Source organism: Cygnus atratus, chromosome 1 (assembly GCF_013377495.2).
Source record: "Cygnus atratus isolate AKBS03 ecotype Queensland, Australia chromosome 1, CAtr_DNAZoo_HiC_assembly, whole genome shotgun sequence".
Lineage (NCBI taxonomy): Eukaryota > Metazoa > Chordata > Aves > Anseriformes > Anatidae > Cygnus > Cygnus atratus.
In genome coordinates this window covers 44,711,338-44,847,452 of record NC_066362.1, presented here as the reverse complement: position 1 = coordinate 44,847,452, position 136,115 = coordinate 44,711,338, and the positions used below count along the sequence as shown (strand labels likewise).

At 46.2% G+C, this 136,115-nt stretch overlaps 22 protein-coding genes across 23 annotated transcripts in view; 14 read left to right on the top strand and 8 right to left on the bottom strand.

Annotated features, from left to right (window-relative positions):
• The window catches only part of ARHGDIB (Rho GDP dissociation inhibitor beta), an 8,718-nt gene extending 680 nt beyond the window's left edge, over positions 1-8,038 (top strand). The window contains exons 2-6 of the mRNA XM_035551811.1: positions 2,976-3,164; positions 3,723-3,806; positions 4,665-4,741; positions 6,236-6,299; positions 7,214-8,038. Of these exons, the coding sequence (XP_035407704.1) occupies positions 2,987-3,164; positions 3,723-3,806; positions 4,665-4,741; positions 6,236-6,299; positions 7,214-7,413 (603 nt within the window). The 5' untranslated portion in view covers positions 2,976-2,986 and the 3' untranslated portion in view covers positions 7,414-8,038. The remainder of the gene's footprint in view (positions 1-2,975; positions 3,165-3,722; positions 3,807-4,664; positions 4,742-6,235; positions 6,300-7,213) is intronic.
• A 759-nt stretch (positions 8,039-8,797) lies between these two features.
• ERP27 (endoplasmic reticulum protein 27) lies at positions 8,798-26,584 on the top strand. The gene is made up of 7 exons (XM_035551911.2): positions 8,798-8,918; positions 9,115-9,215; positions 11,758-11,895; positions 15,378-15,491; positions 18,400-18,525; positions 25,320-25,517; positions 26,226-26,584. The coding sequence occupies exons 1-7, from the start codon at positions 8,798-8,800 to the stop codon at positions 26,268-26,270; spliced, it is 843 nt and encodes a 280-aa protein (XP_035407804.2). The 3' UTR covers positions 26,271-26,584.
• Positions 26,585-41,923: 15,339 nt separating this feature from the next.
• MGP (matrix Gla protein) lies at positions 41,924-48,005 on the top strand. The gene is made up of 5 exons (XM_035551733.1): positions 41,924-42,033; positions 44,408-44,558; positions 45,500-45,535; positions 46,672-46,747; positions 47,628-48,005. The coding sequence occupies exons 2-5, from the start codon at positions 44,498-44,500 to the stop codon at positions 47,764-47,766; spliced, it is 312 nt and encodes a 103-aa protein (XP_035407626.1). The 5' UTR covers positions 41,924-42,033; positions 44,408-44,497; the 3' UTR covers positions 47,767-48,005.
• A 4,105-nt stretch (positions 48,006-52,110) lies between these two features.
• Positions 52,111-58,549, top strand: LOC118250541 (osteocalcin-2-like). The gene is made up of 4 exons (XM_035551773.2): positions 52,111-52,223; positions 54,100-54,135; positions 56,153-56,222; positions 57,580-58,549. Exons 1-4 carry the CDS (start codon positions 52,157-52,159, stop codon positions 57,707-57,709), a joined length of 303 nt encoding a protein of 100 aa, XP_035407666.1. The 5' UTR covers positions 52,111-52,156; the 3' UTR covers positions 57,710-58,549.
• A 2,612-nt stretch (positions 58,550-61,161) lies between these two features.
• Positions 61,162-64,054, top strand: ART4 (ADP-ribosyltransferase 4 (inactive) (Dombrock blood group)). The gene is made up of 3 exons (XM_035551820.1): positions 61,162-61,215; positions 62,392-63,118; positions 63,963-64,054. The coding sequence occupies exons 1-3, from the start codon at positions 61,162-61,164 to the stop codon at positions 64,052-64,054; spliced, it is 873 nt and encodes a 290-aa protein (XP_035407713.1).
• A 5,010-nt stretch (positions 64,055-69,064) lies between these two features.
• On the top strand, positions 69,065-72,739 carry SMCO3 (single-pass membrane protein with coiled-coil domains 3). 2 transcript variants are annotated; one of them, XM_035551735.2, is made up of 3 exons: positions 69,065-69,120; positions 69,623-69,671; positions 71,083-72,739. In XM_035551735.2, exon 3 carries the CDS (start codon positions 71,100-71,102, stop codon positions 71,775-71,777), a length of 678 nt encoding a protein of 225 aa, XP_035407628.1. In that variant the 5' UTR covers positions 69,065-69,120; positions 69,623-69,671; positions 71,083-71,099; the 3' UTR covers positions 71,778-72,739. The 2 variants fall into 2 exon arrangements, with proteins under 2 accessions (XP_035407628.1, XP_035407629.1); XM_035551736.2 differs by lacking the exon at positions 69,623-69,671 and having other exon boundaries at positions 69,099-69,120; positions 71,086-72,739.
• A 2,626-nt stretch (positions 72,740-75,365) lies between these two features.
• On the top strand, positions 75,366-86,612 carry WBP11 (WW domain binding protein 11). The gene is made up of 12 exons (XM_035551825.2): positions 75,366-75,514; positions 77,091-77,192; positions 78,072-78,103; positions 78,675-78,768; positions 79,145-79,341; positions 80,173-80,306; positions 80,964-81,163; positions 81,893-82,087; positions 82,717-82,818; positions 83,704-84,012; positions 84,618-84,800; positions 85,512-86,612. The coding sequence occupies exons 2-12, from the start codon at positions 77,129-77,131 to the stop codon at positions 85,943-85,945; spliced, it is 1,944 nt and encodes a 647-aa protein (XP_035407718.1). The 5' UTR covers positions 75,366-75,514; positions 77,091-77,128; the 3' UTR covers positions 85,946-86,612.
• A 4,098-nt stretch (positions 86,613-90,710) lies between these two features.
• On the top strand, positions 90,711-91,834 carry LOC118250608 (histone H2A). Its single transcript, XM_035551867.1, has one exon. It carries the CDS (start codon positions 90,754-90,756, stop codon positions 91,141-91,143), a length of 390 nt encoding a protein of 129 aa, XP_035407760.1. The 5' UTR covers positions 90,711-90,753; the 3' UTR covers positions 91,144-91,834.
• Positions 91,835-92,951: 1,117 nt separating this feature from the next.
• Positions 92,952-93,869, top strand: LOC118250595 (histone H1). Its single transcript, XM_035551852.2, has one exon. The coding sequence runs from the start codon at positions 93,211-93,213 to the stop codon at positions 93,865-93,867; it is 657 nt and encodes a 218-aa protein (XP_035407745.1). The 5' UTR covers positions 92,952-93,210; the 3' UTR covers positions 93,868-93,869.
• A 744-nt stretch (positions 93,870-94,613) lies between these two features.
• Positions 94,614-95,578, bottom strand: LOC118250615 (histone H2B 7-like). Its single transcript, XM_035551874.2, has one exon. It carries the CDS (start codon positions 95,520-95,522, stop codon positions 95,142-95,144), a length of 381 nt encoding a protein of 126 aa, XP_035407767.1. The 5' UTR covers positions 95,523-95,578; the 3' UTR covers positions 94,614-95,141.
• A 3,067-nt stretch (positions 95,579-98,645) lies between these two features.
• On the top strand, positions 98,646-99,056 carry LOC126913139 (histone H4). Its single transcript, XM_050708164.1, has one exon. The coding sequence runs from the start codon at positions 98,646-98,648 to the stop codon at positions 98,955-98,957; it is 312 nt and encodes a 103-aa protein (XP_050564121.1). The 3' UTR covers positions 98,958-99,056.
• Positions 99,057-99,193: 137 nt separating this feature from the next.
• LOC118250599 (histone H3) lies at positions 99,194-100,359 on the bottom strand. Its single transcript, XM_050708159.1, has one exon. It carries the CDS (start codon positions 100,357-100,359, stop codon positions 99,949-99,951), a length of 411 nt encoding a protein of 136 aa, XP_050564116.1. The 3' UTR covers positions 99,194-99,948.
• Positions 100,360-101,195: 836 nt separating this feature from the next.
• On the top strand, positions 101,196-114,139 carry LOC118250597 (uncharacterized). The gene is given in 5 exon segments (XM_050708310.1): positions 101,196-101,730; positions 102,880-103,102; positions 112,136-112,476; positions 113,617-113,659; positions 113,662-114,139. Coding segments are annotated over 5 exon segments (1,401 nt in total). The 5' UTR covers positions 101,196-101,325; the 3' UTR covers positions 114,051-114,139.
• Positions 102,621-103,032, bottom strand: LOC118250620 (histone H4). Its single transcript, XM_035551879.1, is given in 2 exon segments — positions 102,621-102,992; positions 102,994-103,032. Coding segments are annotated over 2 exon segments (312 nt in total). The 3' UTR covers positions 102,621-102,719.
• Positions 110,335-111,875, bottom strand: LOC118250606 (histone H2A-IV). Its single transcript, XM_035551864.2, has one exon. The coding sequence runs from the start codon at positions 111,765-111,767 to the stop codon at positions 111,378-111,380; it is 390 nt and encodes a 129-aa protein (XP_035407757.1). The 5' UTR covers positions 111,768-111,875; the 3' UTR covers positions 110,335-111,377.
• LOC118250609 (histone H2B 8) lies at positions 112,086-112,582 on the top strand. Its single transcript, XM_035551868.2, has one exon. The coding sequence runs from the start codon at positions 112,123-112,125 to the stop codon at positions 112,501-112,503; it is 381 nt and encodes a 126-aa protein (XP_035407761.1). The 5' UTR covers positions 112,086-112,122; the 3' UTR covers positions 112,504-112,582.
• Positions 114,140-123,126: 8,987 nt separating the features above from the next.
• LOC126913140 (histone H4) lies at positions 123,127-123,698 on the top strand. Its single transcript, XM_050708165.1, has one exon. The coding sequence runs from the start codon at positions 123,266-123,268 to the stop codon at positions 123,575-123,577; it is 312 nt and encodes a 103-aa protein (XP_050564122.1). The 5' UTR covers positions 123,127-123,265; the 3' UTR covers positions 123,578-123,698.
• Positions 123,699-123,825: 127 nt separating this feature from the next.
• LOC118250616 (histone H2B 7) lies at positions 123,826-124,357 on the bottom strand. The gene has a single exon (XM_035551875.2). It carries the CDS (start codon positions 124,290-124,292, stop codon positions 123,912-123,914), a length of 381 nt encoding a protein of 126 aa, XP_035407768.1. The 5' UTR covers positions 124,293-124,357; the 3' UTR covers positions 123,826-123,911.
• A 169-nt stretch (positions 124,358-124,526) lies between these two features.
• Positions 124,527-125,249, bottom strand: LOC118250618 (histone H4). Its single transcript, XM_035551877.2, has one exon. The coding sequence runs from the start codon at positions 125,115-125,117 to the stop codon at positions 124,806-124,808; it is 312 nt and encodes a 103-aa protein (XP_035407770.1). The 5' UTR covers positions 125,118-125,249; the 3' UTR covers positions 124,527-124,805.
• A 3,682-nt stretch (positions 125,250-128,931) lies between these two features.
• Positions 128,932-129,886, bottom strand: LOC118250605 (histone H2A.J). Its single transcript, XM_035551862.2, has one exon. It carries the CDS (start codon positions 129,788-129,790, stop codon positions 129,401-129,403), a length of 390 nt encoding a protein of 129 aa, XP_035407755.2. The 5' UTR covers positions 129,791-129,886; the 3' UTR covers positions 128,932-129,400.
• Positions 129,887-130,085: 199 nt separating this feature from the next.
• LOC118250610 (histone H2B 7-like) lies at positions 130,086-130,787 on the top strand. Its single transcript, XM_035551869.2, has one exon. It carries the CDS (start codon positions 130,122-130,124, stop codon positions 130,500-130,502), a length of 381 nt encoding a protein of 126 aa, XP_035407762.1. The 5' UTR covers positions 130,086-130,121; the 3' UTR covers positions 130,503-130,787.
• Positions 130,788-131,608: 821 nt separating this feature from the next.
• On the bottom strand, positions 131,609-132,527 carry LOC118250593 (histone H1.10). The gene has a single exon (XM_035551849.2). The coding sequence runs from the start codon at positions 132,491-132,493 to the stop codon at positions 131,834-131,836; it is 660 nt and encodes a 219-aa protein (XP_035407742.1). The 5' UTR covers positions 132,494-132,527; the 3' UTR covers positions 131,609-131,833.
• Between the last annotated feature and the right edge of the window lie 3,588 nt (positions 132,528-136,115).

Genomic DNA, 136,115 nt, shown 5'->3' with positions numbered 1-136,115 from the left:
GAGATAAGCCCTGGCTCGGGTGGAGATTTGGGGAGGTTAATTAGGTGCGCAGAGGGAGCGTGGATAAAATGTTGCCCCTCTGATGCCCCTCCTCGTGCCCTGTGACAGCGGGGCGGGGGGGCTGAGGAGGTGCCCACCACCCACCTTGTCTGCAGCCCCCTGTCCCCAAAGGCTGCGGGAGCGAGGGCAGCCCCCACCCCGGCACGGGCAGTGGTGCTGTGAGAGCGTGATCCCTCCGTGTCCTCCTGCAGCCATGTCTGAGGGGGGGTCCCTAACGCAGCCCTGCTGCTGCCTGGGAGCTCCTGGGCCTCGGAAGCACAGGCAATGCACAGCTGTGGGTCGGGGCTGTGGGGAAGCAAGAAAAATAGGGCAGAGTGGGGCACAAATCAGCCAGATCTCTCCTTGCGTAAAGCATTTATGGGGTTAATGTTTTTTGCTTTTAATATATCTCATGGCCTGAGGCCCAGCGGTCTCTGTGCCAGCAGAGCCCATGGCCTGGGCAGTGGCACGGGAGCCCCGGCATGCTGACAGGTGGGTGCTGACGCGCTTACCCATGGAGACTCAACGTACCTGAGCCCTGTAGCATCTCTCTGCTTGCGGAGTCCCCAGAGCTGGGGCGAGCAGCTTCAGTGCCCAGCCCCAGCTCTCCCCGCTACCTGGGGCTCTCCCCAGCCTCGGGGAGCTGCTGCCTGTGAGACAAGGGCAGGGGCAGCGGGGATGTGAGCTTTCCTCATGGTCACCTCCCTGCCTGGGAACGTCGTAGGAAGGGGAGAAGCGCCAGAGTGGGGTCTGATCGGTGCCATCTTGCAGAGACGCGCTTGAGCTGGGGGTTGTTCCTGCCAGGCAGCATGGCTGGTGCCGTTCTGCATGGGCTCTTGCCATTGGCACAGCAGGCTGCCTGTGTACCCCTCTGGGAGGTTTTCAGAACCTAAAAGCACCCCCGCTTCAAGTGAGCTGCCCCCTGGGCTGGGAGGGAAGGTCCGCGGCATGCGTGATGCAAAGGGAAGGTCTGAGAGATGGGCAGCAGCCAGCTGGTCCGGCCCTGACTCTGCCTCCTCTGTGCATGTGGCCAGCGGGATCTCTCTCTCCTTCTGGGTCTCTCCCCCTCCTGTGATTAAACCACAGCCGTGACATGTGGAGGACAGGGGCAGGCAGGCAGCTCTGTTCTGTGCTTCTGGTGGGGAGCTGCTGGTTTCCTTCCTCATTAGGACAAGCTCAGGTGCCTTTCCCATGGTATGCAGATCCTTCGCACTCCCAGAGCCAGGAACGGGCATGAACTCAGCCCAGGGCATTTGGCTGGTGGGACACGCTTTTCTTCCTGTCCAGTTGAGCTAGGATTTCCTTTTATTTCCCAGCTGCCCCCCTGCACTAGTTCCTGACTCACGGCAACATGCTGTTGCAAAGCCGTCTTGCATCAGAACCGTTATCCATTGCCATGCCTGGCTGAGTACGCTCCTTGTGCTGCTCCGTCCTTCTCTGTCCCTCTGTAACGTGCCTTTGCCGATATATGCCTCCTTGAATGTTTTCCTCTGATCTCACCTGTGCTGGGATTGCACTGGGAGGTCTGCGTATTACTCATTGCTGCCTGATTCCACTTGCTGATTCACTGTGAACTGTTGCATATTTATTTATTTATTTCCGTTCTGTTTCAATGAATGAGAAAACTGTCGTGGTAGCTCCCTTCTGGGAAATTCTGGGAGCATTATGGCCACAGCTGTAGAGAGGAATAAAGGGCTTGATGGGGGAACTGCAAGGAACCAGGCAAAAAGTGAATTTCTGGCAGAGACAGCCTCAGAGAAGGAGTTAATGTGAGGATAAGCTGAAGTGAACTGAATGGCCTGTGTAGCTCAACCAAATCACCTCGCTGTCAAACAGCAAGGAGTGGCTTGGCCATCTGCAACACCCACCAGCGCCGGAGGGCACGGCTCTGTCTTTCTGCCTTTCTCTGGAGAACGGGAAGGAGGTTAGGACCATGCGGCTGGCTCTGCCAGGCAGGCAGCTGACAGAGGGGACCTGGCGCAGTGCTGCTCACCTCTCCCTCCTTTTTGCCTGCCTTTGTCTCCTCTTTCCCCATCTTGTGCTCTCTGCCAGGCTGCCCGTCAGCCTTTCTCTCCCTGCTCTGGCTCCCATTTGGGATGCTACCCAAGCTGTTTCAGTCTGCCAGCGCTCAGCGTCACGCATCCTGGCCGTGCTGAGTGCGTGGCTGCGAGCCCCAGCCTTCCTGCCTCTCTTTTCCCAGAAGCCCTGCAGATGAAGCGCAGGTATGCAGGGCAGCTCTGCAGCCGGGCTCGATGCAGTCACCCTCGTGCTTCCTTCCTTAGCAGGAAGGAGACCTGAGGGGTGTGAGGTGAGCTGTTCCTAGGAGCAAACACTAGGGATGCCAGCAGATAGACCAAAGTGTGTGCGTTTCCTCGAGGGCTTTAGCTAACTTGCTAATGTAAGGGAGCAGCTGTCAGGTACTTGATCTTTTCATGAAACGCTGTCTGACTGCTGGCTTAAAACAAGAGGGCAAAAGAAACACCCGTCCTTGGTTACATTCATGTCTCTGTGCCCTGTTGCGTGGCTGTGGCTCTTTGTGTGAGATCTCTGGCAGGCGCTGAAGCCTTGTACGGTGGCTTGTAATTGCAGGATTGCCGGCCAGCGATCGTGCTGCAGAGCAGCTGTAAATCACACCGGTTTCAGCCTCCGCTCCCGCGCCTCCTCCCCGTGAGGGAAGGCTGGTGTAGGTCTGCGTGTGCGCGGTGCCTGCAGGGAGAGGAGTGGGGGCAGGAGGGGGTTGTGTTCGAGCCTCAATATCGGCACAGCAGTGTCGGGATTGCAGCCGATCGCTGTCGCCATTTGCCTTTGACGATCCCGCTGAGTTCAGCGCTGGGCAGGTGCCTGCCTGACTGCCTGGGGACTGACCCACAACGTGCCCCCAGGGACGCTGTTCCCCCACAGAGTGATCCCATTGACTGCTCCTCTTTGCTACCCAGACCAAGTGATCATGACTGAGAAGACACAGGAACCTCATGTGGAGGAAGACGATGATGAGCTGGATGGGAAACTGAACTACAAACCTCCTCCCCAGAAAACACTGCAGGAGCTGCAAGAGTTGGACAAAGACGATGAGAGCCTTGCTAAATACAAGAAGTCCCTGCTGGGAGATGGACCTGTGGTGGCAGGTAGGCTGAGCATCCTGTAGGAAAGGGGCTAGGGAGATGCACAGCAACAGTGTGCCTAGGGGATGGGGCAAGGTGGCCTCAAAGAAGAGGGAGCTTGTCTGACCAGACACTGCTTCTGCTGGAGGACTGGCTATGGGAAGGTGGGGAGGTGCATAAAAAGGAGGCAGAGAAGATGCTCTGAGCATTACGTGTAAGGTAGCAGTGAGTGATAGCATCAGGAAGGGGCTTGTGGTGAGGGTATGTGGACCTTGGAGGACTCCTGAAGGGTTTGAAACGTGAGGGGGACAGCCTGTGACCTTGCTACTCAAAATGATCTTAAGAGGGGAGTCACCTGTAGGGGAAAGACCTCCTGTGTATTGGGATGGTGGCTGGAGGGATCTGTGTTGAGCATCTGGGGTAGATGCATGGTCCTGTTGTGCTAAGAGAAGCCTGGTGTTGCTGGGTGCTTTGTGAGGTGTAGTCTCTGGGTGGGAAGTCAGTGGCATTTCTTCTTCACTTTTCCCCCCAAACACTTAATTTTGCAACCTGAGAGCCTCCCCCTGCCTTTCCTACCCGCAGACCCAACAGCTCCCAACGTGGTGGTCACCCGGCTCACCCTGGTGTGTGACTCTGCTCCAGGACCGATCACCATGGACCTTACAGGTAGGCACGGGCTCTCACTGGGCACACAGGGTAGCAAGCAAAGGCCCCAGCATGCTTCAAGTTGAAAGCGAATTTGTCCTTGGAATACTACAGATGGGTTTTAGAGGAATCCTGAGGGTATCGTAGCCTCGCTTTTTATTTTAAGGTACATTTGTATGAAAAAAGGAGACGTAACAGGAAAGTGTTGAGGGTCTTTCTCTTCGTTTGGATTGCCCTATTTGCTCCTGGGTTTCTGCTGCCTTCTCTTACTTCCTGTCAGCTAAGCTCCTGAGCACCAGGGACGCGCGTGCATTTGGGCAGCGGGCTGTTGTGAAACTTCAGAACCAAGCAATGCTGCAGTTCCGGCCCCGGGGCACGTGGGGAGAGGACCAGGCTTCACCTTATATGGGCTTTTCTGCGCGGAGGGGAAGCTGGGCCCGCAGGAGCCAAGAGGCTTCCTGTTCAACCGAAACCGCGCAGCGCCCGGCTGGCCTCGCAGGCCGGGCAGGGGCTGTGAAACACGCTCAGCTCGCCCAAAACTGGGGCTGGGCATGGCTGGAGCGTGATGCCCTCCTGCAGATAGCTAACAACAGGTCTGCATGTAAATACATTTGCGTGTGTATGCCCAGACCCATGTTTGTTAGGGCGTTTTCAGTGCAGATGTGGACACCGACACATACATGCACTCAGGTGCAGGCATTTTTGCATGTGTGCGCTCACCGTGCAGTTGCTTGTACCCACCTCTGTGCACTTGTTTTGCAGGTTTGCAGTCTTTTGAAATGATCCTCACCTCCGACACCAGTCCCAGCCCCATCCCCCTGCAGGTGGTCTCTTCTCCCTGTCACACCTCTGGCTAATGGCTTGATCCTCTCCTTGCAGGTGACCTTGAAGCACTCAAGAAAGAGACCTTTGTATTAAAGGAAGGAGTTGAATACAGAGTTAAGATCCACTTCAAAGTGAGTTGTTTTCCTTCTGGTTGCTTCTCCTCAGTTGCTGAAGCCAGTCACCAGCAGTCTATCAGATATCTAGAGCTGGACAAGCTGGGCCTTGGTAAAGCTCCCCTAGCTTTAGGTGTCATGCTACCCAACGAGGAACTGGGCCTTTCCAGAGCATTATGTCTGCTTGCCCACCCCTTGGAAGAAGTTGCCTTCTGTCCACCCACGATGGTGAACAACAGGTTTTTGGAAAGTGAAAAAGGTAGTTTTTGGCTGAGTTTGGCTTGATTTTTAGTCACCAGAAAGTCTTCAATTCACACAGAGTGGGAATGGAAAGGAAGAAGAAGAGACAGTGGCCTTCCATAATGTACTGGTTCAGCGTTCAGTCTGTATTGCTGAAATTGATGAATGCATGGAAAAGATTTAATACTGTAGCATTTGGCTGAAGATATCTGAATTTTTCTGTGTCGCAATATGCCCAAATGGGCTAATTTCTCCCCCCCTCCCATTAACCACTGTGTCAGCCATTTCTTCTGTTCCCAGCTGAAAATGAAACTTGGTCACGTTGCAGCATGGCATCTGTCACTGAAATGATCACCTCCACAGATGTTCGCTGCAGGCAAAGCTGGGTTTGGCAGAGTGCAAAAGGAAGGAGGATAGCTCCCCTGAACCAGAGCAGGGGAAGTGTTAATGTATGGGTTCTGCAGGAAAGATCTCCCTCCCTCTCTGAGGCTTACTTGCTGTCGCAGAGATGGCTTTGTCCCCAGAGACACCTCCAGCTCTCTTTTGTGCTGTGAAATATTTCCGTCTGTATCTGAGCCCTGTTGATAGGAGATGCTTGGAGACAGACGAGTTACTCTAACCCTCGCCCTCAGTCCCAATGCTTGTAAGAACTGGCACCATGTGGATTCTCCCCAGGATGTAAAAAGATCTGCCCATCTTGTTACCAGATTGAACAGTGCTGCAGGAAGGCGGTGATGCTGGATAGGGACAGCAAAGGGATACATGCAAGCTGTCCCTGGGAGATTTGAAGGAAGATAATGAACAAAATGGTGCTCTCCATCTCTTTAGGAGTAACTCACCAGCTCCCCATTGAGTTTAGAGGGCATCTGGGAGAGCTCAGTGAATCTTGCCCACCTGTTTGTGCTGAAGGGATGACTCCAGTCACCCACCTCTGGTTTTCCATATGGAAGCTATTAACTGGGAATTCTCTGCTTCACTTTGCTTTTTCCTCATCAGCCTGTTCTGAGAATCTGCCTTATGTGCCCCTGTCAGCTTCAAAGTTAGGGGAAGGATGGGGAAGGGCAAAAGATGCCCTCAAACACACCAAGGATCTGTAGGTCTCTGGGTGCCTGTGGAGAAGTGATGTTAGGGCTTCCCACAGTGTGTCCTGTGCTGAGCCCTTGACAGCATCGGTATAGAGATCCAAGATGGACATCTTTATAAGGTGGGAAAAACAGCAGACAGAGGACCAAAACCCTCTTGGTGACTCTTACCTCTGGTCACTTTTTGCAGGTAAACAGGGACATTGTGTCGGGACTGAAATACGTGCAGCACACCTACCGGACAGGAGTGAAGGGTGAGTAAGAGACTGTTATGCCCTGCACACCCATGCTCCTACCCTTGCTCAAAGAAGTGTCCCTGCAGATTTGGGACAGGACAGAGCCTCTCTTGCCACGCAGGAGATGAGACTTCTTGGCAGAGTGCATTAGCCTGCACTTTGTGTCACCAGGCCAACTGTTTCCTGTGCCTGTGTGAACTCACTGCAAGCCAGCTCTAGTGTCTGTTCGCTGCACCACCGTCTGCAGCAGAAATGTCCCCAGAGACACTGCTTAGACGGTGTTTGCCACAGATTTCCTCTGTATAGAGCTTTTCACCTCCCCCACCTGCATTTGAAGAGTGGCTCAGCACCTTGTGGAGTTTGTCAGCCATGAAAATCCTTCCAGATGTACTTGGTAAAATTTAGAGCTGCTCTGCAAACTTTCCCACTGTCCATGGAGACCTGTGCTTGCCCATGACCTCTTGTGCTCTTACAGTGGTGCCGTATCTGGGCTTGGCAGAGGAAAGCCACATTTTGCACACACGTCCCACATTTGCATTTTCTGCAAGCAACCACCACTAAGGCTGAAGCCCGTTAAGCATGCAAGTAGCGTCTTCTCACCAGAAAAGAGAAGTAGCAGGGGATGAAGAAAGACTTCTAGCTGTATGTTCTGGGTGCCCACTCCCCTCCAGCAGTGTGCACATTTGAGAGGGTGCAGGCTGAAGTGCCTGCCTATCTGCCCATCCATCCATTCATGCTTCCAGCAGTCCTTGTGTTTTGCTTGCCTGCTTTCTAACTGCCTCCACTGAGTGTTCCCCTTGTTGACTACCATCCCTTTCTCTCCACACTACTTCCTTTCTGTCTTATGCTCTTGGCTTATGCTCTTGGCTTCTTCTCTGCTTTATTGTTTCCCCACCTGAGGAGCTCATCCCTTGTGGATTGTTTTCTCCTAGTGGACAAAGCCACGTTCATGGTTGGCAGCTATGGGCCACGGCCAGAGGAATATGAGTTCTTGACGCCTATTGAAGAGGCTCCTAAGGGAATGCTGGCTCGAGGTACCTATCACAACAAGTCATTCTTCACGGATGATGACAAGCATGACCATCTCACCTGGGAGTGGAACCTGTCCATCAAGAAGGAATGGACAGAATGAGTTCACCGGGTTTGCCTTCCCCCTTCCCGTCCCCTTGCCTCCTGCACCAGTCTCCAGGTGGGCCATGCCCACCACGCTGCTCCCTCCTGCCACTGTGGCTGGCCACAGCCCTTGCAGCTCTTCCCGTGGGTGCCAGGGCTCTGTGCCAGCCTTGGTCAATGCACAGGCCAGCAGATGGCCTTTGCTGCTTCTTCTGATACACTGAAAATAACCCACCCGTTCTCACCACTGCCCCATCATGACACATAATGGTTTAAATTGGGAAGCATTTCCCTCCCTTTCTCCCAGTACTTCTTCCTGCTGCCTCCATTTCTCCTTCTATACCAACTCCGGTCCCGGAAAGTGCCTTTTCTAGGAAGCAAGATCACCTCGCCAGCTCCTTGAGTCTCCTGGCAGGGCGGACTGGTCCCTGGAAAATCCCTCTCTGAGTTACACGTGCCATGTGCTCTGACTCATTGTAAATGGCTACTTACCTCCCGTGGTGGTCTCCTGGTTTGTATCTGGTGCCCTACCCTGTTGAAATCCATACTCGTGCAGGCAAAATCAGTCAGGGGGATGCAGCTAGATGCTGTAACAAGACTTCAGTGTCTCAAGAATAAAAATGGTTTCTTTCTTCTTCTCTGCATGAGTGTCTCATTCTTTTCTGGAGTGTGGGTACTGTTGCATCAGTTTTGCAGTGAGCTATGTGTGGAGACTGTTATAGGAAGGCTTAAGAGTGTGTTTCAGAAGGGAAAAAGCCCTCCTGCTTCAAAACGTCAACCCAACTCTAATGAATAGGAAGCCAGGAGATAATTTTTCCCCATAAAGGCAAACTATTTCAGAGTGGCTTCCTTTGGGGGGTTCATGAATGCTGTTTTGAAGCCCAAACTCTTGCTCACGATCAGGGTGGGCTTCAGGGCTAAACAGCCTCCACCTGTCATCCAGAGTGGCAACTGAATGAGCCCAGGAAGGTAGACCATGGCCTTCTCATGTTTAACATTTACCTGGCAGCTGTTCCCCACCAGACAGAGGAAGTGCAGGAGCTGTGTCTTACTGGCTAGCTGAGCAAAAGAGGGCATCAGCCTCTCTGGGACCCAGCACCTGAGGAGGTGCAGTGGCTCCCTCTATGCAGAGGGGTGTTCTCACAGCCTGGGGTGCCTGGTTGTGTGGGTGCAAGAGCTGAGATGTCCACCGCTGTGGGTGAGGGCACACTGGCATGGTGAGCTTCTTTGAGGCTGATGCCCACACAGCTGGGAGGCCCTGGGCTCTCTCCCAGCCAACACATAATCTCAGGAGCTGAAGGCTTTGCCCCTGGCCAGCTGCTCCTTTCCCACTTCCCTGGGCGGGACTGCGAGCCCCAGAAGCAGCTGACGTGTCACTTGCCAAGGAGAGGAGCAGAGGTGGCATGGTGAGGAGAGGGCAAGCTGGCACCATGGGCACCTCCGTCTTCCTGTGTCTCTTTGTCATCCTCCTTGCCGGGGGCTCCCCGGCAGGCTGTGCTGAAGACAGCGGCTCTGCATCCCACAGTAAGTCTGCTCTCCTGGGCCTGGCGTGGGGACCCCACCTCACTGAGGGTGTGCTGTGCAAGCTTTGTACCCTGTATCCTGGTGGGAGAGCTGTGGGGGCAGCACACGCGGGGTGGGATGTCTGCGTGTGTGTGGGGGGAAGCTTCTGAGCTGCTCTTCGTGTGCCCTCTGCCCCACCCTGACCTGTCCTCTCCAGGCGCAGAGGGAGATGCAGAGAAACTCGTCCTGTTGAACAACATCACGGATGTGGAGGCCTTCATCAGCGGGGCGGAGGTGGCGGTCGTTGGGTTCTTCCAGGTGTGTTGGCAGCAGCTCCCCTCTGCCAGGTGGGAGCCGGATCCTGCCCTGGTGGGAGAGTGGGGATAGATGTGGTGTAAACACCTTCAGACGGCAGCCCCTTCCACAGAAAGGTGCTGGGGCTGTGACAGATGTGTGGGGGGATTAGGGGAGGGGTGCGTGGAAAGGGAGTAGGAGCAAAGGATGACTGTGAAGCTGTTGGTGGGAGCCCTGGAGCGGCAGAAAGGGAAATGCTGCAGGGGAAGGAAGAGGGGAACGTGGGTGGCAGAGAAAGTGAGTGCACTGGCACGGGGTGAGTGGGAACATCAGCTGTTGGCTTTAGTCACTGAGGGCAGCGCAAGGCACTGCCTGCGTGATGGGGCCGAGGAAGCTGGGTCTCAGGGAGCAGTGCTGGTACGGGTCCTCTGACTTCTAAGAGGGTTTGGGCCCAAGCTCAGCTCCCTCTTGGGGGATTATTGGCACAGTCTGTCTGTCTGGCTGCTTCGTTCCCAAAATTGATACCCGTGGGGTCTCTGTCACTCAGTGACTAAACTCAACTGAAATCAGCCAAAGGTGTTAGAGTGACTAGTAGATGTGTGTGTGCCTCTTGCTCTCGAAAGGGCAGGAATACATTTCCTCAGAAAACAACACAAAAACCTTATTGAGTTAAAGCAACACAAAGCAGAGGTCAATAGGATCCTTTTCATTTTTAAGGTCCCCAAGTTGCACCTTTTTTTCTCTCCTTGAGCTCTGCGCTGGGCTACTTCTGCCCATACACTGCCTCATGCCTTTTGGCAGAGAGGACTTCATCCTTTCAAAAATAACTCCTTTCTGGAAGCCCCTTCCTCCTCCTGCCCTGGTCCTGCGGCTGGAGGGCTGCCCAGGGAGGTGATCGTGAGGTTGGTGTATGGCAACAGCATCTTGCAGCACACTGCAGAGCAAGGACCGATGCTTCTGCTGCAACAAGTGTGTGAGTGCTGGAGGCTTACGCCCCAGGGGCCTTGCTAAACACTGATCACAGAGCACCACCTGCCTCGGGTTGGGTGCCTGCAGGCATTCAGAGCTCCTCAGAGCTCCTGCAAGCCAGCGAGGCAATCTGCACAGGCAGAAGGAAAGTTGCTCAGATGTCTCCTTGCCCCTGGGTAGCTGGTTGGGGTTGCGGCAGGGCTGTGCACTGGGACCTCCTGCAGGCAAAGCCTCGTGCCACCAATGTCCTGTGCCACTGCCTCCCTCCTGCTGCACGATTTCATTCACTGATGTTAACAGGACGCTGGTCCCAGGCAGCAGAGGGGGTGCCAGGGCAGGGAGGGATGACTGTGCTGTCCTGCAGTGTGGGGACAGCCCCGGCTGCCAGCAGCCAGCAGCTTGGCGTGTGCTCAATATGTGGAGCACAACAGGGCTGCCTTTTAACAGCAGATAAGGATGTATGAGTGCCATGAGGGCTTGTCTTGGCCCTCCGCCCAAGAGTATATTCATCCAAATAATGCCCATGTTCTCTCTTCACCATAAATCACTTCCCCGCTGCAGCCTTTCATTTCACTGCAGCACGCGGCTCAGCAAGCTCCGCATATAATGAGCATGGTCTCCCTGACTGGGAGCTGCATGCCATGATGGAAAAACAGCACGCTGCTCCAGCAACCCTGTGTGCCTGTGCGAGAAAGGGGCCTGCTTGGCCGGATTAAACCCCATTTTTCACAGGAATGATCGAAAACAAAGTGAGGTTATTCCCACACCATGCTTTAGTGCTCTCACCGCAGCCATGTCGATGAGCTCGCATTTCCAAAACAGGTCACAAGAGCTGTTTTTCTTCGAACGAAGAAAGAATTTTGTTTTCCATTCTCTCTGGGCTCGCAAACAGCTGAGCTGATGGTTCAAATCGAAAAGAAAAACAGAACAATTTCCAAGCACAGACTGTGTCTTGAGGATTTAAATCCAGTAAGTAGGAGTACCAAAAATGCATCCCTCACAAGAAAAGCCAGGAATGGAAATAGTAAGGGATGCTTTAACATGGTCTAAGGCTGCAGTGAATGCTCTCACTTGAAGGGAGCGGACCCCAGCTTACTGAGGAATTGCACAGCTCTATGCTTTGATGCAGCTGTATTTGCTACGTTTAAAGGGTAGGTTTAAGATAGGTTCCTTTTCAAAGGAACTAGGATACCGTTAACCCAGGGTGTTTAAAAAGTGTAACCCACTGACTCCAGAATCAAGAGGTTATCTTAATGATGTATTTTTACCGTGTGTATAGTACACATACGCGCACAAGTGTGCTACCTCTGGGCTCTGTGAGCACACCATCCCACATCACCCCTCCAAGACCTCCAGGGCTCCCCACCACCGCAGCAGGGGGGCGAGAAAGGCGGTGAAGACCAGGCGGGGACAGGCGGGCATCGCAGCGTGTGGCGGGGGGAGGGGGGAAGGCACGGGCCCGGCCGCGAAATGGCGGAGCGAGGGGGCCCCGCGGGCGGCCGGTAGGTGTCGGCCTTGCGCCGGCGTGCGGCGGGGCCGGGCCGGGCCGGGCCGCTCTGCTCTGCTCTCACCGCCCTCCTCTCTCTGTGCCCCGCAGGAGCCGCAGGGGGCCGCGGCGGCCCAGTTGCGACTGGCGGCCGGCCGCATCCCCGAGGTGCCCGTCGGCATCAGCAGCAGCCCCGCCGTCCTGGAGCACTTCGGCGTCTCGGCGAGCACCCTCATGCTCTTCCGCAGGGTGCCGCAGCCCATCTCCTCCACACTACTTTTATTTTATTTTATTTTATTTTATTTATTTATTTTATTATTTATTTTAATCTTATTTTTATTTTATTTTATTTTATTTTATTTTATTTTATTTTATTTTATTTTATTTTCCTTATTCTACTTTATTTTACCTTATTCTGTTCTATTTTATTTTTGAAATTACCCTGCTGACTAATTTTAGTGAGCGAGGTTTTACAACAAGCACTTAAAAACTGCCCCCAACCGTGTTACAGAGGAAATGTAATTGCTGGTTGGTAGTGATAAAGAAAGGGATTAAAGCTGCTCAGCTCTGCCTAGAGCTGGGAAGCCAGAAAGGGCTTATCGTTGATAGTCAGCCTGCACGAGCACACAAAAGCTTACCTGTAGAGCTTGCTGCTCTGAAGAGGTCTTTTACTTTTCGCATCCCTGACACAAGCAGTGTTCTTAACCTGATGAGATGCTCCGTTTTAAGTGCGTGCTCAGTGCTTTGCAAAGAATGATGGCTGTGTTTCTGAGCAGCTAGTCTGGAGCATGGTGTTACTTGGATGGGGTTTCTGTGGTTTTGGGAAGCCTCCTGAGACACATGAAAAGCCTCTACGGGCCATGTTACGGTGGATCAACACAGCAGGCTTGAAAACAAATCTTGCCAAGTGTCGCTTCAGGCAGGCAGAGCTGTCTGTCTCCCTGGGTGCACCACTTTTCCATCATGACTGAAACCAGATCCAGGCTGTGGATCTGCAGCTATAGATGCTCTGCCACCAAAAGAAGTTCCTAACACCCTGATCTGTCTTGGGTCTTACACTATGTTTAGAAGATTTAATTGCCTAAATATGCTTTGGGCATGGACCCATTAATACTGTTACTTTGCAGTTTCTGAGGGATGGGTGCTGTGCAAATTCAATTTATTTATTTATGTATTTATTTATTGACTCCAGCTGTAGCTGCTGGTGCTTCACTCTGAATTTGAAGGTATTCTTGCTGAAATGTAAGGAGACAATGTTTGGAAGGGCCATGTCCTTACTTAAGCAATCCAAACAAAAGCTAAAAGCAGGCATATCAGCTACCTCCTGTTGCCCCATGTGGCACTTGAAAACTGGGTAGAGAGGTATGTCAGAGGGGGAGAGGGACACTAGGTGGTACAAGATGTCCTAAAAGGCTGTGAAGTGCTGTGTCACAAGAACTCTAAGCTGACAGAGTGGCTCAGTGTAATAGAGGAGCTGGATGTGGTAGCTTGGCCAAGTTCTAGATGCAGGTTGTACAACATCACAAAAGCCAGTTTGTTCCCCTTTCTTTCTCATCATTTCCTGCCTCGTGTTTACCACTGGTATTATCCAAACAGTGCAAGGAGAATGATCTAAGAGTGACCAACAGGAAGGCAGGTCCTTTTGTTTAACTTTTTGCTTGCCATGTGCAGATGTTGCAATTTGAAGTAACACCCATCTCAATTTTGGTTCTTAGGCATGGTGATTTTCTTCCAAAAACTTTGAAAAGATCCTTTGTTTATGCACTGTGGCAGATAGTAGGATGACTGCATTGGGAGGGTATTTGATATCTGAAGTGTATTTGAAATGTTTGGATTGTGGGAATTTGTATTATATTGAAACTTCATTGTTCACAGTCCAGTTTTTGCAGCTGAACTCTTGTTTAATAGGAAAAAAAAAGCAAGAAACAAACACACTAGTGAGATTCAAATGGGGTTGACAATTCTCTTACCTAATTTTCATTTTTCCCTAAAATTAAGTTATTCAGACGTTATTTTTTCTTTTATTCTGTGCTGGAGACTGTGTAGGAGTAAGGGGTCAGAGCTAAAAAAGAAAAGAAAAAAGAACTGAGACAGGAACTTGGAATGAAATACTCATTTGAAGAGTACAAAGATGGGTGACAAGGATAGCAGTGAATCAGAGGCATAAACTCATTCTTTCCTTTTGCATAGTATGAAGCACATATAAGGCTGAGAAGTTTATAATTACAGTAGCAGGAAGGGCTGCTGAGACTTCTTTGCATATAGTGGAGCAAAACTGATTTATTCTGTTGAAGGATCTGGCCTGATAGACCTAAAAAGGACCTAATTAACAGATGCTACTAAGCTAATTATATAGAGTGATAAAGACATTTTGGCCAGAGTTTCAACTATTAGAGGCAGGATATTTTTCACCCTTTTTTTTTTTTTTTTTTTTTTTTTCATGGAATCCTAAATGTTGAGAGCAGATGAAGGATATTATTATCCCAACATGAAAACCATGAGTTTACAGAAGCCCACAAAAGTCAAGAGAAAGTTTTCTGTGGAGTCCAGGGTGCTTTCGGTTGGTTCCCAAGGCTCCTCTGATCTCGCCCGCCCAGGTGTTGCACTGGCCTGATCCCATTTACTCAGTACAGCTGCCCTTTCATTTTATGCTGGAGCAAATCTGTGAGAGGAATCAGACAGCACAGTCTGAAAAGCACCAGCTTGGTTTTCCAGAAAAGGCGCAGTGGTCCCCTAACAGATCAAAGACCTTGCGAATGACCACAGAACAGCAAAAAGGGCTTCAGATGTCTGCACACCACTGGAAAAACTAACACAAGTGCTTTCAGAGGTTGTACACATGCAGAGAATAAAATCCAGGGTGTGCATGTGGACATTTTCTCAGCCCCAAGAACCTCGTTCAACACGTGTGTGAAAAATCTTAAAATCTCAAACTTTGATCCCATTGCTTGTCACAGCTTACCACCCCCATGACCCAACTCAATCACCTCCTGCAGTGGTAGTGTACAGCAACTGTGCCCCATTTGGTGGTTTAACCATTATTTGATGTTTGCCTGCTTTTTCTGTTTACCAAGTCAAGCAAACCTCAATAAAATTATATCTTGGGGGTTGGAGGCTGTGAGTGTGGGGAGATGTGTGGCAGGATGGATAGTCCTTTAAAGCTAAAATGTGCTGTGCTTGATTTTTTTTTTCTTCTGCTGTACTGGAAAAAAATCCTCTTTTTATTGGAGAGATTTCCTGCTTGCACAATGTTTCCAGGAAATCCATATAGTCCCGTGCCAATGTTTATTACTTGTAGAAGAAATAGAATAAGCAGATGAAGATTTTAAAGAGGGATGTAAAGCCAAAATCTACGTAAGGAGTTAGGCTATATTAATGATCTCTCCCCACAACTCCTAGAAGAGTTTATCAGCTAATCCTCCCTGTCTCCAGTGCAGTAGGAGCAGATAATGGTAGGGATGTCTGGTCCTCAGGGATTTCTGTTATGCCATGAGTTTGCCTTGTCCTTGGGAGACTGAGGGAGGGTGGAAGATCCTTATCTCAAAGTGGTGGCAGACCTCTGTAGGTCTAATAGTTCTGGACCTCAAGAAATGGGGATTATGTCCTGGAAAGAAGGGGAGGGTGTTGTCCCAGGGGTGGGTGTCTCTGTGGTTGAGAGCCATCAGCAGCTCTGGAGGAGGTACTGAGAGGAGAGGACAGCTGTGACTGGAGGTGTCTTTGCATATCTTCAGGCAGACAATGACCGGAGAGATTTGGATGTGGACAGTGAAGACATCAATGCTGAGAAGATGAGTCGTTTCATTCGGATGAACGAGCTCCGCCTGGTGACGGAGTACAACCCTGTGGTAATTACCAGCTCCTCACAGCCTTCACCCCAGCACTCAGCCTCCTCCTCATGGGCCTCCTCTGGCCCAAGTGTTCATGCATGTGGATGGATGCAAGGGTTGCCACAGTGGGGCTGGGGAAGACACACAACTCTTTGCTGCTACTGCATAGAGTGAGTGGGAGCAGGTGCAGCACTGGGGCATTCAGGTGGGGTGGGGAGGGGAAAGCAGGCAGTTCCTCTGGCCTTCCAATAAATCTGGGGCATTGGTGGGCAAAGAGCTGCATTTCTTACTGCTCCTGCTGCTTCCACCCTTGGGCATTTACCATGTCGTACCACGCCTGCAGGCCCTGCCCATCTCTGTGGCTGGGAAGCCTCAAGAAACATGGGAACCCAAATGACCTGCTTCTAGGAGGCAGGCTTTCCTTCATCACCCAACAAAAAGGGCTCTACATAAACCTGGCTATTTGAAAGCATATTCAAAAGCTGGTTGGAAACTTCCCAAGCAAAATTTTTTCCCATCCCCACCATCCCTCACCCCATAATTTGTCAGTTCAACCAAAAAAAAAAAAATCAGACATGGGATGCTTCCATGCTGGCCATCTTCATTAACTCACCCACCTGACTGACAATCAGAAGGTCCCAGTGCTCCTTCCCTGTAGAGAGGGTGACTGAGGAGTTTGGCTCCTCTGAAGCGCTAGCAGTTCACTGGGCTGGTTGCTGTGAAGCCCAGCTGGCTGCAAGGCTGAGACTGTCATTGCTGACAGGGTCTTTTGCAGACTTGTGAGTGGCTACAGCAATGCTGACCATGCTCAATTTAATCAAAGGAGAATGGCCTGACCTGTTTCAAAGCTGTACCTTTTCAAATGGATGCCAAACATCAGCTAAGAGGGCTGGCACATTTCCCGGTTCAGGTTCAGCCTGCCAGGAGAGAGAGCATTCTGTTTTGGAAATGCAACATTTTCTTTCCAGAGTGAAATACTGCAGAAGTTCTGTTCTTCTTTCTTTGAAAGAAAAAAAAAAAAAGCAGATTTTTTTTTTGTTTACTTCATCTACATAAGGGATATGAAAAACATTTCAAAATGATGGAACATTTCCTAGGACAAAAAAGCTGTACTCTGCCCCGCTGTCCTTACAGCTCTTCGAGATCACCCAAGTAACGACAGTGGGGATGTTCCTGTTATCCTCATAAATGGCCAGGCTTGTAGCCTCCACTGTGGTCTTTTTGCAATTCATCAGATCTTGGCTCTTTCTTCATGCGTTTCTGATGATACTTGGGGCTCTTGCTCCATGGCGTCCCATTTAGCGCCCAGACTGTTTCTTTGACCCAGAGCCCCTGAGCTGTTCAGCCGGTCCCTTCAGACTGGCTTGCAACGCACGTCCCGTTTCATTTTTTCCCGACACTGTGGATCCCTAGCAAGGTGCTGCAATTAACAGTGCCTCCTGCCGTCCAAGGCTTGAAGCCCTTCCAGGTCAGCTAGCATAGCTTGTTTTTTCATAAATATTTATTCCCAGTGCATATGCTGTTTACATCCAAGTATGCTGCAGGTCAGCATGGGCTTGGATCACAGGGATCAAACTGAGTGCTGCCAAGAGTTTCTCTCCCTGTCCTGGGGCCCTTACTGTTTCGCCCACGTACTTCAGTCATTTTTAGGCAGTGCTTACCCTGTGTACCTCCCAGGAGAGTGCAATGTGATCCAGCCATGATGATGAGCTATGCAAATCGCTTGCAAAAGGTTGTGTGGACAGATGCACCTTTGTGAGGAGCTGCCAGAGGAGCTGCTGCTCCAGCCATGCCCCCGTTGTCCTTGTGGCTCTTGGTGCTGCCTGGTTTCACCCTCACCTTCAGCCCTGTCCTCTTCCATGAGGTCTTCTAACGCTCTTTAACCCTGGTTTGCTTCCCCTCTACTCTCCCCTGCCCCATCTGCACAGCACAGAGAAATGAAGTGATACAAAATGTACAATCAACATCAGGCTAAGGGAAAGTCCTGGTCACCAGAAATTGGATGCTTTGTGGTGCACAGCCCTTGCAGACATGCACTCCCTGACCCCGTCCCCGTTACTCCTGGAGCGTGTGGAAACTTTCTGCTCCTCCAGGGAAGTCCTGGCGGGGATCTCTACTGCCTGCACCAGCATGGTTTCGGTGACATGGGTGAGGCAGCAGGCCAGCAGCAGCCTGGCCCTGTTCTGTTTGGTTTGAGGGAGAGGCTGCAGGGGAAGGGGGATGAGGAGCGACTGAGTGCCTGGAGATGGTGCAAAGGCTTCCTGGGCAGTGCCAGCCCTGCCTCCTCACAGAGGGCCATTGTGCGCTGTCCCTGCCCAGGGCACTGCCAGATGCAGGTCCTTCCCCCGGCAGGGCTGCAGAGGCAATTCTAGCCCAAAGCACTCCGTGCTGCCCAGCCCCTGGGGTTGCTGAAATGAGGCTTTGGACTCATCCTTGTTTAACGCACAGCACATGTTGCACAAAGGGATCAAGGGGACACACCAACCCTAGCACCCCAAATCATTCCAGCCTGCTTGTTCCCATTTCAGTCAGGTGCTGGGCCCCAGTGATTCAGGGCACTGTGTTTGGTGGCCTTACCTTTCCAATTCCTTCTTGTCCCTCTAGATGACAGCTTGCTGTATCCAGGCAGTCCCCCTGCCTAGTCACTGACTGGCCTGAGGCCAGTGAGGAATACTCGTAGTTTTCAGACTCTTGGCTCAGGAATAAGCAAAACCAAGAGGTTAAGTGCTTCCACAAAAACCCAGACTGGATCCCTCCTGCTGTAAAGGAGGTTGTCCTGCTTGTTGGGCTGATTTGCAAAGAGACTTCAACTGAGGCGTGAGGATTGATGTCCCTCTGGCAGTGCATCCAATGCGCACTGAATGTTCTCAATCTCCTTGTCTGTGTGTTTTTCTCTCTCTGTCTGTGGTGGCCATGTTTTTGGCAGACAGCCGTAGGTGTGCTGCACAGTTCTCTCGAGATTCATCTCCTCCTGATCACAGACAAAAAGTCCCCAGAGCACCCTGAGCGAATGCACAGATATCGTGTGGCAGCAGAGCTCTTTGAGAAGAAGGTAAGTCCAAACAGAGAGGAAGGGGAGCCATGACAGAGAAAAATAGGAGGACAGTGGTTTCTTCCGCATTGTCTCCTGTTCTGTGCATTAGGGGAGCAATGGCCAAGTGGGATGAACAGACAATTAGCTGGATCATTAAGTGGGGAGGTTGGATCTGTTCATCTTTTGTCAGTTTTGCCTCCATGTGGGAAAAATATCCTTTGTATTCTGCTCCCCCACTCTCTCAGTGGGACAGTGCGTGCTTCCTTGCTTCTGGTCCAGTTTTGTTCCCTTGCCCTGGGAGATGACGAACAGCTGCTGCACTTCAGCCCGGCAGTGGTCACATTCCACTGGTGTGAGAGGTGATCTTGCATATACAGCCTGAGAGATGCCAAGGAGCATTATATAAGTGACCAGACAGCAGTTAATGTCGCAGAACTTCTTAACCCTTAGCCCTCTGGTTGGAATCGTGGGTGGGTTTTGTTGGATTTACCACAGCAAGGTCGTGGGATTGATGGGGTCTTTCAGAGAAATTTCCCCTGGTTCCCACCTCTGTGTGGGCAGAGTTCCCCAGGCAGTTCATCATTCCATGGCTGATTCCTTGCCAGCATCTGATTTACAGGGGAATTTGGGTCAGGGGACAGAGAAAGGAAGATTGGGAACAACAGGCAGGCATTTAACTTGGGGGAGAATAGCAAATGGGAAGAGGTAGAGGATCACAGCAGTGGGGAGGGCTGAACTGAGTGGCAGTGAAAGTGACCGTCCTGGGAGAAATGTGGAGCTGAAGAGTTTGGGTTTGAGAACAAGAATATCTGCATGCATCTGTTTGCAGTACTGAAGGAGCAGATTAAAAATCAAGTATATCTTCATCTCCAAATTGGGGGGGGGAGGGGGGAGGGCACCTCAGAACCATGCACTCTCAGAAGACTTCAGATTTTTTTTATGGCAAGACTTCTTTTGACCTTGCCATCTCTACCACCCATTGTCAAGAGAGCAGGCAGAAACCGTTCATGAAAGTCAAAAGGTCTTTTGAAAAGTGTTTTGCTTTAACAAATACATGCTGATAAAAAAAAGACTCGTTTATCTGAAAAATTCCAGCTGTCACATGTGAGATAAGTGTTACAATGACACCATTATCCTTGCCCATAAGCAGCACAGCCAGATCCAGGTCTCCCCCAAACAGCTAACTTTTCTAAGACAATATTCTTGAGCATCACCGTCCCTTGCTGATGCAGCTGCAGCCAGTTTTCCCCTAATATGATGCCTAGATCTGAGTGAGTGGGAATAATTTTCCTAGAAATCTCTCATGAAGCATTGGATGAAAAGTTGTACTGAAGTCCAAATAATTTATGAATTACCAACAATCCAAATCTTAACATTTTTTTTTTTTTTTACATTTGTGCAGGCAGGTTTCCCACTGAATCAGTCCAGAGGAAGTTTCCCAGAATAAAATATAGGGATTAAAGATGTGGGCATTTGACTAATTATCTGAACATTACTGCAAGGGTACTGCAAGACACCTAGATGAAGGGACTGGGAATCTAGTATGTTCTTTTTTCCCAAAGGAGGGTCATTCTGCAAAATAATTTGTGATTTGGACTGCCTTCTTACAAAGCAGTAAGAAAGAGTAAGGTTACCTCTGTTCAGGTCACCTGGGTCTTAGATCTGGATCCTAAGGAGTAAGCGGAGCAATATGCCCACTTAGGGTTGTCTCCATTTGCTTTTTTTGTGGCTTGCAAATTGTCCTGTTAATAAATGTAAGATTCTTGAATTGAAATTTATTCAGAATTACAAGTGAAAAATTCACAGCCTGTAGGCTGGTGCTGAAAGGCTTGTTTGTGCTGCGGAGTTAGCTCTGTCAGTGGTTTCAGCAAGCATTGCTGTGCAGTGGAGAGGTGTTCAGGCCCACTCTAAGGGTGTACCACTGCATCCAGCAGTGTTTCACAGTGCGTGCAGAGTGCCAGAAGAGAGAGGGGAGACTGGATTTGTGTTACGCCTTCTCCTCAGTGACAGTGCAGAACACTGACACAGGCTTCAGAGGGTTCTCAGGAAGGATTGGGGGTACCCATCCTTGCACACATCTCTGCCGGGGTCTAAGGGAAGAGAAGTCCTTGTTGTTGTCATCACCAGATGTAGGAAGAGGAGAACCTGTTGCTTGAACTCACAGGGAGATGAAGAGAAAGTGCTGGTAAGTGGCTGACCCGAGAGAATGAAAAAAAAGATCATAAAGAGGTGATTTGCCTACCAGTTCCTGGGCTATGGTCCCTTCATCTTTGGTTTGTGATCTTTTCATTTTTGCCTGGGACAAATCTCAAGTTTTCATCTGGAGGACTCTTCTAGATTTGATAGTGGAGCCTGAGGGCTGTAAAATGCTGGAGAGGAAAATGCAAATGTTAGATGATGCTAAGTTACCAAGAGCTGACAAGAATCACAATAAACATGGTGCTTCTCTAGCAGATCTTGAGAAACAATTGTGGGTGGGTAACAGTGAACAGACAGAACTCAGCACTGCAGCTGCAAGAGTGAACCCACCAGTGTCCTTGGAAGGATCCCACAGCGATCAAATATGTGGTCATTTGCAAAAATACTGCCAAGAATCCAAGCTTTCTACTGGAAAGGAAATGTCAGGGTTAGCTAGTGAGCCAAACTAACATGAGCATCTTCAGTTTTCTTTCCACAACATTAGAGTATAACATGATAATTACAGATGGTGTACCTCACAGGTGTTTGCAGAAGTTTTTCAGTAAGATGATGCTGGGAATAACAAAAGCAGCTTCTGCTGCAACTGATATAACATGGCTTATAATGTCAGAAAGATGTGGGTAGTCATGTTCTCAAAGTCCCTTTTAACTTATATGTAGACCCATTTAGAAATGAGTTCTGAGAAACTGCTGAGAATCCTTCAGGAGGTCTTTTATGAGAAGGAAAGGATGGTGTCCTTTCTCTTGGACACTGTCATTCACACACTTCTTATTTTTCTTGCCAGACTTTGATTGCTCCAGAACTGAGACAGATTATCTTTAGAGATGCCTCCTTTTAGCCATAAACAGGGAAACTCATAAATATGGAATGTCTGTCACTTGGCAGATATTTGAAGTAAAGCTGTTTTAATAGCTTTTTTGTTTAATTCATGACTGATGTTTTCTTTTTGTTTTGGTGTTCTATGTAAGCTACTCAAGAAATTACTCAAGTTTCAGAATTTTTTTTTGGCTTATACAGTCTCCTAAAAATGAAGGTCACAGCTCCATAAAGCTCAATATCAAACACTGTATATGAAGCTTGACCATCCTTCCTTTTGGTCTTCTGTAGAGAGAAAACTAAGAAACATGAAATTGGTTTCTACCATTGAAGTACTATTTTCAATTACATTGAGTTCCTTGGAAAATAACATCATTCCATATCTTAGTATTTACCAGGAACTTCATGTTCTAAAAGCACTGGGCTAGGAAGCAAGTTGTCAAGACACCAAGACAGCACCAGTGTAAAAAAATCTTTGAAAGAGTGTACTGCAGATGACAGTGCACAGATAATACTGCATTGTGTTCTGTGTTCTTAGAATATCATGTCTGGAGGGAAGAATTTGTTTTGAGAGTTCCTCATACGTACACTAGAACCTTCACTGTCTCTAGTAGCAGGTCTCTGAACACAGGCAAGAAGATTGGTACAAGATAAAACAATTTCATAGAAAATTGCTTCAGGAGTAAAAAAAATAACTATTGTAGAGGATAGTTTGAAATAGAAAACAAGTTTTCTATTTTGGATGAAACTACATAATTTCTAGCAGTGATATGAGAGTTGGCATCATAAGGGGAATTTGTTTTGGTGAGCTATAGTTTTGGTAAAGAGTTTGAGCAAAGACTTTAGACTGTATTCAGCACTGGTGGAGGAGGATAAGCATCCTTTCTTCCCTTCTAAAATATGTGAAATAAATTGCCTGTCACCATTTATTGTAGAGGTTGCCCTAGATCACTGCCTGAGACCAGACCAAGATTTGGCTATCAGGACTTAGGCAAAGTGAATTTTGTCTGAGGGTCAATACAATTTTCCATGGTTACTGCATTTATTCTTTATGATTAGAGTTAGCTGGGAATCATAAAACAAAATAAATTTTGTATGAGAAAATGCCAGTTCCACCAGGTGGAATCTATCATGGACATGTCCCCATTCAGAAATCTGCTTGGTTTCTTGCTGCTGAGGTGACTGTCTTCCAGTGCTTGTGGCCTCAGTGCAAGGGCACCCTACAGGCTGCCTCACAGTTGTGACTTCAAGGCAGCACCAGCCTTGGCAGGAAGCCTGGAGTGCATCCAGTGCAGGATGCACAGATTCATGAATCCTGAAGGAGGAGTCATGCCACGTAATTGCACTTAGAAGAATATATCATTCTTAAACACATGTGATTGGCATTAAGGTGTCTTCTTTCGACTGACAGTGGGCAGATAAAACTGTTGGCTCTCCCTTATTTCTGGAATATCATTCACAAAAGGGGAAGGAACTTTTGCTGTACTTTGTCATTCTGCAAATGTGTGAGCCAAATGTGAGTCATTAGAGGGATCCAAGTCAAGAACTGTGAATGATGTTATCTGTCCTAGCTGAGGGGCCTACTGTTCATGTGTTTTAATTGTTTTCTTCTGCAAGGAAGGAAAAAAAAGTTTGGGGTTCTAATGCTCAAACTTTTTATCCTTTTATTCTTACTCTGTTCTTTGTGTTCATAGATAGCTTCTTAGTTTGGGTATTTTTAACAAAGGCTGGAAACTTGATAAAGGGAAGAATGTTGACTAACGTTTATATTACCATTTTAAAATGCTACTCATCTGTTTTAAAGCTGGAGGAACTTTTGCATAGAAAAAAATAGCATTTAACAAACTAGGTATTCTAAAAGCTTTTTTTGATTAAATTTGTGTTTAACATTTGATTAACAAAATGTTGTTGTCTAGTGAATCTTTCATAGAGAAAACCAAAAGTTGGTGATTGAAATGATGAAAAATATGATACCATCCCCTGTACCATCCCTCTGAAAGTGCTTCCCTCCAACAGTAACCTCTGTTTCCAGTTATGCATGTTGGAAAGAGAGCCCTACAGCAGAAGGCTTGTTCAAATTCTTTCTGCCCCAGCTGAAAGCTTGGAATTCAATTCTTAGATTGGATACTAAGATCTGTGACCCTTGGATTTGTGATGCTTCTCTAGCCTGGTGTTTTATCCTACAAAAGGATGAATTTAGCACTCTGGGAGAAGTTCCCCACAACCTGTCAGCTCATTAGCTTGTTGCCCTTAGGGCACGGTTGACTTTTGGCAGAGAAATTGCAAGTGGTAGATGTCTGTCATATCCAGTGAAACTATTGTTCTCGTTTCTTTATCACACTGATTAACTGCAGTTAAACCTTATACCAGCCTAAATATCCCCTCTTCCTATTGGCTGTTGCCTAGGAAAGTTTCCAGATATATCTGGTTGTTTTCTTTGCTGTTTTGCTTTTGTTTTTGCAGAACACATTTAATAAAGGATTGTAGATTTACCAAATTTATTTTTAGAGAAGAAAAAGTTTTGAACTAATTTGAGTGTTTTTGATTGAAAAGAAAGGAAAACATGAGTCACAGCCTGGGAACTGGGCATATCATATTCACATTGCATTAATGTTCTTTCTTAAACTCCTCTTTTTTCTTGTATAAATTAGTCATACCCATGTCCATAGGCACGTTGTATATGCTAGGTCCAGTAGACTGCAAGGTTTAAAGGGAAGATCAAGTGATGCATATTAGCTGGATGTTTGTTTCTTTGGCTTGGATGTCACCTGCCGAAGGATTCTATTTAATCAGATCATTGATTAAATTGTTTAATTGCTGTATTTATTTTATGAAATTTATACATAATGTTTGTATTTACTATTAAGAGATGATTTAACAAACATTTTTGAGGTAGCTGAACATTTTACAGAAAAATCTTTAAGATTCCAAAATTTTAAATTTTTACAAATTCCTAGTGTACCCTTTAAGACTTCAGTTGAAATTTACTCTTAAATAAATCATGGGGTAGGTCAACAATTCTGATAAATCATTACTATTGAATTGGCCTGGCAGTATCCTAATCGTTGTCTTGGTCTTGCTCTCCAAGAGTATTCAGGAGCCCAGAAAAATACAGGCTGTTCTCACCCTGGCTTACTCATTGAGGGGCTTCTCTCCCCAGGTCTGACAAGTCTCCACTGAGATTGGCTCTACGTACAGTGGTGTCATGCCAACAATTCCTGTTTCCCAAATGATTGCACCTTCATTTCTAGTCACTGCAGCTGACATAAATACACCCTTTGTGTTTGGTACTCTCATATTCTTATCCTTGCTGGCTTATGCTGCCCTGTACTTCACTCCCACATTCCTGCAATTGAGTTTGATTTTCCACACACCAAAATACCTTTTTAACATGCCACTCTGGGTCTTACATGGATGTGAGCATATTATCCTGAAAACATGCAAAAAGAGGCATCAGCTTCTTCTACATGTGCCTTTGAGATGAAAGACATTTTTTTTCTTCATCTATTAAGAGAACAGGAGACTGCCTTCCTGCCATACTATGAATATATTTTTAAAGAAGAGAAAACAAGACTTTTTGTTTGGTAGTGTACATATGGACTAGATAAAATACAGAAAAATTCACTGCAAGGAGCAGTTACTGGCAGAAGAAATTGTTATTCCAACAGAGTATGGTAGGTTTTCACTAACTCATTTCAGAAATATCACTATTAATCTTTGAATGATTGTTGTTTGGGGATCTCTTTTCTCTCTCAGTCTCTGTTTAGCTCACATTTTATCTCTTATTTACATCACAGATTCTCTTTATCCTGGTAGACATTAATCTGAAAAGCAATGAACAAGTGATGGCATACTTCAAACTGAAGAAGTCCCAGCTTCCAGCTCTGGCTATATTCTACACACCAGATGAGGAGCACGATGTGTTGCCCCTGGATGAATTCTCTGTTGAGCGTGTGCAGGACTTCTGTAATACTTTCTTACAAAGAATACAAAAGGTAAGGGAGCACTCCTGTACAGTCTACAGGAAGCTGGGATCTCGTACGAAGATGGTGTTGCTCACAAGGCTCTTCAGGAGATGACTTCAGTTCCTTGACTTTGTCCCCAACCCTGCCACCTCCTCATTTTCATTTTTACTTGCATTAGATCTAGAGCAGAGCAGATATGGATGTGTTTGCAGAGCCTCTTTATTCATTGACATCTGCCTTCTTAGTCTACAGCAAAAAGACTTCTCTGACCTCTGCAACTGTATGGAGGTCTCAGTGGAAGCATCTGTTTTCTGGGAGCAGCAGCTGGGGAGGTAGGGTGAAGGGTGCATTAGGACAATGAGAATGGTCATGGTGGCTGTCAGCAGTTAGGAGGGGATCAGGGAGACAGTGGCAGGGATAGGAAGGAAATTTATCAAGAAGGCCACAGAGCAGAGTATACAGATGTGCTCAGGACTCTACTGGAGGTCAGGGCTGGGAGAGGAACAATTAAATCTCCGTGAACACTCAGTGTTAGCGTTCTCTCTTTGTCAAATGTCACCTTTATGTAACACATAGGCTTTGTGCATCAGGACCCTCTGTTATGCAATTGAAATGGGATAGGCAGGGCAAAGGCATGGAGAACAGAGGGAAGCACTTACGTTGGCTTGTTTCCTTTTATCACTATGCTGAGAAACTGAACCATGTCAAAACTGATTTCATGCCTTTGATATGTTTTAGAAAGAAGAGGAACAAGAGAAGAAGGCCGTCAATGAGGAACTCTGATTCTTTCTAAGCCAACAGGATGACTGTGCCTAGAGCCATCTGTTCTTGGTGTATGAAGAGTTCACTGAGCCTCACTGATCAGGAATTCCTGGGATAATAGGATTAAGGGGCCAAGTCAGCCATGGATTCCCATCTCCATGCTATGTACATATATGCCGTCTGTCCTCTCTCCACATCTCTCTTCCCTTCTGATTTGCTCTTTTCTCATTTCTTAGATTTGCTCTGCTATTGCAATACCCGGTGTCTTTCCATACCACCTCTGATGGAGCAAAGGGCAATACAGCAAAATGGCAATATCACAGATATAGCTTGTAGTTCCCAGAGAGACTGACAGATCTGTTTCTCTCATGGTGCCTGACTTCTTCTCTTTGCTTTTGGTGCTATGCTGGGATCCACTGTCAGCCTCTCCTGACACTAGAAACAGATTGGTTCCTTGATGTCACATGAACTTTTCCATTTATTTTTCTAAATAAAGCAGAAAGTCAGTAACCTGATTTGTATGCAAATACGTGATTTCCCACTACCCATTTCTGCCTCTTAAGGACAAAGCCTATGTATTTTTGAATGAGTAAGCTCAAAAATCTCTCTCTGAATATAGCCAGGCTTGCAATGTCTGAGCAGATGGATTAGTTGCTAAGAGTCATTCCCCATGGAATTGGACCTCTGACCAACAGATCCATGAGGACAAGAGATTTCTGTGAGGTTCTGAGATAAGAAGAGCACTGTGTACAGCAGATCTGAGCTGCTGCAGGAAAAATTAGTGAGATGCAGGCTGAGGAATGGAAGCTGTTGTAGAATGGCAGTAGAAAGTTGCATTGCAAGATAGGAACTACCTTCACACTGCATTAGAGGGAAAGGCTGTTGTCTGTAGGGATCGCAGGTGTCTGGGGTCTCAGTTCTGGTACAGAGGGGGTGAGGTATATGAGCTATGTCTCTTCTGCTGTATGAAATGCATGCAATAGCCTTGCCTCATACTTGGCCCAGCATCCTTTGGCATAGAGCATGAACGCTCCTGTCAAACAGTGACTGCTTTGTGTCTCAGGGCTTGAGAGACTTGGCTTGGGACAGGGAGTCGAAGAGGCGTAGAGCTGAGAAACCTCAGTCCTTTCTCAGCCATCAGGCAAAGAACTGGGAATAGAAAAGAGTTGCAGATGAGGCAAACACAGCTCCCCACCACAGAGGGAGAGGTCAGGAGCTGGAGGGGATGCAAAATAATGGACAGCCACCATAGTGAAGGCCACAACTGGATGTAACTGCTTTAGTACTCTACCCTTCCTTCTCCTCCACTTACCTAAAGCAAGCCCAACGCTCTAACAGTCATTTGGGGAACCAGCATTGCTGCCCATTTCCAAGGGAGAATAGATGATCAAAGCAATATTCAAGGTTGTTCCTTGCGTTGGCAAAGCTGAGGAACAGCGTGTTATTTGTGCACAGTGAGCTCTTCCTTAAGGGATAAGGAGGTGGGCAACATGGGATCTCAGAAGCTCTGTGGTCAACGCAATAGCCAAAAACTGTTTCCTAAATGAGGCAGTTTAGATGAGAGCAGGGAAAGAGAGAGGGGAGGAGAGAGCGGCAAACCACCTCTGTCTGTTCAGTTTTTCCCTTGTCACAACTGAGTGCTCCCCGACTTCTGGTTTGCATGTGGCCTGGGAGAACCTTTGGCATCACAGCTAGATAATAAAACTGAGGCTGTCATGGGAGAGGTGAGTTTGGGGCATTACGTGTTGCATATTTATTTCTTTAGGCTGGTGGAAGTGGAGGCACCTGCCCTCAGCCCTTAAACTGTTTTAAACTCAGGTGCCCTCTGAGGTGCGCTGGAGTTTCCCGCGCTATGTATGAGGCTTGCCAGGCCCACGCATGGCCTGTGTGGTGCCAGGCAGGAAGAGTTGAGTGCAGTTGTCTTTGATTCAAAGGCTAAGTGAGGCTGTTACCGCAGGGCCCGGCCCCTCCAAAGCACTGGGGAGATGCAGGGTCTCATCCCAGGCCCCATCTGATGTTACAGGTTTGGGGATTAGAGATGGGTCACCTCACAGTGGCCCAGAGTCCAGGCAGAGCAAACTCCTGCCTGCCTTCCTACATCCCTGTGCCAGTGATGCGAGACATTTCTGAGCTCCTGCTTTTGAACCAGGCCTAGTCACAGAACGTGCAGGTCTGTGTCTTCTAGCAAGAACTCCGCTTTCTCTCTTTCAAAGGTAAAATTGCTCCTTTTTATGGCTATAGTTTGTTCCTCCCTAGGAAGGGGTTTTACTGCTTTCTCTGCAGCCAGGTACAGTGGGAAGGCCTTCTGCAGAGACATCTGTGAGGAGCCTTGGCGTTGTAGATGTTTCTAGTGTCACGCACCTCTGTGGTCCAAACCAAACAGTGTGTGGGTGCTGGCCTGCTGCATGGGTGTCTGAGGTTCCTCTCTTGGCCCTGTATAGACACGACAACTGCAGGACTTGGGCACAGCAACGTGATTCTTCCTCACTGTAAGAGGGAAACAAAACAGGACGTGAAAGAAGCCCTGGTTCTGCAAACAAACCTGGGAGCAAAAGCAATGTCCCCGGTGGCTCTGTTCACTGTGTACACAGATAAATATAGGGACAGCTTTTTGGGATCTTCACTGAGGGGTGGTGTAGGGGGGTGTTAATTCCCTCTGCAACATAACCAACAACCTTGGGAGCCACAAGGCAACCACAGGAAAAGCCACCTCCTCCTCTAGCTGCCCCAGGACTTGTACAGTGGTGGCAATGGAGCCAAGGGGTCTGCTTTAATCCCTGTGCTCTAAGGCTTCTGCAATGCAGCCTTAGCACTGGTTTTAATCACTGTGACGGTAAGTCCAAGGCAGAAAACAGAGGCTGAATCTTGTGGAGGGACAATCTCTGTTGTTTCTTTTTGGGTTTTGTCACCAGCTGTGTTATCTCTGACCTGAGTCTGGACCAGATGTTTTGAGCTGGCTGGGGAGGCTGGGCTGGTTTTCAAGGGATGGAAGAGCTTAATGCAAACTGACAGCAGGACACTGTGGTGTGAGAGCCCCTGCTCTGTAGCAGCATCTGAACCCAAAGGACTTGTAAAATAGCTAAGCTGGCAGCTAAGCCTGCCCAACAGCAAAGCTAGGCTGAGGCAGCATGTGAGAGCTGCTGTCTTTACAGCAGGGAACAGGGAATTGGGTTGTACTGTGGAAGATGCAATTCACATTCATCATTGGTGAGAAAGGATTCGAACACCTCCAGAAGCAGAATATTACAAAGGCCTGGAGGTTCAGCAAGAGGACTAACTTTTTTTTTTTTTTTTCCCTGAACTATTTTGTGTGACATAAAATAAGTGAATGCTCCTTCGAAGTGAGGGCAGGGTCCCATGAGTGCTCCCCACATACCCTCCCCTGGAGAAGCAAGCTGCCAGATCCTTGTAGCACTGTTCAGCTGTCTCGGGCGCTTTTCTTTCGTGCTTGCAAGTGCCCTGAGGATGCAGATGTTTGTGTTACAGCCCTCTGTAGTGTCCCCTGTCTGCTACAGGGTGAACCTAGAATTTCAGTCCAAACACCTCTGCACCTAAACTGTGGAAGTTGGACCAATAAAGCCAGGCAGTGATATTAGAAGCAAACCCTGTCTTACAGGTGGACAAACCGCAGGGCTTAGTCACTCTGCACCTCTGCACAAGACGGCTTCCCCTCAGCACCACTAACTGCAGCCCATGGGCTGGCAAAGAGGTGAGGGCAGTTGACACAGGAGGGAAAAATATCATCTGAAGGATGCAGCTGAGGAAGTGGTTTGCAGAAGCGTGAAAGAGCAGGGCAGAGAAGAGCCAGAGACTGGTTTTGGAGGAGGAGAGGACTTGTCCAGAGGGTGATGCCATCGGGGGCAGGCAAGGGTCAGTGAGGGAAGGTGCTGGGTGGGTACCTCAGGGAGCTGATAATGATGGGGAGGAGAATATAGCAGTATTTTTTCTGGGACTGTGAATCAAGTTATTCTTTGACCCACTTTGGCTTAGTCACTAAGAAAACTTCAGAGGAATATTCTCAGTGGAAAAACCTGCAAAGCCTCAGATGCATATTGAAGAAGAAAGTGCTTGTTCTCCCCTTTGAATTTCTCCCTTCACTGCTAATGTACCTAAAAATCCAGGCAGGTAGGTTATTCACCTGAGCTGCAAAGCAGCACATTTCTCCAGGTAAGAGGAAAGACCCATAAATAACTGCCTCCCTTTTTACACCAAGCCTCTGGGTATGGCGGCTGTGCACTTGCCTTTTCTATCATGGCTGTAACCAGTGCTGTGTCCTCCTCCCCACACGCTCACCCAGGTTTCTCCCTGTCCCTCTGTTACGAGTACTGTGTGCCTTCACTTCTCCCACCTCCCACTCCTCCCTCTCCAGAGTCCACATTTTGTCATCTTGTTAGGGGCTTTGTGCAATTCAGTGCCCTCCGTGTCATGTGGTTTGTATAACGTCTGCACCACCAGCATTAATTCTTGCCGTTTATCTAGCAGCTGAGTCATTGGTTGTATTGCTCTTTGTACATTCTTGAGGTACAGGATACAGACAGCATGTCACTACTTCCACAGGTACCAGAAGACATAGTCAGCATTGGTACAGTTCACTTCTGGTTCCTTGGTCTGTGGGGAGAAATATGTCCCTCGGTTTGCTTATAAGAATTTAGGGGAGTAGGATGGGGTCTTGCAATTTTCCTTTTATTTATCTGTCTATTTATTTTTGTATTTATATTAATGACTGTTATCAACAGAATAAACACCCCAAGAAGAACTCTTCATCTGTTTTCTTATCAATGAGTAATACAGAACTGTATGCCCAAAAGATTACTTTTAAAAATAATAGACACAATATTCTCAGTATCTTAAAGCACTGTTGTGCTTTAAGGATTCCTGGGCATTTCGGAATTCAGTGTGGGTGTTGATCCTAGGCTATTTCATGACTTCCCATTGTAATCAAGATTTTATTTTCCTTGGCCAATTATTTTTGTTATTTGGCTAAGAAACAGAAGAGACAGTAATTTACCCCAGATTGTAGAGGAAACCTGTGGGCAGGGCTGGAGAGAGAACCCAGATCTCCTGGATCCAGAATCTTCTTTTATTAAGAATATTTTATTGAAGATATTAACGTATGTCTTATTTAAGACATCCTGATATCAATATATTCAGATATTTCTAAAAATATCTTCACATATTAAGAAGATTTAAAAAGATCTATGGCAGGTCAGAGGAACACGTGAATGAGGCACTGCTTGGTATGTTTTAGTTTTGGCAAGACCTTCAACAAGACAGCAGCACTGCAGAAATGAAGGGACTGTTGCAGTGAGAGGTAAATAGATTCAGGGTATTTCTGGTGCTGTACCTGAGATAGTGATGCTTGTATCAAAGGATCAGCCATCTTTAGTTGCCTTACCATTTCTGCTTCATCTGTGAATCCTGGGACTGGTATTTCAGCGGTCCCTCTTGGCAGAACTGGTTCTGTGATCTAGGACAAAAACACCTTCCTTCTTTTAATAGTAAAGACAACAGTACTCAGGATGTTTGTAACTTGAAAAGCTCCTTTATCAGCATTTAACATGATAGGGAGGGATTATTTCTGTGGTTGTTTGTATAGAAATGAGATGGTTTATGTGTCTACTTGTCCTGTCCCCCTTCCAAATGACCAGCTGCCCCTGACAGCATGACAGTGGTCTCTAAAGTATTACTGGTACTACGGGTTTTGTGGCACAAAGTATTAAGCAGCGAAGGAAAGTCCAAAAAGTTGTATCATCAGCTTTGTTATGCCAGGGGTGTGGTGGTTCTGACCATTACATGCCTTCACATCCTTGCTGGGGCACTCAAGACAGCCCCTGCCTTAGATGAACTGCTCTGGAGCTGCTTCCTGCTTCTTGCCCAGTGCGTTGTGAGGTACTGAAGTTCTCCAACCCACCTCTGTACCCCATTCTTGAAAATCCAGGCAGGAATGTTTACTTTCATTTGGGCTGGGGCTAGCCTGAATGTCTGTCCTTGTGCTGGGAACCCATCACGCACACAAACCCAAAGCCCCTGAAGTGGCTAGCTTCTATTTCTAGCCGTGATGATCTGCCAAAGGCTTGGCGCTGGTTTGTTTATGTTTAATGTATTAAATCTGTCTCTGTGAATTTCTCTGTGACAGGCAGGCATGTCATGTTTGGGTGGTGTGTGTTTGAGCGGGCTCTGTTTCCAGACGAGCATTCCCCGCCTCCAGTTCCACCCCCCAGTCCCACCACCCACTTTGCACATTTCCTTGTGGTTGGGAAAAGCAGCAAACTTCCACCAACAGCAAAGAGGACGGGGCTGGGAGGAACAGCAACGTCATCTGCCCCAAATGCTCATAAGAGCAGAGCGGAGATGACAGAGTCCTGAGATGGGCCCCAGGGAACCTGGACTTCAGTTTGCTGCCTCATTCCTTATTTATGCAGCTGCTGTTGGCCTGGGGAAGGGGCTGGGGCTGCTGCCTTGGTGTGTCCCACCTCTAGGTGGTGTGCAACCTCTAGGACTGATATATGCTACAAGTCGTGTGTGTGGTTCTACGTGATTTTTGTGCCTGTATCAAATCTTAAAATGCAATCCTTTATCATGTATGATGAGAAAAATGGGTGAATACTGTCCCACACTCCAAGACACAGCCCTGTCTCCTTCCCCAGGCTGTCTGACCCTTCCACCATAGACACGGCACTGCCACCTCCCACCTGCTCCAGGCCCTTTTGGGCCTCAGGGAAAAGCTTTGTTGGTCCTTCCCAACAAAATCAAAGCCTGCTGATACCTAATGGAATTCACACTCATACATATAAGCTGCCTTAGTCTGGTCATCCCAACCTGGTGGCCTCTCCCGAGCCATTTCTCTCCTCTGTGACTGCTGGGCACTGGTCTTGGTGGTGGGGCTTCACATTGCTGCAGGAGCAGCTGGAGGACACTGCTGCAGAAAAAAATGCTGCCTGGAGCCTGGAGGCCTTTCAGGGAGCTCAGGACTCTGCATGCTCCAGGGAGAAAGAACAGCACCCACCAAGGATGGCAAGATGGGCACGAAAGGTTCAGCAGCAAGCCAGCAGGAGCCTTTTTCTCAGGAGCAGCTTAAGGTCAGCTTTGTGTCTCAGTGCTGAATGTTGCACAGAGGACACAGGAACATGACCAAAGCAATCCTGGGAGCTTGTTTTCAGGTAGGAGAGAAGGAGCTAAAGCCAGGCTCTCAGCTCTTACTCCAACCTTGCAGGTCTCGCTCTTCATTGGCTCCTTGTAACACTCCCGTTGATGTTCTGTGCTTCCTTTCTGGAAGCACAAACCCACTGTGGTAAATTATTTTCTCATGGTCTTACTATCTGATAATCTCCCCAGCTAGGAACAGGGCTGAGGTATAATAACAGCAGGCTTTTGTGCAGCAGCCCAGTGTCTGCAATAGTTGCTGGAGGACAGCAAAAGATTGTCATTGATAGTGCAGAGAAGGGCAGAGAGATCAGATAAGAGAGAAGAGCTTCAAGGGCTGAAGAAGATTGTGAACTTGATGTCTGAGCCTTTGGGATGCCTGTGTATCATCTGTTATCACCAAGCCCAGGCTCGGGGAGGCCAGGCAATGATAAGGGGTTCCTTGGCTGAGGAAGGTGCTCCTGACAGACAGGCATTTTCTCCTGTGGAGGAGCAAGGACAGGCACGTAACCACATGTCTCTCCCTTCTGGGGCTTGTACAGGACCTGGCACAAACAGGCCCTTAGTGCTAATAAGGTACTTGGGGGATTTTCTGGAAGAGACTGTTCTGACTGCAGTCCTTACTGCAGTTAGCTGTTCATCTCAGATGAATGCTCAGGTCTCGAAACAGACAAGGGTATTTCTAGTGAGTATTTTTTATTTATTAGGTGATCCAGCAGGTTTACTAGTGAATTGACCATTGAGCAAGACAGGTGCCTATCTCAAAGAACTGAAGTGACAGGCAAACATTTAGCCAAGTAATATGGAAGAAAGTTCATTCTACAAGTGTGTGCAGATGTTTGGTAAATAACATCTGCAGAGCAAAGACTCTCAGGCAATGTCTGCTTTAGGAAAATGTATGGTATTAGATAATGTCCTCATTAATCTTAGGCTTAGCCAGCCAGCAGGGTTGTCAATGCTTATGTACTGAAGAGGTTACTCATGCAGTGTATCTTGCTGATGAACATACAGCACCATTTTCCAGTGCAGGTGTGGCTGTATGTAGAAAACCGTATAAATAGAAATCCCGATTAATGCAACTCATTGGGAGCCAGGAAGTATTGCCTATAGATCCCACTAGTAGAACAAAGGGGGGAAAAAAAAACTTAGTTACAAGACCAGGAAGGACAAAAGTGTTTTTGCTGGTAGAAGTCTTTAATGAAAAGTCCTGCTATGGAAAAACTTCTATGCAACCTCTGGGACTGATATATGATAGAAATCATTTGTGTGATTTTATGTAATTTTCGAGCATGTACTGAGTCTTAAAAGGCCATCCTTTATCATGTACAGAGAGAAAAATGGGTGAACAGTGTCAGCACATCAGACCCCAACCAACGTTGACCAAGCCAAACGAGGAAGGAGGTTGAATCCAAGAATGTCACCTCAGGCCTCATGCCTGCAGCACTGGTGCTCTTCTTGTGTATCTGACCTGAATTTTCTCTTGGTATCTGTCTAAGAGGACCACAAGCCAAAGTGGGAAGAGCTCCGAGGGAAGCTTCTTACCACACAGAGCACTGCTAAAGCTGCAGAATGATGTGAGATGGTTTTGGATGAAGACTTTTATCTACTGAAGATATAAAAAAGTCAGCATGGTACCTTTTAATACCTCATTTTGCATTAAATAAAAGTCAGCTTTTAACACCTCATTTTGTATTAAATAAAGTTGCAGTAGTGGAGTAGCAGAAATCAATGTGAGACACTATAGAGAGGAAATGTTGTTTTATTTTAAGCCACACTGATTTCACTTACCCAGACTAGCGCTCTCATAACTACATATTCACAAACACCAAGATGCATTTATTCATACAATTTGGTTTATTTGCAATGACACAGAAGATGCAGGACAAGGGCTTTGGAGTCTTCATTATGTCTCCCACATTTGTCTTAGTTTGGCCACCATATGCTCATTTTAGATGCATCTCCTGCATCCTTGAAGAGCTGGCTGTAGTTGTCATCTTTTGTCTCTTTATCTTTTCCCACCTCTGAGTACCATAAGGTCTCACTGGTTTTTGCCTCCTTATCTAGGTATCTTATGGCTCTGTCATGTCCTTTTTCTTAACACCATCTCTCCCTTGTTTTAGTACATATCTTGTTTTAGACTTTTTTTTTTTTTTTTTTTTTTTTTTTCCCAATCTTGGTATCTAGAGGTTCTGTATGTCAAATGCTGGGAACTTCATGATCTGATATTCTAGGTGCCATCAATATGTGCTGTTCTTGTAGACCTTCTGCCTTTCTTCCTAGCACTTCCACACCCAGAGCTTTCCTTCCATTTATGCCAATCTTATTGTTTTTATTACAATTTAAAGGAAATTATGATCACTAGTGATAAAGACATTATCCCTGGTAAAGTAGTGAATTCTGGATCCAGTGCCATTGGAGGAAAAAGAAAAAAGATACTGAAAAGCAATAAAAATTGATCTGTCATTCCTTCTTTTAAAATTCTTTCCTACTTTATGAGAAGATGTTTCTTGGTCACTTGGCCTGTTCAGCCTGGAGAAGAGGAGGCTGAGGGGGGACCTCATCGCAGTCTACAACTTCCTTGCGAGGGGGAGTGGAGAGGCAGGTGACCTATTCTCCATTATCACCAGTGATAGGACCTGCAGGAAAGGTGTTAAGCTGAGGCAGGGGAAGTTTAGGCTGGACATCAGGAAGAGGTTCTTCACCGAGAGGGTGGTCGCACACTGGAACAGGCTCCCCAGGGAAGTAGTCACTGCCCCAAGCCTGTCTGAATTTAAGAAGCGATTGAACTGTGCACTTAGTCACATGGTCTAAACTTTTGGGCAGACCTGTGCGGTGCCAGGAGTTGGACTTGATGAATGATCCTTATGGGTCCCTTCCAACTCGGGATATTCTATGATTCTATGATTCTGTGATTACTGATAAAAATAAACAGTTGTCAAATTGCATACAAATCATAAACATGTCCCCAAAACAGTGTGTGAAATTCATTACTATGGAAGGTCATCAAGTCAAATGACTTGGCTACCGTGTGATGTTAGGAACATTAATATCATTTGTAGTTATGCACTGGAAGATAAGAATAACTGGATTTAATGCTTCAAGGAATAAGGAAGCCTTTCTTTTCACCACAAACAGTATTTCACAATTAGCTGGGTATCATGCATTTCCCCCCATTCTTCTCATCTTCCTTTGAAGCCTATCAGATATTGACAACAAACAGAGGTGAAGATCAGGGCTTGGTGTGCTACAGAAAATGTTATTTGCTTACTAAAGACAAAATCTATGGTACTATAGATATTGAACCTGAGACAGAACAAAGAAACATATGTAGCATGACAATGGTGCTTATAAATATTTTAGTGGCTTCCTGTGTTCAAGAGAGCACAGAAATGTTTCAGTTTCATCTTGGTCTCACAAGGACTTGCAGATTTTGGATCTAAGATGCTGTCTAAGTTCAATGATTTAAAAAGAGACAATATTGTTCTTTATTATTTACCAGATGGATGAGCAGGGTGAAACCACAGCTGCTTTCTTATCGCACTGCATGTCTGGGCAGGAAATAAGGCTGCTAAATCTCCTATGATCCCCAGGAATGAATCATGTCAGGGCATTTTTGTGCTCATTTGGTGAAGCAAAAGGGTTGGAGGTGGAAAAGGAGGAGAGATTGCTGCAACCCAGAAGCACGCTCTGTTTTTACAGTCAGAGTTCAAACTTTTTGTTTGCTCAGTTTTTCACAGGATACTGGAAGTACAAGCAATTTTACTTACTTGTATGGATTATTTAATCCCTGCACAGGATCCTCTGCCAAATTTCTCAACATCCAAATAATATTAACAATATCCTTCCTTCCCAGGCAGTAAAAGAAATAGGCTGATTAGTGCATGTGGACATGTGTGGGTGGGTAGGTGGGTGGGGGTAGTGTGGGGTGAAGCCAAAGGAAGCAACAGAATTATATCTTAGTCCTGAATGCTTTATGCTTTGGTTGCTTTATCCAGTGAATTAAATAACCTTGGTCTGGCTTCTGTGAGATTCTGGTCTTCTCTGCTCATGAACTTCCTGTTACCAGAAATCTTTTCTCATTGTTTCAGAACACAGCTGTTCTGGGAAGCCCTGGCCAAACACAGAGAGTCAGTCTTAGAGGTAACTAAATGATATCCCATGGAGAGTGCTGAGTATTGGAGTCAAAGGCTTGAGCCAGGCTCAGTTTTTGCAGCAAGCAGAAATGGAGAGTAATGACTTGAGCTGTGCTGCTGACCCCAAATGCTCCTGTATTTATACTGGGCTTCGTTTTGAAGTCTGATGGATTACAAGGAGTAACTTCGAGGATCACAACTCCATAGACCATGGCTATGAAGTTGTATCTGGACACTATTCTTTGAATTACAATAGAGTAAAGATTTTCCACCAACAAGAGAATACAGCAGCTAGAAAAACAAGCAAACAAACAAACAAAGAAACCTATCTACCAACCAACCAACTAGCCAAACAAACCCCACAGCTCACAAATTGGAAACCTCTCTTTACGGTAGTGGCTGATGTGGATACAGGCACAAATTCTGTAGGACACTGCAGGTGAAAGAATATCATCTCACCCTCTGGATTTGCTCAGAGGGGAAGGAACTGGGCCTTTTCATGGTACTTAATTTCAGTCCTGCTCCTTTGGCACTGGAATACTGAGCAACCAGTCATCCCAGACTTAAGTGACATCCATCAGGTTGAATGTGCAGGTGTGCTCCATGTATGTGGGCAGGAGAAGGTCACTGAAAGGCATTATGTATGATTTAAAGGAGAGTTTCTAAAATGCACCCTGGCCCAAAACTTTGGAGGAAGCATCAAAGAAAATAGCTATGAGCTGTCATGGGAACTTTCCTCTTCCATAGGAGACAGACGCTACCTGTAAGCTTCAAATGGTAGTCTCTAAAGTGGTCCTAAGACTATATATGACATATATTTGCTTCATTAGAAGAAATTTTAATCAGAACTAATAGGTTTTTTCCCACTAGAAACTTTTCTTTTTGCACAAAGCTGTAATGCTGATGACAAGATTCTTCACAAGGGAAAGGTAGAAACAGATTTCAAATATATGTGCTTAAATATTTTTGGAAAAAAAAAACTAAAACACACTTCTTATGAAATTACTCCTTTCTCCCCACCCCTCCGCTGAAATGGAAATAAATCACTTCAGTTACTTCGAAAAAAAAATGTTTGATTGCTGTGAAACTAGGTTTCTCTTGCTTATGTGTATCCTATTTCTTTTAATCTTTGGTGCTTTTTAAATCTAGTTTTGAAATGTTTAAATGTATGTTTTTCCCAGGTTGAAAAAATGACTTTTGAACTAGTTTTAGGGTTAATATCGGGTAGCTGAGTGAGTTTGCTGCCAGAGCTAGCACACGTCCAGATATGTATATCAAGTTCTCTAAATGTCTGAAATGTGTTCCGTTTATTTTTATTTCATAGTCTTTTGACTAGCTCCTGTGTTTAAAAAACATCTCCCTTTCTAAAGCTTAGTGTCAGTATGCTAGTTTTCAGCACGATTTATTTTGTGAGGTTGTTGACTTTAATTATATCGTGAATACTCGGACACTGTTACTTAGTGGCTCATTTATACTCGCTTCTTGGATCTGTTCCTAGGTATTACTTAGGACTAAATGAAAAAGTAAAAATAAAGTCTTGTTTTCTCATGTGCTGTAGAACTAGCTGTTCCAAAAAGCACTTGTTTATCATGTTGAGAAATCGCTAAGCCATAGCCCATATGGTGGTTGACTAACTTAAATCCTGAAACATCAGAGCAAGCTTGGGAAGGGCTCTCCAGGTCAGTGAGTTCAGTCACTTGATACTCTGGGCAACCTGGATTTAGAAATCTCTGCCATGGAGCTGATGGGGTTTATTCCCTTGCTGTGGTCGGTGCTCAGTGAGTGATTCTGCCAAAGCCATCCTAGAGGTATAAAAGCTGGACACGCAGTGTGCTGGGCACTTGTGGAGGGTGATTCGCAGTCATCCCCAAAACGACAGATCTTTTTGCCATCACCTGCGGGAGTCACTGAGCCTCTCCTTGTTGACCACAAGGCTTTTATAGCTTTTATATAGGAAAATAGACTGGCAATTAGGTTTTATTTCCAGTACACCCCTAGGGGTTGTTTCAGAACTCACAGCTATCATGGTTAGGAAACGTCCCATTTCAAGCCTCTGTGTCTTCAGGGACATAAACAATACCCATGTGTTTTTGTTCAAGTACTGTCCCTTGGCTTTAATAATTCTACCTCCCTAGTGCTTATCACAACACATTCATAGAGAGCAAATTATATCCCTTCATTAAGCTCAATGAGCAGTTTTTGTTTGTTTGTTTGTTTTTCGCTTAACAGCCTCATTTACACCATTCTCATTTATTTCCACGGGAGTTCTTCCCTGAACACAAGTGACCTGGGCCATACAGAGGACTCCTGCTGAGGTCTCATTGGTATCCTAATCAAGTGGCACTAACAGTTGCCCATCTCTGCTGGTAGATTCTCAGTAGACATTTCAGAATCACCATTCTGTAATCACCTTCTGACTGTTGGTTCATAGTTTTTTTTTTCCTGATTTTTTTCCAGTTTATGAGCTCTTAGTTAGCAGCAGGATTTTCTTTCTGCTAATCCCCTTGGAAGATCTTGCATTTGCACTATTGCATGTTACCCTGTTTCTGTTACTCCAGCTTTCAAGGCCATCTTTTTCCTCCTATAGGACCTCTCAGGAATCCCTTCCACTGATGTTGCTTTATTGCTTTGTGTTATCAAAAATCTTCCTTGAGGAAGTATTCCTTTTCTGAGCCAATCATTAACGGAAGTATTCAATTAAGCTAATCCCAAGAAGAATTCAAATGGTAATTTCTCAACATTTCTCTTTTCCACTGCTCAAACTTCTGTCTCATTTGTCTGCTTCCTTGCCATCTCTCACTTTTGACTTCAGCATTCATTTCCTCCAACTTAACTAAAAATTTGCCAGATGGCACTTTGGCCAAAGCCTTCCTGATACCAAGATAGATGGAACAAACAGATCTTCTGTGTCCTGATTTCTCTCAGGGTTCTGCACAACACGGGGCCAAATATTCAGCTGTCCCTGGAAGGTGGTGGAAGAGGGGGCAAGAAATGTTCTGCTCTTTACACTACTTTTCAAAGGTGGCTCATGACAATGCCCCTACACCCTGAAGACTTCTGGGGAACATTTTACTCCCGCTCCCCTGTTCTCGGAGGAATGAAATAAGTAAACAGATCGCTGCCATGTCAGAGATCAGGGCAGAGCTTTCGTCCCTGGAAGTGCATGTGCACTGAACTCAATATGTAATAACCAGACCCAACACGGGTTACAAGGACTACGTATTGACCATCCCTAAAACTCTGCAAACTGTCTCTGGAAATAATGGTGTGACTCCAATCCAGACATTTCCATGTCAGGTTGTTTTTCTCAGGCTCTGAGAGCCAAGAGCTGCTTGTGCAAGGACACGTGATGTGGTACCTTCGAGCCACCGGTAGGTCTGGACTTTCCCCAGTTGAAATCATCAAGTGCTGTAGGAGCTAAAGATCCCATCCTTGGACAAGAGCCTTTGGGAACCAGGCAAAAGTACATAGATCAAGGATGCATGTGCTAACTGTGAGGTGACAAAGTGTCCTACAAAAGTGCAGCAAACCCACCTCTGTCCCAGACAGTCGGTGGTAACTCCACAGTTATGCTGCCATTTTCATTTTGCAACCAAGGCGCTAAGTCAGGTCACACTTGATCTTTTCCTGAGCCAAACCAGCCACAGCCACCAGCTGTTTGGTTAGTGAATAGATGCGATGGGTTTTCTTTCTGAACCTCATGATTGCTGATTCTGCAGCTGCTCATCTCCTCCATCTCAGGTCTCCTGAGCTTAGTCCCTCAGGTTGTGCCTACCCTTACTTTGGGACCAGACCTGCCAGCACCCCCACTCGGCATACCAGGGGTTGATCTTGGCTGAGCAAGGGACCAGTGCCCCGGTGAGATGTGTGTGTGCGTGCTCCTGGCCTGGGTACCTCCGGCACAGTCAGAGCCAGAAGCCCAGGAACCCAACAGCCCACCGAGCTGGGCATGTCCCGGGTTGTCCAGCGGGCTGTCCAGCACTGCTGTGGGTCTGGAGGAGGGGGCATCAGGCAGCTGCAAAAGGAACATGAAAGGAGACAGGCGAGGGCCTCCTGGGCTTGTGCTTCCCACGGAAGAGCCAATAGCCTGGCCATCAGCGTGGCTGTGAACAGAGCGTGGATGGGGAAAGAGGGGGCCGAAGATGGGGGGCATCAGGCTGCAAAGGACCGAGCTTGTCCTTGGACCTCTGCCCACTCACTGCTCCCAGGCACAGAAAAGCAGCCTGGTTGTGGCTGTGCCCCACTAGCCCTTGGTGCCTGTTCTGGCTCTCTCCTCTCCCCCCTTGGCTCAGTTCCTTGAGGTTTTTGTTTCCTGGCTGTGGGCAGAAGGTGTTTTTGACTGAGAAGGTGGAAGCCTGGGGGTGGATCGGGAGTGGGAGACAGAAGAGGGGAGGAGTCATTCATCAATGCTAATAAATAAAAGGTCCCTCTCCTTCAGCACAGGGTCCAGGACGCTGGGAGAGCTGCCCCCTCAGACGAGCTGCAGGCTGGCCAGGAAGGACGGCTTAGTGAGTATGCAGGGACCGCCTTACTTTTCCTGGATGGCTGCTCATTATTAATGCCTTGCTGGTGCTTCACAGCTGCAAAATGTTAGGAGTGATTGCTATGGCGTGTGTAACATCGTGGTTCTCCGCTCCAGCAGGAGACAGGCCAGAGGGCTGCTTTTCTGATCTCCCCTTTTTGGGGGGACTGCGGAAATCTCCCTGGCATTTGCAGGCAGTTTATCTTACCTCCTCTTTCTGTATTTCCAACCAGTGGATGCTTCTAGAAAGCAGGAGGATTTAGCTCCCTGTACTTTATGGTGTGTTACCTCTGGGGCAGCATGCTGATGCTGGGGAGGAGGGATGTGTGCTGAAGAATCCAGAGTGCAGGGGGAGTCAAGAGGCAATGTATCTTTGCAAGGGAATGTGTTTCCTGAAGTCAGTTGTTGGTATAGAGCTGTGTAGTCAGCAAGTTCTCTCATCTCTTGGAAAATGCATTGCTTCTGTGGCAAAAAGTGAAATGTTTGAGTTAAAGTGGTGCTTGTGGTGTTTCTGCTGTGGTGATGGCAAGGGATGCTCCAGGCGTACTGGGATCAGTGAGTTTCTGAAATGGGACCGGTCTTCCAGTGAGAAGGCTCTGCCCTGATAGGTAAATAAAGAGGGTTTGGCTGGAAAGTCTGCCGGAGTTTCCCACTGTGCAGCCTCACCTTCATTCCACAGCATTCCCAGCGTCTTCCTCCCTGTGCCTCACTGCTTTCCCGCTGGGCTCTCTCCCTCAAACCTCCCTTCCTTGGCAGTTCTGATGAGCTGCCAGAGTGTACAAAACATTCAGGAAACCTATAAAATCCACATTCAACACCAACTCCAAAACCCTGGACTCCAAGGAATGACAACAATCCCGGAGCAGAGAATTAACTTAAAGAGACCAGAGTAGGGCAGAGCACAGAGGAACAGTAGAAAAGTCTTAGTTCTGTGACCCTGTGACTAGAGCAGACTTTTTTCTGTCACCGCACAACCTAGTTTTCCTCCTCATCTTAGGCAAAGCACTGAACAGGCAGGATGTGGATAGTATGCGGGATATTAATGGTGAAGGACTGAGCTGCTCTCTGTGGGAGATAATAGGGAAGGAAAGCAATTCTTTCTGTTTGGCCTGAAGCTGAAGGCCCTGCTCAGTTCATCTCCCAGAGACCACAGGCTTCAGGCAGAGAGCATGAGTTTGGCATTGAAAAGGCAAAGGTAATCTTGTTCCACTGAAGTTTCACTCCCTACTGGGGAAGTGTTAGGCTCTGGCTGATTGTCCCTGTAGTTTTTGACTGTGCCACCTGCAGCGTGGCTCCCCAGACTGGCCTCTGCAGGTGACAGCAGTGACGCCACCCCACTGGCTTGGTAGGAATAGCCTGCTGGAGTCTGCACCCAGTCAGAGAGAAACCCTGATGTCTGCATGTGGGTAGGGACCCACAGGCTGGTGAGTGCATGTTCTGTGTACACCTGGGCAAAACAGGTGGTCACTGCAGTGCGTGGCTCACACATAGCAATGGTTACTGTGCCCTGGGCTCATCTGCAGGCAGTGTGCATGGTCCCAGCCCCACTGCTGCCATGGGGAGGGATGGCAGGCACTGGTTATCCCCCTCCCCTCCCTGCCTCGCCTCTGGCAAACTGCTCCCCTTTGCTTTTCAGCTTTTCACCTGGTCTCCCCTGCTTTCAGGAAGATGTCCCTTGGCAGAGGAGCAGTGTAGGGGCAGGAGCACAGTGAGGACCTGCAGAGATAGAGTTATGGGTGCTGCTGCTGTGGTCTCAATGCAAAGCTCATGATCCCTCCAGCAGAAGGGATCCTTCTGTGTTGCTGCTTGTCACTCCTGGAGCAGGAAAGCAGGAGGTGGGAAGGGGCTTGGATTCCTGCTCTGGCAGCTGGCAGGCTGGGAGGGCAGTGGGGCCAGCTGGAGGAAGGGGGGCTGAGTGGGGAGGAAGCGTCTGAAGCCCTACTCTCCGTGTCTCCACCAGCAGAGCTGACGGAACAGTCTGGGCTGTGTTTCCAGACAGAGCATGGCGAGGGCAAAGAGAGCAGATCAGAGGAAAAATTAGAAAGGCAAACATGTACATCTGGGATCAGCAGACGCCTCTCCCTGCAGGCCCCCGTCAGCCCCTGGAACCACTTCCACGGGCCAGGTTTCTGAGTGCAAGGGACATGCTTGCCTGTGAACTCTGCCCCCCACCCTGAACTGAGAGAGGAAGGGGGCATGCCCCCTCCTTCCCAAAACCTGACTCAGTCTGCTAATAGAGGATGTTTTGTAATAGCTCCATAAAGAGTGTGTACCAGCCAGCCATTGCCTTCCCCAGGTTCTTTCATGGGCCCCCTCCTGTCTCTGTTTTCATAATAAACATTCCACTGCTAATTTTGCAGGCAGCCCAGGATCTCTGGCTGCCCTCTGTGGGAAGAGAGCGAGACACAGCAAGGAAGACGGAGTGAGGGAGCCCTCCCTGCACTTGCACAATGCGCACTCTCATCATCCTTACACTCCTGGCTACCTTGGTCATGGCCGCTACTTGCTATGGTAGGTGATCATTTTTACTGGGTAGAGCGACAGCTCCAAAGTTGCAGACATCTTTGGATCTGTTCAGATTTTTTTATTCACCTTTGTTTTTTCTTTCCCTTTAACCCTGCTTTCCTGTCCTTGTGTCAACCCTGCTCCAGAGCAGCCAGCTCCAGTCATTGTGGTTTGCAGTCCAGGGTGCTTCAGCCCCTTCCTCTCTGCTCCAGCTCACACTGCAGACTGCTCCTCTTCCTGCTCCTCTGTTGTCTGGATCACAATAACAGGACTTGGAAGAGACTACATCATTTTTGATATGGTCATTCCAACTTATAGTTACCTTGCAGGATGGCTGGGGGACACAGCTGATCACCAGAACAACTTAAAAGGCTGAGCCATACAGAGGTGCATGGAAGGTGCTCGGGCTGTGACTCTCCCACAGGCTATTTTGCAAGGCACAATTGCTAGACTATTGCACACCAAGTCAAGGCTTCTTCCTTGTTAATGGGGAGATCTCCCTTTCCCCTTTTGTAATATCAGCACCTTCCTCCTGTCAGGCATACAGATGGAGTTAAGATGCTATTTTATGCAAGAGTCAAGCACACTTCCCTGTGCTAATCCATTCCCTAAGCACACACGCAGGCTTTGAGGTTAAGCAAAAATTGTAGTGTCAAAAACATGAAGGAAAGAAATATGCTTGAGAATCACATACTGGAAAACCAAGTGGGACCCTTGAAGTCCTGCCTAGGACACCAGATAGCTCCATCCTAAACACATGAACATTGTAAACTCCTCATATAAATACTACATGACACTACTGAACCCTTTCTTTTCCTCTTAAACAGGTGCCTTAAAATCTGGTTTCTCTGATTTGTTTGTGCATGTTCTACTGATCTGTGGTGTGTGAGACACTGCAAATCCTATGAATACAGTGTCTTACTCCTTATTCCTCTTTCTTTCCCCAGAGTCCCACGAGAGCATGGAATCCCATGAGTATCTCAGTAAGAGACTGCTTTACTATTTTTTTTAATTCAAAGTGTGCTGCAGACATCTCCAAGACCATTTCCTTGTGCTTTACTATGGGGATTAAATAGGCAGAACCACTCAGCTCAGGGAAATTGAATTTATTGGATGTCAGAGTTTCAGGATGAATAGGAAGAGAGTTAAAAAAGAATTCACGTGTTTGGGCACAAGTACATACCACTGTGCTTTGCAAAGAATGTAATAAGAATTGGAAAACAAAGAGCAATGAACTTAGATCCCTGCTGCATGCACCTAAAACAGGTTAAATGGTATTAGAAAAGGGCATTGCTCAAAGAGCTCTGGGAGGAGCGTGGAAAGAGCCAGTGACACTGGCTGTCCTTACCCAAAGACAGGGAAAACCGAACTCTCAGCACCTTGGAAGAAGCAGGTGGGGTTTGTGGGCAGGAGGCATCCTTGTTCTGGATGAGAGTTAGTGTCACAGAAGCAGTGGGAGATGGTGGAGAGCGTCACTTAGGAACGAGCAGTAACCTGGAGAGGTTAGAGAACAGATGGATCAAAGCTAAAAAGAAATTAGACCATCTGGGAGAAGGACTTCACAGAGCAGCGAGTCAGAAGCACAAAGGCACAAGTGGGAGCCAATTACAAGGACATCCCCAGACTCCTCAGTTCTGCAGTTGGACTGTGTTGCTTCTCAAAAAGGACAGAAGGGACCTTCAGACACTTCAGTTCAAAATTTCAGCACAGACCTTTTCTACTGCCTAACTGTGGAGGCAGATAAACTTGTTCAGGCCCTTCCTGTTCCCACTTGTAGCTTCACAATCCTGCTGATTTTACTGAGTGCGCCCAGGCCTCCTGGAGTCTGCGCAGCTTGGCACCCACCTCTTGGCCAAGCTCCAGTCAGGGAGGCTGCAGCACCAGGCTCACAGTAGCTTTCCCTTGGGCCCCCTGAGCTTCCATACAGGTTGCACAAACCATAGGGAGAGCCAGCAGGGTGGATGGTGGGGAGTATTAAAGGGTCCTGGGTTTCACTGTGAGGGGAGGGCAGAGAGGGAGGCTGTCACCAGTGTGGGAGATGGGCTTTGTGGAAATCAAGTCTCGTGAAAAGTGTTTATATACTCTGGAAACAAAACAAAACAAAACCTTGTCTTCTCAGATCCCTTCATCAACAGGCGAAGGGCCAATGGCTTCATGCAAACTGACATGAGACTAGAAGCTATTGCTCAGGAGAGGTATGTTGTGGCCTCAGGGCACTGAGGGTGGGAGTGGGGAGAGGTTTCTCCTTGCCAAGCACAGGCTGGTAGCAGGGGAAGAAGCCATGGTGACTTCCGAGAAGCCTCAGCCCCTCTCAGCTTGAGGTGCCAGTCAAGTCCCCAGCCTTGGGAGAAGCCAGAGCTCAGGCAGCAGAGAGTGGATCCTTGTGTTTGAGGACATGTCCTGCACTGGGAGGGCTCTGCTTAATTTGTCTGAAGGAAGCAGCAACAAAAGGAGAGGGAATCAGTGTGGGATACCCAGGAAGTTCAATGTGAGATCTTGTTCCAGTCTTCAGGTCTCATGCAGGATTTGCATGACCTTTTCTAAATCACAAGGCCTTCTGTGGACCTCCTTTCCTCATCTATATAAGGCAGATAGAGGCAGTTTTATGTCTCATGCAGGGCTTGTGAAAATAAAGGCCAAGGCACAGAAATCCTCTCCTAGAGAGGCACTGAGGCAAACCCTCTCAGCAGCACCAGGTTGTCCCCTTCGCAAGGTGTTTCAGCTCTTTGCTCCATGCGTGGGTTTAGGGAATAGCGAAATAGCTGGAGGGAGAAGGCTGGAAGTCTCTTCCTTCAGCACCGGGCTGAGGCAGGAGCCAAACCCCTCTCCCCACCACCCTGCTCAGCCCTGAAGTAAAATGTTACCCAGGGAGGCAAAACACTCCTTCTGTACTCACATCGGTCCCCTGGGTGTGGTGAATACACACCCATGCCATGGTCTTGGTAGCTTGATGATGGGGGCTGGGGCTGGGCCCTTAATCCTGGTGGGGTGTTGGGGGGGGGGGGGAGGGGGAAAGGGCTGTAGACAGATATTTAAGATGACAGCACTTACCCCTCATCTATCCTACTTCTGCAGGATCAGGGAACGTAATAAGGCACCCCAGGAGCATCAGAGGGAGATCTGCGAAGACTACTACCCCTGCGAACTGTACGCTTCTCGCCATGGCTATGCTGCTGCTTACAGGCATTATTACGGGAGGAGGAGGACTAAGTAAAGGGTGATGTGTCCCCACCCTGGGGCCTGGAGCCCAGGGTATCCTCCCAGAAAAAAAGATATAGCTCTGAAACATATTCAGTTGCTTGTGTCCCTGTATGTTATCCTGCCTGCTGCTTCTCTCCCGTATAGCCATGGATTCCTACACAGTGTCGATTAGAGCTGAGCTGACATAGCAGAGATCAGAGAGAGTTCAGGATGTGGGTGGTTACTGCACAATAAATTGCTCCTTTGATACTATCTTCTCATGAGTCACAGTATTTTGGGGGGTAATTTTTCATGAAGAAGCTGAGTTTCTTTATCACAGAATCTGGTGCAGATTGTGGAAACAAGTCACCACCACATGATCACGTGAGGTTTGAAATGATCTACCGTGGTTTTGCTCCAGGGTCTAAAATCGAGATGCACTTTTTGAAAACGAAATCTACACCATCTTTTCTCAGTTGGGTAAACAAAATTCAGAAGGCATCTGTTTAATCTTAAAGGCAAAGTTCAGGTGAGAGTTAGTGACAGAAAAAGCCTGTAAATGGCATCTTATCTTTCCAACTATACTTTGGCCCTGGTGTTTGGTGCTCCCGTAGTGTGGTCTAGACTTAATTCATGTTTCTGTTAGGAGTGCTGTTTTATCCCCTTTCTTCCACTTAGAATCATTCCCAACAACTTTAGCATTAACCCTTCACTTTGAAATATTATATGAATATTTTTTTTTATTATTTCTTCAGCTAAAACCAAGATTGCAGGCATATATTCCCCTTGGTCAGCACCTTGTTCTTGTTGAGTTGGAAAGTCAGCTTGAGGCAAACATATCCCCTTGTATACTCTTTCTGTCCCCTCTTGTGTCATTCTGAACCCAGGAGGCAGAGGAGATCTGAGAGCCAAAGCATCAGCAAGTGACAAAAGAGGGACTCATATCTGAGGAGAGATGGGGCAAGTACTCTACCACAGGGCTAGGAGACCGTGTGATGGCTGCAACCCCCCAGGAGGAAGGGCTGGTGGTGGTGGTGAGGGGCTGAAGGGAGGTAGTAGGGCTCCTCCCCGTAGCGCTGGGTCTTGCCACCCTGTCTGTCACCCGACTGGCACTAGGGATGACAGCCTGACCCCATGGCTCTCACTCTTCTGCTCTGCTCCCTTTGCCTCTGAGGCAGAAGGATGCAGCCACAGCTCTTTGAACACCCATCGGTGTGGGTAGTTTAGGAGACATAAATCTTCTATCAGCTTGGCACAGCTTGTTCCAGTATGCACATCTCTAGCTTTCCTCTGGGACCTGCAAATTAGACAAGTGGGAAAGATTCATGGCATACTATCAAAGGCGATGAGATATAAAGTATCAAACTGTTGACTATTCTATGAAATTAAGTCTAGAGCCAAATCTACCTTCCACATTAGAAACATGCATCTTTTCAGAAATATACTTCAAGGCTTTGCCAGCTTAGCAGATGAACTTTTGGAAAGCAAACAGATTTATTTATTGAAAACACTTCTGATAGGAAACTCCACCCTTACAGTTGCTTAAGTTTTGTCCAAAGGAAAAAGTGAGAGAGAAATGAGCACAGAGGAAAAAAAAAAGGCTGTACAGATTAGGTATGTTTGCACCCTCACTTGTTCTGCGTGTTCCCAATTAGGTGAATCTTATGATCACAAACCAAAGCAAAGCTTTCATACCCTAAAAGTCAACAAGTCTGCAGTGTCTGGGTTTGACTTTACACCGTGACACCACCAAAACAGAAGGAACAGCACTAGTGCTGTCTGGGTCTGTGTCCAGAAATATCTGGCAATTTCAACCTCTGGTTTACCAGGATAAATAATGAATAATAGCAGAGGTTTCAGAGGGATTTCATTAATGTAAGCAATAACCAAACATGTCTAAGAGACTACATGATGATCAAAAAGCTTGGGAAAAGCTGGGAAGAGAAATGAGGCTGTTTGGATTATTAGAATTCTGTATTTATATTCTTTCATGCTCTCTTTTGGAAGCATGGCTTTCTTAGAATACCCGTTACATTAAGATATTTATTTATTTTTAGAATGTTTCTTTTTAAGACACTCATGCTGGATGTTGCTAGTATATATGTTCAATCTCTCCTGCACTGTAGAAAAGCTAAACATTTGTTTTTTAAACTTGAAATTTCTCTAATTTCTATGTAAGCTAAAAGACAGTGTTTCTAAGGATTGGCCAAATCCCCAGTGGCTGTGACTGCCCTTGGGAGCCTTTTAATTCTGTAACCCTTGGATGTCTCCCCTGTGTGGGGGGGCTGAGGAGGACTGGATGTGAGGTGGAGGAAGATGTTATCCATGTGCTGTGTGCGGGACATAGTTTGGGGAACTTGGCTGCTGGCTTTGGGGAATATGGGGTTACTGGTAGACAGGCTGTAGAAGAGGGTCACATGGTGAGGAGCAAGAGGAGGTTGAGTTATATTGTGTGTGAACAAAAGCACTGCCCATCATCTGACTCAATAAATGTCATAAAACAGTACATTTGGCGATGAAGCTGAAATGGCTGTCACCATATCTGAGAACATACCCAAAGACTTAATTTAAAATTTAAGGCAGAGCTACAATACTCACTGAAATGAATAGATTCTGTATAATTCTTTTAAACTGGGAAAAAAAAAAGCAAAAAAAAAAAAGCCCCACAACTTGAGCTTATTTCAATTACATGTTTGGGGTTGGTTGGTTGGTTTGTTACCGGTGCTAGGAGCAGTGTGGGCTCTGGGTGCTCCTCACTGATGCTTCCACGGACAGGGACAGCAGTGATGCTTCCATGCATGTGGGGCTTTGCAGACACCATCACTGCTAAGGGAGCATGTTGAGATGAGCTGTCAGGGGCACAGTCCTTCCTTTGGGCCTTAATGTACCAAGTACATCAGGTTTCTTGATATACCAAGTAACCACAGCCACCAAGTCCTGAAAAATAAAACACCCCTGGAATCTCAAGACTTATTTGATCTTGAGACAAGAGAGGCCAGACTCATAGCCTCCAAACTGGGAAGATTTTCAGGGAGAAAAAAAGAAAGACACCCCCCTTCTTCCCCAAACTAGCTTCCAAAGATCCCAATAATGTAGACAGCTCTCTGGAGTGGTTTCTTGAAACTGTCTGAAGTGAAAACCTACTGTATGTTTGCCCTATGCAAACCATTTTATGGATGTCTTTTCCTTTAGGAAAATGTGTCGGGGTGGGATGAGGGAAAAAAGTCACCATCAGGTTTTATTTTCCACATGAGAAAGTCCCGTGCACCACACGAAAGCAACTGCTCCACTTCAGGCTGTTCTGGTCTGTCCCCTTGCTTTCCTGTGAGAAGCTGAATGACTTCCATGTTTCTAATAAAACCGATTTTTTTATCCAGTTGTTTTTCTTCAACAGACCCATTCAAAACCTCAGACAAAATCTTCTGGAAATGCCATGAGTCCTGAGATGGATGTCAAATGGCTGTGTGGAGAACAGTCAGACTTGTTAGTGTCATGATAAGCACCACCCTTGGCCAAGGGGGAGTTGAGCAGCTTGCTGCTGTTTATCTCTTAAACAAACTTTGTGGATGGAGGTCCTCAAGCTCAGTATGAGAGGCTGCTGAAGGAGGTAGTCTTGTGGTGGCAGGACAGCCCTGTTTTGGTGGCAGAACAAAATCTTGAAGGCTGCCGTGCCTGGAGTAAAACTTTTTTGCTTGATTATTTGTAAAATTAATATTAAAGTTAACACCTCTGAACATGATAATGAGCTCAATGAAGTACATGCTAAACATATATATGACTATAGCACTAGACCCAAATCATGATAAATGTCACTCCAGGGAGAAAACCAGTTAAGGTTAGGATATTAAATGGGAGGTAGTGTTAGGAAAAAGTGTTAGAGTTAGGAAAAAAGAAGAGTGGGTGGGCTGGGGTGGGAGAGAAGAAACTGTAGACCTGGAAGAGGCAGTTGACGGGCCATGCTCCTTTCTCCTCCACCAAGACAGGAACACCTTCTTGGTAAGCTCTGCACCTTTTGGTGAGAAGTACTCAGGACAGCCTTTTGCTAGCACTGTTATCATATATTAGCACTATTGCACTTAGTGTGTTTATCAACAGCAATGCCAAATCTGTTACATCTGTCACCTTATTAAATATGTTCAACTTTGTGAAACTGTCTCAGTGAAAGTCCTCAACGAGGCTCTGGAACAGGCAAACATTTGACTCTGATAAGTCCCCTTTAACGTGACAGGCTGCCAGGACCTGATGTCTCCTGGCCCAAAGGACGGGCTTTGTTTTGGAGCTCAGACACAGGAATGCAAGCCAGAGCCCTGATCTCTCCAGGCAATCACAGGATATAAAGTGCTGCCTGAAAGCAAGCTCCAGAAAGCCACGGTAACCTCCAGGAACGCTCTGAGTGTAGGAAGAGTAGCGCAGCCAAAGACGACATGAGGAGCCTGCTGGCACTGCTCGTCTTGACTCTGGCCCTGGCAGCACTGTGCTGCTGTGAGAAAGGTAAGGGGACATCTTCCCTAGGAAAGCTGCTGGAGCTGCAGCCCCCAGGGAGCCTCCCTACACCCTGGGAGAGATGCAAGGTTTTGGGGGGAGGCAGCGCCGCAGGTCATTGCACAACATCAGGTCTCTGAGGGGCTGCACCGCAGCTGTAAATTAAAAACAGGGCTTGGGGGTAGGCAGTCTTATCTCCTACTGGGCGCTTTCTTCCACTGGTCAAAAAAATAGGATTGCACCATTGCATTGCAGCAGGGAATTCCAACTATTTTAACATGTTGAAGCTTTTAGGTGATCTGGCAAAGGTAGGCTGGATGCTCAGGTTTGAGTCACTGGGTAACCCAGCCCTGGGGTGAGCTGCAGGCAAGAGTTGTGTCAACCACAGTGAGGGGGATTTTATACCTGCCAGCACTGGGGTGCTGTAGGATCACGGAGATAGGCATCGAGTCAAGTCTTCACCTGCAGAAAAATGTGGCATGTGGAGAACTCTGGAGAGGAAAAACCTCGTATTGATGGTTAGAAAAACTGGGAGTTGTCTCATTGAATAAAAGCACATCACATTTTAAGGTGATTTAGCCATGGTGACTTTATGATCGAGAGAGTAATGCAGGGACAACTCTCTAGTTGAAGAGAGAGGGAAAGGACAAAAGATCAGAAACAGCAAGTGTTTTCTCCCTACAGCAGGAAAAGAGAAGCCAAGTAAGAAGGGGCCCTGTTTTTGCCTGTATTATCTCATTCAAAGTTAATTTTCATTAAGTCCCTGGCATCAGATACAACATGATTCAATACTGGCAAATATATTTAGTGAATTTTGTTTGATCTGTGTTTTCCCTCTGTCGGTCTCTTGTTCACTTTCTCACTCTTGAGTGTATCTCTACTTTGTTGTTGTTTGTTTTTTTTTTTTTTTTTCCCAGTCATTGTTATGTTCCAGATTGCTTAATAGCCTTGGAGGAACTTCTAATTTTTATTTTTATTTTTGAAATCCAAGGAATGTATACATTGCTTAAAAATAGAACTACACACACCCCTTCTCACAAAGTCTTTGTTTAAGCACAGTTGTTATTTTTTGGTCTCCACAGTCCTCTTTCTGCCCATAAGTATGCTTATGCCAAGGACCTGGTGACTTGGGTGGAACTAACACTGTTGAAGAAAAATGTGGTTAAAGAGAGGAAGAAAAATAATAATTGTGAAACAGTCCAGTGTGGGAAAGCCAAGATGAAGAGGAGACCTAACATTTCTCTTAGAGGACGTATTGCTTGGGTGTTTGCAGAAGGCATTAAGAATTAAGTTTAGAAATGAAAACAGAAATACGTTGTGTAAATTTATTGTTGTTTAGGGGGGAGAGAAGGAGGGCGTTGGTGAACCAGATACTCCAACCCTAGGCTGCAAAGCTGTGAGGGTAGAGTTTTTCTTAATTTTCAACCCTATTTCTCTTCCCTATTAACAGCTTGTGATTTCTCCCTAGAGTCAGGGAAACCTCTTTCAAAAGAAAGAGGAGATGCTCAGCTATCTTCTGATTCTGTCCAAATCTGGGATTTTGCTCAAATGGTCCCTTAGCTCCATCTGTCCCTGCTCTTAGCAAGGGTGGGGAGGAAGAAAAAGGAAGGTCTTCCTCCAGCTTCCACAGTAGTTGTATGGTTATTGTGTCATTTGACCTTGTTTAGAGAAGTTGAATTTAAATGAATCCAGGCATAATGAGTGAATTTTGTGGTGGAGAAATCTATCCCTACATTCTGGATGTTAATAAAATTCTTTCTGGGAAGGACAGACCTTCTGGAAAAGGGGGGAGCTGGATCCATTCAACAGAAAGAGGGATTCAGGTAGAGAGTGGACCAGAAGAGCAGACATCACATGCAAACTCTTCTGTCTGTCTGTCTCACAGATCCCGAAGACCCTTCAGGACCTCCCAGCGCTGCCAGTGAGTATGTTGTTGTAATGACTCTTAGCTCCATTCCCCTGCATCCGCCTCCCTTCTTCCCTTTGACGGGTTGAAGGGATGAACAAGAACCATGTTGACTCCCTCTAGCTGCTCCCCTTTTTTCTCCCTCAGTGCCACCACCCCTGAGGTGCAGGAGCATGTGCAGCAAATGGAGGGGCTGCCTTTCAGAGCCACGGGGTGGGAGGCACAAGGGGGGTCAGCCTCCCTGTACTGGCAAGGGAGCATCGCTCTGGCTGTGCTAGAACCATAGGCTGCATCTCCACAACCCTTGAGGCAAGACATGAGCCCTGCAGGTTATTAGTGGCTGGCTGCATCTCCCCTCCATGAAACAGGGTGATGTGGGTGGAGTAACATGACTGGTCTCCCTGCTTCTCTGATCTGGCCTCAGAGACCCCTCCAAAGGGACTGCTGTGTCCCCAGCCTCTCAAGAGATCAGAACCTGTCCAAGGGTTTCCAAGTACTGTTTCTTTGGATCTGCTGCTCAGCCAGTCTAGTGCGTAGGATCACAGAGAAGGAAGGTTTGATACCTGAAAGCAAGTCCCTTACTTGGCTGCTGCTGAGGGTTGCAGTCCCTCCTCTGTCAGGTTGCCCAGTACATGGAGATTTGCACATCTTGGGATGTCCACAGGTTTCACAGCAAGCTGATCCTGACAGAAATTTGCATGGGAAATGCCCCTTGATCTTCTCTGTCCCTCCTTTTTCACACCTTGAAGGATAACATTGCTGCTGGTGAGCATGAAAGCTGGTATTTCTCCAGTGAGCCAATAAAAACATCGATTGGGAAAGAGAGAAAAATTAAAAAGCATGCACAAGAAGAGTGTTCAGGGAAAGGTGGTGATTTCTGACAAGTCATTAATTGGCAGTTTTTGTGCAGTCAATATTTGGATCCTGACTAAACCCAGCTTGCTGGTGAGGGGACACGTCTCACCAGCTAAGCAGAAACAAACATCCTGCAACGATGATGGAAGGGCACAAAAACCAGTCTCTCCACTGACAGTATTAGAAATTGCATTCCCCCGGTGACATTGATAGTTTCCCAGTTTCTCTGCTGAAATGTGCTGGTGTGCAGCTGCTGGAGTTACCAGTGTGCCAGCATCCACACACACCTCTGCTGGTGTGAGCCCATCTCACAGAGAGAGGCTGTGCTGTGCTGAGTCCTGGCTGGGGACAGTGAGGTGGCTCTAGCTCCTGCTTGTGGGGTGCTCCACAACCCTCCTTTGTTTGCACACCCACAAATTCAAGGGAGCAAATAAGAAATTTGTGCTGACAAGGTGTGTTAGTAGAGACCAGGGGTGAATGCTGACATGGCAAAAAGACCTCTCATGTCCTCCAGATGCCTGAACACCGGGATGTGCATGTCCTGGGTGTATTTCTCCCTGTGTAACATTTACTTTTGTTATTTCATACCTTTCACTTTCCATGGAACCGTGCACATGTGAGCATCAGCAGTTCCATGTGCTGTTTGTAGCTTATGGCTAATTAGAGGTATTTCAAGGCCTGGTGCCTCCTGTCCCACATCACTCAGTCTGAGGCAGGTTATAGAAAGCAAGCCAAGACTGAAGTTAGCTGGACTAGGGAGTCAGGGTGCCATTCCCTTCATTTTCTCCTTATATGTATCTTATTCAGTCATGACTTTGCCTTCTGTGCATTTGCTGTGGACTCATATAAAGGTTGGACCAGATGATCTTAGAGATCTTTTCCAACCTAAATAATTGTACGATTCTATGATATCATACTACATGATAAGGGAATGAAGTTTAAGACAGAAGAGCCCTTGTTCCATGTAGACAGGCAGGCTGGGGTGAGGAGTGAGCCCACTTGTCAGTCTTAAGAGTAGACAGTGGGGTGGGGAGTGATGAATGGGCTGGTAGGATTGGCTGCAGAAGTTATCTCCTTACGAAGAAACAAAACAGTCCATTTTCAGAGTGTAGACTGATCTCTGATTTCTGTAGTCAATGGTCCTGCATCTCTAACCTGCTGTGTTCTCTCTTGGTAGGTATCAAGATTAAAAAGGAAGTTGCCAATGCCTTTGTGAAGAGGCAGAAGAGATCTGACTTTTACGAACGGTAACAATGCATGAGTCAGGCTGAGAGCTGGACTCTGGACCTGTTCTGAGGAGGGGGTGGGAAGCTGGGGGGGTCATGGCAAAGCATTCATCATTTGCCGCACATCTACACGTCGTGTAGAAACAAAAAGGTATTAAGAGACCGACACTGATAGATAAATGGTTCTTTTTTTTTTTTTTCATAAATATCCTTTTGGGAGCTCATAGCTGGACTTTGTTATTCCTTCCCATGGAGGACACTACTAGCTTTCTGGGCTAGCCATGGGAACAACAGGGTACAAGTCAGAAGCTGCTTAAACCTTCAGGGACATTAGATCCAAATTCCAGGATAATGAGCATCACAGAGTCCTGGTCACTGCCTCTACCTCCATACAAAGGAAGCACAGCTCTGTTGTAGTGATGAAGCTAAATCTGAAGCTGTAGGTCCTATATCCATTTGTGCAGAAATTCTAGGCACAAAGATTTGGAGAAATCCTGGATATAAACATTTGGAGAAATTTGAGCTCATGCAAGAATATTCTTCACATATTTCCTAGAAGAAGTTGTTAAGCCACTGCCTCATGTAGGCCTGTGTCAAAAAGAATTATTATTTGATGTGTCTTGGACTGGAAGGATAATGTAGTTTTTAGATAATAGAAAACTGGGAGGTCCCAGTAGAGACCAGTAGAGAAGAGGATCAGTGTATGGTAGCAGGGGAACTGACTGATGTTGGAACCTGGAGTGATTAAAAACAAGATGAAATTCAGAAGTAGCAACTCTACTGACTACACTGACTGCCCCCTTACAGGCGGGTCATCATAAAAGTAGCTTCTGCTACAAGAAACTACTGTGTAGCTGAGACTAAAAGATTTGGGCTTGCTCAGCATGGCAGAACAAAAATTGTGAGGGGAAAGGGTTGCTGTCTACAATAGAAGTGAGGATGATGAGGGAAAACTGCTTAATTTAAGGGAAGAGAGTATCTAGTGGGAAAATGAGCAGAAACTGGGCACAAATAACGGTAAAAAAGAAATAATAAAATAAATGAATTATAAAATAAATAATAAAGTTAAAAAAAAAGATTGCAAAATATCTGGGGAATGAGGTTGGGGCCAAAAAACAAACAAACAAACAAAAAAACTAACTGCTTCTATGGTCTACTTTCCTGATAAAACTTCAAGAGCAATTGCTTCAAGATGTGTTCAATTCCAACTTTCCTCAGCATTTGTCAAGGAGGTCTATCCCCATGTAAGGAGGTATCTAACTCACCATGAGAAGTACCCTGGGGAACCACTCTTCTCATGCTAATATTGGGCTATGAAACCTCTCCAGCTCCATTGACTGAATCTGCAGAACAGCATCTTTCTCTTTGTCCACTCCAGGTACTTTATGCATTACAAAACCCCAATGGAGCAGATGCATGAGCGTTGTGAAAGCTACCCTCCTTGTGATTATCTGTCTGACCAAATAGGATTTTTCATGGCCTACAACCGTTTCTTTGGGAGATACTAAGGATGGGATGATCACTTTGTTCATCTGGCTTAGGACCACCCTGAACCTCTCAGCAGGAAGAAGGTTGTGGGTGGGAAGGAGGGAAGATAGACTGGGACATTCTTCAATTGTCTCCCTAGCCAGCTGAAAAAACAAGGCAATAGTTATCCCACTTCTCTAGGTTGCATTAGCTTTCTTGCTTTCATCAAAAAATATTTCTATTCAGTTGTCTTTCATGGTATTTTCACTGTTACCAGAAATGGTTGAGAAGACTGTCTTACCTGTTTCCATTGTAAATGCTATTACATAGCCAGAAATCGTGTCTCAGTACACTCTTCTGTTTGTTCTGTCACAAAATCTGCCTGTATAGCATCAATGTTTAAATCTGAAAAAGTGTGTCTGAGGAGTCCTTTTAGATGAGCCCTTCCATTTGTATGCTACAATCAATGACTGTGAAAAGTGAATTGGAAATCTCTTCTTGTTTTTGCTACAATTGATTTCTGGTGAGACTGAATATACCCAAGCAGAAACAAAAAAATCTGTTTCTCTGATGCTTTAGCATTGATGCTTGAATCTAAATGTGTTCAAATAGCTCCCAAAAGAAACAAATAAACAACAACAAAAAAATAAACTTTATGAAATAAAAATAAAGCATTTCAATAGTGGATTGAAGTTGGGCCAACATTTTGTTTATTCAAGGCAGCTTGGCTCTCTCTCTGATGTACATACATATATAACATATACATGTGCATATATATATACTGTCTTCCCTCTGCACTACTTCGTTCTGTCTCCCTGTATGAATATTACATGTTAGCAACTTTCTGCACAGCCTCTCTTGACATGGTCTGTCATCTTGCATTCCCTGAGAGGTAGATGGCAGATCCCATCTCCAACAACAGGGACTGCTGAGCCACAAGAGACTGAGGAAGACCAAATCTCTCTGTTTCCATGTAAGCTGGTGCAGCCGTTCCCAGCTACCTATTGCAATAAATACTGCTTACATAAAGTGGGTTGGTGTGCTGCTTCTCTCTGTTCCTCTGTACAACCTATACGTGCAATTAAAGAGATGTCCAGAAGATAAAGCCTCCTCTTGTTAACCCTGAAGAGCAGGATCCAGATGCACGAGGCTTCCTTCTCCCCTCCTGTGCTCCAAAGTGAATCAGAAGTGACTACAATGCAGTTCAGATCATGATTCCGGTACACTGTGACAGTAAGGGAGAGGAGAACCAAGCGTTTCCTAATTCATCATCTACTGTGTTCAGCATTTCTCTAAATGATCCTGCCCCAGTGCTGATGTGTGTGTGACAGCCTTCATTTGGCAAGCCGTTATGACTTGCATTGGCTATACTGACCTTGGCCAAGGAGAAAACATTAATAATTACCTCTGCTTGTCTCGGTCAAGTACCTGAGGCTGATTCCTCTTTTAGCATAAACTGGTGGAGCTTCACTGCTCACAACAAGACTCACCTCTGAATGCCATCTATTAAAAATGAACAAAGTGCTCATTGAAAGCAGCAAAATTTCCATCAGGAAAAATGCTAGAGATTAGTGAGTGCTTAATATCTGCTGTACTAATGTTAGGGCTCGCTGTTGTTGTATAGTTTTGTTTGTTAAAAGTATCCTGTGTGTATTTGCATCTTTCTGTTAGTTTTATATTTATAACTTCCTTTATAGATAGATAGATAGATAGATAGATTTTTTTTTTCTGGGAAGGTGAACATTAGGGCCTTGATCATGTAATCTGTTCTATGTCACCAGATCTTTATATGGGCTGAAGTCAATATGGCCTTTGGAGAGCTGAGTGCACAATTCAGATTACAAATATAATGCTGGATTGAAGGAGCTCGATTTTCACCTGCTCAGGGTACATTTAAATACCATTACACAGCCTCTGCTGCCATCTTATGGCCATTGTATTTATGGTCATGAGACAGTACCCTACGTTACTTTTGAAGGATTTCAAAATGCAAAGCCAGTGAGTGGGTTTCCTTCCTCATTCACTTCATAATGCATCATACGCTAAAAGGCCAGAAAAAAAAAAAGGCAAGAGACATGATCTGCAACTGAATTATATCCATTTGGATTGATAGCGACTCTCACATTCTAGAGTGGCTGTTTTTCCTGACTGTGAATTTCCCACTGGAGCCTTTCACAGTTGTTAGCTATTTTTTATCTCTACATAAACAAGACAGGAGGTGCCTCTGAATAAATTCACAACCCTTTCTCTGCACTCACTTCGCCAGTTGAATAACTGCTTTCTGAAGTACAGCCCAAAGTGATGGGGCAATTGCAAGGAGAAGTGGATAGGCTGCATTTATCACTTTGCATCATCCTTCATGTCTTCAACTTTTGCATCATCTTTCACGTCATCATCTTATACCACCAGTGGCTGCAGATATTGTCACTCACTCAGAATCAGAATCAGTTAGTGCGGTGTTATAGATCATGTTGAGGCAACCCAGTACGAGACCTTTTTGTCATCCCTCGTGCTATTTCAGCAAATGCTCTCTGTCCACAGAAAACAAGCAGCTGCACAGATGCTGTCTTTCCCATGGAATCACACTATGACTGCAGGTGCCCCTCTTCAAAATCTGTTTGACCAACCTATCACTAGCAGGCAATGAAAAGCAAGCTTCAATTCTCTGTGTCACAGAGTGAGGCCCTGACAACTACTTTTTGCTGTTTTTCTGTGCAGAATATTGTCAGAGGCCATGGGTCATTGCATTTGAGTAGCTCATTGCCCTTTGATTGGAAGAGTAACTGGAAAGCGGCCAGTAGAGAGGGATTAGTCTTGGTGTAGAATATGGATTTATACCCTCATTCTGAGTGTACCCATTTAAATAGTTCAACAAGGTGCCACTCTGTAGTGGTATAAGTGGAGGATTGGTAGCACACTATTAGGAACTGGGAGGAACTAAGGAGGAGTGGGGCAGTTATGTTATCTCTGCTTCCAGATGGGATCCCAACCTACCATGCATTCCTGTGTTGGCTTTATCAGAGCTCAGCACTTCATTAAGGGGACTTGTTAAGCTCTTAGGTAGGGAGTACTCTCCACCTCATCTTCACATATAGTCCTCAGGAGAGAACTCCCTTAGACTTATCCAAGTCAGAGTTTTCTTCCTCTTTGCAAGAACAAGAGTGCAAAATACCTTAGAATAAAGAGCAATATCAAGGTGATGGACATCTACACCAGCTAAAGTTGGAGTGAAGAAACAACTCATCAGGTCTCAGTGATTCTAGACGCTTCCCTATGGATTATGGCCCCACTTCTACCAGTAAACTGTCTGGCTTGATTAATGACATCTGAATTGCTTTAAGAATCTACTGAACAATCTTTGGTTGAAGAATTGTCACAAAGACGTGAGTGCAAATTAAAAACTTCAGAATTCAAGAAAAAAGGAAAAGAAACAGATGCAAGTGTTCTCTACTTCAGCTCAACGTTCTTATTAGTGTCTTGGGTGGACTCTAGGATGTCAGTACATCTGCTGGCCAGCCTTCTGTTGCTGATCTCCTTGCGAAGACTGGTAAGAGGGGTAAACATTGTACTTTGTTTGAAATGGTGAAATCACTTATCCCACTGAAATAAAACCTTTTTTTTTTTTTTTAAATAAATGTTAAGTATGATTTTTTTTAAGGAACGTTGGATTGGGTCTCATAGAACTGTTCCTCTCCTTTTCCAGCCTGTTTCATCTGAGACTCTGACAACAGCAATGTGTTGTTGGATGGGCAGTGACCATATTGCTCTGTTCCTTGAAACTGTCTTTTAGCTCCCCCTCAAAGAAATTACAGTACCATGAAGAAATAAACTGAATCCCGCTATAGTTTATGGGCCATTCTAACTTCAGAGAAAGCTATCAATTTAGTTATGTGTCTAGGATGAATGTTTGAGATGAAGTGAATATCTACTTGCAGAGTTCAACTATCAACTGGCTACAATACTTGACTAGTCCACTAAGAGATCAAAAAGGGAAAAGAGCTGTCGTCAAACACACCATTTCTTAGATGTTATCGCACAGGGTTTTTATTAATTAGAAATACTAGAAACAGATAATTAGTGTCATTTCACAGACAGAATATATTATAAATTATTTTCCTGTTATAGCATCCTGTTATTTAAATACTTACTTGTGTTTTTAATGTTTATTTACATAACAAGTCCAGCTGGCCTTAGTGAAAGAAACTGGATAAGTAAAAGTTTTGGCACAGTACTACTATATTGTCTTTGTTGAACATCACGCTCTGGAGCCAGAACATGTCCGAGAGGTATTATAGGACAGAAAGAAGAAATTCACTCCTGAGATGTGTGCAGGTTTCACTGCCCCAGAATATTGTTTTGTTCATTCTTTCTCTCTTCAAAACCACTTACTAATCATGAACAGAATGTTGAAATAGATGGATTATGGGTCTGTCTTATTGGCCCTATCCCCTTGCCCTCTGAAGAGAAAACTCTTCTGAAGTTTTTGATGTCACTGACTGCCATAAAATAAGAACTCTAGCATTCTGGTTGGTATTTGCCTGAGGTGGGGCTTTGGCGTGATGTTGCTCAGCAAGGGCTTGTTGAAGATGCCTGCCTGCTGTGCTTTTTCTGCCAATATTGAAAAAAATTAAAAGAGACGGTAGGAAAAAACCTGGTTTGCATCCACAGATATACATAAAAAACTCATTCTGATGCTAACCTGCATTTGTTTTTTGATTTGCAGTCTGTGTCACACCTTATGATGGATATGGCTTTACATTCCTTTGATGACCAGTACCTGGGGTGCAGAGAGCAGGTGATGGAAGAACTGGAGAGAGGAGACTATTTCCATAAGGAAATAGCTGCTAATAAAAACTATTTGAGTCTTTGGAAGAAGGCTCAGGAGGCTTTGTTGAAGAGCCCTGTAGGTCTCTTAAGGGAAATGCATGAGAGTCACGCCATAGTTCTCATGGCTTACACCATGAATTCTTCCCTGCACTCTGAGCTGAACTGGGCCACATCCACAGCAGGAAGCTCTCCAGAGCAGTACAGACACAACTTCAGTTTCAAATATTTTCACTTTTACCTAACGACTGCTATCCAGATAATGAAGCAATGGCAGAGCAGCAAGGAGAACATGGGGAAACATAAGTGCTATCGAGTGCATAGGGGTGTAAAAGACTTACATATTGAAGCCACGGTAGGCAGAAGAGTGCGATTTGGCCGTTTCACTTCTACATCGCGCCTCTGGAATGAAGCCCAGAAGTTTGGAAATGAAACTTTGTTCACAGTGACAACTTGCCTGGGAGCAGCTCTGCAAGGCTTTTCTTACTACACATCTGAGAAGGAAGTCCTCATTCCCCCTTATGAGGTGTTCGTTGTCAAAAACTTCTTGCGGACAGAGTATGGCAACCGGCTGCACCTGCATTCTGTGGGGAATTACAGCAAGTACCACTGCCAACTCTTGGAAGGTACTGCATATAGTCCCTTTGGGCAGGTGGGATGCAGGACAGTCTGTTCTCAAGAACCCCAATCAGCCCTCATCAGCTGTACCTATACAGGGCCACACACAAGGTCCAATCTGTAGCCTTCCTCCTGTGTTTGCCTGTGAGAGCCACATGACCCAGTTTTCACCCATTTGTCACGAAACCTGTGAGACCCTACAGCTCACTGATGAATAATCCACCCGCTACACAACAGATCTCAGGGTTCTTTTCGGCGTCCACTTATCCCATCTGCCATCGCAAGGATGTTGCAGGATACATGCGCTGGGGCCCCAGCATCCCTATTGCAATGGCAGATGAGATTTTCAGGCAGACTGAATTCAGATATTATCCTGGTGGCTTGCAAGGCAGCTACACTTCAGGCCTCAGGATTACACTGGACTTTGATCCACCACTACTCTGGCAAGCTCAGGTAAATATAAACAAAACTACTGTTGCTTTAGTCCTGTTCTCTCTCCTGTGGCAGAAGAGAGGAGAGGTGCTGATTGGCAAAGCACATTCTGTCAGTTTCTTGGCTACAGAGATAACTGTTCTGTGCTGGAAGACCACATGGGGTCTGTTCCACAGCCCTGTCCTAAGAGTCCTCCACCAATATGGGACTCTTGCTTTTGTCTCTTTGGAAAACGGTGTGTCAGTGCAACCTCTGGGCACAAAACAATCATTCAGGAATGAGAATTTTTGCCCAGCCCTAAGCCAGAATAGTAGGTAGACTGGAGAAAGTGTCTCTTTGGGGCAAATGCTGTTAGCAAGGGCAGGAAGCTCTAATCAGATAAAGGAGGTCTAAATGACTGCTCTCTTCACTTTTTTTCAGCTTCAAGAATTGAGAACAGTGGTTCTACTGCCTCTGCCTCTGCTGTTCTTCCTGGTGTAGTTGGAGTTTTCTTGTGCTTGGCTAAGCAATGACCGATTCTCTGGCTACATCCAGATGTATACATTTGATTATCAAGACAGAAAAATAGACAGGAAATCAGTCACTGGAGTTACTGTTGTTACAGGCGGTTCATCACTTCCTTCGCTTTCAGCCTCAGCTCTCCAGATGAAACTGAGTCATTCAGCCTAGCTCATCAAAACAGACACTCCCTGGACTCATTCAGACAGAAGGGCATTTATCTATGGCCTTACTGAAGAGCAGGGCAGTGACACCATTCACTGTAGGTAGTTTGTCCCTTAGGCATTCAGGAAAGACACACATGGACTTTAACAACATCTTTACAGATCTCTTAGTAACTTTATTTTTAGTGAGAGTGCTTCTGGCTGTGTGATGGAGAAAGCACCATGGTGGTAGACTGTAGTGGGTAAGTGTGCAGCCTTACATATCTCCTATAAGTGCTGTGTCCCAGGAGACAGCCAAGGCTGTGGCTGCAGCACATCTGCCTTTCCCCAATACATGATCCCATACACCAAAGCCATCTGATAGCTCTCATCTCAAACTGACCGTCTGCATCTCACACGCAGAGGACAGAAGCATAAAGCTTCCTTGAGATGTGAACTTAGCAGCAGAGGGGCACAAGATGTGTCAGGCCTGTCTTCAGGTGCCTTTAGCATTTCTTTTGAAAAAGTCAGGCAGGTGATGTGTTCATAACAGTCCTCTAGTGGCTGATGAATATCTGTTGGTTATTTTACATTGAAATGAAGGAGAGCCTGTGGAACCCACTGCTCTCTTCATGGGTGTTGGATGTAACTGAAATTTATTTACCTGTCTTTTTGCTTCAATGCTCTGCAATGACTAATGTTGGGGGTTGAACTTCTGCATATTCAGTTACCAGTTCTGGGGCCTTAGATGCCCAAGCTAGAACAGCTATGAAGTTCTTCCATCTCCAAAACATAACAATGTGGAAAAGATAAAGAACATTTTCTGCCTGCAAAATCCCCCTTCCAGTATGCCTACCCTAATTCTTCACCCCTGGTTCCTCACCCCTTGGGCCTGGGCTGAGGCTATGGTCAAGAGACCAGTCGTGATGATTTAACTTTGCAGTGGAGTCACCAAATAATTGAACTGAAACTCACTGATATGTTTCATAAATGACCCCTGAGTGGTAACACCTCTCAGTCACCAGTGAACTTGGCAGGAAGCTGTATTCACCATCACCTCTCCAAAGTGGTAAGCAACAAGTTAGCTATCCAAATGAGATCTGAATATAAGAGGACTGCACAAGTTGCTGACCAGCTAATTAGTTAAAAGTAAGGGTATTCAAAAGCACCTGGGTGAACTGCTTTACTCTCTGAGCAGCTCCATGAAAGCTTGGTGGTGCCATTCCCTTGGAAATCCTGTGGCAAGGAGTGCAGAACTTCAGGCACCTGAGCATTAGAAATGTAGACACCTAAGGAATGTGGGGGTCTTTGGTTTTTTTTGGGGGGTAGACTAAAAGGAGCAGCTTGAGGCTCAGCATTGCAGGTGCCAGATTTAGGCGTATGCAATGCCAGACGCCATCATCTAATCATGTAATATGTAGTAGCATGTTCTGTCAAACTGAACTACTGCTCCTGAAATCCTGAGACATATTTGTCCGCACAGTTAGAACAGATTTAATACAGAACTATTTTACTATTAGCTTATTTTGTGTCTATATTTCACACCACATTTTTATTGCTTTTGCTTTACCAGTGATTTCAAATAATTTATCAACGAAACTTTATTTTGACGCCTAAATGCTCAGAGATACTAAGTATAGATTTCAAAAAGAACTACGGAGAGAATCAGAAGCAGCTGCTGCAGATATGTCGTGTACGGGCATGTTCAAGCCTGCTCAAACTTTCCATCGAGGGTTAAAGGAATCAAGATGAACTTCTAACACATCAGTACATTTATGGAGCTTCCAACTTTTCTGCTATTGCTGGGATGCAGGATTCCAGCATTTTAACAAAGAGTTGGAATGCTTCACAAGGTGGCCTCAGCACTCTGAAAGCCTCCTCTAAGTAGTCAGCTGCTGTTTTCAGGCTTTTCTTTATGGTTCTGTGTCCTTGAAGGAGGGTCCGTATGAAAAGAAAAGAGGAGGAGGGTAGAGAACGAAGTCTGAGCTGTTGTGATGTTTCACCTGAGGAGGAGCTGCTTGCTGCGGTGCTTGGTGGCTCATTTTGTTGCAGCATCTTAGCGATATCAGCATAGTCCAAGAGAAGTTCTGATACATGGAGGGACAAAGCAGGTGAACTCAGTAACTGATGAACAGCAGCCTCTACTGTGTCGGGGAAATTATCTTTTTTTAACATCACTCCAACAAGTGCACCCACGATGCTTCCTACAACCCCCTTATAATTCTCATAAAGACCTTTTACTGTAGCCACGTTGTCCTGCAAAGTGTTGATGGGACCAGCAATTCTAGCATAAAAACTTCGGCTTATGCTTCCCTCTTCATCTGTGTCATATCCCATGGTGGCTTGCATCTCTTTCAAAGCACTGATCAGGAGTTGCAGATTCTCTTTAATGCTAAAGTTTTCTTTTACTGCCAAGATGGGGAATTCAGTGCCAAGATAATGATTGAGGATTTTGAATATTGCATTGGTTGAAGAGACATAGATGTATACTAAGTCATACAGATTCTCGCAGGCCTTAATGATCCTTTCTTTATCACTCTTAAAACCGAGGCGGGCTAACATTTCCGGAGTGAGGGTTTGGCTCTGAAAAGTAAACAGAAGAAATCCAGGAGACAGGGAAGGGTGGATGGGTGGGGGAGTGAAAATATTTTCATCTAGAATGTTACATTTCTGAAACTAGTATTACAAATTATCAAACTACCTGACCCTCCCCCCAGGCCTTCAGAGTTAGATAAAACCCTGTTAGCCTCTGAAGGGGTCTTACCAAGCAGGCCAGCAAAATATGGTGTAAACAGCTGCAAGTGTGGTTATTCTTGTAGATGCAGGAATTACAGATCTGACCTTCGGCATGTCATCTGAAAAGCAACAGAAGTAGTGTTTTTTAGAATTATTCTCTCCTTTTTGATGTTTATTGGTAAATTTATGGAAGTCCTATCAAACAATCTACTTTACATCATCCTTAGAAATGTAACCCTTTGGTTTGTATGTACTGGTGGGTCTGCACAGAATTAAACGTATTCTGGGGAGGGGGAATTGACACAGCAGAGTCAAATGCATCAGTCATCTACATGCAACAGGCAAAGCAATTGAAGGCTGAGCAATGCAATGTTTTTTCTCAGGCTAGTGCTTCCTGTGAAGTAACCCACGTCTGTCAGTTCATACAGTGGCTAGACATTGCAAGCGTTCCTTGAGAGGTGGAAGCAAAAAACATTCTCCTTGCCTTGGCTCCTCTCTTGCTACCGTTCTGACTACCAAGCAAGTTCTGCCCTTCTGCTTACACCAAAGAGGTCTCCCAAGGCCAACTGCCAGCACAGTCCTGGGACAACACGCTGCTGAGGGACTGCTTCTGATATGGTCTTTGTCTCTGCTAGAGCCCTGGGAAGACAGACTGGTTGCATCAGACAAATTTTATCAGCTCCATCCCACTCCATACTCTTTAAGGCTTTTCTCTCAGTATGCAGCTCAACTCTTTGCCTCTTCCTTCTTTCCCTTCCCATGGCTCAAGTGGCATGAAATTATATGAAACAGCAAAGTGTTTTTCAGTATCCACTGTTCACCCAGAGCTGTCTCTGGGACTCCACATCTTCTTCCACTCTCAGAGCACCGGAGGAAAGAACCTGGGAAATTGCAGCAAAGAAGGGTGAGAGACACTTCAGATTAAGTCCTTTCCCCAGACTTCATATAGATCTGAAACAACAGCTATTTATCTTCCTTGAAGAGTTGGAGTAAAGCAGGAAAAAAACTGCTTGTCTATTGTTTAAAAGATTTTCAGTCATGTTCCAAAGATAGATAGAGACTCAAAAGAGAATTTGCACTCACTGCTAACCCTGAGAATCTAAAAATGGCTTCCAAACTACAGAATGTGTCATTGGCAGTCGCCAGCCTGATGAATTCACTTCAGTCCTATATTTGAAGAAGTATTTCAGGACTACATGACATTCTCAGTCAGTAACAGATGTAACAAGTCACAGATGGGAAAAAGCTGTGAGCAACTAACTGACCATTGCAGACATGTAATAGTTGTAGTTAAATGATTACTGTTCTCTCATAGCTCATCTTCACACGTCTACAGCTCTGAAAACAAGTGGGGTTTGGTACTCTGTCTCTGCGTTGAATACAATAGCTCATTTTTCATGGGAAAATAAGCCGGCAGTTGCAGATTACTTGTTTTATGCTTGATCTTGCACTTTCATCTGAGAACCACTCTCTCCTGAGGAGACAACACTGGCAACCAGATGCTAGTGGGCAGTAGGTCCATCTCTTGAAGGATCAGAGCTTGGAAGATGTCTAGCCTGGATGAATGTAGAAGCACAAGCGTTTTTTTTGCTGGGACGCACAAAGCCTGTACCGATTTCACTGTCAGTGCTATTTTTCTATTTACATGGGACTGTTCAACTTTTCTTCCATAATTCACAGGTGTACAAAACCAGTCATGGCAACAATTCATTATTTCAAAAACAGAAATAAAGATTTATAGATCCCTATATGAAACCAAATCTTGTACCTATATGAATGAAAAGTGCTTCCCAACATGTTTTATATCCTGAGAACAGCAAGTAATACCTTCCCCTTTCAGCCCTGGCTGTAGGTACTTGTGATGGTACCTCTGTCATAGGCAGACACATTCATGCTATACCTGTTCTCTTCAGGAACAGACAGCCTTAGGAGGAAATAACAATTTTGAACTAGCATCAAATAAACTGTGTTAAAATTGGAAGAAAGGGGAAACGAGGAAGAAAATGAGAAAAATCAGGGTAAACATCACATAATAAAATTAATGACAAGCAGGCAGGCAACAGGACCCAGCTGAAGCCCAGCTCTGGATTCCTAACTCATCAGATGCTGCTGGAAACCACCAGAGGAACACAGGGGAAAGAGGATGAGATCACTGTCCTGTACACATTCATCTGATTGCAGGAGCGCTCAGGCAAAAACAGGTAGGCAGTCTAAATGTTTAACTAGAAAATCCTCTGGGAAAAATCTCTGGGGAGCTCGAGAAATAGGCAGAAATACAGAAATATATGTGGCCTGCCTAACTCTAGAAAACAAATGTAAAAATTGGCAAAAGTGTTAATGTGAAGAGTAAGAGGCAGTTTTAGGTTTAAAGGACATGAAATCAACAGCAGTCATAGGAAGCTGAAAGAATGATTCATACAGAATAGATACATGCTCTAAGTCTCCTCCACAGCTTTCTAGTATGTAAAATGTTCATTGATGTGCTGTTCCTTTTGGAACATTTTTTTCTTCTCAATTTCTGCAAATGAGCATAAACAAATGGCCTTTCAACAAAACATCACTGGAGTGGAAAGGATTAACACTGAGTCAGAGAGCAAGCCACCAACATCCCAGAGGCGGAGCTGATATGAAACCATACTGTCAGGGTTTTATGTTTCCTGAAAACCACAAACTTTTACTGTATATGAACTTTGCTTCCCCCAGCTTGAAGAAAGATGCGTTAAAGAGTTTATTCTCTTAACAGAGATACAAGGTAAGCGGCTGAGAGAAATGTACACTGCTGTGCAAAAGAATGTGGAAAAAAATATCCCTTCAGACTGGTTTGTATTTCAAAGCTGAGACTAAAAGCTGTCTAGAGGACTGCTGAAATCATTCTGTGTTTCTACAGTGATCTTGTTGGGGAGGGTGTGTTTAGTGAAATACAGCTGGGTCAGTGCCAGTTGATTTACGGTTAGCAGATAATGCAAGAACTCCAGAGGACCAAAATGACACAAATGTATCTTTTAAGAAGAAAAATCTAGCTAGTCTCCTACACACAACTACCTATAGCTGTGTGTACCTATAGCTGTGGTGTGTAGGCACCAAGAGCAAGAAAGGACTTATCTTGGAAAAATGAAAAGTAATGCATGAAGGTGGCCCAGATTTGCAATAAAAGGGTTGAGAAAATGAAAGTACCAAGAAACCAGTCATCCTACTCCTTCATAGTCTGCCCCTGTTGCAACGTAAGATGCATGCATCTAAGTCAAAATCATGCTAAAGAATTTTTACTTTGCAGCTGGTGATGGGTTAAGAGAAGGTGGCACAGAGTTGATTATAGAAGCTTAGAGATGAGAAGTAACTCCACAATCACTGGTAACTCAGTCACTTTGGACTCTGTATATTGTCAGGCAGGTAATGCTTGACATTCACCAGTGAAAAAACGATGGGGATTCAATGACAGCATTAGAAAGGGACATGATTAGGAATATTGAAGAAATAATCAATGAGGGGAAAGGGACTAAATATCAGGGAAGAAAACACAGTTGGAACTGTGTGTAAGGTGAAATAGGTTAGGATGTGTTTGGGATAGATAATTTTGCTGTTCTCTTTGAATTCCCAAATGTGAGTTGATTAGTATGCACACAAAGTTCTTATATGGTAACATTTCCTCTTAAATGCAAGAAGTGGCTTTAAACACCCTTACGCTGATACAGACTGTGCCCACTCTACCAATCATCATAGTCATTTAAAAATTAGATGCCACTGACTGAAAAAAATAGGCTGATACAAAAGTGTCTCTGTAACAGGCCTTTCATTTCCACAGCTTATTTTAGACTTTGCTGACTAGATGAGCTTGTTCTGTTTTTTAGTGAACTAGTTCTGCTTCTACCATCTGCAGTTTCCTAGCTGAAGAAAGACCCATGCTCATTTTAACAATATGCTAATTACATATTTGTTAGCTGTTTTTGTTGCTCTCATGTCTCATAAGGTCCTTTTGCAATCATTTGGCTAATGATATGAATCGACGTTTAAGATTTCTAGATTTACGAGCTATGTTTCGGGATTTGATTTGCTGAGTATAAAAAGAATCAGTGAGGCAGGGACAAAGCAGCTTACATTTCACTGCTTTTTAAGGGCTGGGATTATGGGTGTAAACAGTGAGAACTTTCTTTGATCTCTTGAAGTAGTTTATTTCTGAAGAATGGCGCTGAGTGACCTCCTTTATCCAGATAACCCGAAGAGACGACAAGAATTGATCCATCTGCACCAGGAATTGCTCGACTGCATGTCCATGAATTTCCACGCAACAAATGAGCTGGCTGGAGTTCTGAACGCACACCTGGGATGTACTATTAGCCACATCAAGATGAGAGAGAGCAGCACTGTCAAGGAAAACTGTGACATTATCATTCAAGCGATGAGTGAGATTCAGCGTCAGGTACAGAAGATTGATAGTGACATGAAGGAGAAGCTAGAGCCTGTGCTATACCAGAAGCTGTATGACATCAAAGAACCTGAGCTGGAGAAAATTGCAATAGCCCATAGAGTTTTTTCCATCATTCTTGGAGAAGCAACTTCAACAGCTGGGATGGTAGCTATCAAACTAATTGGCTCCAACCTTATAACTCTCACTGTTAGCAAACTCGTCAGCCTCCTTGCACAGATCGGGGCATCCGTTCTTGGGGGAATCAGCATCACCATTCTTGGGCTCGGCATTGAAATGATCCTCCATGCCATTCTGGGAGCTGTGGAGAGGAATCAGCTTCTGGCTGCTGTGAGAAGCTATGAGGAGCACCTGGCTGAGTTTAAAGAAGCCTCAGAAAAATACCAGCGTGCCATACATGAAGTGACTTCTTCGGTCAGACACCAGGTTCAGTGAATGAAGTCGATGTTCTTTTTCCTGCTGTGACAACAACTGCAACAGCTACTTCTGCAGATTTTTTTTTTTGTTTCATTATGGTAGATGAAATTTGGATTTTATTTTTTTTTCTTATTAGTGGCAGCAGAGCAAAAGACGTGTCAGATCAGAGAACTGGCACAGAAATATGTTAATAGTGAACTGGCTTAAAGGTGCTTCTGGGAAGCAACAGTTTAAATACTTGGCACCTTTTCAGCTGTTTTCCAGAATGCCTTGTAGATAACCTTGAAATGTTATTAGTAGTGGTGACAATAATATTCACTGCTGGAACAGTAGTGGAGAGAAGGTGTGATTTTTCTCTTACTGAGTTTCTTTGTCAAAATGACATCATGATGGGAGAAAATTATTTCAACAAAGCATTCCATATCATCATCTAGCTGGTTCATCAGAACAGGTGTAGTTGCTAAACTCTCTTAGTGTGGATTTGTTCTAAATCTGATAGGCTCAATTCCCTGTTCATAGAAGCGATTACAAGGACTAGCTGAAGCACTTTTATCTGCTATTTCCTGTCCCATTCCTGCCTGAGGAGCCAGCCAGAGATCTGTAAATAAAATCTAATGCCAGCAGATTAACAGATAAGAAAATCATGGGCCTACAGCCAAACACACACAACCTTGCCCCACAGTTGAGGGAAACCAGCTGTAGAGCAGCAGGCATGTCTGACTGTGAGTGACCACTCATGCTCAGTATTGCCCTGCTCCTGCTCATCCACGGGTGAACATTTCTGTGCACAGCTGCTGCTCTGTTTCTTGACATGACACTATGCACTTAAACAAGGGTTTGTAGCATTACAGCCCTATTAATGTGCTGAATTTATTTTCAAGTTCTTTACAAGCCACCAATACGGGACTGCCAAGAACATGCACAGATTCTTCATTTCACAATGTGCTACCAAATGTCCTTATTTTGCAGATTTTAAAAACAAAGCTAGAAGAACATCATTTGCTGCCAAGCTCTGATTTGCTGTGGTTTGCCTTTTTTTTGCTTTGATCTTTGAAGAAAAAAAAGAATTAATAAAAATATATCTATTTTAAGAGCTCTCTTTCCTATACTTATTTTTTGTTGTCACAAAGATCAATCTCAAACCAAATTGTGAAAAAGATTAAAATCTTTATTATACATGCAGTTTATCAATTCTTGTTTATCTCCATGATAGATTAATCTCGTAAAATTATAGTCAGTAGAATGTATAGATCCATTTAGTACCAGCTCCCCCCATATTAGAAGCATATTCAAATTCATACATACTTGTTAATATTCAATATTATATGTTTATTTTAATAGCTAGACCGTGCCTGTGAAAATAGAGACGTGTGAGATTACATCAAAGAAGTTCTCCATTCCATTGTCTTCTTAACTATCCCCCCCACCCCCCGCCAGCCTCCTACTATCCCCATTTTAAATCATTATCTTCCGACTCCTTTTTCTTTTGTGTTCATCTGCATGGAAGCCACTAGATGGCAATGGGAATGCAGCTCTGACAGCCACCAGGGACAAAGCCCAGGGCTCGGGAGCTTAGGTGGCTGAGAGGCCACGGCTGGGATGAAAAACAAGGACCAGCACAAGCCGCAGACTGGGCGATGTGGGTCAGGAGAGGGAATTCGGAGGAGCCAAAAAGCATTTCCTTACCTAGACACAAGGTTTGTGGTGACATGGTGACCTGAAACAGCTAGTTTCTATAAGATGTGACTTCTCCTTGCTCCTGACCCACATAGCACTGAGTTTAGAGGTATTTGTTTAAAGGCAAGAGATCAGCAGAAGCAGCAATACTTTGAGTGTTGGAGAGGCAGGAGTTCCTGGCTCCCACTCACTTTCTATGTGCAAATGTACATTCTAATTTAGGAAGAAAAAGCACGGGCTGGGTACCTCTGTGAGGTTGCTAATCACTGCTGTAGGAGAATATTGGAGTCAAATAGAAACCAATCTATTGTACTCTTCAGGCATTTTGAAAGCAAATTCTAAGCAGTATTGGGGAAGAAGGACATGGAATGAAGATCATAAATCCACACAATTTGTATTTACCTTCTGATAGATCTTTGTTCCTGGTGGTCTTAAAAGAAAGACATCTTCCCTGCAAAAGCAGGTGTGTAAGGTGTTATGTCCATGAGATATTGGAAGATGTTGGAGGTGCTGGAGGCTGATGGTCTGCAGCCTTTTCTGCTTATGAGGTAGAAGGCCGGAATCCTGAGTGAGGTGGGGCAGCCACCCATGACCTCACAGAAGGGTGTGTATGGCACCTTCCAGCTCCACGAGGCAGTTTTGAGGTGAAAAAAAAACAACACTGATCTCCTTAAGACCTTCCCAAACTCTTTCCCCCAACTCCAGCATTAAGAAAATCATGGGATTTGCTTGTGTTGCTGACAGTTGTGTTTTTCTTTTTACTAGTTGTTCTTGAACTCGGTGCAGCATGCATTCAACTGGCTAAATGAGAGAGACCAGCAAGACAGAAAGAGTTTACCTCTTTGCTTCTGCTAGGTAACTGAAATACTGTCCCTCCAAATAGGATATACTTGCCTGCTTTTCCTAGCCCTCTGATCAGTCTTACACTTGATCTTCCAAGGGTATCATTACCAGTCCGAGGCCAGGCTGCTGGCTCTTCTCTAGACTCCTGGTGCTACCCTCTTGGAGTGATAGAAGTATATGGCAAGTGAGAAGCATGAGGGGACTATCATACTCCGCGTCAGCTCCGAGTCAGCAGTCACTCCTGGGAGTGAGCAGCTCCAGCTGCTGCAGTAACACGTTGCCCACTGAGCCCAGTATGGTGATGAGAAACCCAGCGCCCGTGAGGAGCGGGCAGCCTGCAAAGCCTGAGCAATTTCCCCCTCCAGTGATACAGTGATACAGTACAGTCCCATCACGCGTCCTTACGCATTTCCCCTCTGCTCTGTCTGTTGTTTTGAACAAAGATTAAGAATTGGAACTGTATTAACGTGTGTGTTTTAGATAAGAACAACTCCAACAAAGAAACTGTAGAACAGGCAAAATGGGTCTAAGTTGGTCCCAAAGCTGTGTAGAAACACTGGATTGTTGCAACCAAAATCTGTTCTGCAACAAATTCCTCTCAGTAGCAAGACCAAAATAAAAGAGCAGGCCGAAGAGGCACAAGGTACCCCGCTGCCTGCACGCGCGGTGAGCAAGAAGTCTGAGGTGCTGAGAGCTCTTAAAACCCTGGCTCTGAAAATGCTCCTGGCCTGACCGTCTGTCACCTTGGACGTTGCGTAGCTTGTGGCTGATGTTGGTGTTAACGTGTTGCAGTTCATAGCCTCGCTTTCATCCGCCTGCAACGATTCGTGATAAAGTTCCAAGTTTGCCCCCTCCCTATCCGGCACAGCACAAGGGGATCCTCCGCGCATCTTTATTGTGCTTGTTGGTGTGGGCTCTGACAGGGCAGCTCTGCTGAGGCACGGGTCCCCAGGGGGAGCAGGGGACCCGCCCCTAACGGCCGCCCCTAACGGCCGCCAGCCCCGCCCCTGCTCCTCCCGGCCCGACCATAGAGGAGCGGGACCATAGAGTCGCGGCGGGCGCCCCGCCGTCCCCATTTGCGGAGCGCGGCGCGTTGCGACAGCCGTGCTTTACGGCGGCGCCCCACTCCGTCCCGGTGCAAGATGGCGGCGGGGCCGTGGCGGCGGCGGGGAGCGCTGCGGGTGTAGGGGCCGCTGCGGCGGGGGGAGCCCGGCTCGGCCCGGCCCGGCCCGGGGGTGAGAGGAGCGGGACGGGACCGGGCTGGGAGCGGAGGGGAGAGGGCTTTTTGCGCTGCTTTCTGTCGGGGGATGAGGGGAGGCCTTCGTGTGCCTCATGGGAGGCTTTCTGCCTCGCTCCCCAGCGGCCATAAAATCATAAATGGGGTTTTCTGTTGGTTTTTTTTTTTCGTTTCTTTTTTTTTTTTCCTTCCCATCCTTTTGTGTTGAAGCTTTGTGCCCTAAAAAGGTTTGGGATGGAGATTTGAGGAGCTTTCTCTTTACCCTTGAAATGTTAGGTGTCTGGGGGTGTGGGGTATAAATGTAAATCCTAGCTCTGGTTCCCATCTAAAGAAATAATAGCATCTATAAAATTATAAAGTTACTATAAAATCAGTGTAGTCTGATAAGGAGGAAGTACGTTATTGCTGTTCCCAAGCCATGGGGTGCTTTAGTTACCAGCAGGCCAGCTATGAGAATAATTTGGTGATGCGAGGCATGAGCAGATCTCCGTAGTTCTGTACTGGTCAAACATTGAATGTGGTCAGTTCCTGGAGCTCGCTAGGAAGCCTCTCCATGAGGCATTAATGCACTAAATGACACTTGGGCTTAAATTTATTTTTAAGAGGGGAGGTACTTCAGCAATTTGTAAGTGACATCTTCTGCATTCCGGGAAGAAGGATGTGTTTGGTGACTTCGGTGAGGCTGTAGGGAACTTTAGATTGCACTTACAACGTCTTTGTTTAGATGCTGCTGGTTTGCATGCAGGATGGCGCCAAAAGCTGCATCCCGTCAGCTCCTGAATTTTAGAGGTTGCTTCAGATTTCAGCGTGGAATCTGTGTGTGTTTGTTTGCTTTTTCCTTAAAGTGGTGAGTTGCAAGAGGTACAAAAGAGGGGGACAAATTAAAGTTGTGAGAAAGGCAACGTCCCTGACTGTAGTTTAACCGTTACTGAAATTGTCTGTAAGTTAAAGAACTTCTAAATGTCTCATAAAGACAGGAAATAACTCTTCTCAGAATAAATTTCTTTCTTTGGTCATTGTAATGCAGCTTGAAACAGTACTGATGGAGGTAGCATAAGGGCAGGGGCATGGCACCGGTCTGTGAGGAGCAGAAAAAGGCAGGAATGTGTGCAGAGCACTTTCTGGTGGATATGGTGGTTGCTGGGGAGAGATCAAGGGCAGCTTAGAAGTCTGAGGGAAGAAGGGAATTTGTGGGAAACATTTGAAATGGAGAGCTCTTAATGGGAGTAAAAGAAAAGCCAGAACAGCTCTGATATGCAGAATGTGTTTGTTTGAACTTCCCCTGCCCCCTTCCGTACCGTAAGCAAGAAGGTTCTAGGTTTAAGTCTGGAGTGAATACCAAACTAACTGGTTTAAAGTAGGTACTTGGTTAAGTAAGTACATAGCTGAGTAGTGGCACTTAGTTAAAATAGGATGGTTTTGATGTGAATGTCTGAACTTACGTAGGATTTGAAGATCTCACAATACTCGAGGGTTTGTTTTTTTTTTGTATCAGCCTACTGATACAGGGAGGAGGAGTAAGTGTACTCATACCGCTTATGTGCGGGACCTGAAACTGAGGTTATCTTTTCCAGATCTTTTTAATTTTTGAGACAGAAGAAAAACAGGCAAAATGGGGCGGAGATCCACGTCATCCACCAAGAGTGGGAAATTCATGAATCCCACGGATCAGGCCCGTAAGTATGCATAAAAGCTGAGCAGAGGAGAATGGGGGTGATGGGGAGTGAATCTGTGTCTCGGGAAACAGATAAAAAGCTTTCTCTGAGGATAAGATTGTCACTTGGCAATGAGAACTGAGTTTCCTGAGCTTGAAAAATATTATCTCAGTTTTGTCTGGTGTAAGGACTTCCTGAGAAGGCTGCTTGCTTGCGTACTGTGGCTGCTCTGCAGTATTTATTTTAGTTTTTACTGTAGTTATCAGTGCTATGGGGTCTCTGTACTTAATTGTTGGCTAAGCTGCTTCTTGGGGTGCAGTTTGTCTGAGGCTAGAATTTGAGGAACGTGTCAAATTTAGCAAATGCTGGAGTTACGTGAGAGAGTTGTCCAACCCTGTCTTACCTTTTTGTGACATCCCAGGTGGTATCAGTGCTAAACAGATACAGAAAACCCAGACTTCCACTGTGAATATGCTTTATTTCAGATGGGTATTCCAAACCTACATATTTTTAAAGTGCATTGTTGCGCATTGGCGCTTCATTTCAGTGGCAATCCTTTCACGATTGCATGCATTGCTATGATTTCTGTTGTCTTTTATTCCTTTCTGTATAAAACTCCCCAGCTTCTGGAGGGGTGGAGAAATGCTGTAGTTCCTTTTCCTTCTGTATAACACACATAACATAGACATCTATTTCTAGATTTGAAATCCATTTTGTATATGAAATAGAAACGTATTTCACACCGTGTTTTTCTATCAATGGGAAGATGACCTTGAAAGTTGCATTTTTTGTAAAATGAATGAACTGTTGAGAAAAATCACTACTCCTGATGAAGGAGAGGTTGTTCATGGATTCGATCCTCTCGAGTTATTTTCTCCTCCTTTTTTTCACCCTCTCTAGGGAAGGAAGCCCGGAAGAGAGAACTAAAGAAGGTAAAGAGACCAGAAACATTCACTTGTCATTCCCTGTGCTGTGCGTTGTGTTTGTGATTGTAATGAGCCGTGGCAGATGAATGGACTACTGATGTTTCAATTGATTTTGTAAGATTTAGTTTGGAAAATACAGTCCAAGTCAGTGGTTTAAGAAAATACAGATGTCTGGGTTTGAGCAGCCATATCTTGTCATCTACTATGCTTTTGAACTTTTGATGATTATAGCTTTCCAAAGCGTTGTTATAAGTATTTGGGAACTTAAAAACAAACAACAACATGAAAGAAAATCACAAAAACCGCACAAACTTTTATATTTGTTAGCACGATTTATTGTGTGTCTTAATTGGAGTGAAAGGATTATAGTAGCATTTATAAGTAGTGAGGTAGTGGAATTAGAACTCCTGTACATTTTAAATACCTTTGCTGCTGACTTGTGCTGTGGATAGTATTTACAAGGCATTTTGAGGTGCCTTTTTCTGCAGGCTGGGAATATTGAGAGAGTAATTGGTACAAAGATCGTCTCTTTTTCCTGTGACACTTTTCTGATCTCCTTGATCTTTGATCATCTTAGAACAAAAAGCAACGAATGATGGTACGAGCAGCTGTACTGAAGATGAAAGATCCAAAGCAGATCATCCGGGACATGGAAAAATTGGATGAAATGGGTGAGTGAGAGGTACCAGGTGTTGGACTTAGGCAGTGGTTTATATAAACACAAAACATAGTTTAAGGGTTGACTGGGAGGCTAAAATAGAATAACCTTACTTTTTTCCCCCCATTAGAATGGGAAATTCTGTGAATAATCAGAAATTGTTTATGTTATTAACTAGATTTCTTCAAAGTGTGTTTTTTTTTCTTTTTGAGAAGATAGCTGGCATAAGCACTGAGTAAAGGATATGATAGTGACTTAGAGTCTCAAGGCTGAGGAACTCGTGAAAATAGGAACTGGAGATGTTTTGCTTTGAAGTTGTTTCATTAGTTACAGTTGCAGAGTAGAGTAACTCTAGGAATTTTTGGTTTGTTTTTGCTGTCTTGGGTTAGAATTTAACCCAGTACAGCAGCCACAGCTTAATGAAAAAGTGCTAAAGGATAAACGCAAAAAGCTCCGTGAGACTTTCGAGCGTATCTTGCGGCTTTATGAGAAGGAGAATCCTGACATCTATAAAGAACTGCGCAAGCTGGAAGTGGAGTATGAGCAGAAAAGATCACAACTCAGCCAGTATTTTGATGCTGTCAAGGTAATACTTGTGATACTTCAGGTTTGTAACTGTGGTATTGTATACTTTGTCCACTCTTACGTGCAACAGTTAAAAAATGCAGGATCTTTATAAGAGACCAGTATATATACCTTATGTGGGCCATATTAAGCACTTGTACTAAGTGTTTAATGTGCTGTGTCTCCAGTTACAGCATTTCAGTGAAGATAGCATGGGGGATGTCAAGTCTGTATTTGTTTCTGATGTACTGATTTCATTTAACAATAAATTACAGGGAAAAGGGAAACTCGAGTTGCGAAACAATATTAGAATCTGTTCTCTGTATTAAGGAGAGAGAGAGCTTGTGAGTGTGCAGTAGATAATTCTGTGAATTCCTGTTAAATCTGGTGCTGGAAATAGTGAGCATCTTTTGGCATTCGCTTAAAGAGCTTTCTTTGAAATTCTTCCCAGCTGTATTGTAGAACATAATGTTGCACAAATGCAAGTATCTAAGATTTTCTTTCCTTAGAACATGCAGTGCCTGTGATTTGTGCCTTCAGGATACTTGAGAGATGCGGGCATACCTGTCTGCAGCCACTTTGCTTTGAGGACAGGAGGTCTAAAGGGGGATGGGGGTTTGACTGAAAGACTAAAGCCTTTCATGGCTGCACCTCTTGTGTGGTTTTGTATCGAAGACTTACTGTTGACTACTGCAAAGCAGCATGCCGTCATAACGGACCTTTGGCAAATGATGGCAGTTCCCTTGTGTTGCAGACCTCTGAAAGGTAATGAGGCTGTGCAGTAGCTTCTGTGGAATTAACTCATTCTCTCTCTCTCTTTCTCCCCACCCCCTCTTTTTCCTTTTTCCCTCAGAATGCTCAGCATGTTGAAGTGGAAACTATCCCGTTACCAGATATGCCACATGCTCCCTCCAACATCCTCATACAGGACATTCCCCTTCCTGGGGCCCAGCCACCTTCTATCCTCAAGAAGACATCAGCCTATGGGTAAGAGGAAAAATAAAACTTGGAGGGGAAATAATAAGTGTTCCTGTTTTAGTGGGGAAGAGCTGGGTAGAAACAGAGGTAATACTAAGCAGCAAAAACTGGGGATTCTGTGGGAGTGATTTAAACAATTTATTTTTTTTAGTGAAAGACCTTAATATTTCCCTACTATAACAGTTTTTGTTTAAACTGGTTTATGAGTAATATACTGTACCTTCTAGCGCTTGTCTTTCTGTTTATCAGCGAAACTTAAAGCCCTGCTGCTTTGTTCTAACATAAATGCCCCTTAAACTGTCATACAGGTATTTTTCTGTTTTGCTAGCGTATTCAGTTTAAGCTCCTAGTTTACTTGTGTATCTGGTTCTCGTTCTAGTACTAGTTCATTCTCTTTCTTTCTGAATAGTCTTCTATTTTCACCAGCGTGTTGGTTAGTTCATTGTATTTCTGTGGTTGGATTCAATACTTGCTTTATTTGTCTTCTTTGGTTGCCTTCTGAGAAGCTTTCTCTTTTTGTCTGATTTTAAGCAATCATGTCTTTGAGGTTGTAAACTCCTTGGGGCACAACTGTACTTTTAAAACGGTCATGCTTCTTTATGGAAGTCTGCTGTGTAAACAACTTGTTTTTGTTTTTCTGGTTTTCATTTCCTGTCTTATTTGCAGACCACCAGTTCGATCCATTTCCATGCTTCCTCCTCCTGGTCTCGGTATTCCACGTTTACCTCCTGGCAGGAAGCCCCCTGGGCCTCCTCCGGGGCCACCCCCACCTCAAGTTCTACAGATGTACGGCCGGAAAGTGGGTTTCGCCTTAGAGATGGCTCCACGAAGGCGAGAAGAAGAGATATCTTACGGTTCTGAAACGGGTAAGGACTCTCTCATCTCTCTCTGAAAAGGTGTACTCTGGGCAATGTGGATGTTTACACTGCTTGAAGAACTTGGTGATTTGCAGTTCTGAGGCGATTCTGATATATTTCGTAATATCTGCAATTTAACAAAATTGGCTGTATTTTTAAGTGCTGTGACTTTTAATTACAACTTTCAGATACTTTTCCATTATGTGGCATAGATTATTTTCCCAAGTAGCCTTAACAAGGCTGAAATGTTGTTTTTTTTAAAGAGATAGTATGTATATTCTCAGAGAAGTCTTCCTTTTTCTAAAAATGAAACATAAACCAAACAAAAACCCCCTTAAAAAAAAAAAAGTGAGGGAAAGTGAGGAGGAGAACCTAGGTTCTCCTTTTTCATAAAATTGCTGTATCTGCCATAGAAAACTCTGTGAATGGTTAGATTAGTCCTATTGCATAGCAGAAAGGATTGAAATATTTCAAAGGGGAGGAAATTGTTGGATGGAAATGTACTTGTAGATAAGAATTGCCTTTACTTGTTTACTGTGCAAATTAATCAGCTATTAATAGGAAATCTTACAAATAGACTCTCTAAAATATTCTTTTAGAATGTGCTAAATAGTAAAGGATTGACAATACGTTCACTTGGTTGCCAGGAAGATTTTCCGAACTGTAGATATAAATATTCTGTCTTTCACACCAGTATATTTGGCGTTCATACATTTTCTAATGCTTTGCTTCCTGCAGGACAGCGAGGGCATGACGATGATATGTCTAGTACCAGTGAGGATGAAGGCTATCCTGAGGATATGGATCAAGACAAGCACGATGAGAGTAGTGATGACAGTGACAGCGATAGGTCAGATGCAGACAGTGAAGGTGAGGACTTTCTGCATCGTGAGAACGACAAGGAGAGAGAAGGTGGAGAAGAAAAGAAATCAGGTACGATGGGAAGTTCGAGGTTGGGCTTTGAGTTTTCAGAAGAGAAACTTTACTTAACAGAGTTTTTCTGATTTCCTTACAATGGGGTGGGGGGGAAGTAGTTGGCTTATCCAATTAACTCTGTTCTAGCTGACTTAAATTCCAGCTGAAGAATCTTACTGATAAATGGATCAGAAGGAAACTATCTAGAAGTGAAGTGGAGGAGATGTGCAACGTACATCTCAGATTTAGCTGTTTATTAGCAGTTGAGTTAGCTTAGTAAGGTTGTAAGCCATTTTTCACCTGAAGTATTGGAAAAAAATACAAAAATTAAGTCTTAGTATAAATATAATCACTGTTCAGTGACTTAAATGTTTGAGATGACCACATTTCACACTACCAGTGCTTTTGGATAATTTTTCTTGAATTTTTTTTTTTAAAAGATTGCAATTGTTTGACAATATTAGGTTAGAAAAGCTTAAGGCTAGGGAAGATTACTCTTACGTAGGAGCATCGTTACATTAGCATGATACATTATCCATACCAGGTAAAAGACTTCCATGTGTCTGGAATATGCTTATGTATATATTTTCATTTTCTCTCCCCCCACCTTTTCCCCCTGTTTCTTGTTTATGCTTTGCCTTCCCCAGGCCATAGTGTACGGTTTGCAGACATGCCTGGGAAGTCACGAAAAAAGAAGAAGAACATGAAGGAACTGACTCCACTCCAGGCCATGATGTTACGTATGGCAGGTGGGTGATACAGATAAAGTGGAGCTATACTGTCAGATTTCTGGTTAAGGTTTCTCTCGTGAGCTTGCTTTGCACAATTTCTATTTTATAGATGTAAATACATTACTGTCATAATGTAAGATCTTCTAAGATTGTCAGCTGTGAAGCTGTGATTAGTGTTTTTTTAAGATTATTATTTTTATTTTAGTAATGTATGTTTTTCACATTGAGTTGAAATTAAAATAACTTTTTATATATGTACTGGGATTTTTCCTTCCTTTCTAAATCTTTGCTTAATTTTTAAACAATTGTTCAATGAAATATGAAGCTCTTAATGAAAAAAAGCTGATACTGTGTTCAGCCTGTAATCTACAAGGATTAATACTATCTAGAGTATCATTGTGGGGAAAGATATTAACCCACGGAATTGACTTTTTTTTTTTCTTCTAGAAAGACACCTCAGTATCTTTTGGGGGGGCTGGAGTTTCTTGCAAGTGAGAATTACGTCTGTTTTGGGGGCTAAATAAACCTTTTAAAATTAAAATAGATTTTTATCTCTCCCCACCCCTTTCCTTTTTTGAACTATTCATCTGATCATAGGAAGTTATTCCATGTTCCTTCTGCCTTCCCTGCCCCTGCTCCAGACTCCCACAAACTGTAGATCAAATAGCTGCAGTTCAGGTTTGTTAGCAGAAGTTTCAGCTCCCACAGGAAAGCAGAGCTATCTAGAAATGCACTTGCTTTTTTTTTTTTAATGTAATAACTAAAAGTTATCAGTTTTCTTTCCTTTGAGGTGATTTTCTTAATTTTTGTTTTTCCCTTCTTATTTTGTGTGATCAAGTTTTTTTTGTGATGTTCAAAGCTATTACCTGTGGACCAATTTTGTAAATACGTCTCTGTTTCCAGGTCAGGAAATTCCAGAAGAAGGGAGAGAAGTGGAGGAATATTCAGAAGAGGAGGAGGAGGAGGAAGAAGACTCAGAGTCTGAAGAGACATCACAACAACAGCAGCAGCAACACAGCGAGGAAGCTCTTGCAGAGACTGGGTCTTCTACTGCAACCTCAACGCAGCAGCAGCAACAGTCCTCACAGTCTGTTCCTCCGAACCAGATACAGGCACCTCCTATGCCTGGGCCACCTCCGCTAGGACCGCCTCCGGCCCCTCCACTGAGGCCCCCAGGACCACCCACTGGCCTTCCTCCTGGCCCTCCACCAGGTGAATATTTGACCTGCTCTGAAGGCTGCAGGCTCTCAGTTGTACAGGCAGTGAATCAGTTTGGGAGGTTTGAAGCTGCAGAGCACGTTGCACATGAAGTAGAGAAGCCTAGCGTGGTAATTGCTGAGACCTGTGTGGTCTCTTCTATGGTCAGCGTGTTGTTTTCTTCCCAGTGTCTTCCCCCCCAGTTTCATTTTGATATCTGCTAGAGGGGGAACCTTAAACCTCAAAACAGCTACTTTCAATAGAGAGAAATTACTTATTACTTTTCAGGCCAGAAGCAGTCAAATGCTGGACTGAAAAGTATTTTCATTTCTAGGTGTTTAAATTCAGATAACCCTAGCTCAGTAGCTGTACCCAACTATTACTTCAATGCATGGGGAAGAGACTTTCTCCAAGTTAGAGAAGATACTTATATTTGACTGTAACCAAGAAACTTTCGCTCTATACCTCTTGTCCCTTTTTGAGACTTTTAGGTCTATTTAATCCGACAGCTGGTCGGTATGAAAACACCTTTCAAGCTCCTGTTGAGGATCATATTAGCTGATGGGATCATTCTCTTATCCACGAACTAAGTTGCTCTTCTCTTGTATGTATGCTTTCAGGAGCTCCTCCTTTCCTGAGACCTCCTGGTTTACCAGGTCTGCGTGGGCCTTTACCTCGACTTCTACCACCGGGCCCCCCACCTGGGCGACCACCTGGCCCTCCACCAGGCCCCCCGCCTGGTCTGCCCCCAGGCCCTCCTCCACGTGGGCCCCCTCCTCGCCTGCCACCTCCTGCCCCACCAGGTGAAGTACTCTGTTTGCTTCAGAGCCAAGTCTCTCCCTGCTTTATTTTCTCATTTTGCTTATAATCCTTCGCTGTGGTGACCGAGCCAGTATATCTAATTGAAGAAACAGATTCGTTTAGACTTTAAATAATGCCTTGCTACCGATTTCCCTTTGTTCCTGTACGTGTGGCTGAAAGCACACCCGTAAGTTTTTCCTGGTTTGCCCCTTGGCGCCGTCTCTTTTACGGTGCAGTAACAAATAATTCCATACTGCTGCATATAGCTTGGTAGCAAGATGTCTGTCATTTAAAAAAAGGGAATTTCAGAGTTTAAACTTCTGTTGGCCTGTTTCTGAGTTGGAGATAGGGTGTGGTTTGGTTTTTTTTGCTGGCCATGTGTTTGTGATGCTGCTTAAATTCCAGTGGAATAAATCATCAAAAAACTTAATTTTCAGTTACTTTGAAATTTGAAAGAGAGGAATACATGGGATCCTGTAGTTTTCAAAGTCGGAGGGGCACTTTTCTTGTCCTAATTCTTCTTCCTTCCACCTTCTTGGTGGGAGCTAGCAGTTGGTGCATGGTTAAATATTTCCCCTCCCTCCTTCTCTAAAGAGAGTGCTACTCCATTCTGTTGGTGTTCCTTGGCTTTCTGAGCCCTTGCATTATTTTTGTCCAGAGGCTTTAGAATTCCCAAGTGTGGAGCCAGCTCATGCTTTCTCTTTGTCTTACAGGAATCCCTCCTCCTCGCCCAGGCATGTTACGGCCACCTCTGGTGCCTCCGTTAGGACCTGCTCCACCTGGGCTTTTCCCCCCAGCTCCCATTCCAAATCCCGGGGTGCTGAGTGCCCCGCCCAGCTTGATTCAGCGCCCCAAGGCGGATGACACCAGTGCAGCCACCATCGAGAAGAAGGCTACGGCTACTATCAGTGCTAAGCCACAGATCACTAACCCCAAGGCAGAAATCACTCGCTTTGTGCCCACTGCCTTGCGAGTGCGCCGGGAGAATAAAGGGGCTCTGGCTGCCTCCCAGAGAAAACAGGATGATGAGCCTGCACTCCCACTAACCAAAGCTGCCCCTAAGGCTGGATCGTCTGCCCCTATCTCTGTACAGACAAAGGATGATGTGTATGAAGCTTTCATGAAAGAAATGGAAGGTCTCCTGTGACCTGTCCTAGTCAGCTTTCCTGCCCTCTGAACACAGATCTGACCACCACGGAGGAAGAAGGAAAGGTCCTTCTGCAAGCAACGAAAGGGCTTGCATGACAGGGAATAGTTCCCTACCCACGGGTCAACTCGCCCAGTATGCTCTGAGTAGAGACTGCTGCAGATGAGGTGTGGCTAGGCACCTCCTTTCAGAGCTAGCATGTCTACTTGGTGGAAGGAAATTACAGTCAGTAAGGCGATGCTGCTTCCCTCGAGCCCTCCCCCTTCCTTAGAGGGAGGGAGTGGTACCCTGGGGAGGGGGGCATGGGAGTGGGAGGCACCTCCGCTCTGCCTGAGTCCTTTCACGTCCTGAATGCTCTGGTGAGGGTAGTGGAACTGATTTTTAAGGAGCCAGACAAGTGTTAGCAGCATTTCATACGCATATGGTTGTCCAATTTTTATTTTCTGTACTGTTCTTTTCTGTAAATATTTTATAATCCTGTTTTTTTTAGTTGCAGTGAGATTGATCAATCATCTTTCTTCCGAGGTAGTCAGGGAGGTAATTTGCGTATACTGTACACTGGAATTTTGCACCCTGTCCCCTTTACAGTCCTCTTGATGGCTTTCATCGGCAGGGTAAACTTCATTTTGTCTTGTGAAAGACAATAAATGTTCAGTGTATCAAAATACTGGCTTCCTTGTGATATGTATAAATGTAGCATACAGATGGAAGGGGAGGAGGTTCTTTACTGGCCTTGGGGTATGATACAGGCATTCTGAACCTCAGGAAAGAAGAGCAATAGCTACATTATAAATAATACGTACAATTAGGCTTCTATTGTCTACCAACAAAGGCCATAAGAAATGGTTTAGAAACTTCTGATTATATCAGGACTCGTGTTTTTTTTTTTTTTAAAAAAAAAAAAAGGTAAGTCTAATACTAGTAATTATAAAAGTTTATTTTATGTATTTGAAAGGTTAACTTCATATCAAATGTCAGATACCCACTGGATGTGTCTTGGACAGAATACTTCAAATAAAAATCGGTAAACAAGTCTAAGAGCTTGACAGATAATTTCACTTGTGTAAAATCTCTGGTTCCAAGTTCTGTGAAGTTAAGTTTTTATAGCTGCAGTTCCTTTTATAAAAAGGGCGTTTTCATTTTCCATCTTAATTTTTTTTCAGATTTCGATTGAAATATTTCTCGTTTCATTATTTATGCTGACAGAGACAATATTCTAATAACCCTTACCACATGCAAGAAACAAATATTTGCAGTCTATTTCAAATGAGAATAAAATCTTGCAGGATCTTGTAGACAAAGCTGTCTACAAGACACTGTAAAGAAGACCGGTGGAATAAGTTTTTGTTGGCAAAGTCTTTCCCAAATGAATTTTGCCTGGAACACTGAATTTGAGTACAAGATTAGTGATTAACTATGTAGGTGTCTTTATCCTGCTTTTAAAACAACTACAAAGAGTTGCTGTTAAAAGTATTATATCGCATAAAAGCGGTTGGTAGAACTTTGTTTTTCTTGTGGAGGGGCTTGCAGTGGGTGTCTTTAGTGCCTTAAGAATGAGTCCTCTAGGAATAAATCAATTTCTAGGTAAATATATCCAGACACTGGTGATTTTTTTTCTTAGATTTCAATACAGAGAATTTACAATAATCGTAGGCTGCCAGACTACCAGATGGCTCAAACAATGCCTTTCATTGGCTATAAATCTCAGACTTAGCTGAATATTCAGTGTTTTGAGATTAAATCCTTTTTAAGGAGACAAAATGGTTAATGACCCACACTCACACTTTGATTTTATTTTCATGAGTTCTGGATACAATTTTTTTTTGCAACAGTTTTCTTCGTGGTTCAGCCATTAATTACAATTGTGTCAACAGCATCTTAAACATCACTCGAAAAGATTTGTGGGATATAATCTGTTTGTTTATTTTAAATACTTGGATTTTTTATTCTTTAGAGTGAAATATATGAGCAGTAATTTGGGGGGTAGGGGTATCATTGTGGTACTTCTGACCTTGGACTTAATAATACAATCATCCAGCCAGCCCAGGAAAGAACCTGAGAAGAGGAATTTGTTCTGGGGTAAGGACCTCTGTCCCTGTCATTCAAGATCCAGAAAATCTCCCTAGCAGGCCTGTGATTACATCAGTTGCCTGCTGGAGTCATTTGATTAATTCCATTCCTTCACTTAAATCTGATTTATTTATTTATTTTTAACCTTTTTGTTTAGGGTTCCGTTTGCCGTATTCTCACATAGGTGAGCCAACTCTTTTCTTCTGTTGAAACAGTGAACATCTGCCTGTTGCTCTAACTATCCTCTTCAGACATGGAAAAGGATTTGGATTTGCCAAATGTATGAGCGGTCTCAAAAAGGGAAATTTCATGCACAAGGAATGTGCATAACGTCAGAAACAAAGCTTCCTCGCCCTGCCCAGGTTGAAGGCAGGGGGAAGGAGAGAGGTAGGTTCCTACAACTGCTAGATCTCTAAGATGCCATGGGGAGGGAAAAAAATATAGGTGGGGTGAGATAGGAGGAGGGTGCTCCTGAATGGGCTTTGAGTCCATGCAGGAGAGCTGGATTTGACTATACAAATTCTCCAGGAAACAATTTTTTTGTTGTTGTTTTCTGGGAAGAGCCCAAGGACAGGGTGCCTACCTCCTCTTGTGTGGTGCTCGCTCACGAGGCTTCTCGCATTGTTCTGTGGTTTTGGATAAATTGCAAACACACATGGCTGGGACTGTGCGTGTAGAAACTGGTTCGTACTTCATCTGAATGACCTGATCTCTGGTTCGTCTTCAGCTAAATTAATCTGGGAGATTTTTTTTTTCTTTCCCTTGCCTTTAGCACAGTTCTAAGTGGAAAGAGCACAAACAGACAAATTCTTTGTTGCTTTTATCAAAGCAGTGGGCTCTGGGGGTGCTCGTGCTTCAATCCATTCGCTCCTGTAACCGCCTCATTCTTCACCAGTCACACAAGTGATGGGCTACGGCAGGAAGGTCAAATCCAGCACTGAGGATTGCTGCCAACCTTTTCTCCCCCAGTTACAGTGAAAGCACTCAGAAATGATTGTGAAACAATTTCATTTCTAAACTGACTATACTCACAGCATCTAGATTAATTTTTCCCTTTATCTACGTGCGTTGTCTTTGGCTTCTGGTAACAGCACTGAGTGACTGGGGTCCTTAAATAGGAACAGATCAATGAAATTTGCTTTGGCAAAGCATTCAAATCCATTGAATTACACAGGGTTTTGTGCCTTTCTTAGGGAAATATATATGAAAATTGTCCCTCGTGTCTGTGTTGCAGCTCACTACCCTGATACCAGTCAAAAAGGGATAGAATAAGGAAGTGCATAAAATAGATGCAAACACACACACACATCATGCTGTTAGTTTACTTATTGAAGGAGAGCTGAACCGATTTTTAGTATTTAAAGAGCAATTTCTATATTATATGCTATGAAATTATTATTTTTGTTTGTAATCCTCTTGCCATGACTGGCATAGTCTTAGCAGTTTGGTTGAGAATCTGACTTGCTGAATTTATCTGAGACTGTGAGATGTCTTTTTTTTTTTTTTTTTTTTGGGGGGGGTTAGGTGTATCATGGATGGCCTGGTGAGTGTAGGGTCTTTGATTTTCCCTGTCATACCATGCTGCTAGTATCCAGGGTGAGCAGAGTAGTCTGGTATCCACACCGTTCACTTCATTATAATTTTGTGATATGCATCTCAGATCCTATGATATGAATCACAAAGAAGAGTGATGGGTCAGAGCAGAACAGCATCAAGGAATGAAGGTGGGAAAAACAACCAGGCAGAACTGGAATTTATTTAAAGGAGAGAGCAGAATTCCAGGCTGTGGGGAAAATGGAGGAGGAGCCTGCCAAGCACTATGGGATAGCAGACGGATGCGGCTAATTCCAGGGTGCAGGCTTCTTCGTTGGTTTAGACAAGGATAGTGTGTGCCCTTGCTAGAAATATATGGAAGATAAAGAAAAAGATATTAGGAAATAGAAAACATAAGTAATTAGAACAATGAAAGAGGAAAAACGTGTATGAATCTGTCCATAAAACGAGAGCAGACCATACCAGACAGACATCTTGAATCTTGGCGAAGTTGATTGTTGATCTGTGCAGTGAGATGTTCCCGGAGTAAAGCATCACAGACTGACCTCTAATGCTCTGCAGAACAGCCTAACAAACACGACGCTCGTTTGATTAGATTTATAGGTGACTGCTCAGAGAAGTTTCCTTTGTTTCATGTTCCTGGCTGGTTTCCACACGTATCAGTAGTGTGGGGTTGCAAATGTGGTTTGTAAATTAAACCTTAACGAACAACTAAGCAACAACACACGTAATCCTGTAGCGGCATTTGCAAACATAGGGGCGTTTCTAAACGACCGCGGCACTAGCACAGGTTCTCCTTGTTCCTGGGAGGCAGCTGCACGCCTCCGATCTCCTCGGCCGGGCGGGGCCGCTTTTCCAGGTGGGATGCCCGGCTGGGGCAGGGCCCGGAGGCACGGCCGGGGCCCGCCGCCAGCGGGGGCGAGGCACGATCGGGGCCCGCCCCGGGAGCGCCCCCGCGGAAGCGCCGCTGGCGGGCGGGGGCAGCGCGCGGGATGGGCCGGGGCCCGCTCCCCATTGGGTGGATTTGGATCCGCAGCGCCATTGGTCGGAGCGAGCGAGAGCGCGCCGCAGCCAATCAGAAGGCAAGCCGGGCCGCGCGGGGAGGCTATAAAAGGGGCCGGGCGGGGGGCGTAGCGACGGGTGTTGCGCGTCAGCTCGGGTGGCGGCGGGGCTGTAACGGAGCGATGTCTGGGCGCGGGAAGCAGGGCGGGAAGGCGCGGGCCAAGGCCAAGTCGCGCTCGTCGCGGGCCGGGCTGCAGTTCCCCGTGGGCCGCGTGCACCGGCTGCTGCGCAAGGGCAACTACGCGGAGCGGGTGGGCGCCGGCGCCCCGGTGTACCTGGCGGCCGTGCTGGAGTACCTGACGGCCGAGATCCTGGAGCTGGCGGGCAACGCGGCCCGCGACAACAAGAAGACGCGCATCATCCCCCGCCACCTGCAGCTGGCCATCCGCAACGACGAGGAGCTCAACAAGCTGCTGGGCAAGGTCACCATCGCGCAGGGCGGGGTGCTGCCCAACATCCAGGCCGTGCTGCTGCCCAAGAAGACCGACAGCCACAAGGCTAAAAGCAAGTAAAAACTCGGGGACTGTTCCCACCTCAAAAGCAACACAAAGGCTCTTTTTAGAGCCACCCACTTCCTCATAAAAGGAGCTGTAGATCCTGAGCAAAAAAAACATTTGCGTGGTCTTTGCTGTTGAAAGGCAGCAAAGTGTTGATGTGTTCTGCACACCAGAGTAAAAAACTCGATCTGATAAAATAACGTACCAATTGCTCCTATATACATAGTAGGAAAAAAACCCTGATTCCGCATCAAAGGAGTCATTTCATTAGAACAAGTCATTATTAGAACAGGTGAGAAACGGAAGAAGTTCAATGTTACTACAACAAAAGCTTCATCCAGCAAGTCTCTCCTTTTTCAGTTCAGTCGTGCGTCAGGTCGAGCTAACTCACTGATGTCAATCAAAAAAACAAAACAAAACAAAAAAAGCCTGTCAGCCTGTCCCTAACTTCCGGACTTAGTCCCACTTAGTCCCGCTTCCGGACTTAGAGACTGTCATTTTTCCCTAACGATAGGTATTCAGAATTATTAATTTTTAATGCATATTTCTCGTTGCTTTGTCTGAGCTACCATGTCCATTTTCTGTCTGGAATCTGAATGAGAACAATTTAAAATCACCGGGCAAGTTAAAAGGACTGTTGCCAACTTTGATTCTACCTTATATAGAGCACTGAACGTTACAATAAAGATACTGAAACAAACAAAAATCACTGGTCATAGGTCGATAAACACGTTTTAATATTTATCCATTTGAAAACATAAGAAATTAAATGAATCAAACGATGCTAAATTTTAGCACCACTGACAGTTACAACAACAGCAAGAGGTAAAGAACAGCTTATGGGTGGTCTTTGGAAAAACAAAGGGTTGTGGACAATAATGAAAAGAGCATAGGGAATTAAAACAAGCATCTTCTGATAATAAGAAATAAAATGTGTTTATTTTATGGTCTTGATAAAGTGCACGTGGAGAATTCCCCCTCTTGCTAGCAGCCACTCGCTTTAGAACAACAGATGCATCAATTAGATGTTATTAATATTACTTCCAGTGTAGGAAGCAGTCACTGTACAGTAAAAATGTAATATTTAGCCATCTACTCTGGAAGGAGAGATGTAAAGAACGACTTGAGAAAGTTTTACAGTTCAGAAGAATGGAAAATCATCTGCAGCAGTGTCTCCCCAGACAATGACGACTCAGATTTTCACCAATCAAACTGGATCAAAATGAAAACAAAACTGAATTATAAATTGTCAGGGTATCGGTTATAATTGTTAATAACAATTGGCTGTTTGAAGTTCTGATGCCACGTACTTTATTAAGAATAAATATTTCTGTAAAGCAGCAATAGGGAACCATGTCTGCATTGTGCACGCAGAGCAACACAGTACAAGCTGCTGTGCTATAAAAAGTCATCTCCTTCTGGGGCAGAAAAAGTCCTTCAAGAGACTTTAACGTGCTTCTCGCCTTGTTGCATAATGCACTAATTTAATTTAGTTTAATTATTTTTAAAGGGGTAAAGGATTTTGGGCAAAGAAGCTAATTTCTAATCCATATTCAGTGCTCAAGATGAGCCTGTGTTACTTCCTCCTCTTTGAAATCAATTTGCGATGAAAATATCGATTCAAATCCCTAGTTTTCAGTTCAGATTAAGAGAAGACCCTTTAAAGAATAATAATTAATTACTTTGGAGATTTAGTTGCCCACGACGCAGATTTTATTTGGAAGGAAAAACAAAAGTTTCTGTCTCCTGAGGTCTGTCCAGGTCCAGGACTCAGGGTTTATCGGCTCTTTTTTAACTCACCCTTTGCCTCTTCGAAGGGAAACTTTGCCCAGGGGAACAACAGTCTTTCTTTTCCACGCCGCTGCGAGCTGGGGCGATTCGGTGGCAGAAATTCTCGAAAAAACACGCTTTTTTGACTCCTAAGAAACACAAAGTGAGCGGGGAGAAGGGACCTTTCTGCCGTGCAGCGGGGCGGGCTCTGCAACGCACCAATCACCGCGCGGCTCCTCTCTATAAATACGAGGCCACCGACTTGCTCCAGGCCCAGTGGTTTCCCCTGATTCGTGGACGACGGCTGCCACCATGTCGGAGACCGCGCCTGTTGCCGCTCCCGCTGTCTCCGCTCCCGCGGCGAAAGCCACCGGCAAGAAGCCGAAGAAGGCGGCGGGCGGCTCCAGGGCGCGCAGGCCCGCGGGCCCCAGCGTCACCGAGCTGATCACCAAGGCCGTGGCCGCCTCCAAGGAGCGCAAGGGGCTCTCCCTCGCCGCGCTCAAGAAGGCGCTGGCCGCCGGCGGCTACGACGTGGAGAAGAACAACAGCCGCATCAAGCTGGGGCTCAAGAGCCTCGTCGGCAAGGGCACCCTGGTGCAGACCAAGGGCACCGGCGCCTCCGGGTCTTTCAAGCTGAACAAGAAGCCGGGCGAGACAAAAGAGAAGACAACTAGGAAGAAGCCAACGGCCAAGCCCAAGAAGCCGGCGGCCAAGAAGCCTGCCGGCGCTGCCAAAAAGCCTAAGAAGGCGGCGGCAGTCAAGAAGAGCCCCAAGAAAGCCAAGAAGCCGGCAGCTGCTGCCACTAAGAAGGCTGCCAAGAGCCCCAAGAAGGCCGCCAAGGCTGGCCGCCCCAAGAAGGCGGCGAAGAGCCCGGCCAAGGCGAAGGCGGTGAAGCCCAAAGCTGCCAAGCCCAAGGCGGCCAAGCCTAAGGCAGCCAAAGCTAAGAAGGCGGCGCCCAAAAAGAAGTAAAACGACTGAGAAGAAATTAGTCTACTCATTTAAATAAACCCAAAGGCTCTTTTAAGAGCCACCCACTTATTCCCAGAAAGAGCTGGAGCGCTACGCTAGCCGCAGCAGCAGAAACAAATCTTGACAGGGCACGGATTGAGACGCATCGGCTCCAACCTGCGCGGCCGATAAGGGCTCCCTTAAAGAGGAAGCGATTCCTGACGTCTAATTCGGGAGCCCCGCGACAGCAGCGCCGCGGCCCCGCCTCCCCCCCCTCCGCCCCCGCCCCGCCCCGATGGGCGCAGCCGGAGCGCGGCAGCCGCGGGTCCCCCCGGGCGGGGCGCGGCGCGGCCCTTCCCGGGCAGCCCGGGAGAGTTCAAAAGTCCCGCGCTGGGGCGGGATTGGCCCCGCCTGGTCCTGCCCCCCGCCGGCCCCGCCCCGCCCCGAGCCCCCTCCCACCTCCCCGCGGAGGAGCCGCGGCTCCGCCCCGTGGGGGGGGAAACCTCGGCCTTACCGCACCGGGGGCGGGCGAGCGGGGCTCGCCTCCCCCAGCGCTCCTCGTCCCGCGCAGCCCCGACTGCCCCCAGCTCGCCCCGAGGACTTCATTCTAGAGCAAGTCAGGTGCAGCGCGAGATCGGGCGCTGTAAAACGGGGATGTGAAACAAGGGTGATCAAAAATTCCTCCCCTTCGGTAGTAAAGAGGGGAGGGAGAAGTAAGGAGGGCGCGCTGTAACATATGGAGTAAAAAGGAACGGCTGGAAAACCTGTTTCAGTAAGTGATTTCCACACGTTTATTCGTGACTGAAATAGATAAAAATAGGATTTTTATTTTATGAGTGAACATTTGTAGGGTACATAAAGCAAACTGCAGTATCAACTAGGATTTCTTAATTGCAGTAACACTTAGAAGTACAAATCCTTAGAAAGCAGAGCAATTCACAGCAATGTAAACGAAGAAGTACTTACTACCTTCCCTGAGAGCTCTGAGTTCGAAGAGCTAGCAAAACAAGAAAACTGCTTCAGAAGGCGCCCAAATCAATAGAGTACAGTTACTTTAGCTAATCAAATGTTATTCAGTATGTCTAGAAGAAGCTTAGTCCTTACCTATACTCAAAACTTACAACTTTCCTTTCCCTCTTTAAAATTAAGTGCTTAACTTCACCTACCCTAAGAGCTTAAGTACTTCAACAGCCTATTGTGCACCTCTCACAAAAACCAGCAATGCAGCCCTTTTACTCGAGTAAGTTGGTGGCTCTGAAAAGAGCCTTTGGGTTAAAAACAGGATCCGCGGCGCTCTACTTGGAGCTGGTGTACTTGGTGACCGCCTTGGTGCCCTCGGAGACGGCGTGCTTGGCCAGCTCGCCGGGCAGCAGGAGCCGCACGGCCGTCTGGATCTCCCGCGAGGTGATGGTCGAGCGCTTGTTGTAGTGCGCCAGGCGCGACGCCTCACCGGCGATGCGCTCGAAGATGTCGTTGACGAAGGAGTTCATGATGCCCATGGCCTTGGACGAGATGCCCGTGTCGGGGTGCACCTGCTTCAGCACCTTGTACACGTAGATCGAGTAGCTCTCCTTTCGTGCTCTCTTTCTTTTCTTGTCGCCCTTCTTCTGCGTCTTGGTGACGGCTTTCTTGGAGCCCTTCTTGGGCGCGGGCGCGGACTTGGCCGGCTCAGGCATGGTGAACACTCCCCCGTCCCTTCACGGCCCGGAGTGGCGGCCGGTGGGATTTCTCTCTCATTTATAGGGGCCCTATGCAAATCACAGGCTCTAGCTATCAGCGCCTCCATTGGATAACGGAGACAGTGACGTCTCGCCTCGTACGAACGCCTTTGTAATTGGTCCATGGCAAATCCCATGCTGCTATTGGTTAATAATTCAAATCCCGTCAACCAATCACGGTCAGCGCTTTCAATCGCATCGTTCTACAGCAGAGCTCGTCCTCCGCTGCCCGGAAGCGCGCCGCCGGGGGGGGGCCTCCGGAACAGCCCCCAGCTGCCCCCAGGGGTCGGTCTGCGCATACAAAAAGCATGGCTATCGGTTATCTCCAAGAAGAGAGAAATAAATAAAATAAAATAAAATAAAATAAAATAAAATAAAATAAAATAAAATAAAATAAAATAAAATAAAATAATAAAATAAAATCTTCCAAGTTATTCACTACTTTTTTTTTTTTTTCATCTTCAAAAAGAAGTATACCTGAATATTTCATTAATAACCTGTATTTTTAACAACCATAAATTAAATACAACCTGAAAAGGTATACAGGCTCTGGAATAATAGTCATTGTTAGTAGTGTTTGAAACGTGTGGCCCTCACATCATGGCTCATTTTTCAGAATGTTAAATGAGATTAAAGCTCTGATTTAATTTGCAAATTGAAAGCACATGGACTTTTTGAATTGTAATAAATATTGGACTAATTTGTTTCAAAACCAAAGATATTCCTAGTAATAAAATTGAAACCTGGATTTAGGATTAAGCTTTAAATTTATCATGAATCAGAAATTCAAGCTGCTTTCTTGTTGAGTTAACATCACTGCAAAAGAGGAAAATAAAGTTGTTTAAACAGACTGAATTATTTTATGATATTAAGATTCCTGATTTGATGATATATGTGCATTATGATAGAGAAAGTGTTCGGTGTTATAGCAGTAAATCTACATATTCAGAAAAGGACTATTTATGATTTTTAAAATTAAAATATCATGTAGCAACATTATAAATTACAATTTTAATTAATTCATGAGTTAATTACTGTTATAAACCACTTTTAAAGAAATTAAGTTAATTTTTTGGTTGGGTGGAACTAGGGCTACATAGCTTGGTACATAAAAATGATATATATTTTTTCTTTTGGAACCTTTAAGGGCTATTCAAAGCCTAGACTTTCTTGGTGTCAGACAAATTGATTTATAGACCTATAGAAGAAACCTGTCTGGCATAGCTAAGTGTAGATTACAAAGGATTAGACTGCTAAAATCATAACAAAACTAATCTCTCAAGGTTTGTCAGGATAGCGGGAAACATTCTGCTGCAGCAACACAACGTTCTGTTACCTTACCAGGGTGTTACTGGTTCTGCTTTTTGCCTTTTACCCTGCTGTGCAGAATTCTGGATGCACAAAGATTTCCGGCCTATGTCCAAAGTAGTGCTGTCTGAAGACAGGGAGCCAGGATGTCTGGAGGTTTTGCTGTGCTGAACTTTTAAGTGAGGAGAGAAGCTTCAACCTGTTTCTGTGATGCTCAGGCTCTCACATTTAATGCCCACCCCTCCGACCCCCAAACTCCCCTCATAAGGAACAAGTGGGCACAAAAATGGTTTGAAAAGTACCGAGAACACATCTGCCTTCTCTTGTGAACATCTGTGAAAGTTCAGAACCTGACATGCCACTCTGGTGGCAGTGTAGCCCTAAAATCTCTGGTTTTGTCTCCACAAAACGTTTTGTTACAATGTTCTGAAAGAGAAAAAGTAGAACAACATTTCATAAACATTTCTGAATAAACATTCCATATAATTTCAAAATGGCTCAACACACCTTAGAACCACATTTAAGAACTCTATTTTTAAGGATATTGACAGTTACTATGGTTGTTTTACATGTTCAGATTGAAAAATAAATCATTTGTTATATTTTTTATACGTTGTCATCTATAGCTGCAAGTTTTCTATCTTTGTTAGCTGTTGACTGTCACTATCATTTAAAGACCTTATAGCTATTTAAAGAATGAGTAAATAGATGAGTCATATTTCTAGAGCACTGAAAAAGACATAAGATGACAGAAAAGGTGAAGAGTGGAGGGGAATTTGTCCTCCATTTTCAGAATTAAATAAAGTTTGAACACTTTAGTTTTCTAAAAATGATTAAGATGATGCAAATCATTAAAATCATGTGTGCTTCCCTGTCAGTGCAGCTGTATAACTGCAGTTAAAAAAGACACTGTGCTTTCTGCTCAGAAAGCACAAACACGAAGAAAAAAAGCAAAGGGAATACTTGGCGATACTATGTATCAACAGTGTGTAGCTATTTGGCAAGACTATGAACATGAAAGTGAGCAAAGAGTGACACATTCTTAAAAGATTTCGAAGGAATGTATGTATTTCCATGGGTACATTAACTTCAAACACAAACCTGTTCCATCACCAGCACCACAGTCCCGTAAAAGCAAACAAGAGCCGTGTTTCATCATACAGAGATGTGGCAGATACAAAGCAGATAACTCCCCGACACACAGTTACACAAGAACGTACACGCACCCCGAAAATAAAAATAAGAAAAGGCAACTCTCCTTAGAGAACGATGAGGTTTTAACCCGACAGCGGCCGCACCTCCCCCCCCGCCGTCCAGCCCCGGTCGGGGCCCTTTGTGTGAGCGCCGCGAAATGGCGGCGGTGGCGGAGCGCGAGGGGGGGAGCGGCGCCGCCGCCGCCATTGGCTGGAATTTGCTGCAGAGCCGCGGCCGCGGGGCCCGGCTCCCCGCCGGCTGCGGGTAACGCAAGGCGGGCACCGGGAGACTGGAACGGGCCGAGCGGCAGAAGGGTCCCCGCCGCGCCCGGGCCGGGCCGGGCCGGGCCGGGCCGGGCCGAACTGAGCCGAGGCGGCGGCGGCGGCGGGGCCGTCGCCTCCCGGAGCCGCCGCGCGGCGCCCGCCCCCTCTCGCAGGCGCCCCGGGGCGGAGGCGCGGAGGAGAGCCCGCCCCTGCCCTGCCCCGCCGCAGTCCTCAACCAGGTCGGACCGCCGGCAATATAGGCGAGCGCGGGCGCCCGTTCCCGCCACTCGGTGTTGAGGCAGAGCGCGGCGGCAGCATGTCCGGCAGGGGCAAGGGCGGGAAGGGGCTCGGCAAGGGGGGCGCCAAGCGGCACCGCAAAGTGCTGCGCGACAACATCCAGGGCATCACCAAGCCGGCCATCCGGCGCCTGGCGCGGCGCGGCGGCGTCAAGCGCATCTCGGGGCTCATCTACGAGGAGACGCGCGGCGTGCTCAAGGTCTTCCTGGAGAACGTGATCCGCGACGCCGTCACCTACACCGAGCACGCCAAGCGCAAGACGGTCACGGCCATGGACGTGGTCTACGCCCTCAAGCGCCAGGGGCGCACCCTCTACGGCTTCGGCGGCTAAACTCGTCGTAGATTAGGACTCGCTTTTACCAAACACAAAGGCTCTTTTCAGAGCCACCCAAGCTTTCAAGAGAAGGGCGTTAATCACTGCTCAAACGTGTATTCTTCGTGGTGTCGTGGTACACTATGTTGGGGAGGAAGGGAGAGTAGTTGGGTTTTCCTGTCTTTATCCGGGACCATCCCCCCCGTCATCAACGCGCCCCGGTCTTTATCCCCTCTCCGTTTTAAGCAGGAGGAAAGCTTGCAATCAGGGACGGGGAGCTGCCTCTCTTGAACTCTCCAGCAACGAATGCGCGGGGAACGGCTGGAAGGCTTCATTCACTCGAGGGAAGAATTCCTCGGCTCCAGCTCTGTTCTCTACTGGCAGCCGCTTCCCCTCTCCCAACGGTCCGACATGGGGTGGGGGCGGTGAGGGAAGGAAAACCAGGGTGTGGTGGGCAAGCTCTCCTGTGGGAGCCGCGTCTCTGCTGCCGCCTTCAGAGCAGCAGCCTCAAGCGGGAGGCTCATGAAATGGCGGGGCTCTGTTTCCTCCCGTTGTGAGCGCTCAGTCCGTTCTCTAGGCGGGGGGACGAGAAGCAGCCACCATCGCTTGTGGGGCCCCAGGGACAGGGGAGGAAGGAAGCGGCACGCCCCTGCGCAAAACCAGCTTCGCTTACTGCCCTCCTCCCGCTCGCTGCCTGAAGGGATGCCGGCTCTCCGGGCTCGTCTCCCACTCCCTCCCCTCCATCCCCCCCGGGCGGCTTGAAATAAAGAACCAAGGAGCGCGCCCCCACCACACAAGCCGGGGGGGGGGGGGGGGGGGGGGGGGGGCTCGATCTAAACGCAGCTCGTGGTCCCGATCCCTCCCAGCTCCTTTATGTCCGACCGTCGGAAAAGAGCCCTTGCACAGCTCATCGCGCGCCTGCCACGAAAACGGAGATTCAGCTCTCTCTGGTGGGCGTGTGGTGGCTCTTAAAAGAGCCTTTGGGTTTGGTGGTCACGGTGCAGGAGCCTCAGGCGCGCTCCCCGCGGATGCGGCGGGCGAGCTGGATGTCCTTGGGCATGATGGTGACGCGCTTGGCGTGGATGGCGCACAGGTTGGTGTCCTCGAAGAGCCCCACCAGGTAGGCCTCGCTCGCCTCCTGCAGCGCCATCACGGCCGAGCTCTGGAAGCGCAGGTCGGTCTTGAAGTCCTGCGCGATCTCGCGCACCAGCCGCTGGAAGGGCAGCTTGCGGATCAGCAGCTCCGTCGACTTCTGGTAGCGGCGGATCTCGCGCAGCGCCACCGTGCCGGGCCGGTAGCGGTGCGGCTTCTTCACGCCGCCCGTGGCCGGCGCGCTCTTGCGGGCCGCCTTGGTGGCCAGCTGCTTGCGGGGCGCCTTCCCGCCCGTCGACTTACGCGCCGTCTGCTTCGTGCGCGCCATCCCGCAGCGTCCTCCTCAGACCTTAACAAAGCCGCACGAGGCGAGCACTGAGCTCTAACCCTGCCCGACCCCCTTTTATACCTCTCGCTTCCTCTCCATTGGCTGACGGGCAGGACCGATCTCATTGGGCCATTTTGAAAATCCCGCGTTAACCCTATTGTGTTCTGGCTGTATCTCTTTAATCGTTAAATCCTAGGCTTCATCATTTCGGCTTTTGTTCTTTCAGAAACATTTCTTTTAAACTATTTCTCTTTATTATTGGTCACGCTCAGAGTTAAATAATGTTCCAATGTTCCTCATCTAACTTTTGGAAGAAGTCTGCTACCGAAGAGCAGTAAAAATATCCTTACAGAGTGAAGCAGAGGACATATGTTTATTTATTTACTTATTTTAAACTTTTTTTCTTCTATATTTATATTGTACAAGACTTTAAGCAGATAAACACGTAACATTTTACAGGTTTACAAGACAGGAAATCAATGCTTTTTCATATCTATATCGAAAAATTGAAGTAATAAATATCTTACTGTTTTACGTTTTATTGTTATGGCTAAGAAAGTTTTTTCCTAACCAATCGAGTTTTATTTGAATTTTAACAACAAAGATTTTTATCCTAGTGCATGGTTCTTGCACTAAATGCATTCTATATTTTCTTGCCATGTACACAAATGTACAATAACGACAATTCACACACACAAAAGTAAATATTAGAAAAAGGAAGAAAAAAATCCTTCCTACTAGGCAAGGAAATAGATGTTGAAAAAAGTACGAATAGCTCTCTTTAGAAGTGGATGGGACCGAGCACATCTTCACCGCACCGTGAGGCTTGAGAAATGCTCCGAGTTAACCAATTAAATGCATCGCTTGTCGGCCAATCCCAGGCGAGGAGGAGGGGGACAGCTGCTATAAATAGGAGCCGGCAGCACTCGCTCTTCTTTTTGCCAAGAGCAGGCTCTGAGAGCGGAAATGGCGCGCACGAAGCAGACGGCGCGTAAGTCGACGGGCGGGAAGGCGCCCCGCAAGCAGCTGGCCACCAAGGCGGCCCGCAAGAGCGCGCCGGCCACGGGCGGCGTGAAGAAGCCGCACCGCTACCGGCCCGGCACGGTGGCGCTGCGCGAGATCCGCCGCTACCAGAAGTCGACGGAGCTGCTGATCCGCAAGCTGCCCTTCCAGCGGCTGGTGCGCGAGATCGCGCAGGACTTCAAGACCGACCTGCGCTTCCAGAGCTCGGCCGTGATGGCGCTGCAGGAGGCGAGCGAGGCCTACCTGGTGGGGCTCTTCGAGGACACCAACCTGTGCGCCATCCACGCCAAGCGCGTCACCATCATGCCCAAGGACATCCAGCTCGCCCGCCGCATCCGCGGGGAGCGCGCCTGAGGCTCCTGCACCGTGACCACCAAACCCAAAGGCTCTTTTAAGAGCCACCACACGCCCACCAGAGAGAGCTGGATCTCTGTTTTCGTGGCAGGCGCGCGATGAGCTGTGCAAGGGCTCTTTTCCGACGGTCGGACATAAAGGAGCTGGGAGGGATCGGGACCACGAGCTGCGTTTAGATCGAGCCCCCCCCCCCCCCCCCCCCGCCTTGTGTGGTGGGGGCGCGCTCCTTGGTTCTTTATTTCAAGCCGCCCGGGGGGGATGGAGGGGAGGGAGTGGGAGACGAGCCCGGAGAGCCGGCATCCCTTCAGGCAGCGAGCGGGAGGAGGGCAGTAAGCGAAGCTGGTTTTGCGCAGGGCGTGCCGCTTCCTTCCTCCCCTGTCCCTGGGGCCCCACAAGCGATGGTGGCTGCTTCTCGTCCCCCCGCCTAGAGAACGGACTGAGCGCTCACAACGGGAGGAAACAGAGCCCCGCCATTTCATGAGCCTCCCGCTTGAGGCTGCTGCTCTGAAGGCGGCAGCAGAGACGCGGCTCCCACAGGAGAGCTTGCCCACCACACCCTGGTTTTCCTTCCCTCACCGCCCCCACCCCATGTCGGACCGTTGGGAGAGGGGAAGCGGCTGCCAGTAGAGAACAGAGCTGGAGCCGAGGAATTCTTCCCTCGAGTGAGTGAAGCCTTCCAACCGTTCCCCGCGCATTCGTTGCTGGAGAGTTCAAGAGAGGCAGCTCCCCGTCCCTGATTGCAAGCTTTCCTCCTGCTTAAAACGGAGAGGGGATAAAGACCGGGGCGCGTTGATGACGGGGGGGATGGTCCCGGATAAAGACAGGAAAACCCAACTACTCTCCCTTCCTCCCCAACATAGTGTACCACGACACCACGAAGAATACCCGTTTGAGCAGTGATTAACGCCCTTCTCTTGAAAGCTTGGGTGGCTCTGAAAAGAGCCTTTGTGTTTGGTAAAAGCGAGTCCTAACCTACGACGAGTTCAGCCGCCGAAGCCGTAGAGGGTGCGTCCCTGGCGCTTGAGGGCGTAGACCACGTCCATGGCCGTGACCGTCTTGCGCTTGGCGTGCTCGGTGTAGGTGACGGCGTCGCGGATCACGTTCTCCAGGAAGACCTTGAGCACGCCGCGCGTCTCCTCGTAGATGAGCCCCGAGATGCGCTTGACGCCGCCGCGCCGCGCCAGGCGCCGGATGGCCGGCTTGGTGATGCCCTGGATGTTGTCGCGCAGCACCTTGCGGTGCCGCTTGGCGCCCCCCCTTGCCGAGCCCCTTCCCGCCCTTGCCCCTGCCGGACATGCTGCCGCCGCGCTCTGCCTCAACAGCGAGTGGCGGGAACGGGCGCCCGCGCTCGCCTATATTGCCGGCGGTCCGACCTGGTTGAGGACTGCGGCGGGGCAGGGCAGGGGCGGGCTCTCCTCCGCGCCTCCGCCCCGGGGCGCCTGCGAGAGGGGGCGGGCGCCGCGCGGCGGCTCCGGGAGGCGACGGCCCCGCCGCCGCCGCTGCCGCCGCCTCGGCTCAGTTCGGCCCGGCCCGGCCCGGCCCGGCCCGGGCGCGGCGGGGGCCCTTCTGCCGCTCGGCCCGTTCCAGTCTCCCGGTGCCCGCCTTGCGTTACCCGCAGCCGGCGGGGAGCCGGGCCCCGCGGCCGCGGCTCTGCAGCAAATTCCAGCCAATGGCGGCGGCGGCGCCGCTCCCCCCCTCGCGCTCCGCCACCGCCGCCATTTCGCGGCGCTCACACAAAGGGCCCCGACCGGGGGGAGCTGCAGGCGCGCTCGGGTTAAAAATTCCCGTTATTGACTCGGTGTACCTTCGGCTTGCGGTGCCCTTCCCTTCGTTGTTGCTGCTCCATTGAGGGGTCCGGAGAGGTTCCGGCAGCGCTGCGTTTCGGGCTGTCCCGCCGCAGAGGACGCGGGTTCTCTCGGGGGTCCCCCGGCAGCACGCAGCGGCTGCGGCGCCGTCGGCTGAGGGCACGGCGGTACGGAGCCGCCGAGCCCCGAGCGCGCACACATGCTGCCTTACTTTGGCCCTCTATCTTCCTAGTTATACTTACCGGGAATATACACTTAGGCGTATTGTCCTGTGTTCTTGAAAAATCATCGATTAGGTTGTATTCCAGACGTTGACAACATACCGTTTATTTCTTTCCAATACTATTCTTTGTCAGGACTGGTTAGTTACAGTATTAAGGTCTCCATATATCCCATGTTTGGGTATGTATCTATATATTTACTGTGTTTTTTCCTAAAGGGTCTCCACTTCTATAATCTTGATCATAAATAGTTTGTTTGTTTCTCTTGTTAATTTCAAGACTCTTTTCCTTTCAGGTACTGTATTTGCATTTCCCTTTTTGTCTTTTTTCATTCCTTTTTCTTGAACTTAACCATATATTAGCCATTACTAGGCTTCTCAGTCTTTCTCACATTTTCCTGTTCTAGTGTAAGAGTACTGTAAAAAGCAATGAAATTGTATCCATTTTGTTAAACCATGTAGCATGAGACTGAATAACTTTTCTCACGTCCCCTAGATTTTCTGGGGTCTTTCTTCTCAGGACTTCTATAAAGTTTGAGAAGTTAGCAGTGTTACTTTATATTCTTAGTATCTTCCAAAATTAAGTTGTCAGTAAATGCAGTATTAAACGTTCCTGGATGGATTAAATATTTCCTAATGTGACACATTGGTCTTGTATTCCATGCCCAGTGTTTCACTCCTGGTGGTTCTTTTGTATGGAGTTTGGTACTCATAGACCCCAACAAGTTGTTATTAAGCTATGAACTACCTATTCGTCATTTTTATAGGTCAGCTTTCCCTGTTAGTCAGAACAGAATGGGGAGGGTAATCAGTTCTGTTCTCTTCCTGATCAGGCAGCATCAGTTGGAAGAGGCTTTAGCTGTCTCTCAGATGTGGCAAGGCAGCCAGGGAAAACAGTTGGAACAGGCTGGGAGAGGGCAGGAAAGGAGAGATACAGCAACTCTGCTCCTGTATGTCATAGCAGATCATAGCACTCCTCTTCCCTTCTGCATCAGTTCTCAATCACACACCTTGCCGTTCCCACTAATACTTCTGACTTTCCCAAAAGACAACCAACACTTCAAGGAGAAGACTGTTGAAATAATGTGAATTTCAACATATTTTTTTTTCCAAATATCTACTCTCCTTGGGGTGTTGAGGAAACGTGTTTAGTTATTATTATAAAGGAGCTCACCCCACAAATGTGGAGCATTGAAAATGTCAGTCTCTGCCCAGGTCATCTTCCTACACCTCTGCACAGGTCATCTTCCATGAAACTGAAGACAGGTCTATCGGCAAAGCTGGTGGTTACCCATCAATATAAAGGAGAATCCTGCAGTTTGAGCCTGGCAGCTCAATATGCTTCTAGATTATTGCTGGTTTGTCTGAGTTTTGGTCAGCTTAGCCCTCAAATCTGTTTTCCTTCAGGTGGACTAACCTGTTGGACCTGGCACCTGGACTGACAGCTCCCTATGGGTCTGCCTATCCAAGTGCAGAGTATCATTTTTTCTCAGGTGTGAATTTGCCTCTGGGCTCTACCTGCATCTGCGTGCTGAAGACCACCGCTTCTGTGTTCAAAGTCATTTCCCTCCATGCAGAAACTAGAAACACTTGTGCAGTGGGGATCATGACAGCTCCTATCCCAGGAATAATGGGGTCCGTTTCTGACAGAGCTTTATAAGTCTTGCCAAAAAAACACCTGTGCTAGCCTGTCTTATTTATTTATTTATTTATTTATTTGTGATAGCTTATTGCCATGGAAGTAACATGTAACCAGAAGGTAAAGGTGCAATAGGGAGGGACAGCATGCAACAACTTATTACAGCATGAAACAAGTTTTGATATTTTAAAAAAATGTATGCATGCGCTTATTACTGATGAATAAAAAAATCCTGTCACATCTGCAGACAATTAACGAGTAGCTAAATAAATCATTTGTTCAATGCTCAGAAGCACTAAAACAAAAATAATTTGAATGTCAAGAATCACTGGAAGAGCAACAGAGAGCAAACCAGAGCATACTCTATCTTTGTACCATTGTAACATTTTGTAAAATAGATGCACCTTAGGTATTGTGTACATTTTTGTTCAAAATCAAATTAAAATAATTTTTTAAAGTGTAGTGGAATTGGAAAAGAAAGTTCTGGGAAATGTAATAAAGATGATTTAAGGGTCTGAAATGGCTTCCATACAAGGACCTACTTGAGACTAGGACAATTTCAGAACATAGACTACTATTGGGTGAAGATGGTTTTACTTATCTCCTTTACTGTTTATAATGTCATTAGTTAAATCTGTCAATTTCGGTGAGGTCTACTTTAACATCTAAAGTTAGTTAACAAGCAAAAGGTTACAGACGCCTAAAGAGCTGTCTAAGCATTGCAGGTTTCCTTGAACAAATGGACTCCCTGTCTCCCTAGTCTTTTTCCACGGAAGGAAGAGCTGAATGTGGTGAGTGAAAAGTTGAGGATGGATCCATCTCTCCCCTATACAGAAATAAATACCGAGGAATGCAGCTGTTTGCATAACTGTGAACACTTCCTGCTGGTTCTTGCAGGCATTTCTGTGTTTCTCTCACAAACCACATGGGCAAGCAAAAGAAACAGAGGAAAGCTGCAGCATCTGTAGCAGGAGGGAAGGAGTTGGTTTCTATCTGAAATTCTTCCCCATGTATCAGAGCAGTATCATTCATATGCAGAGTGCAGACTTGAAAAGTCAAATTCTTAAAGAAGTGCCTTTCTTCCTACTATTTCTTAATAGAAACGCCATCCGGAAAGGAAAAGATTTGTCCACTATGGCCTGTCCATTATGGTATGGTTGTTTCTGCACAGTACGGTCAGACTTCAAGTTTTCTAATACAGAATGACCATGGGGGAAAACGCTGTAATGACGACAGACTCCTTACAGAAGCAGTTTATCAAGCAGATTTGTGCGTTGTTTGCTCTCAGCTGCAGAATCAAACCAATATTTTGTAACAGGGCAAGGTGATAACCCTGAGTGCTCCTTGGCTGCTTACCCAGAGCAGCAGCCGCCATACAAAGAAAATGCAGTTTAAATAAGACCAACACTCGATCCCAGAAACACGAGAAGCATTCAAAGCACGGGCTGCTTTTAACAGCTCCCTTTGCTGCGAGGAAGGAGGCTGCCCCCCCCTCGCCCTTCGGCGCTCGCCTTCCCCGCCGGGAGGTGACTGAGATGAGAACGACCCGGGGAGGAGAGCGGCGGAGGGGCAAGGAACAGGAGGGGAAGGATGGAGAGGAAGGAGGAGGAGGAAGAGGAGGAGGAGGGCGGGCAGCTCCTGCCCGGGCGGGATTGGCCAGAAATTGCTGCAGCGCGGGGCGGGCCGGGGCTGGGGCCTCGCTCCCGGGGCAGGGGCCCCGCACCGCGACCCCCCCTCGCCCGGCAGTGCTACAGCGATCCTAGGGAGAACCTGCGGTGATGCCAAGCGTACAGAAAGACGCACGATGCGTTAGCTGCGTTTTATTACCTCGATCTGCCTTTTGTGTTACTGTTGGATACACTCGGAACGTATATTTTTTACCTACAAAGGCAGATTTCCTGCTGTGCTTGTGCAGCTACAAATTGGCTTCCAGACCCCAATCCTCCCATTCAGATTTCCTGAATTCAGAGGCACTGACTGAAATTACTGAGTGAATGAAGTCACATGATTTCCTTTCCTGTTTACCAATCAAGCCCGTACCATATATCTCAGAGAAATTAGTAATATCAATAATTTGTTTTCATCCCCTTTACTGTCGAAGCAGGTTAGTTTTCAAGGGCTCACAAACAGAAATGTACTGACGATATCATTCAGAAAATTTCTTCATTACACCAGATTTGTAAGATATTTCTACCTGATTATATTTTAATTTGCTATGTGTGGCTGCAGAAAGGTCCTAAAGGAGCTAAATATTTGAGCGAAGGGGTTTGAGAGGAATCTATGAGAAGATCTATGTACTGAGTATTTATTCTATGATCTATCTTCTAAGATCTATGTATGAGTATTTATTCTTTGTATAAACTGTCACTTGGTCATAGCATTAAATAAGGTTTACACAATTCCATGGACTTACCCTCAACAACAGACAATTCATTCCATTATTTTTTGTTAGAATTGGGGGAATTCTCTAACTTGCCAACATACTTAGTAAATAGCATAGCCCAAAGCAACATCTCCTCCTGAAAGGCAGGAAAAAATAAATTTTAAAAAATCACGCCTTCCTCTAGAACTATGGAAGAGTGTTTAGAAGCAAGGGAATTTGGATTATATCTTTTTGCCATCCACAAAGAAGTCATGTTACAGAGCAACCAAGCACTGTCTTTTAAGAAAAGCATGAATAAATCTTTCTGAAGGAAAGAATATTTGAGGAATTTTTCCATGCACTATTGTCACTCTGGTAAAGTTAACCAAAATGTGAATTTTCTTTTATTCCTTCATTGTTTTCCTTATTTGTCTACAAAGTAGTAAATGCAACTGAATATGGTTTCTTTTTTGATATCATTTTGCTTACTATCTTTATGGAAAAAATATCTATGAAGTAACTACAGGGATCTGTAAAGTAACTACAGATTGAATAACACGCTTTGAGGCCAGGCTATCTGAGAGATGGCATCACCTATGCTATGCTATACATGCTTATGCTCTAAAGCATAAAGATATGACTTAAAAGTCAAAAGATCAGATATGTCTATGGATGTCTTTTTTTTTTTTTTCCCATGACTACCAACACCTGTGATGAATCATTCTTAAATAACAGGTTTCCTCTTTTATGTAGAAATAGGTCAATACTTTAGGCTGGCTGAATAGCTAGGAAAGACATTTTGGGAGGAATCCAAATAAAATAGAAATTCTGCATATGAATTGATTTTTCTAAATATTTTATTTCTTTATTTTTTTTGAAGTGTCATCCCATACATAAATAGCTGTTCTCATCCACTTCTCTCTTCTAATGTAAAATATCCATGACTTTTGTGGAACTATTGTACAAGGGTAAAAATTATATTAATCTAAATGAAGCATGTTAACATGAGGCAGAAGAACATATTGCCTTTCCATTTTAAATATGGATTGCCAAGAAAAACAAGGAAGAGAAAGTATAGCTGGTAGTTGTACAAAAATATTCCAGTTATGTTTTAGCTGTAGAATAGGGGCATTTGGGATACATAGGTCAGAGTATGCCTTAAATAAATAATTATTAATTGTAAAATGCCATGATCGTGCTTTGGTGGCACATAAAATAGAACATTAGTCATAAAGTATTATGAAACAAAGCCATGATGTTTATTTACACCACCGCAAGGTAAAAGCATGGCTGGTGAGGCAAAGAACTAAAATATTAGTTGGTGAATTATGACAACTAAGTGGAAATATTTTTTAGTGAACAGAACAGAAAAATTCTATTTTGGACTACATTTCAATCAAGTCAAATGTCATTTGAAAACAGAATGTCAGAATACGTGTTTTCAAGGAATGTTTTAAACATTTTTGGGGAAAAATATCCTTCCTTTCTAAACTCCCAAGACAAGCAAAACAGAGGCTTTCTTGTCACGCACCTCAGCGTGAGCATTGATTCTGAAAAGAGAGAAATGCTCCCTCCTCACACCATGATTCCTAAGTAAAAACTAAATCTAAGAGGCCTCAGTTTCAAAATTTTGTTTGTTTTTCCCAAAAGGCCCAATCAGCACTTTCTACAAATGAATGCTCTCCTTCAAGTCAATCTTATCGCTTCCCACTCCCATACTAAGCATCCACCAGGAGTTTTTTTTTTTTAATACACCATATAAGAGAAACAGAGATTATATTTAAAAAATCTGAAAGTTTTAAACCTAGTTCCAACCTCGAATTTATGCATAACTATAGTCCTGCAATTAATACGGTTTCAAAGTCCAACTTTCGAGAACCACACCTAACCTTTTTTTTTTCCTCCAAAAATACAGGACTTAAAAATAGTAAAAAAAAAAAAAATTAAAAAAAAATCACGAAACAAAACTGGGCATTGATTAAGTAATAACCGGTTCAAAACAACCCCGCAGTTGTCATCATGTTTCCAAGCAACACTTCAGAGCATCACAGATTAACACATCGCCACAAGTGACCCGCTCCTCCGCCTCCTGAGGGAGGACGCTGAAAAGAATAGCACGCTGTTTTCCTCCTTTCTTTCTCAAGAGGCGCTTTTAGAGAACACAGAAAAACCTCCCCCAGCCCTCACTCAGCCCAGCGGAGCCTCTCTCAGAGCCTCCCACAGCTTCCGGACCTTGCATTCCAAGGCTCTCCTTCGGACAGCTTTATTTTCTTGCACATAAAACACTACTGAATAAAAAAATATATATTGCTTTGCCTGTATCTGCCTGACAAAGCCGGACATACAGTGTCCATTACAGTGGAAGAAAAATATATGTATATCTGTTCCGGACAAACACAGAGCCTCAGCGGGGCGGAATCCCCGAGGCACGAATGGCGGAGAGGCTCCTCCCTGCGGATACCAGCCTCTGGCTGACTTCACTTGTTTATCTTCCACCCCCATTTTTAATCCTCTCTCTGAGCGCGTCCAAGACCGCGCCCGCTGCCGTCAGGAAAGCGGCCAAGAGCCTTAAGTGAGTGCAGCTGCCAAGCCCCAACAGAAGGCAGTAGCAGCAAAGAATCTGGCCAAGGCAGCGAGGCCCAAAGCAGCGAAGACAAGAAATGGCCCAAGACGACGTAAGGATATCAGAAGAGAAAACTTGCAGATAAACCCAAGAGCACCTTTAGTAGCCAGCCACGCTGTCGGAGGGGAAAAGAGAAAACAGAAAAGAGCAGACCAACAAGACCTGATACATCAGTTTCAGCCCAGACAGGTACATAACAATCCCCTAACGTGCATAGGAATTTATGCGGTGTGGGAAAGTACCCTTTAGTCTATTTTGCATGAACTCGTGATCCTCCCATTACCTCCATTGTATTTCCAATATCACGTACTCGAACAGCCCACGCTGTCCTTTAGAAGCTAAACCCGTGTTAGCTGCGGGATAGCATCCCGGTGAGAAACTTACAGATCTGCCAGTGTTGCCTGAAAGCCCTAGTAGCAGTACATGGCATGCATAAATTTCAGAAAGAAAACAAACAAACCAAAAAACCAAGCAGGAAAAAAAACACAAACCAAAGCCAAGGGGAAGAACCCAGCGCGACCCAGGAGGCAGAGCGCCCCTTCCCGCCACGGGTTCGAAAGTCGCGCGCTCCGTCCTGATTGGCCGGACCCGGCCACGCCCCCTCCCGCCCCCGGGGCTGCGCGGGGCTTTTCCCCTCGGAAACCACGCGGTGCCCGCCCGGGCTGGGCTCGGCTTCACCTTACAGTGCGCCCAGGGACGGAGCCCGGGGATGTTTTTTTCTGTCCCCCACCCCCACCTTTTATTAATTTTTAGAAGTAGTACTGAGTAACTTGTTAGAGAATAAAATTGAAGGGACTTGCAGAACAGAGCTGGTTCACTAAATACAGAATTGCTGCTTAGAAGAACTCCCCATATATACAAGTTTCCAGTTACATAAGATCAGTTTCTAAAGAAACAAGTGATCCCAGTACTTATACTTAGATGTTCCTGCTCTTTTTAGGAAAATGGGGGTGGCTCTGAAAAGAGCCTTTGGGTTGTTTGTTGCCACGGTTTTACTTGGCCTTGGCCTTGTGGCTGTCGGTCTTCTTGGGCAGCAGCACGGCCTGGATGTTGGGCAGCACCCCGCCCTGCGCGATGGTGACCTTGCCCAGCAGCTTGTTGAGCTCCTCGTCGTTGCGGATGGCCAGCTGCAGGTGGCGGGGGATGATGCGCGTCTTCTTGTTGTCGCGGGCCGCGTTGCCCGCCAGCTCCAGGATCTCGGCCGTCAGGTACTCCAGCACGGCCGCCAGGTACACCGGGGCGCCGGCGCCCACCCGCTCCGCGTAGTTGCCCTTGCGCAGCAGCCGGTGCACGCGGCCCACGGGGAACTGCAGCCCGGCCCGCGACGAGCGCGACTTGGCCTTGGCCCGCGCCTTCCCGCCCTGCTTCCCGCGCCCAGACATGTCTTCGGCTGAAGCTCCGAAATCGGCAGAGCCCCCAGAATAGAACAGAGAAGCGGCGAAATCCAAGGGAGTAGAGCAAAGGCTTCCACCCGGCCTTTTTATCCCTTCCTTCTGGGGTTCCGTGGCGCTTGTGATTGGCGGAGGCTGCGATTGCGGAGTTGGCCAATGGGGGCAGCGATGCAGCACAGGCCAATTGCGCGCCGTGAATGGCTTTGACATCACCGACCCGGAGCGCCCAATGGGAGAGAAACAATCCTGAGCCGCCTCATTTGCATACCGCCCCTATAAATAGAGGCGCCGCCGCTATTGTATTTACGTCGTTCCTGCGGTAGACAGGTAGTGACAGACCCGTGAAATGCCGGAACCAGCCAAGTCCGCGCCCGCGCCCAAGAAGGGCTCCAAGAAAGCCGTCACCAAGACCCAGAAGAAGGGCGACAAGAAGCGTAGAAAGACCAGGAAGGAGAGCTACTCGATCTACGTGTACAAGGTGCTGAAGCAGGTGCACCCCGACACGGGCATCTCGTCCAAGGCCATGGGCATCATGAACTCCTTCGTCAACGACATCTTCGAGCGCATCGCCGGCGAGGCGTCGCGCCTGGCGCACTACAACAAGCGCTCGACCATCACCTCGCGGGAGATCCAGACGGCCGTGCGGCTCCTGCTGCCCGGCGAGCTGGCCAAGCACGCCGTCTCCGAGGGCACCAAGGCGGTCACCAAGTACACCAGCTCCAAGTAGAGCGCCGCGGATCCTGTTTTTAACCCAAAGGCTCTTTTCAGAGCCACCCACGTTTTCAGTAAAAGAGTGTTTCACACTTGCTCGTTTCGTGAGTGCACTGCTATTTGGTATTAACTTTGCTTTCCAGATCAGGATGCTCTGATTAATACGGGAAAAAACACGCTTTGCGTGTGACAAAAACGGATTTTTAGTGGTTGTGTTGTACGTGACAACTGGGTTCTTGAAAGGGTAGATCTATAAAGATAATATACTGAAAATCAAGTTCTAAACTATTAAATATTTTTCCTGTCTTCTCATTAGGGTATTTATCTCAACTCTGCATTTCGGTAATTATAGAGATACACACGGTAGTCTGTCCCTCCGGTATGAAATAAACCATTTCTAATAAAATGCCGCCGTCCCCTTTAAACATCAGCTGCTCTTCCCAGGCGACTTGGCCGAACGCCGCCGAGCGGGTTGTTTACTTAGGGTACTCCATGGGGATTATGCCGCGTTTGTGCGACCTTCGGCAAGGCAACGCTGTTTCAAGGGGGTTTATCGCGCCACAGAGAGATGAAGATACAAAATGCAGAGAAAAAAAGTATCATTTTAACGAGCCTCGGGGATACCCCAAGTGTGTGGCAGATCGTTTTCCCGTCTGTATAATGAAATAAAATAAAATGCGGGAACGAAGGGGACCATCAGCGCTTGAAATTAAATGGGAACGATAGAAGTGGAAAAAAAGGCTTCGCCTGAGGAAAGCAACCACGAGAGCGAGCGCTGTATCAAAGTGCGGGTCGCGCAGGATGCGTCGGGGGGGCTCAGCGCGGGGGCTGGGATCCGGGCTGCGCGGGGGCGGAGGCGGCGATGACCGCGGCTGTCTCGCTGCCCGGGGTGAACGGGACTTGGGGGGGGGGGGGGGTGGCCTGGGCCGGGCCGCGGGGGTCGAGAGCCGGGGCCGCGCGGGGGGGCTGCGGGCGGGCCGCGGCCGTTACCTCCCCCCGCAGCGCGGGATTTTCAAACGCCCGCCGCAGACCAATGGAATCTGCGCCGTCCCGCCAGCCAATCACAGCGCGGACGGGTCTATAAATAGCGGGTCCCGCAGCCGCTTTCTCCGAAGCTCCTTGTCCTCAGTGCCGGGAGGCTGCTCCGGGGGAGATGGCGCGCACGAAGCAGACGCGCGTAAGTCGACGGGCGGGAAGGCGCCCCGCAAGCAGCTGGCCACCAAGGCGGCCCGCAAGAGCGCGCCGGCCACGGGCGGCGTGAAGAAGCCGCACCGCTACCGGCCCGGCACGGTGGCGCTGCGCGAGATCCGCCGCTACCAGAAGTCGACGGAGCTGCTGATCCGCAAGCTGCCCTTCCAGCGGCTGGTGCGCGAGATCGCGCAGGACTTCAAGACCGACCTGCGCTTCCAGAGCTCGGCCGTGATGGCGCTGCAGGAGGCGAGCGAGGCCTACCTGGTGGGGCTCTTCGAGGACACCAACCTGTGCGCCATCCACGCCAAGCGCGTCACCATCATGCCCAAGGACATCCAGCTCGCCCGCCGCATCCGCGGGGAGCGCGCTTAAGCTTCTAGCAAAAGGATCTTTGACTTTCGAAAACCCAAAGGCTCTTTAAGAGCCACCACATGGCTATTAAAAAGAGCTGTAAACTCTTACTCTTATATAGTAGAAGGTGCGCTTTCCTGCATTTTTGGTAGTTTTTCAGGGGCCAAAACACGTTTCTTGTGAGGTAAGTGCCAAACAGCATAAAACATGTTTTTTCTGTGTTGAGGGCGCTAAACTGGTATAGATGAATTCCTGCTGTGGTAGTTACTCGACAAATTTCCGTTAATAAGGGATGCTTCTTTTCATAGATTTTATCAGTCAAGTTGCTTTTGAACCATTAATGAAGATGTTCTTTTTGCGGCTTTCACAGGCTGAAAGTGAAACTAGTTTTCTTTTCTTTGCTGTCTGCTCTTAAAAGCAATCAGGAATGCACTAATGCAACTTTGTATTTACAGCTTTTTTCTTTGTTTGTTTTGTTAGTAACGATGTGTTATGAGGTTAGTAAATTGCAAACACACCTTGTTACACAGCAAGTACTTTTATTTTCTTCTGATACTACCACTAACAGTTATTCTGGTAGTAGCAAGAGTGTTTCATTTTTCAAATGCTTTTTCTCTTTAGATCTCTTATTTTTGAAGCAGCAACGTTTCTTTTCCACCCTTTAATGACGGGTGTTCTGTCAGTAATTTTCTCAGTTCTTTATCACTCGCGGTCTGAATGTCCCTATCATGAGTGATATCAGTCTTCTCAGGGTATAATTTTTTTTTTTCCTGAGGTAAATGTGATGTTTCCCTGCAGAGCTGGGTGAAGGGCAGTGGGAACGTAGGGTGGGTAACTTTGAAAAACGTTACCCCTTGTTTTGGGTAATGTTTCCAAATGTTACCCAAAATTTTTAGAAAATGTCTTCTCTGAGACGCACTTGGGGCATCCTTCGTGGTTCTGGGTCTGAATACTTAGGGATGTGTATCTGGATCAATTTTTTCCTGGGAATGTTTAGGTTCCCCCAAAATATTTGCTGCACTCAGCGCACAAAGTGTTTTTCCCATGGAATATTAACGATTCATAACTTGATATCGTGTCCAGAATATCATTAAATGCAGACTCTTACCCACCTGTTGTATTCAGTGGCACTTGTAGACCTTCCAGGAAAATATTTCTTCCTGACTGTTGTGCTCACCTGCACAAACCCTTGCCCTCCCACTCAATAGATTTGGACTTAGCACCCAAAAAATTATTTCCAGAACTCCTTCTGGATTTCCATGGTGTTTTATTTCTTTTCAATGCAGTAGGCCTTTTGTGCAATTTAGAGAGCTTTCTGCTCCATTCAAGCAGGAAATCAAGTCTCAGTTTTGCAATGCTGCACTTGAGCAGCTGTATCTGTAAGAAGCAGTTGGATTGAGTTCAATTCAGCTTTCGCTTAAGCGGATAAACAAGAAAGTAGGGAGGATTGCTTAGAGGGAATAAATATTTTCCAAAGCCTCATACTTTAAGCTTTCTAGGCTCTTTTTATTTATTGCTAGCTGGTGATACGTTTCTTCTTAGGAAAGATTCCTTTCTCTGTTTCAGGAACTTGGACTCTGCAGCAAAATCTGACCAATCAAATTCCTTGATGCACCATTTTGTTTCCCTTGCCTTTTTCTTGCTTTCAGCCATTTTCTAGTACTCACTCTTGGCGCACTAAAGCAAGCTGGGGGGGGGGGTGGGGGGGTGGGGTGGAAGGAATCTCAGAAGACTGCTTTGGGAAGTAAGATAATCAGTGTTTTTTATTGATTTCCCTCTCCCGCCCTTACTTTATGGCATAAGACTTGTCTTTTTTGGAATGTATTTTTGCAGTAGATAATTTCTGACGTGATTGTAGAAATGAGTTTTAGTGAAATACAATTCATTTCCTGTTGCTGCCTGTTATACCAAGAGACGGGATCTATTTACCTCTGTCTGTCAAAATATATTTAGCATTAAACTCAGTGATAAGATTAAACTGTGTCAACTAATGCCCATTTTTACTATGTAATGGGTATTGAGTATTTTATGTAAGTCAGCAGTGAAAATAGCAATTTGGGCAAAAATGCTGAATCTTTTTTGCATGCTCAAAAAATTTTGAGAAGACGAGGCAGGCTTTATTGATTTTAAGTTTTATCAGTTTTCTTCTATTTTAAAGACTATGGACTTTTAATAAATAAAGGATTATTTTCTCTCCCATTCTGAGAGCGACCTGTATAAATGATAATAAACACTAACACACAATCTATTGAGAAGGAAGTAAAAGGGTTTGCAGGAAAGGTGAGCTTGTAATTTTTGTAATTGTAATGCTGGGTCCTGAAGTTTTGTGATTAAACCTTAGAAAGGCAATAATAATCTGTCATAGCTTGTACCAGAGGATGAGACCAGCAATGGATTTTGATGTCAGTTGCAAATGGTTGTAGTGGTGATATGGGGAACCACGGTGGACTGACTGTAGGTTATGAAATAGGCTTTGCTCTTCCCTCCTTACATAAGTGATAATTTCTGTCTGGAATCCTGTGAGTTTGCATATGATGATAAATCATTTAACTGTAAGAGAGCAACCACAAAATAACAAATTAGATCTAGGTAGAAGAGAGGTTCCTTTCATAATACATGAATAAGAACTAGTAACAGGAATATTTAGGTATTTTGACCAGGGTTATATTAGTTTAGGGATTGATAGATTTCTATCAAACTTCAAAACCTGAATATCAGTTAAGTCTGATACATAATAAATCCGGTAAGAAGTTTGCCTTCAAACACAGCAGCAACATAAAACAACAGAATTTGCTATAGATTTTTTGACTTAGCATTTGCATGGTACCAAGTCACATACAGGTAACTTAATGCTAAGATTTCCTAAATAGAAGGGAACTTTTCTGTGAGTTTTTTTTAGGAGAGGGCTGGACCTAACAAATGCTGCCAGGTAGAAGCTGGCTGTGTGCAGAGGACTGGCTTGCAAACTGCTGTTGCTTTGCATTCTGATTGTTGGTTAACATGTAAAGTGCTTTTGCATGTGGCTTTAATTGCTCAGTGAGATATGACTGAGACTGTTCCTGGTTGCTCTTCCATCCACAGTGAGTGATCCACAACTTTTTATTGGCACAGTCTGGATCAAATCATTGCTTGGATGAATCAGTCCAATGGTTAAGATAAACCATAACCACTGAGATTCTGGTGAAATTAGTCCTCATTTATCAGAAATGTATAGAAGAAGAACTGATCAAAATATCTTTCTCAAACCAAAATACATGAATCAGCTCTACCTCAGACATTTATTAGTTCAGAAAAAGATCTAAGCAAAAGCTTTATCCATATGAAAAAATGAGATAAAACTTTCATTTGCATTCACCATTGTAATGTAAAATCTATGTGGAGGTTGTATGGTTGTGTTCCTGCAAGCCAGTAGGGGAAGATAAAGCCTATCATATTCTCTTCATTTGCAAATCCCTCTTAAGGGCTTCCTCACATAAATGGGTCATTTTTTTGTTTCCAGTCTTCAGTAACTACGAACAGTGAAGCCTGAATATGAGCTCTGCCACCCTGGGCTGTTCTGCCTTGCTGCATTTTCTGCCCTCTCTTCTCTCTGGCTTTAAAGTTACATTGTCTCTTCAGCTCAGCATAAGCATATTCAATGTTGTAGATGTACAAATGTTGAGGCACAGAACAAACACTTGCTGTATTTCCATATTATTCATCCATTAAACTCTAGGAAGCACTGTTTCCTAGTTAATAGGAAGCCACAGTAAAATGAGAAGCTGTTACTGAAGGCATAATGACTAATAATAAAAAGAAAACCTACTGTGGAACACAGTATATAAATCAATGCAGTAAAAAAACATTTGATCGGAACAGCTGGAAGCTGAGAACTATAAGCTTAATGTGATAATTTGGCTTTGAAACCCAAGTTCTTCTAACTACCGAACAGTTCTATTAGTGTTTTGAAACTATATGAAAAATAGACACTGCCCTGGAAGTTCTAAAATTAGGTCTAACAAGCATTTCTGTGCTTTTCAAAAGGTTAGGACAATATACCACAGTACAAATACAAATAACTGTGCTTGTAAGCAGTGCCCTTTAGAACCCTCTTGGTAATGTGAAAGTTAGGAGATGAGACATTTCTTGCCTCATAATCTCCTTTATCCGGGCACAGCTGTTGCTCCTAGGACTGCACTGTGGCAGAGTCCTTAAGCACCCCTCTTCCAGTGTGAAAGAAAACTCTCAACTTCCATGCAGAAATGTCCTGGGTGATGTTGCAGGGTTAGGATGCAGCACTGTTACATGGGATGCACTCCACCCACTTCACCATTCAGCAGCTGCTGAGCTTTGGAGCCTTATGTTTTCTTGGGAAAAGCAGTGGCCTTCAGAACTCCTGTGAGTACTGACACAGCATTAATAGCTGAAATAGATGTGAAAGAATTCACATTTGCTCAGAGATGTGGAAAAAATACATATTCCAAGAACTTTGGAAATAGCGTGTGTGCTAGCACCAGATTGAGCAGAAAAGTAGCTATAAGCACAGAAGTAGACAATTGCACCTATACAGTAGATAATCAAGATCCCAAAATATCTGCTTGTAGTTTCTCTGGGACATCCAGGCTGCTAGAAAAAAGCACAGCATAAAACAAGGGATGGACTATAAAGCAATTGAGAGAAGATGACAGGAAGATAACAATCAGTCTTGGAGCAATAAGGCTTTCAGCTGTTGGTCAGTGAGTGAATTTTAATGGATTTATGTGCCAGAAAGAGAAAATAACAATGTCGGGTAGCTTTTCAGCTGCACAAGAGGTGCACTCACACACCAGCCCTGCTGCAGTGAGCACAAGACCTGCCCCTCCTGGGACCTGTTGAGGGCACATCGCTAGCATTCCTGGTCCTGCCTGTCCCTGCAAGCAAGCCTGCCCTGCCCATTTGGAAACTTGCTTGGTGTTTGGAGTGTCTGTGTGTTTTAGGGTGTGTGAGTGAGATCACTTCTTTTAAAATAAGATTGCCTTCCCTTCCTTGTATGTTCTTGCACTGTGTTTTGCAACAACACGTCAGTATTGGGTGTTTTTCCTTCCCTTTTTTTCCCCCTTCTCATAACATTGTTTAATAATTAATAACAGATGTAGGACTATCCATCACCATGCAGTGACAGCATAGGGCTTCAGTTCCAGAACTGTCTTGGAGACTGTTGTACACCCACGAACTGTGTCAAGTTGCTAGTATGGAACCAGAGGGTATTAAAGAATGTTTGTCCTGGCCTGATCACCCCATGTTTATACGTCAGCAATGATGGTACCGTGCTGTGCTAAGTCCTCTGTGCTAAACACACTGATGCACATGTGGAGATGAAGTACAGTCAAAATGTTCACAAAGCTGTTCGTCTGCTGTATATCCTCTTCAACTGCTTTCTTTACTTGCTTATCCTGATCCATCACTCTAGATCTCTGAAGACTGTTCTGACATTTCTTTGCATACCTGCCCTATTATGAATATTTGAGATGGTTACAGACATCTTCTCTCTGCATTTTTTGCATGTTATCCCAAGCACACTGATCCAGCAAAGCTATTAAAAATTCTGGCCTGCAATAGCTTCAATCTGTGAGGCCACTAGGGAGGTGATTGTTCCAGAGGGCACGAGAGAGAATTTTCAGTGTTCAAATTTTAAACAAAAAATGAAGTCCCAAGGTGTGGTGCCACAGGGATGCAGAGCGTAAGACAGTATAAGAAGTGCGATGAAATACAGAAGGATTTTTTCAGTGCAACAGCCATTCAGGAAGGGCCACTAATCAAGTGCAAGCCTTTCAGTGCATTTCAGATACCAATGCAATAAGCTGAGTGCTGAATATTTTTACAATGAATTCAGACTACAGATACTTTGTGAGAAGATAAGATCCACAGTGTACATATGCCATGATACATGGTATTTGAGAATTTCTATTTACTTTGCTCAAGTCAACCAACTCAGTGTTAAAATCATTGTCACACCAAGATTAGAGGAATTCTGAGCAAAGAACAATGCTATCCACAATTTGAGTTAGATATATACTGTATGAAACAAAGGTTTTTTTTTTTTTTTTTTACTTTCCCCTAATCAACGTATGCTGCTTGCTGAAATCAAATGCTATTTTCCTTCATTGTGCGAGTTTTTATCTATCCATCAGCTCTTCTGAGAGGGACACAGAATTTTTATTCTGCTTATAATGAAATGAAAAAGCCACAATTCCAGAAAAGAAATGATGCTCATTTACCTGGATTTAGACCTTTCCAGTTTCAGGAGAGAAAAGTCTAAGAGTTGATGATACAGGTACCAAAGAAAATGATTTGGATATCACTGTTTTATTATCTGAGGGTACTTTGATAATCTCAATACAGGACAATACAGTACAGAAATTTCAGTAGACAAAGTATCACCACAACTCTGCATGGAACACCTGACGTTTTTAACAGTCAGCATTACTGTAAGGCCAAGTCTTGCTGTTTCACTGGTTGTTTAGACAGATGAGTGCAGTTTGTGAAGACTTAGTTGCAAAGCAAGTGCAGCCTTCATAGAAATAAAATGAACAGCCAGCTTAACGTGAAGTAGTCAATACTGATTACATGCTGTAAGGACATAATACACATATTATACATTTTTAGATATCTGTAACTTCTGGAATATTTATTCTTTGCCCAAATAGAAAGTTCTCAAGGATACAAAGTTTCTGAGGCTGGATGGCCCTGGAAAAAATGGCATGGAGGCCACAGAAGAGAAATTTGAGAATACATTGCATTTTGAGGCCTACAGCACTTCCAGTTTCTGGTACCTTGCATTCTGAAGACACGTACACACACACCTTTTCTTTCTCTTTCTCACTTCTTTTTCTTTCTCTCTTTCTTATATTCTTTTAAAGTGCATTATAAGTAATATTTAATGGTTACCGTACAGTAACTGGTAAAGTACTGGTAAAGTGGACCTCACCCAGCTTCCCCGAGACCCTCATGGAGCTCCTTAAGGTGTTTGCTGTTGCAGGGGAGATCATTTTGCATCCTGTCTCCTCCCTGGAATAAATTTCCATAACTGCTTCATGTGTCCATCATTCCTATAGATGTCTTCATAGTGTTCTGACTTGGGTTGTGCAGTTGCTGTTGGTTTTGCTTGGTAAATATCAGAGGCTTATGCAGTGTTTTACTGTCTGACCTGATGCTGACTCCAATGTGTGTAAGAATCTATCCCTTCATGTTAAGATTCATCATTTTAAACATGGGAATCAAATAGAAAGCTGACTGGTGATGTTTCTAAGGTGACAACTAAGCTGGAAAGCCAACGGGACCTTATATCAAGAAAAGAATTTCAAAAGGTTTATGACATTTCCCTGAAGGCTGTCGTCACAATTCCTAGTCAGACATTTATCTAAATGATAACATTGATTACATCAACAGATTTACACAATTTCAGAAAAGGCATTTGAAGTGTCTTGAACCAGATTGTGTCTGGTGAGACAAGAAATGGAAAAAGAATAAAAGCTAACAACAAAGATATAAAAAACCAACAAAATCAAACAAACAAAAGCACGACACTGGTTTTTGTCTCTGTGCTTAGAAAAGGTGAAAGAGTGAGACAATTTTTTTTCTTCTTTCTCCCTTTTGGCACCTGTGCCTAGTTCACTTTTCTGGGAATGCGGGAATGGGAATGGGAAAGAAACAGATGAACTTGTTAGCACAGAAATGTGGGACCTATTCCGATTAATAAATGAGAAAGATTCAGGATCGTGTTGTGGTTTCCACTGAACATTTCCCGTTTTCCAAATAATAACATTAAATGGTGATCATGAAAGAAGTCTCAAAATACGAAGAATGAATGCCAATTATAATGAAAAATAAACAAATGACACAAAAACAAAATGCACACACACAAAAAATATTTTTATTTTTTCACACTTTTTGAAAACATATCTATTTATTTCATTATTGCTCTTTTAAATCACTAAAATATTTACTAGTGCTGTAGTAAAAATTTTGGAAAATCTGTGCTGCTAAAAGACATAAAAGAAAACCCCACCTACACCTAAAACACTTCCCTTGCCCCACACAAATGTGTTTAATCTCAGTGAAAATTGGATGAATGTTTTCTGTGTCAGGAAATAAAGTGTACTAGTTTGTATAAATCTGCCCTAACCCATAAAAGTAAAATTAGAACAGAGTCCTGTAGTTTGTTGTTAACCATTAAAAAAATAAGTTGCTTTACTATTTTAATTGACATATATTTAACAAGGAGATAAACCAAGGATTAGAGCAAGGCTATTACAAATACTCTTTGTTTTCCCTTAAATATTAAAGGGCCTCACAAGCACGGGTCTCCTGCTTCCCAGCAGAGCTCATCCCAGCCATGACGGCTTGACTATTTCCTTATGTTGTTTCCCTTCTCTGGAAGAATCCTTCAGGCTATCACCTTTACTCGCAATGGTTCCATACAGGATAAGGCATGACAAACGTGTACGTGCGTGTGTGCGCGCTGGTGAACCTAAGGCGTTCTCATCCACATGAAGGAAATGCTACGGAACATTTTAAAAGGAAAAAGCTATTTCATGAGGGCTAAGCACTTCCGTCCCACCAAGCGCGACACTCAGTGATAAGAAGAAGCTGGAGGTCGGATAGGGAAAGGCAGGCAGAGATTATTTCGCTCTGCCTGAGAAAGGCCTCCAGCAGCCGGGCACGGATTTGTGTGTTTCAAAAGCATCGCCCGGGGCGCCCAACGCGGAACGGAACCGCGGTGGGCGGGCGGGGGATGAGGGCGGGGCGGAGTCGTCGCGCAGGGCCCGGGATTGGCCGGATTTTGCCGCAGACCCTCGGGCAGGGCCGGGCCGCGCCGGGGAGCCCCGGGGCTGCTGCGGACCCGACCCCGCGCAGGGGCGCGGCCGCGACAGGGAGGGACCGAGCCCGGGAGGAGCCCGAGCGGGGGCAGCGCGCGGGGAGCCCCGAGCGCGGGGAGCGCCGGGCGGGAGCCCCCGAGCGGGCGAAGCCGCGGCTGAGGGCGAGGCCCGGGGCGGGCGGCGCCGGGGCAGAAAGCGGCCGAACGCCCGGCTCGGCTGCCGGCCCGCGGGAGGGGAGCGGAGGGAGCGGAGAGCAGCGAGCGAGGCAGGGCGGAGCCTGCGGGCGTGCCCCCGCCCCCTCGGCGCCCGCCGCAGTTCTCAACCAGGTCGGACCCCGCCAGTTATACCGCGGCCCGGCGGGGCTGGCGGCGCGCAGTGTGGTGTGCAGGCGGTGCGAGCATGTCTGGGAGAGGCAAGGGCGGGAAGGGGCTCGGCAAGGGGGGCGCCAAGCGGCACCGCAAGGTGCTGCGCGACAACATCCAGGGCATCACCAAGCCGGCCATCCGGCGCCTGGCGCGGCGCGGCGGCGTCAAGCGCATCTCGGGGCTCATCTACGAGGAGACGCGCGGCGTGCTCAAGGTCTTCCTGGAGAACGTGATCCGCGACGCCGTCACCTACACCGAGCACGCCAAGCGCAAGACGGTCACGGCCATGGACGTGGTCTACGCCCTCAAGCGCCAGGGACGCACCCTCTACGGCTTCGGCGGCTAAACTCTCTTCTCATACCATACACTGTTAAACAAAGGCTCTTTTAAGAGCCGCCCACGAATTTCACAACGAGAGCTGTTGATTATTAAAAAGTAGTAGTTACATAATATCACGACATCTTTTGCAATGTTAAATGTTTCAAGATAGCCGAACGTAGTATCCAAATTAATAATTTCTTTCAGTTATACTTAATTATAGCATTTACAAGGAAACTTGGGGGGAGACAACTCTGAAAAAGAGCCATAGATATCTTTTTCAGTTTATTTGTAATTACAGCTCTTTATAAGAAAATTTGGGGTGGCTCTTAAAAGAGCCGTTTGGTTTAGTTTAAACCGAATTACTTGGAGCTGGTGTACTTGGTGACCGCCTTGGTGCCCTCGGAGACGGCGTGCTTGGCCAGCTCGCCGGGCAGCAGGAGCCGCACGGCCGTCTGGATCTCCCGCGAGGTGATGGTCGCACGCTTGTTGTAGTGCGCCAGGCGCGACGCCTCACCAGCGATGCGCTCGAAGATGTCGTTGACGAAAGAATTCATGATACTCATGGCTTTAGATGAGATGCCTGTGTCGGGGTGCACCTGCTTCAGCACCTTGTACACGTAGATCGAGTAGCTCTCCTTCCGTGCTCTCTTTCTTTTCTTGTCGCCCTTCTTCTGGGTCTTGGTGACGGCTTTCTTGGAGCCCTTCTTAGGTGCTGGGGCAGACTTCGCCGGCTCAGGCATCTCTCAAACTTTCTTTCCAAGCTCTTCACCGTACCACAACAACACTGAAAATGGCGCCTGGTCCCCTATTTATAAGGACGTTATGCAAATTAGAGGATTGTAATCGCACAATTCCTATTGGTGCAAAAGAGAGGAACGTAATTAGCGGCACTTCAGATCTGTTGCCATCATGGCTTTTATGACGTGTCCAAAGAACAGAGATTTGTCGTTACGATGATGTCAGTAACGTTTTAAGCAAAAAGTTTATTCAAAAACGTAGCGAAATATGTACCGCGTTTTTACTAACGAAATGTAGTATCGGAACTCAGTGTGCACATAGTACGCTATACATTTGAACTGTTGTTCGTGCTTTCTGGGACTATTTATAAACACCGTACTTATGTTTGTAAAAGAAGGTTATAAGCGTAGTGACTTGCCCTAAATGAAGGCAGTAATCAACAGCTCTCGTTGTGAAATTCGTGGGCGGCTCTGAAAAGAGCCTTTGTTTAACAGTGTATGGTATGAGAAGAGAGTTCAGCCGCCGAAGCCGTAGAGGGTGCGTCCCTGGCGCTTGAGGGCGTAGACCACGTCCATGGCCGTGACCGTCTTGCGCTTGGCGTGCTCGGTGTAGGTGACGGCGTCGCGGATCACGTTCTCCAGGAAGACCTTGAGCACGCCGCGCGTCTCCTCGTAGATGAGCCCCGAGATGCGCTTGACGCCGCCGCGCCGCGCCAGGCGCCGGATGGCCGGCTTGGTGATGCCCTGGATGTTGTCGCGCAGCACCTTGCGGTGCCGCTTGGCGCCCCCCTTGCCGAGCCCCTTCCCGCCCTTGCCTCTCCCAGACATGCTCGCACCGCCTGCACACCACACTGCGCGCCGCCAGCCCCGCCGGGCCGCGGTATAACTGGCGGGGTCCGACCTGGTTGAGAACTGCGGCGGGCGCCGAGGGGGCGGGGGCACGCCCGCAGGCTCCGCCCTGCCTCGCTCGCTGCTCTCCGCTCCCTCCGCTCCCCTCCCGCGGGCCGGCAGCCGAGCCGGGCGTTCGGCCGCTTTCTGCCCCGGCGCCGCCCGCCCCGGGCCTCGCCCTCAGCCGCGGCTTCGCCCGCTCGGGGGCTCCCGCCCGGCGCTCCCCGCGCTCGAGGCTCCCCGCGCGCTGCCCTCGCTCGGGCTCCTCCCGGGCTCGGTCCCTCCCTGTCGCGGCCGCGCCCCTGCGCGGGGTCGGGTCCGCAGCAGCCCCGGGGCTCCCCGGCGCGGCCCGGCCCTGCCCGAGGGTCTGCGGCAAAATCCGGCCAATCCCGGGCCCTGCGCGATGACTCCGCCCCACCCCACCGCCCGTTCCCGCTTCCGCTCGCCGGGGGCCCAGCGGGGGCCATTTCCGCGGCCGCTCTCCCTTTGTTCGGTGCCAGCGCGGCCGTTCCGCGCCTTCTTCGCCTTCTCGGGAGCTCCCCTCCTGGCAGCCGCTCCCCTCGTCCGCCCAGCCCCGGAGTTCGGGCCGCGAGCGTTCGGCGCTTCCGTACCCGCATCCGCAGCTCGTTGCGAGGGGGATCGGGGAGCGAGGCGCTACGCGACGCGGGGACCGGTCGTTGGGGGGCTCGGGTGGGAAATGCGCGACCCTGAGCCTCCTAGGGCGCAAATCCGCAACTCAGGCACGCAGGAGGGTCCTCGTTCCTACCCCCCCCCCAGCGCTGCCCCCGAATTGGGGAATTGCTCGCTAATGCGTGGCTGGAGACAGCAAATGAAAGAAAACTTTATGAACATTCCCAGAGCATGTATGAATGGCCACTGAAAAAAAAGAACGACAACCAAATATATTTCCTTCAACTGACATAGCCAAAAAGTTTGTTGCTTCACATCTCTGCTAATAAACTTGGCAAGTATGCTTTTGAGAATATGTCAGGCTGTATTCTAAAGTAGATGAATTAGCCAAGACTGAAGAGCCTACATATTACAAGGTATTTTTAAATCTTATTTTACACTCAGAATAAAACCTTTGATAGTGACACTTGCCATTTACTTATACTATTAGCATTTTGTGCATGTCCAACCTCTCTACCTCTTAAAATGATTGAATTCCTTTTAAATTTGTACAGATGTTTATATAATTTAATTTCTGAACATAATTTACATCACTTAGGCCACATCTCCATTATATTTCTTGGCAGAATATATTAAATTGGTGGGACAATATGGTAGAGATTTTCATGTTTTAATTTACAGGTATCCAAGAAAGTACAAGTTTTTTCTATGATTATAACTATTACAACAATTTCAATTTCATATCAATTCAAACTCACTGTAGATAAAGTGAAAGAATTACCTATCAAATGTATATGACCTGAATTGGTAAAAGCAGCTTTTATTTTGTCACCTTGTGACTGAACAGAAAGGACTGAAGTTATTCACACAGCACCTGGAAGGCATGCCCATGGTGGACCTGCCAAGCTGGTACCAACAATTACCATTTGGCTGCATGGTCTGCTTTGTTCTTTATACCTGAAGTTCTGTGTCTAGACATGTTTCCTGAAGCAGTGGAGTGTCAAAACATTTAAAACCACCACCTGAATACTTAACAAATCTGAAAGGAATTACAGAAAATATTTTCTTCTTTTAGAGTTATAATTTCGTCATAACTCCTAGCGCAGGGTGAATATCCTTGTGTCACTTTCTGCTCTAGCAGTATAAGCACTGAAACACCAGAAAAATCACCTTCCAAAGTGTTCTGGCAGAACAGTGGTGCAGAGGCTGAGACCAGTAGCTTACAGATTGGTTACTGCAACCCCCTTTCCCCAAGGTGTGGAGCATATTTAAAATACTTCGATATCATACTTCCTGGGTAGCTGCCTTGCCTGTAGTGGCCACAGACAGGTGTTTCCAAGTGTTTCTGTTAGTGATATTGCCAGCTCTGTCATGGACCAGCAGCTTTTCTTATACAAAAAACACCTGAGGCAGAAAGAAAAAAGATGTTGCTCAGTAAAGTTTCTCATAAAGTTGCTTTCACTGTGGCTTGGGAAAAGCAAGTGTTACGTGGATCAAACATCATCATAAGTAAAAAAAAAATAAATCCTCACGAGTGAATTATATATGACTTCAAAGTTACCCTTGATTTTCTTGAAAGGTTAAGTGGCCATTTATATCTGTGTCTATATCTATTACACCTGGAATAATGCAAATTAAAGAGATGTGGGATTTTTTTTTTTTTTAGCATGCCTTTATTCTTAACATTGAAAATAAAGGTGAAAAATATACACAAATCTTTAATTTTGCTTTTAACCTATGCAATTCTAAGGCTTGATATATAGACTGGCATTACTGAGTTACTGATGAATCTAATTAACCTACATTGTTTGGGGGAGGGTTTTGTTTTTTTTCATCCAGTATAATTTGCCTGAAAGCCACTGGTCTTTAATTACTGAAGGCTGGCCAGAACTCTTATCACATAACTCATTTTACCTCAGAATTATCTGACTTATAGGACACACAGCTTTGGAGCCTCAGTGTGGTTGCAGCACAGGAGTCACAACTGGTACAACCACTAGTAGTTAAGAACAAAAATAGGGAATGCTTCGAGGTGGACATAAGTATTACAGAGGGTAAAATTACAGATTTGAGAAGAGCGTTGAGAGAAATAGGCAGTGCTTAGAATGAGATTGTAGAGGAAAAATGGTGAATTGCTGGTCAGAGAATTTTTCTTTTTGTGTGAGCCACACTGGACTTACCCTTGCATGCAGCAAAGGGCAGGGGCCCTCTCCCATGGTTCCAACTGATTGCCATGTCCAGGACCTCATTCATGATCTGATCCCACACCTGGGTACAGATGCCTCCAACCCCTGGGCTTTTTATGGCATTGCAATGCTTTAATCCAGCTATTGCAATCCTCAAAACACACAGATACACAAAGAACTCTCTGTTCTGGAGACTCAATATAAAAGAAATGTGCATGTTAGAACACATTTTTTATAGCATTGCAGAACAGAACCATTAAGCACAGATACTGCTACCATGGTCAGAGCACTTTTCTGCCCCAGGTATCTCTCCTCCATTCTCTCTCTCCAAAATTATCCCCAATATCCAACTTCAGATATGAGAGCCCTACCTAAAGAGCATCTCTCCTACAGCTGGGGGGTGTTTGCCTTGCTATAGGTGGTATTTTTCTTCCTCTAGAGCTCTGCTCCTCCTCCTCAGGGGATGGAGGGGACAGACCCGCTGCACAGGTGAGAGCTATGGCCTCACTGCAGTCATGGGCAGCTTCTGGGAACACCTTCACAAGAGGAATCCAGCAGTCTTTCTAATAATCCACATCAGAGAATCCAAAGTGCTTTAGCACTGTGTTCTTGGGTGACATTTGTGCCAGAAAAGTATAGGATTTACACATGTAATGCTGCCCACTGTTAACTGATGTAATTTAAAGAGACTTTCACATCTGAAAATCCTGCTTAAAACAGGAACACATCACTGCCAGTTTCTTCTGAATGAAAAGATTCTACAGTTGGTGATTTACTGCCCAAATCTGACTTGTTAAGGGTCCAGATCAAAATAAGTTATATCCCCTAAGGCATTCCCAATTCAATACCTAAATAACAAAGTACAGCCACAGTTAAACTTTACTTTTTTTTTTTTTTTTTTAAATAGGCCAAAGGCCTGCTAAGGAAACCTTTCCTCATTGTTAGATATAGTTACGTGGAGTCAGGTCATTCACCTATTTTCTTACAACGTACCATGGTATTTTCCCCACCTTTTAGCTACCTCTCACCCCCCTTAATTTCACAGCATAAACCCGTAACATGCAATTTAGAAGGTCAATAATGTTGAACAGATTGACTAAAACAAGTACTTACAAGAAAAAAAGCATCTAGTACAAAACTGCAAATATATTCAGCTTTTCTTTGTTGAAAAGGATGAGTTATAATTAAGTATCTGACATCTTATGTAGGAACCTAAAATTGAGACACTGTTACAGACCATAGATTTAACTCTGTGAAAACAAAGGCAGCAAAGAAGAAACCCTAGAAACCAAAAGCACTATCACAAAGAAGCAACACAACTCTTTTCTGACTGCGTGGGTGGCTCTGAAAAGAGCCTTTGGGTTATATTATGCTTTCAAAAAACCTGAGCAGCTTCGTTGGCTGAGGTTATTTGCTCTTAGCCTTGTGGCTTTCGGTCTTCTTGGGCAGCAGCACGGCCTGGATGTTGGGCAGCACCCCGCCCTGCGCGATGGTGACCTTGCCCAGCAGCTTGTTGAGCTCCTCGTCGTTGCGGATGGCCAGCTGCAGGTGGCGGGGGATGATGCGCGTCTTCTTGTTGTCGCGGGCCGCGTTGCCCGCCAGCTCCAGGATCTCGGCCGTCAGGTACTCCAGCACGGCCGCCATGTAGACGGGCGCTCCAGCCCCGACCCGCTCCGCGTAGTTGCCTTTCCGCAGCAGCCGGTGCACGCGGCCCACGGGGAACTGCAGCCCGGCCCGCGACGAGCGCGACTTGGCCTTGGCCCTGACTTTACCGCCCTGCTTCCCGCGCCCAGACATCGCCCTGCTGTTACCACACAGAACCAGGCACCCACCGCGCTGCCAAGAGAACGCCGAGGCAGCCTTCCCGGCGCCTGCGCCCTTGCCTTTTATCCCTTCCCTGGGCGGGATTAGCCCCGGTGATTGGCTGGAAGCGGGCACGGCGAGAGGAGCCAATGCGAGACCGGATCGCGCCGCCGCCAATAGACACAAAGGAACGGCCGCGCACCGGCGTCCAATCGCGCGGCACGAGTCAGAGCCGCTGTGTTTGCATAACAGCGCTATAAATACGGGGCGCCGCAGCTATCTCAGCTGCTGTTCCTGTTCCGTACGGGGCGAAAGCGCTGTCAAAATGCCCGAGCCGGCCAAGTCCGCGCCCGCGCCCAAGAAGGGCTCCAAGAAAGCCGTCACCAAGACCCAGAAGAAGGGTGACAAGAAAAGAAAGAGAGCACGGAAGGAGAGCTACTCGATCTACGTGTACAAGGTGCTGAAGCAGGTGCACCCCGACACGGGCATCTCGTCCAAGGCCATGGGCATCATGAACTCCTTCGTCAACGACATCTTCGAGCGCATCGCCGGCGAGGCGTCGCGCCTGGCGCACTACAACAAGCGCTCGACCATCACCTCGCGGGAGATCCAGACGGCCGTGCGGCTCCTGCTGCCCGGCGAGCTGGCCAAGCACGCCGTCTCCGAGGGCACCAAGGCGGTCACCAAGTACACCAGCTCCAAGTAGAGCGCCGCGGATCCTGTTTTTAACCCAAAGGCTCTTTTCAGAGCCACCCACGTTTTCCCTGAAAGAGCTTTAACACAGTAGCGTGTCTCAATGTTTAATCGGCTTGAAAAATAACAAAAGACATAAGGAAGGTAAAAAAAAAAAACCTGCCTTCTTAAATCCAATTATAATTGTTTGCACTAAATGAAAAGATTAATCTCTGGAATTATTGGTCAATATCTTATACCTTTAAGCAGTTTAAGATGTGTTGACAATCACTTCAGAATAAATCCTGTTCCAATAAATGCAAGTAGTACCGTTAAATGACTTTCATTTGATGAAGCACACCAGTCGATTACAAATAGAAATTAACAAATGTCTTAAGAGCTTCATTAACACATCCACTTGGGAAAAAAAAAAAGACGAATGATATTTTTAAAAAAGCATTTATTTTTTTTTTTGCGTAGTAGTCTTAGGAGTCCTCCAGGGTTATTTATTTTCTTTCTTTTTGAGAGACAGCAATTAACCCTGAAGGCCAGGAAAAGAGTACAGACCTGAGGCGGGACGGAGGCTTTCGGAGGATGAGGTTTCCGGGGACGCGTGGACCGGGAACAAACTCCGTCTGCCGGCAGCAGCGCGGGCTTTTCGAATTCTCCCAGACGACCAATCAGCGGCCGCGGCTCCCCCCCTCAGCCAATCAGAAGAGGCCCGAGGCTGAGCCCCGGCAGCCGCGGGGAGCCCCGCGCCGCTCCGCCCGGGCTGCGGCTCCAGATCCCCCGGCGCGGCTCGGACAGTTCCCGGCAGAGCCCCTGCGCCCGTGCTGCGGGGAGGACAGGCGGCAGCTCCTGCTCTAGAAGCGGTGCTGTGAGGTCAGGCAGAAATTAGGAGGCGCCCCGCCGACCCTTGACGGCGCTGCCGAGCGGAAAGGTCATTGCCAAGGACGCGGGGGAGCCGTGCCGACGGCTACGGTCCCTAAAAGGTGCGGCAGGAGCTGCTGTTAGGAACCGCGCTGTGCCGGTTAAAGCACCGAGAGAAACCTGCGCGCCCCACAGCGACACCCGCCCTAACCGGTCCCTTTAACAAAGGCACCCCCTTGCGGTGCTCAAAAAAGCCAGCCTGCAGAAAGCTTTTTCCAAGGGATCGCAAACTTTATTTTTCCCAAGTCTCCACGGCCGGAAGCTCGGCGTCCCGTCCTTCCCACAGCCGAACGCTCCGTCCCGCACGGATAATTGCGTGTGGTCAGCACCGCTGCGGGCGCGGAGCACGATGACCGAGTGTATCAGCCCTTTTTCGGACAGTAGTGGGTGGCTCTTAAAAGAGCCGTTGGTTTTAAGTATTTCCACTTCAATACTTCACTTTTTGGGCGCCGCCTTCTTCGCCTTGGCTGCTTTCGGCTTGGCCGCCTTGGCCTTGGCAGCTTTGGGTTTAACTGCCTTTGCCTTGGCTGGGCTCTTTGCTGCCGCTGCCTTTTTGGGCTTGGCAGCCTTGGTCGCCTTCTTGGGGCTCTTGGCAGCCTTCTTGGTGGCAGCAGCCGCCGGCTTCTTGGCTTTCTTGGGGCTCTTCTTCACCGCCGGCTTCTTGGGCTTCTTGGCGGCGCCGGCGGGCTTCTTGGCCGCCGGCTTCTTGGGCTTGGCCGCGGCCGCCCGCTTCTTGGGCGCCTTCTCCTTCACCTCGCCGGGCTTCTTGCTGAGGCGGAAGGAGCCGGAGGCGCCGGTGCCCTTGGTCTGCACCAGGGTGCCCTTGCCGACGAGGCTCTTGAGCCCCAGCTTGATGCGGCTGTTGTTCTTCTCCACGTCGTAGCCGCCGGCGGCCAGCGCCTTCTTGAGCGCGGCGAGGGAGAGCCCCTTGCGCTCCTTGGAGGCGGCCACGGCCTTGGTGATCAGCTCGGTGACGCTGGGGCCCGCGGGCCTGCGCGCCCTGGAGCCGCCCGCCGCCTTCTTCGGCTTCTTGCCGGCGGCCTTGGCGGCGGGGGCCGCGACAGCGGGCGCGGCGGCGGGAGCGGTCTCCGACATCGCTGCCGAGACTTCTTCCTAATCAAAAGAAAGTAATTGGGCTACAGTAACCCCGATGCCTGAATTTATAGCGAAGCGGTGATCTGTGATTGGTGCTTTGCAGAGCCCGCCTAACTGTTAGCCAGGAAGAGCTTTTCGTCCTCCGAGTCTGTGTTTCTTCGGAGTTATAAATTCATAATTTTTGGAAAATGCCTGCTGCCAAACCACCCCCGTTTCTTCGGGGAGTAAAGAGAAGAGTGTGAAGTTTCATTCGGGGGAGTTTCTCGCTGTAGACACCCACGATGAGGGAAAAAAGATGCGTTTAACCTCCCGTCCTGCAGCTAGGGAGACCCCGGGGAAGGCGAACTTTTGTTTTTCCTTCTAAATTAAAATAAAACCCCTAGTTAAAAAACCTCCCCCGTAATGCTGGGGTGTTCTTTAGGGGCTTTTCTCCAGATTAGGACAGGTACCGAGGGGGCAGCTTCAATACTTTTGTCATAAATTGATTTTGAAGAGAAGGAAGTAACACAATTTCATGGCTGAGCTTTGAATATGGATAAAGAATCGGCTCCCTTAACCACATCTTAAACTATTAAGAATACTGTATTTCCACAGAATTTCATGTTTGAGGAAGATAAGAGACCTTCAGAAGAATATATATACTACTTAGAAGTGTCTGGAACTTGTCATGGCTCGATGTCTTTTGTGGTGTGCTGTAAATGAATGGCAGGATTTTTATTTTTTTATTTTTTTTATTTTAATTTTTTTAATTGGGGCAGAAAACAGTTTGTGTTTATAAAAACGAAGCTGTTAATATCTTATTGTAAATCTTATCTTATTGTATCTTATTGTATCTTAAGTAAACAGATTTGCAGGGTAAAAAAGTCAAACAGGTATAGATACACAAATAAGTATCACACGCTTCTTAAACATTAATGGAGCAAGCTGAAGCCTCGCTTATCCCCAAATAAATACAATAAAATGGAAATCTGGCCTCTGTGAGCAGAATGAATCAGACTTTATTTTACTTACAAATGTTTGCATATAGACTCTTTTTTTTTTTCCACAGTACTCAGAAAACCTGACACTCTCTTCTTTAAAGGCAAAGGAAAATAATCGTCAATTTAAGTTTTCTTACAAATCCTCATAATAGTTAAATATTTTCCTGATAATCCTCATAAATAAGAATCAGCTTTGATTTTCATTTAATTATTAAATCTTACAAAGTGATGGCAGAAAATAATTTTTCTTTTTTTCTTCTTCTTTTTTTTTTTTAGCTATTTATTAATTTTAAGGAGCACTACGGATTGTTGTCAGTGTTTTTGGATTTAATCAGAAGACTCCTTCACTGAAAAGATCAAATTAAGACCAAACCTAATGTTTTGCCCCATACTTTGTAAATATGAGCCATGCAAAACGTCAGTGTGCTATTTCAGCAGAGAAGCATTTCTTCCAGCACTTATGAATTTGAGACTCTAAAAGTCAAGTAAAATGCTAGAAAAGGCCCTGATATTTAGTTTTATTGATCAAATATTGAAGATACCATTAAATTTTTCTGAACAGTGTGTAGTTTTGGTTGAAATGAGGTATATTACAACGTCAGGGAGAAATGAGATACATTAGAGTAGCTAGAGTGTCATCTTCACTTGTCATATTCTGATTTAGTTCTATATTTAATTGCTGTGTCTGCATCTATGCCAGCTAATAAATACATTGAAAGTGAGGAGAGGGAGGTAAACGCAGAGAAAGGGGAAAATTAGGCTTTTCAGTACCTTACTGTAAAAGCCAGACTGAATGGCACCTTGAATTGGGCTGTGAAATCTGCCACTCTTTTCTTGTGAACGTGATGTCGTTCCCAGAGAAGCAACCAGAGCAAATCCACAGAAAACACAGCTTTTGGGATCTCAGGCTGGTAATCTAAATGAATAATAGGAAAAAGTTTCATGGAGGCAAAAAGGTTGTTGCGAGTAGTAAGATGAAGGCACTGTGATAATTTTCCAGATTGGTGGAATGAAGATGTCCATGCAGCTGAATCAGGCTGTAAGTGACACAGAAGGCAGAGCCAGGGTTGTCAGGTATTCGGATCTGCTTAATGTAACGCACACTTCTGGGAACAAGGCTGGAGGGTGCTTAATGTACCTTAATCTGTAGCTCGGACGATTTAGGGCTAGATCTCTACAAGTCAGGCTTGGTACACGCAAACTGGCCAGGACGCTGGGAGCAGCTGGGGTTGGGCAGCCCCAGGCACGGGTGTTGCTCCAGCTCCATCCCTCACCTCCGCACCTTGGAGCACGCTTCTCTCCAAGCTCGCTCTTTGCAAATGTGTCCTCAGAGCACCAGAAGACAATGTCCTCCCTCTCCCCTTAAATGGGCTGTAGGTTAGGGATGGAGACAGGAGGCGGAGAGAGGCGGTAGGGCAGCTCTGGGGTTTGCTCCCTAAGGAGCGGCTCTGGCCGGGCTCCCCCCACGCAGGATGCCGGCGGATCGGGATGGCAGCGCCTGCCCCGAGCCAAGACCTCAAGGAACAAGATCGCCTCGGCTTTGGTAAGGGAAGATGGTGAAGAAGGTCCCGGTTTGGGGATTGCAAGGAGCAGATTTTTGGATTTCTCCCGGTTTTAGTTCTAGACGGGTCCGGGTTAATTTTTTAAAATTATTTCTCTCCTCCTGGTGCTGACTATTTGGAGTTGTACTTCTCAAGTTCTTTGCTGCTCCCTGTTTTTTTGAGACACATGAACTCTTGGCAGTTGGCCTCCAGCATTAAGTGTCAGCATCCTTTATACTTTATTCTGCTCCTCAACCATCAAACCTGCCCTGTTCCACCCAAAGCCTTATCCTTGGCCTACTTCTGAGAGCTGACAATTTTCTTGGTCTTACCAACTATTTCTGCAGAAGTTTTAAAGGGTAGGCCTCTAGAGATTTAGGTGGTGTGAAAAAGTGAGTTGTTTTTTACATTTTTTTTCCCTCCCCTGCATGTAGATGTGAAAATTTTCAGTTAATTAGATAAAACCAATTTGTCGGCAGCTCTGACAAGTTTACTGGAGCTGACAAGCTTTTCTGGATATAGTTGTTAAATGCAACACTGAACCAAAATAGCAATTCTCAGTTTCTAGAGACTAATCAAAATCTACTTCACAAATAGCATGGTTATTGCCCCAGGTGTTTTACAGATGAGAGAAAAAGATAAAGAAAATAATCATCTCAGCACTTAACTTAGCAAATCAATGAGTATGGAACAGAAAACAGTTTTTCAAACTCATAGAAAAATTTCTTATGGCCAAGCAATATTACTTGAAACAGAAGTTTTTGAGTGAGATAATGATGATAATGATTGATGGTAATGATTGATGATGATGATTGATGATGATGATTTTTTTACAGTTTCCATGTGAAGAAACAGTTATTTAAATGTTACTCATTTTATACCAAATTTCAACCAAACAGCAAAGATTGAAAATTCTCCTTTTTCTCTTTCTCCCTTCCAAGCATCCTGCTCAAATGCAGGTTCTGTTTTCCTCCTGCTCAGCACCTCTAACCAATCTCTTTTGTCTCCTTACATAACATAGCCTTACTCCCTGAAAACAGAACTTAAATTCCAACCATAATCATGCAATGTATGCTGACTTCCTTCCTTGCCTACTAGTAG

Bases quoted from the DNA above. Each gene is read 5' to 3' on its own strand.
- ERP27 (XM_035551911.2), top strand. From the start codon at position 8,798: ATGGTGAGGAGAGGGCAAGCTGGCACCATGGGCACCTCCGTCTTCCTG. The intron at 8,919-9,114 runs GTAAGTCTGCTC...TGTCCTCTCCAG, and splicing joins CAGCGGCTCTGCATCCCACA to GCGCAGAGGGAGATGCAGAG. The intron at 15,492-18,399 runs GTAATTACCAGC...TGTTTTTGGCAG, and splicing joins TGACGGAGTACAACCCTGTG to ACAGCCGTAGGTGTGCTGCA.
- MGP (XM_035551733.1), top strand. From the start codon at position 44,498: ATGCGCACTCTCATCATCCTTACACTCCTGGCTACCTTGGTCATGGCC. The intron at 44,559-45,499 runs GTAGGTGATCAT...TTCTTTCCCCAG, and splicing joins CATGGCCGCTACTTGCTATG to AGTCCCACGAGAGCATGGAA. The intron at 45,536-46,671 runs GTAAGAGACTGC...TTGTCTTCTCAG, and splicing joins GGAATCCCATGAGTATCTCA to ATCCCTTCATCAACAGGCGA.
- LOC118250541 (XM_035551773.2), top strand. From the start codon at position 52,157: ATGAGGAGCCTGCTGGCACTGCTCGTCTTGACTCTGGCCCTGGCAGCA. The intron at 54,136-56,152 runs GTGAGTATGTTG...CTCTCTTGGTAG, and splicing joins AGGACCTCCCAGCGCTGCCA to GTATCAAGATTAAAAAGGAA. The intron at 56,223-57,579 runs GTAACAATGCAT...TGTCCACTCCAG, and splicing joins AGATCTGACTTTTACGAACG to GTACTTTATGCATTACAAAA.
- ART4 (XM_035551820.1), top strand. From the start codon at position 61,162: ATGTCAGTACATCTGCTGGCCAGCCTTCTGTTGCTGATCTCCTTGCGA. The intron at 61,216-62,391 runs GTAAGAGGGGTA...TTTGATTTGCAG, and splicing joins TGATCTCCTTGCGAAGACTG to TCTGTGTCACACCTTATGAT. The intron at 63,119-63,962 runs GTACTGCATATA...ACTTTTTTTCAG, and splicing joins CCACTGCCAACTCTTGGAAG to CTTCAAGAATTGAGAACAGT.
- SMCO3 (XM_035551735.2), top strand. From the start codon at position 71,100: ATGGCGCTGAGTGACCTCCTTTATCCAGATAACCCGAAGAGACGACAA.
- WBP11 (XM_035551825.2), top strand. From the start codon at position 77,129: ATGGGGCGGAGATCCACGTCATCCACCAAGAGTGGGAAATTCATGAAT. The intron at 79,342-80,172 runs GTAATACTTGTG...TTTTTCCCTCAG, and splicing joins AGTATTTTGATGCTGTCAAG to AATGCTCAGCATGTTGAAGT. The intron at 82,088-82,716 runs GTACGATGGGAA...TGCCTTCCCCAG, and splicing joins TGGAGAAGAAAAGAAATCAG to GCCATAGTGTACGGTTTGCA.
- LOC118250608 (XM_035551867.1), top strand. From the start codon at position 90,754: ATGTCTGGGCGCGGGAAGCAGGGCGGGAAGGCGCGGGCCAAGGCCAAG.
- LOC118250595 (XM_035551852.2), top strand. From the start codon at position 93,211: ATGTCGGAGACCGCGCCTGTTGCCGCTCCCGCTGTCTCCGCTCCCGCG.
- LOC118250615 (XM_035551874.2), bottom strand. From the start codon at position 95,522: ATGCCTGAGCCGGCCAAGTCCGCGCCCGCGCCCAAGAAGGGCTCCAAG.
- LOC126913139 (XM_050708164.1), top strand. From the start codon at position 98,646: ATGTCCGGCAGGGGCAAGGGCGGGAAGGGGCTCGGCAAGGGGGGCGCC.
- LOC118250599 (XM_050708159.1), bottom strand. From the start codon at position 100,359: ATGGCGCGCACGAAGCAGACGGCGCGTAAGTCGACGGGCGGGAAGGCG.
- LOC118250606 (XM_035551864.2), bottom strand. From the start codon at position 111,767: ATGTCTGGGCGCGGGAAGCAGGGCGGGAAGGCGCGGGCCAAGGCCAAG.
- LOC118250609 (XM_035551868.2), top strand. From the start codon at position 112,123: ATGCCGGAACCAGCCAAGTCCGCGCCCGCGCCCAAGAAGGGCTCCAAG.
- LOC126913140 (XM_050708165.1), top strand. From the start codon at position 123,266: ATGTCTGGGAGAGGCAAGGGCGGGAAGGGGCTCGGCAAGGGGGGCGCC.
- LOC118250616 (XM_035551875.2), bottom strand. From the start codon at position 124,292: ATGCCTGAGCCGGCGAAGTCTGCCCCAGCACCTAAGAAGGGCTCCAAG.
- LOC118250618 (XM_035551877.2), bottom strand. From the start codon at position 125,117: ATGTCTGGGAGAGGCAAGGGCGGGAAGGGGCTCGGCAAGGGGGGCGCC.
- LOC118250605 (XM_035551862.2), bottom strand. From the start codon at position 129,790: ATGTCTGGGCGCGGGAAGCAGGGCGGTAAAGTCAGGGCCAAGGCCAAG.
- LOC118250610 (XM_035551869.2), top strand. From the start codon at position 130,122: ATGCCCGAGCCGGCCAAGTCCGCGCCCGCGCCCAAGAAGGGCTCCAAG.
- LOC118250593 (XM_035551849.2), bottom strand. From the start codon at position 132,493: ATGTCGGAGACCGCTCCCGCCGCCGCGCCCGCTGTCGCGGCCCCCGCC.